This window comes from Neofelis nebulosa, chromosome 14 (assembly GCF_028018385.1).
Source record: "Neofelis nebulosa isolate mNeoNeb1 chromosome 14, mNeoNeb1.pri, whole genome shotgun sequence".
Lineage (NCBI taxonomy): Eukaryota > Metazoa > Chordata > Mammalia > Carnivora > Felidae > Neofelis > Neofelis nebulosa.
In genome coordinates this window covers 73,044,875-73,189,053 of record NC_080795.1, presented here as the reverse complement: position 1 = coordinate 73,189,053, position 144,179 = coordinate 73,044,875, and the positions used below count along the sequence as shown (strand labels likewise).

Genomic DNA, 144,179 nt, shown 5'->3' with positions numbered 1-144,179 from the left:
AGGGAGGGAAGCAGAGAGAGGCGGGTGGGGGGGATACTGAGAGAGGGAGAGAGGGAGGCAGAGACAGGGAATGAGAAGTCTGCAACTCTGTCAGGGATCCTAGAATTAAATTTGCCTTGTCTGGCCGCTTCTCATCATCGTTTTTTTTTCCCCCCCTTTCTGAAAACAGAAGGATATATTCCGAGCTGAGATGTTTGGAGACGGATGCCCTGTCACCTGTCACACATGCAGTAAGTCTGACAAACCCGCTCTTCCTTCGCCACCACCGTTGCCTTTCCTCCGAGAAAAACTCAAGAAGGACACAGACACCCTCGTTACAATAAGCCATGGAAACTTCCACGGTTTCAGATGACCCAGATTTCTCCTAGACGCGCCTGTAAGCTCCTGGAGACTGGGGGGGGGGGGGGGTTGCTGGCTCCAGCTTTGATCTTCAGAGCCTCACATTGATTAGAGCATATTACGTAAAGATGTTTTTAACGAATGGAGAAAAAGGAAGAGTTAGCTAAGCAGGCCCGGCTTCCTGGGTTTCCCTCTTTGTCCTCCCTTCTCTCGCTTCCTTGCTGGTTCTTCGGCTTTGTTTCACCCCTTAAGCTACACGTCTGAGCTTCCTTCCATGTTCTCCGTGAAGCCGGGGAGGCCAGCCTTCACTAACAGCACCTCCCTGAACAGCGAATGGAATCGCGCGGAGATGACGAACAGATGCCTAGGGTTACGGTCCAGATGCTCCCTCGACACATGCCAGCTCTGCGTAGACGGAGCCACTGCTCGCCAGCCTGCTTCCGCGTGGACAGTATCGCCTCGTGTCTTTTTTCCTACCCCCTCCCTCCCTGGCGTGACTTCCGGTGACTTGGGCTCCCACAGAAGTAAATCCCGAGAAAACGGACTGCCCCTCTCCCTCGCCTCCCTCGTCTCCATCTGTGTCCTCCTACCTGCCTCAACGTTGGAATCCACCAGGAAGGAAAGTCACATCCAAGTCCACTGGTAAAGGGGCCAGTGGGCAAACCACCACCATGCACCGTCTTCTCCCGTGCACCTGTACAAAAGAAGTCCGGGAGGCCATTGGGCATGCCTCTCAGATCCCCCTTCAAGACACCTCGCCACCAGCAACGTCATTGGTTGACCAGCACCATGGGTTTGCTCGTCCAACCAGAGCCGTGAGATGGGTGGGCTTCTCCCAGTTTTCAGACAACGACCGAGTGTGATGCGTGTACCACAGCTGGGCCATTTCTGCCCGACACTGTAACAGTTGGGCATGACTCCCGTAAGGGCTAGTCTTTGCCAGCGATCTGGCCATCCGGCTGGCCCACGACTCTCGGAATCGCCTACGGTCTGAGGCCACTCTTACCCAGTGATCCTTATTTCCCTGTCTCTTTCGACAGGTGCCACGCTTACGTCACATTCGGAAGGGCCCCCTGCCGTCCTCCTAGCTTTACATTTTGTCCTCCGCTGGCATTCCCCTCCTAGACCTTGGCACATCTAATTCCATTGTGCTGTATTTTTCTCAGAGACCCGAACCTGACACCAAGTATGTCCTTCCAAAGCCGCCATCAGTACGGCAAAGCTGAGGTAAAACAGTCTTCTGGTTCTTATGTAACTGGTCACCCCACCCCACCTCACCCCCACCAAAACAACTGCACAGCAGTAACAGCGATCTTAGCTGCGTGCCTGGATGCCAACATGCCCCCCGGCCCCCGCCAAATCCGAACAAAACCACACACACACACACACACACACACACACATATTTTTTTTTTTTAACATGTTGGCCCTGTGTGTTGTGAATGATCGTTCTAATTATCAAGGCCAGCAAGAAATGAAAAGGTATTTTGGGTGCAAGTGAATTAATATTGACCCAGGGTCTTTTTCGTAGACTTTAAAAAAATAAATAAATAAATGCTCGATGTCAACTCATTTTCTTGTGCTTTTCTTTTTTTCTCTGCAAATTAGAAACGTGCTCTCCTGCTAATTAAGGAAACTGGTTAGCTTGGTTTCAGGCTATTGAAGATCTTATTAAACACTGCTCTCACATTTGATTCTAGATAAAATAGGCTGGCTTCTGAGCATTTACAGACGAGATTAAAATGGAAGCACTCCTTTTAACTCTCATTGAAAGTCTCATGTGAAACTCACTACATCCTCGGGCTGCCTGGGTGGCTCAGTCGGTTAAGCATCTGACTCTTGGTTTTGTTCTGATCTCACAGTTCGTAGGTTTGAGCCCCGCATCAGGCTCTGCACTGACAGCTCAGAGCCTGTTCGGGATTCTCTCTCTCTCTCCCTGTCTCTCTGCCCTCCCCTGCTCCCCTTCTCCCCACCTCTCTCTCAAAATGAAGACACATTTAAAAAAATAAAAAAATAAAGAAAACTCACAATCCCCTTAGGAGGTGGGGATTTTTATTTCCTTTCCAGAGGTAGTGATACAGATGCAGTGATGGACCTTGCGCACGTAGAAGAGGCAGAACGGGAGTCGAATCTAAGTGATCAAAGGCTTAGCCTTTCGATTCCTCCCCGAGTTCAAATTCCGCTTTTGGTGCTTCCCGGCTGTGTGACGCTGAGCAACTTCCTTAACATCTCTGAACCTTTCAAGTAACACCTCTCTTGGCAACTGTTGAAATTTCAGGGAGGCCATTCATGTCAAGGGGGGGGGGGCCTACGTGTGTAAACTAGGCGCAGTCTAGCCACCGTCCTTCTCTATCTCCTTTGCATTAACCACCTCCAGGGGACAGTCTAGACTTGTGTGCTTTCGCTCATCAATGTCGCTGATCAGGGTCAATCAGCGACTTCCCAGGAAGTCACCCTGTGGAAACGAGGGAGAATGATTGCCCCTGTGATCCAGAATGTCTGTCGATCTAAAGTACTTAAAGCTTCCTCTTAGACAGTATGCTTTATTTTTGCCTGGAAATTGAAAGGGGGGGAAATCACATTGGAAGGGCCTGTCCAGGAGCACTAATGCAGGGAGTGTGTGGGCACTGGGCACAGCTGGGCTCCAACATAGCACCATGGTGCTTCAAAGTGGGCAATGGCTGCAGAGAGAGCCAGTCTCTTTAGGTGGGAAGAAACAAGGATGCAACAGGGATCGTGATTCAGAGCCGTGCTTCCCTGAACAGTAACGTGCATCTTGCTAAAATGCAGATGCCTATTCCGTGGGTCTGGAGTCCAACTGGGCAGGGCTGGAGAGCCCGTTGCTAACACGCTCCCAGAGGATGCTGATGTGGGTTAAAGCAACAGTTCTAACCCCGGCTTTTTATTCAGTGGCGCTGTGACTTCGGGCAACTCACCTGATCACCATTCTTCAGGTTTCTGAAGCATGTCACAGGGTAATGGTCGCACTGACCTCATACTATTAATAGAAGTTACAGACTTACAATTGTGCCTGGACATAGGAGGACTTCAGACGTTAGCTATGATCATTAATATTATTCTTGCTACGGTCAGAAGCATGGTCGGTGCGAACCAGCACCAGAAATAAAGGTGTTGTTTGGGGCGCCTGGGTGGCTCAGTCGGTTAAGCGTCCGACTTCGGCTCAGGTCATGATCTAGCGGTTTGTGAGTTCGAGCCCCGCGTCAGGCTCTGTGCTGACAGCTCAGAGCCTGGAGCCTGCAGCCTGCTTCCGATTCTGTGTCTCCTTCTCTCTCTGCCCCTCCCCTGCTCACGCTCTGTCTCTCTCTGTCTTTTAATAATAAATAAACGTTAAAAAAAATGTAAAAAAATAAATAAAGTGTTGGTCGATGGGGGAAATTTTAAATAATTTGGGTTTTATCTCAACTTATAAAAAAAAAAAAACCTGGAACTTTGTGCTTTAATTACGATACTCTTAGTTTAAGTTACTTTATTCAAAAGGAAAATGGTGTTGTTGTTGTTTTTTAATTTTTTAATGTATACTTACCTTGAGAGAGAGAGAGAGAGAGAGAAAGAGAGCGTGAACCGGGTAGGGGCAGGGAGAGAGGGAGACACAGAATCCAAAACAGGCTCCAGGCTCTGAGCTGTCAGCCCAGAGCCTGACGCGGGGCTCAAGTTCACAAACCACAAGATCATGACCTGAGCCTAAGTCGGACGCCCAACCAACTGAGCCACCCAGGCACCCGAGGAGAATGGTGTTTTATTTTTCCAGAGCTTCCATAAACAGTACAGGCTGGGTGGCTTTAATAACAGAAATTTATTTTCTTACAGTTCTGGAGGGTAGAAGTCCACGATCAAGGTGCTGGCAAATTCAGCTTCTGATAAGAGCCCTTTTCCCAGTTTGCAGATAGCAGCCTTCCCACTATGTGCCCTCATGGTCGTCCCTTTGTGTTCACTTGAAGAGAAAGAAACATCTCTGCTGTCTTTCTTCTTGTAAAGACCCTACCCTTAGTTAGGACCTCTCCGAACCTGAATTACCTCCTTAAGGGCTCCATCTCCAAACACAGTCATTTTGGGAGTTAGGGCCTCAACAAATGAAATGTAGCATGACACACTTCAGTCCATAACAAATGGAATAAAAGTCATTTTAGGGGCGCCTGGGTGGCGCAGTCGGTGAAGCGTCCGACTTCAGCCAGGTCACGATCTCGCGGTCCGTGAGTTCGAGCCCCGCGTCGGGCTCTGGGCCGATGGCTCGGAGCCTGGAGCCTGTTTCCGATTCTGTGTCTCCCTCTCTCTCTCTGCCCCTCCCGCGTTCATGCTCTGTCTCTCTCTGTCCCAAAAATAAATAAAAAACGTTGAAAAAAAAAAATAAATAAAAAAATAAAAGTCATTTTATTTTCAGTGTTTTTGCGACCAAACATACAATGTGGATATAGGCTGACACAGTCAGGTTTTTCCCCTTGCGCTACTCCTGATAATGCATGAGGCTAAAATCCATAGTCTAGCTACATTATACGCATTAGCAGAGGTACACAGAATATACAACTCTTCCCTGAAATCTTAACCGTCTGCGTCAAAGGCAGAGGAGGGCCGAGCTTTTGAAAAGGCTCATTCTAGTTCCTCTTTGAAAAGGTCTTTGTGGGTAAATAAGTTGATGTGTTTTCTTTGGAAGGTCAGATGTTAAAGTCTATCAAGATTAGAAATACGGGAACCCATTTGGGCCACAAATTCTTCTGCCAGGAATTTACTCTACCGACAGTTTCACAAGTGTCTAAACCCTGAGGCTCAAGGTGATTCTGTGCTGCCTTGTTTATTACTTTATTTTATTTTGTAAGTTGACATGCGATAAAATTGACTTTTTGTTGAGTTCTGTAAGTTTCGATGTGTCTACAGATTCATGTAAGCACCATCACAGTAAGGAGACTAACACAGAAAGCTCCTGGGTGGCTCAGCTGGTTAAGAGTCTGACTCTTGATCTCGGCTCAGGTCATGACCTCACGGGTCCGTGAGTTCGAGCCCTGCATGGGGCTGTGCACTCTCAGTGTGGAGCCTGCTTGGGATTCTCTCTGTCCCTCTCTCTGTCCCTTCCCTGCTTGTGCCCTCTCCTTCTCTCTCTCACTGTCTCTCTCTCCCTGTCTCTCAGAATAAATAAATAAATAAAAACCCTGAAATTTTTAAAGAAAGAATGTCAATCAAAACATGAACGGTTAATATAAATAATTTGATTGACTTTCTGGTAGCTTCCCCTTCTATACACTTGTAGAACTGTCTGCAAATTCCTAGAAGAAACTATGGAAGCAGCCCATGTGTCCACTGACTGATGAATGGATAAAGGTGTGGTATATATATATACACACACACACCAACCACACCTTCTTTATCTTTATCTCTCTCTCTCTCTCTATATATATATATACATATATATAATATATAATATATATAATATATGATATCTCTCTGTACATATATGTATATATGTATATGCATATATGTATATATATGTATATATATAGAGATAATATTATATTATATATATAGAGAGATAATATTATATATTATACATATAGAGACAGATAATAATATTATATATTATATATAATAGAATGGTATTTTTATATATAATACATTATATATAATGGAATGGTTATATATATACATACATATGTATAATAATATATAATGTTATATATACATATATAATGTTATATATATATATACATTGTATATATAATTATATACATTGTATATAATTATAATATTATAATTATATAATATATATTACATATGTATATTATATATATAATATATATATAATGGAATATTATTTGGCCATAAAACAGGATGAAATCATGTCATTTACAACAACATGGAATATCTACAGAGAATAATGCTATGTGAAATAAGCCCGTCAGAGAAAAATACTATATCATTTCACTCATGTGTGGAATTTAAGAAACAAAAAGGATCAACAGGGAAAAAGAGAGAGAGAGACACACAGAAGGGGGGGGAGTGCAAACCAAGAAACAAACACCTGACTATAGAGAACAGACTGATGGTTACCAGAGAGGCAGTGGGTAGGGGATGGGGTCAAGAGTATACCTATCATGGGGCGCCTGGGTGGCGCAGTCGGTTAAGCGGCCGACTTCAGCCAGGTCACGATCTCGCGGTCTGTGAGTTCGAGCCCCGCGTCAGGCTCTGGGCCGATGGCTCGGAGCCTGGAGCCTGTTTCCGATTCTGTGTCTCCCTCTCTCTCTGCCCCTCCCCCGTTCATGCTCTGTCTCTCTCTGTCCCAAAAATAAATAAAAAAAAAAAAAAAAAAAAACGTTGAAAAAAAAAAAAAAAAAAAAAAAAGAGTATACTTATCATGATGAGTACTGAGTTGTGTATAGAACTGTCAAATCAACATATTGTATACCTGAAACTAATATAACACTTTGTATTAACTACACTGGAATGAGAAAAAAATTTTTAAAAATAAAAGTTAACAAAACCATGATATAATCATGATATAATACTAGTCAGCCATTAAGATGCACATATGAATGATCCCACGCAGCTACATGATGTATGTGCATGTGTATTATTGCAAAACTATACCCGGGAAGTGAAAGGGTGACTGCTTAAATCTGAGACTGAAAGTCTTCGCTTTAAATCCTTTTTTTTTGCTCTATTTTATTGTTTGCATTTATTATTAGAAAAGTTTAATTAAAGAAGAAAATAAATGGATAAAAAATTTAGAGTGTACAATTTTAGAAGCAAGTATGTGGGGGAAAGTATAATATGCTACACAATATTTTTAAATTAAACTTTTAATTTTGAGTTCATTATAGATTCAGTGCAGGTGTAGGAAGTAATACAGTTTGTGACCTTTGGGATTGGCTTTTGTTCACTCAGTACAAGCTTCTAGACTTCACTGTCATTGTTGTATCTGGCATTTGTTCCTTTTATTGCTGAACAGTATTCCAGGATATGGGGTGTCACCATTTGTTAAACCATTCACCCACCAAAGGACATCTGGGTTGTTTCCTTATTTTTGGCTATTAAGAATAAGTGGTTTATAAATATCCATGTTCAGGATTTTCCGTGATCATGAATGTTCATTTCTCTGGGCTAAATGCCCATGAGTTCAATTGTTGAGTTATATGGTAGCTGTATAAACATCCATGTTGAGGATTTTCCATGATCATGAATGTTCATTTCTCTGGGCTAAATGCCCATGAGTTCAATTGTTGAGTTATATGGTAGCTGTATAAACATCCATGTTGAGGATTTTCCATGATCATGAATGTTCATTTCTCTGGGCTAAATGCCCATAGGTTCAACTGTTGAGTTATATCGTAGCCGCATATTTAGTTTTATAAGAAACCACACACATGTTTTCTAGCACATGTTTTCATGTGCTATTTGACATTCCCACCAGCCATGTGTGAGGGATCCAGTTTCTCCACATCCTCAACATCCTATGGTGGTGTCATTACGCCCAACATCGAGTAGTTGTGTAGTGATATCTCATCGGGTTTTAAAATGCACTTTCCTGATGACTAATGATGTTGACCATCTCATCATCCCTCCATATACCCTTTTCGGTGAACTGTATTTTCATATCATGTGCCCGTGTTTTAATTGGGTAGTTTGCTTTCCTTTACTGCAGAGTTTTGAGAATTCATTGTATATTCTAGCCTCTTGTACTTTGTTGGTTGTGTGATTTGCACACACTTTCTCCCAGACTGTAGCCTGTGCGTCCTTCCTCATCATGTGGGCTCTCATTGAGTAAGACTTTTTAATTTTTTTTTATATTTATTTATTTTTGAGAGAGAGAGAGACAGAGTGTGAACTGGCGAGAGACAGACACAGAATCGAAGCAGGCTCCAGGCTCCGAGCCGTCAGCACAGAGCCCGACGCGGGGCTCGAACCCACAAACTGTGAGATCATGACCTGAGCCGAAGCCGGCCGCTCAACCGACTGAGCCACCCAGGCGCCCCAAATCTTTTTAATTTCAATCAGGAATATTTTATCCATCCATATTTTGGTGGGTCACACGCTTGACGTTAAGTTTGAAAATTCTTTGTTTAGTCGTAAATATCAAAGTTCCCCCTGTGTTTTTTTTTTCCCCAGAAGTTTTATAATTTTGTGTTTTACATTGAATTATGTGGCGCATTTGAGTTCATTTTCCTGTAAGGTGGGAGAGGTGCAGGTGACACGAAGTTTTTTCTCTTCTTTTGTCTATAGATGCACAACTGCCCCAGTACCCTTTGTCAAAAAGGCTATGTTCCCTTCATTGAGTTGATTTTGTATCTTTGCCAAAAAATCTTAGTTTATTTCTGGGTCCTCTCTTCTCTTCCGTGGATCCGTGTTTCTAACCCTCTGCCCAAACCGCACTGTCTTAATTACGGTAGTGATATAGTTGGCCTTGCTATTGGGTAGAGTGGTTCTTCCCCCTTAATTATTTGTCAAAAGTACTTAAATCGGTCCTAACGCCTGTGCCTTTCCACGTGATTTTTACAGTGAGTGTGTCTTTGACCACAATTACACTCGATATGTACCTAAGTTTGGGGAGAATTGATGGGTTTACTATGGATCGTTTCCCAGTTCACGAGCACAGTACGTCTCCTTATGGGAGACTTCTTTGATACTTTCATCAGCATTTTGTAATTTTCAGCCTGGAGATCCTGAACATGTTTCGTTAAGTTTATGCTAAGTTTTTAATTTTCTTTGGGGGCACTTGCAAATGGCATTGTGTTTGTAATTTCAGTTTCTACGCGTTCATTGTTAGTACATAGACATGTGATGGATTTTTGCGTCTATCCGGTGTTTCCAATTAAGTTAATCAATAAAATACCTGGCCTACAAGTATGCTCTCACTTTACAGATACAGACCTCCTCTTTTCTCCGAAACAGGGAAACTTAAAGCCTCCCCACATGGGCTTGACCTTGAGCTTCCTTCACTGGTCAGACAATTGGCCCAGGGAAAGCAGTGTGGGATGGTGAGAGGGAATGCACGCTGGAGATCAAGGGAATGGGTGTGAATTCTAGCCGGCCACCTGGAAGCCCTGGACCCGGAACACGTTCCGTTCTCTATCGCCCATTGCTACAATGATGATAAGACAACAACCGCCGTGAGAGCTATTTCAGTGAAGGACTTAATATAAGATAGACTGATAGACTTTGTGTCAAGACCTTTACACTTGTCTCACTAAAATCTCATATCCCCTTGTGAAGTAGGAATTACAGGCCCGCAGTACTTGGTCTGCAGTTTGAGTATTCCACAAGCTTAGAAAGAGAATTATTTGTATATAAGCTTGCTTCTAATTCTTTGGGCATGAACCTCTGGCCTGAAGTGATGTGAGGCCATTTATCATTTACCTTTATCTTGCCTATTGTGAATAGCTATATGTTTTTCCCGTGGAAATGTTTATGCTTTTGGTTACAGGTGCTTTTTATACAGGCACGCCAACCTACCCGTTCTGTTATACGGGCTATTCCACACATCCCATATTAGCTTCCAAACATCCCCAAATGCTCTGAAATCTGTACCATTTCTGGTCTGAAGATCATCAGATAAGGGATTGGTAATGTAATCATCCTCATGTTATGATTGGGAAAGCAGGACGCGGAAGTGTGACGTCCCACGTCCGATCGCACACATCTTTTTGGTGGCAAAGGAGGCAGGCGGACTGACGCATGGGCTCTGAGTCTTCATCACCTCGCTCTACGTATCCGTGGGTTACGTGAGGGTTACGTGAACCTCGGGAAAAGGCCTGAGATGGAGTCCTTGGGGGTGACCTTGAAGAGACATTTAACTCTACCTGGAACTCTTCGGGGGTCCGCTTTTGCGGATTGAGAAGTGTATAACGCAGGCGAAGGCAGCCACTTGTCCCTGTCAGCAGGGAGCTGGGCAGGTACCAGGCTGGGCCCTTTCACACATTTCCAGGGACCATTTGTGGCAGGTGATTCGTTGCCCCTTCATCGTCCGCAGTCCAAGATTTTCCCCCAAGGTATAGCTGAATAATCCCTCTGACACTGCATTCTTCAGTGTGATTGTGTTTATTCCACCCGTAGCCAACTAATATATTACCAGTTATCATTTCCTTCCCAATTATTCATTCTTCATGGCAACCGAACATGGTATGTCATCCACAGCCCCCAACCATGACAGAAGTAATACAAAGCCTTATCATGTTACCTGGATTTAATTGCTTTCGAATGGGTCTGATTATGAAAACACTCTCGGCTCATTATTGCCTGTGGCCAAGATGAATGATATGTCACAGTGCCACCAACAAAGCTGGAAGCAGTCAGAGCTCAGCTGATACCAATGTCACATTGACCACAGCACGGCAGGGGCTTAGACTCTGTGCCAGCGAAACGGGCAGGTCAAATGACAGAAGCCACTGGAGGCTGAAGGAAAATTTTAAAACATATAAGGAAAAGATTTGGAAACAAAGAATTAAGGAGTTGGAAGAAGACTATAACCATCCAACGTCCTGATTTTATAAAGGTGGAAACTGAGACCCAAAGAGGGAAAGAGATATAGATAGACAAGGCCAAATAGCCAGTTTCTAAAAGAATTACTTGGGCAGTTATCCAAGCCATGAACCCTGAAGTCATCCAAGATTCATCCTTTTAAAGGCATATTGCATATCTTTGCCAAGTCCATTTCCTTACGGATTAAGTGGATCGCTCACCATTTTATCAACATTCATCTCGATTTTCTTTAACTGTAGGTACTTAAAACAAATCAGGGTCAATGAGGTATGCTCACATAAATACCTTACAAAGTCCCTCTTATTTCACATTGCTGCTTCCTTGCCTTTTTTTTTTAATGTTTGTTTACTTTTGAGAGAGAGAGAAACAGAGCATGAGCAGGGAAGGGGCAGAGAGAGAGAGAGAGACAGAGGCAGAATCCAAAGCAGGGTCCGGGCAGGCTCTGAGCTGTCAGCACAGAGCCGGATGTGGGGCTCGAACTCACAAACTGCAAGATCATGACCTGAGCCGAAGTCAGAGGCTTACTTGGCTGAGCCACCCAGATGCCCCTTCTTCCTTGTCTTTTATACAGGCTACCTTACTTTTCCTCCAACTCCTTAGCCTTCAGGAGAAAAATGCACTTCGGGGGCACTAGGGAGCCCACTGGGACTATGTATGAAATCATATATGTATGTGTGACTGCTGTCATATTCTATTGAGTGGCTTTAAATGAGCAGAAAATGGAAAAAAAAATCATTTACTAAGCACCATGATGCCCAGCACATGTTTGCTTTCAATAGATACATGTTTAATTTAAAAAGTTATTAATTTACAGGGACACCTGGGTGGCTTAGTCGGTTAAAGGCCTGACTTTTGGTTTCGACTTAGGTCATGATCTCACAGTTGGTGGGTTCAAACCCCATGTCAGGCTCCGTGCTGATGGTGCAGAGCCTGCTTGGGATTCTCTCTCTCTCCCTCTCTCTCTTTCTGCCCCTCCCCTGCTCTCTCTCTCATAATCAATCAATCAATCAATCAATCATTAACTTATAAATGTCTGTAGGGTCCAAGTTGTAAAAAGGAAAACAACCACAAACAAACAAAAACCAGCTTGGTAAAGACACTTCTTTTCTGGATAAATTATTCTTTGACCAAAAAGACAAGGGGCACGGTCAAGGGGAAGAGGGTTGAGCAAGGGAGAGCCCTATTTACCAGCCTAGAAATTGACCTCTTAAGAATTCTATCAGCCGGACGGTAAATATTTCCCCACTTATCCCCCCTCACCCCACTTTCTTGGAGAAGGATTATATGTCGGCTCACGTTGATATGACTTGTAGTGCCCACTCTCACCATGGAAGGGGTGTTTGTCCCTGGCCCCTTGTCACTGGGCTTGACCTTCTCACCTGCTTTGGACAATGAATGTGAGCGGATGGGACCTTTGTGAATCCGACCTGAAGGGAGCGTGATTCCCATTAGACATTAATGGTTTGCCTCCTCCAGGAAAATGGCATTCTTCAAAGAGGGACTGTTCATGCAGCCTGGGACCCAAAATGAGAAAATAGTAAAGAAGGCCAATAGCAGCCACCTGCAGCTGCCGACATATAATCTGAGTGAGAAATGCAGGCTCCTTGTTCTACACCATTGAGATTATGGCCTGTTTATTACCGTGGCAAAGATGACCGATACGCATATGAAATTTAAACCGTTTAATTCATCAATGGCCACAGATCATCTGTTTCCAAAGTGAAATGTGTTATCTAAGGAAGACTTTTTTGTGTGAAATACAGTTATTAAAATTCAGTCCTTATTTATCCCTGATATTTCTTTTTTCTTTGCTTTCTTCCTTTTTTTTTTTTTGAGAGAGTGAGAAAGCATAAGCAGGGTAGAGTAGCAGAGAGAGAGAGAGAGAGAGAGAAAGAGAAAGTGAGAGAGAAAGTTAACAGGCTACATGCTCAAGGAGCCCAACACAGGGCTGGATTCCATGACCTTGGGATCATGACGTGAGCCCAAATCAAGAGACAGACATTCAACCAACTCAGCCACCTAGGCACCCCTATCCCTGATATTTCTGTATCACAATTATTTCCTATATCATTCTTCTGTAAGCTGTCCATCCTATCAATTCATAAGATATACAATTAAGTGATGACTAACCTTTCGGGTACCTTTAATCATATTTGAATGTTTTTTTCTTATAGAAGTGTATAAGTGTATGATAGGGAATTCATAGACTCCTTACAGAAAGAGTATCAAATGGTATGTTAATTTAGAAAGATCTGATGCTAGGGGCACCTGGATGGCTCAGTCGGTGAAGCAACTGACTTCAGCTCGGGTCATCATCTCACGGTCTGTGGGTTCGAGCCCCTCATTGGGCTCTGTGCTGACAGCTCAGAGCCTGGAGCCTGCTTCAGGTTCTGTTGTCTCCCTCTCTCTGCCCCTCTTCTGTTTGTGCTCTGTCTCTCTCTCTCAAAAATCAATTAAATGTAAAAAAAAAATTTTAAGAAAGTTCTGATGCTGTACAAACATTCAGTCTCTTCCCCCCCAGCAAATAGTTTTATGGAATTTGGTCAAGTTATATTTCCTCTTTGAAAATTGCCACATTTAAGTCCAGAACAGTTTTTGTTAAATAGATGTCTATGTACTTCTTCAAAACAATGTAAGTGTTACAAGAATTTGGTTTTACTCATACAATTTTTTATCTAGTTATAGCTTTAGTATAGGAAAACAGCTAGGTCTTTCTTTCTTCTTTCTTAAGTAGGCTTCATGTCCAGGGCAGAGCCCAGTGAGAGGCTTGAACTCATGACCCTGAGATCAAGACCTGAGCTGAGATCAAGGGTCAGATGCTTAACCGACTGAGCCACCCAGGTGCCCCTTTTTTACAAACCACTGCCTTGAATATCTTTTATTCGTTTTAATAGTTTTCATATGGCTCTTGAGTTTTCTCATCTCATTGTCTATAAATGAGAATAATAACTCTATCATGTTTTCAAATAGATCTAACCCTGCATCAATTACGTGTGTGGCATGAAACCCCCAGGAATATATTAACCAAAAGCGGTAATCCAGTTCTCTTTGTCTTTTTTTCTTATTTTTGATAAGAATGTTAAGATGACAATATTTTATCAAATGACAAAACTATCCTTTTCCTCTTAAATAATGGTTTGTCTCACTAGGAGTACTTGTTGGATTTTCCCAAATGCTTTCTCAACATCAGTTAAGATCATCATATTTGTGTTCTGTGTAAGGAATACAGAAAAATTTGTATCAAATAATCCAACAACCTGACCTGCTGAAGTATTTGAAACACTAATTTAAAGCCCCTTAGAATTAGCTGATTGGAGCCAAACCACATCTTGGGTATGGATTGTGGTTTCCTTCTAGTGTACAAAAACTTCCTCCTCTCGCTACCCAACCAAAGCAGATGTCCTCTCAACCTTGCCCTCTGTTTCCATTTTTCCATTCCCAGATCTGCTCCGAGAAAGCATGACTGCCTCCATTGTGAGCTGTTTTGCTGGCTTATTTAATCTGCTGCCTCATGGGAAAATTATATTCCCCTGAATATTGAATACTAACCTCTTACCCTAGAATCTAGAATCGAGATTTCCTCCATTCAAGGCCAACATTTTCCCCCGATGAATCTGGTGTCTTTCCTGTTTACCTTCTGCCATCACCTTGCCCCATAACCCTTTATCTTTTTTATTTATTCAGGAAGTATTACAGTTTTGAAATGCACCTTTTTTTTCTAATTTTTTTTTAATGCTGATTTATTTTTGAGAGAGAGAGAGAGAGAACAGGAAGGGCCAGACAGAGAGGGAGACACAGAATCTTGAAGCAGACTCCAGGCTCTGAGCTATCAGCCCAGAACCCGACACGGGGCTTGAACCCACGAGCTGTGAGATCATGACCTGGGCTGAAGTTGGACGCTTAACCACCTGAGCCACCCAGGGGCCCCAGGAAACAGAAATAAATAAAGCAAAGTCCCTGCTTTCATGGTGCTTATGTTCTAGAAGGAGAGGACGACAAAGAAAGCATGTGTCAGATGGCGATAAGTACCAAAATGAAAAATAAAGCAGAGGAAGGGGCCAGAGGGATGAGGTGTTGGTGTTTGCAAAGATCTCTGCAAAGTGGAAATGAACCAGGTAGAAGTCTAGCAGAAATGCATCAAGGACCGTGGGAGCAGCAAACGCAAACACCCTGAGACAGGCACGCTTGGTACATGGGAGAAAAAGCCAGGGGCATGATGGCTGCCTCAGAAAGAACAACGGTGGGGGGGCTTGGGGGTGGAGGCAGTTAAGGTTTTGGTTATCAGTCTGAGCGAGGTGGGTAGCCGTTGGGGCATTTCAAGCAGAGTGAGTTAGGCTGCTGTGTTGGACTGGACTGAGATGTAAGGAAATGCAAGATGCAAGACGATGGCAAGAGTCCAGGCAAAACACAAGGTGCCTCGGGTCAGAGTGGCCGCAGTGACGTGGAGGAAAATCGTTTTCAGTGTGCATTTTGAAGTTAGTGCCAAGACAATCTGCCGATGGATTGCGTGCGGAGAACGCGGGGATGAGAGGAATCTATGACTCAGAGTGTTTCACATGAGCAAGGGGAAGTCAAGGGCTTGTGTTTCCGGAGACGGGGAGTCATAGGAAGAGCAGATTTGGGGGTGGGCAAGAGTTTATCTGAAACATGAGGTTAAGATGCTTGTGTGAAATGAAAGGAAGAGGGAAGAGCAAAGTGTTTGTGGCAGTTCACTTTCTGTGTCAGCCAGACCAGCTCGGGGGGGGTGTCCACTCCCGAGTGTGACTGAAAGGATGTATCTGATGAGGTTAACCCCTGAATCCGTGGTCTGAGTCACGAGTATCACTATCCCTAACACGAGTGAGAATCCGTCAATACGTTATAGCCTGAACAGCACCAAAAGGTAGAGAAGGGGCAATTCTCTCTGTACCCGGCGATCGGAGCAGGGACATCAATCTTGGTCTTCTCCTGCCCCCCAGACTAGGACTTACACCATATGTCACTAGCTTTCCTGACTCTCCAGCTTATGGACATCAGATCGTACAACCTCCCAATCTATAATTCTGTGGGCCACTTCTTCACAATAAACCTCTTTATCATCTACCTGTCTATCTATCTCTCTCTCTCTTTCTATCATCTCCTATTCTGTTTCTCTCAAGAACCCTAATACAATAAGCAAATGTGGGAATCATGGGAATATTGTCAGCACAGAGTCTGACACGGGGCTTGAACCCACGAGCTGTGAGATCATGACCTGAGCTGAAGTCAGATGTTCAACCGACCGAGCCACCCGGGCGCCCCACAACTTTTTTGGTTTTCTGTTTTTTCATAGAAGGTGCCGGGAGAAAATGGTCTCTTTAAAATTAGAGCTTTAGACGGATTAGCCGAGGCTTTGGGTGGGTTAACTTAGGGTACGTAGAGAGATGACAGAAGTCAGAGAGTTGAGTCCCTCACAATTCAAAATTTACAGGCCAGAAAAGTGGAGAAGATCAGGCGAAGGTAACAGAAAAGAAGCAGTCGTCAGCCAAGAGGTGAGTCTAAAAAAGACAGTGAGGCATGGAGACCAAAGAAAGTAAGTGTTTCAACGGATGCTGAGGTGTCCTCAGAAGTTGGAGATGACCCTTCTCACAATTATTTAGTATCGAAATGTGTTTCTTTCCTTTACGATTATTATTATTTTTTTTTTTTTTTGGTGTTTCCTGTGGTCAAGGAAGTACAAGCACTCATCAAGTAATTGAAAAAGCACATTTTTATCTTATTTGTTTCATGTTATTTTTTTTAAAGATTTTTTTAAAGTTTTTATTTATTTTTGAGACAGGGAGAGACAGAGCATGAACAGGGGAGGGTCAGAAAGAGGGAGACACAAAATCCGAAACAGCTCCAGGCTCTGAGCTGTCAGCACAGAGCCCGACGCGGGGCTCAAACTCACGGACCGAGAGATCATGACCTGAGCCGAAGTTGGCCACTTAACCGACTGAGCCACCCAGGCGCCCCTGTTTCATGTTATTTTTAATTTATTTTGAGAGAGATGAGACAGCAGGGAAGGGGGGAGAGAGAGAGGAAGAGAGAGAATCCCAAGCAGGCTCCTTGCTGTCAACACAGAGCCTGACACGGGGCTCAATCCCACAAACCCTGAGATCATGACCGGAGCGGAAATCAAGAGTCAGACGCTTAACCGACACCGAGGTGCCCCCCCAGAAAAAGCACATTTTTTTTTTTTTTTTTTTTTTTTGGGACAGAGAGAGACAGAGCATGAACGGGGGAGGGGCAGAGAGAGAGGGAGACACAGAATCGGAAACAGGCTCCAGGCTCCGAGCCATCAGCCCAGAGCCTGACGCGGGGCTCGAACTCACGGACCGCGAGATCGTGACCTGGCTGAAGTCGGACGCTTAACCGACTGCGCCACCCAGGCGCCCCGAAAAAGCACATTTTTGAAAGTTAGAGCGGAGTGTCCTGAAAAGCATATTCACGGGCAAGTCGGGAAACGGTTGTGGTTCCTGGTTTGGATGAAACAGGTGTCATTTTGTGCACAGCCCTCCCCTTGAAGGTTCATGGTTTGGATGGTTCTTCATTGAAAGAATAAAGAAGTAGGAGTAGCTAATATCCAAGTTCCTAGCCAGGAGCTAGGTCTCTGATGATAAATGCAAACTAGCCACTGAATAAATGAATAAATCAGTGAACAAAATCACCGATAAATCAGTGATAAATCACAAAATAAATCAATGAACAAATCAGTGTTCTTTCTAATGCCACCATTCTATAATTGCCCCCACCGGTCCCTTTCCCCTTAAGGAATATGGACAGAGGGAAGTTGAAATGGTGTCTGTGCTTTGCAGCTCTCTTCCCTTTCTTCCTACTGGCTTGCCTGTAGTGATGCTTCATTATTTATACTGCCTTTAGGAAGTGCCACCGGGCGCTGCAGCCCTGGATGGCATTTCCACTATTATTAGTCTCAGAACTGTTCCTTATTTCCTCCAGCACAACGAAGGTGGCCGAAAAAAAGGGACCGCATTTCCCTTTCCCAAGACTTTGACATGCTCAGCTCAGCAGCACTCAGACTTCCAGAGCCTTCCAGAGCCTTCCAGAGCCTTCTAGAGCCTTTAATGAGAGCGATGGAAGACCTAATTCCCTTCGTTGTCCTTGTCCCTGGCACCCTTGCCCTCAGCTAATCAGCTAAGGAGCAGTGTGAGAGGACCAGTGGGTTATTTCAGTGGCTTCTCTCCATCACTTTCTCTGTTCCTGTGCAATCCCAGCATGCCAATGCGGGGTTTCTTGTTGTTGTCGTAAGCCGTTTCTCAAAGCTGACCACACTGTGGCCTTCTCTGTCTTTGCTGCCAAAAGAAAAAAAAAATCTACAAATGCTAGATATTTGCTAGATGGAGAAAGTCTTCATTTTTTGTAATTGCTTTCTTCTAGTTTTCCTTTTCCTCAATTTTTCATTTTTTTCTTTTCATTTTTTTTAATATTGATGTCTATTTATTTTTGAGAGAGATAGATAGAATGCAAGTGGGGGAGGGGCAGAGAGAGAGAGTTGGGGGGGGGGACGGAGACACAAAACCCAAAGCAGTCTCCAGGCTCTGAGCTGTCAACATGGAGCCAGAGACCAGGCTCGACCCCACAGACCACGAGATCATGACTTGAGCAGAAGTTGGCTGCTGAAGCGACTGAGCCAGCCAGGTGCCCTTTTCTTTTCTTCTTTTAATCGGAATACGAATTTAAATTATGGATCATTCTAAGCTCCCCCCAAATGGATTAATAAATATTTATTTCATGGCCCAGGGCTATGCAGTGTTTAGAAAGTTTAGAAGCACATAGTAGCCTCTGTCAGGCAGACAAATGAACTACAGTTTAAAAGGAAATGTCAACCTATCTGGTATCCAGGTGCTGTGCTGGTGATTTGGTAACAATTTAATTTACCTAATATGTTGAGAGCCTGCTGTGTGCAAAATTCTACTGGTAGTGAATGGTTGGCACTCTCTGGGTTCATTATGCAGTGGGAAGAGTTTACACATAAAGAACTCGCGCAGGGGCTCCCGGGTAGCTCAGTCAGTTAAGTGTCCAACTTCGGCTCAGGTCATGATCCTGCGGCTTGTGGGTTTGAGCCCCACATCGGGCAAGCCGTGCTGACAGCCTGGAGCCTGGAGCCTGCTTGGGATTCTGTGTCTCCTTCTCTCTCTGTCTGTTACCCGTTCGTACTCTGTTTCTCGCTCTCTCAAAGATAGATAAACATAAAAAAAGAAAATTAAGAACTCCTACAAGTCGATAACAAAAAGATATGCAACCAAATTAAAAAGTGGGCAATGGACTTAAACGGACACTTCCCCCAAAGAAAATATACAAATGGCCAATACATCCATAAAAAGATGCTCCACCTCGTTGGTCATTAGGAAAATGCAAATCAAAAGTGTAATGAGATACCTGTTCACCCGTGTAGGATGGCTATTATAAAAAACAAAACTGAAGGGGCACCTGGGTTGTTCAGTTAGTCAAGCATCCGACTCTTGATCTCAGCTCAGGTTGTCATCTCAGGGTTATGAGATCAAGGCCCGTGTCAGGCTTTGCGCTGAGCATGGAACCTGCCTTAGATTCTTAAGAGGAACCATCTCTCTGCCTGTCCTGTCCCCTGCTCGCTCTCTCTCTCGCTCTCTCTCAAATTAAAAAAAAAAATCTGAAAATAAAAGTATCAAGGATGGAGGGAAACTAGAACCTTTGTGAATGGCTGGAAGAATGTCAAATGACGTAGCCCCCATTGAACACGGTTTGGTAGACCCTCAAAATAGTAAATACGGAATTGCCACTTGACTCAGCAATTCCACCGTTCAGAAGCTGCCCAAAAGAACTGAACGCAGGCACTCACCCAGGTACTAGTGTGCCAGTGTTCCCAGCAGTGTTATTCACAACATCCAAGAGGTGGAAACAACCCAAGAGTCCATCAACACGCGAATGGGTAGACCAAATGTGGCGTATACGTGCCATCCAATACTGTTCAGCCAAAAAAGGGAATGAAGTGCCAATACCACACAGACGAATCTTGAAAAGATTATACGAAGTGAAATAAGCCAGACACAAAAAGCCAAGTATTGTATGATTATACTTGCATGAGGTGTCTTGCATGGGGAAATTCATGGAAACAGAAAGTATAAAAGAGACTACCAACGCTACGGGGAGGAGAGAATCAGGAGTTACTGCTTAGTGGGTATAGAGTTTCCGTTTGGGAAGGTGAAAATTCTGGAAATAATTGTGAAGGTCGCGCAACATTGCGAATACACCTAAGGGAATTTTGTAGCTAAGGTGGTAAAAATGTTACATTATGTCTACTTTTCCGCAATAAGAAAAAACAGAATGAAACAAATGGAAGTCCCGTAGATAGATGATGATGGCCAGACACTGTTCGTGGTTCAGCTTCTCGGTTCTCCTCTGTTTGGCTGGGCTGGCCCCATCATCTGTGGTCACCTGCCATTCTCTGGGCAGTTCTGCTGTTGGATATTAGTTGACTGTCAGCTGAGCAACTGGGGGACTGGGCCCCTGTTTCTCACGTGTTTCCCTCGTAACCGTCACCAGAAGGTAAGCTCGGACTTGTCCAGTTTCCGAGGAGGGGAGCAGAAGTTGACAAGGCCTCCCGATGTGCAGGCTCAGAGCCTGGGTAGTCAGTTCTACCACATTCCATTAGTCAGAGCATGTCATAGAGACCTGTGTGGAAACAGACTTCACCTTTTTGTAGCAGAAGTTTCTTTTCTTTTTTTTTTAAGGTTATTTATTTATTTTGAGGGAGACAGTGCACACACATCTGAGAGTCAGAGAGGGGCAGAGAGACGAGGGAGAATTCCAAGCAGGCTTCGCACCGTCAGCCCAGAGCCCACAATGACAGACTCGAACTCATGAACTGTGAGATCACGACCTGAGTCAAAATCAAGACTCAGACAGTCAACTGAGTGACCCGCGTGCCCCTAATGCAGAAGTTTCTAAGTTGCATTGCAGGAATACAGAGAAGCCTGGAGATTCACGGTGAGTCTCTGAATCTACCAATGCCCCACCACGAAGGATTGAGTAAATGAAAGATCCAAATATTGAAAAAATAGCTATCGCAATTTTATTTTAATTTCATTTATTTTAATGTTTATTTTTTCAGAGAGAGAGAGACAGAGAGAACATGAATGGTGAAGGGGCAGAGAGAGAGGGAGACACTTAGCAGGCTCCAGGCTCTGAGCTGTCAGCACAGAGACCGACCTGGGGCTTGAACTCATGAACAGCGAGACCACGACCTGAGCCGAAGTCGGACGCTTAACCGACTGAGCCACCCAGGTGCCCCTGGAGTTCTTTTTAATTCATGTAGTCTTCAACTCACTTAAACCTTGGGAGCTAGTTTATAAAGATCAAAAATTGTAATATGGCCTTTCTTTGATCTCTCATATGATTGATCATAAAAAATTAGTAATCCAGGATTAATTTAGATCCTACCATACTAGCACTGTTCCAAAGACAATCACAGATATTTTTAGCATTCTACAATCCACCTTTGTCTCAACCTTTATCTTTTAATCTAGATATTCTCAGCTCGAAGCAAGAAGCTTAAATAACTAGGACAACAAAGCAGAACCAATAAACTTTCTTGAATTTGACCGATAGGGAGAAGAGAAAAAGATTACACTCTACCTTAAAAGCTCATTTGTTCGGTTTCGCTCTTGGTGAAAGTTCACGTCCCAAATCACGCCTTAGTTTATTCCTTTCATAAACGTTCCCTGAGCGGCTCGCACCATGCCTATATTTGAAGAGTTAAGAATCTAGCGGAGAGAGAAGCAAATGAACAGTTGCGTTTTTGTGGTGGCATCTGCTTATTTGCTGTGAGAGAAGTCGGTAGACAGGAGCAGGGGAAGCCCTGTGACTCAGATATAATTCCAGTTTTGTGGGAGAAGGAGATGCTGAAGGAAGTGTTTAAAAGTTGACCTTTAAGGATTAGAATGTGCATTTGCTCTTTCAGCAAATACTTACAGTCTTCCCGCTTTGTGCTAGTGAAATGAGCCCACGCTGTACTAGGTGCTCTGAGCCAAGCAGTGAAGAAACCAAAGATCCTTCCTTCATTCTAGACACATCCTAAGTGAAGAAAGAGCAAGCAGACTAATAAATGAATAATGCCTCGGCAGTAACAAGTGCTATGAAGAAAAACGAGTGAGACAAAGAGCGAAGAGACGATCTAGAAGTGTCAAGAGAGGCGATATCTGGCATGGCTCCCTGGTGGACCTCTGCCTGCCTCACTCCTGCCTTCAGTGCTTTGAAAGTGTCACCTCCCCTCCCCGTATCATCAGCCCCAACAGGTATCTGGAGCTAGAGTGGTCACCTGAATCTTCTCTTGGAATGAAAGTTGATTAAACCAACCTGTCTCTCACATGCTTTCCAACTCACCCTGAGCCCAGGATTCCATGTAAATGTCTACAAGGACCGGGTAGTGACACAGACAAGCGAGGTGGGTAAGTGGAAGATCATAGAGGTGTTGTGGGGCCTGAAGTATACTGGATACTCTCCATTTCAAATAAAGAAATTTAAGTACAGTTATTCACAAATCACTCTTTGGGAGGGACAGAAGCGTTTGATCCCTTCAGTAAGAAGTCTTTGATTCTAAGTTACTTAATTGAGGTGTGCATTGAATGGCCGACAACGAATGGGATCTTTAGAGGAGCGGATGCAAATGACGTTTTCCAGAACCGGGCTGAATCATCCTGCTGTTATGCAGATGAGAATTTGACAGATTAATAGTTTGTGGATACAGAGGATTAGTCTCCCTTCTGTTACCTCTGCCATGAACATCATTTGCCTCAGCTCTCTCTGTCCCCTCCTGATTTTCCTTTGGGGAACAATCGGTCCCCGTGTGGCAGTCTGGCTGGGGTCAACTGCCAAATTGTACGTTGCTTCCCAAACCCTAACCCCCACCTTGCAACCCCTGCTTCCAGCCAAGGAGTGGGTATAGGACCCAAGGCTAGGCTAATAATGGCATTCTTTCTCTGGAGGTAATTTTCCTCTATTTTTTTTATATTGTGATGAAATGTACATAGCATAGTATTTATCATTGTAACCATTTGTGAGTGGACGCTTTAGTGTTATTCATGTGTGTGTGTGTGTGTGTGTGTGTGTGTGTGTATGCGTGTGTGTGTGTGTGTATACATATCCCTAAGATATATACATCTTTCATATATTATGTATATAATGTATACATAGTGTATATAATTTATATATTTAATATATATCACATTTCTTTTTTTTTTTTAAATATACATCTCAATTCTTTTGGGATATATATATATATATACACATACACATGTATACACATATATAACTGGGTCTTATGGTAGGTCTTTTTTGGTTTAAGGAACCAAATCATTTTCCACAGTGACTGTATCATTTTACATTCTTGCCCGCAACACAGCAGGAGTTAAATTTTTCACACCCTTGCCTTATTTTGTTTTGTTTTTGTTTTTGTTTTTTTCACATTAGCCATCCAAGTCGGTGTGAAGTAAAGTGTTATCTCATTGGTATTTTGATTTTCATTTCCCTAATCACTAAAGAGAGTAAGCATCTTTTCATGTTCATACTGGCCATTTGGATATCTTCTCTGGAAAAATGTCTGTTCAAGTTGTTTGCCCATTTTCGAATGGAATTTTTGGAGTTTTATTGTTGTTCAGTTGTAGAACTTCTTTATATATCATGGATACTAATCTCATGTCAGATATATAACTTACAAATATCTTTTCCCATTCTGTAGATTGTCTTTTCACTGTGCCGATAGTGTTCTTTGATGCATAAAGGTCCTAAACTTTGATGAATTCCAATTCATCTGTTTTTTTCTTTTGTTGCCTGTGCTTTTGATGTCATATTTGTGAAATCATTGCCAAATCCAATGTCTTGAAATTTTTTTCCAATGTTTTCTTCTAAGAGTTTTGTAGTTGTAACTCCTAAGTTTAGGTCCTTGATCCCTTTTGAGTTTAGTTTTGTATTTGGTGTTAGGTAAGGGTCCAACTTCCTTCTTTTGCATGTGGATATCCAGTTTTTCAAGCAATATTGTGGTCTTGGCACACGTTTTGAAAACAAATTGGCCTTAGATGTTAGAGTTTATTTCTGGGCCCTCTTTTCGATTCCATTGGTCTGTATGTCTGTCCTTAAGCCACGTCCATACTGTTGTAATTACTATTGTTTTATAGTAAGTTTCTTTTTTTTTTTTTAACGTTTATTTATTATTGAGAAACAGAGAGAGACAGAGCATGAACGTGGGAGTGGCAGAGAGAGGGAGAGACACAGAATCTGAAGCAGGCTCCAGGCTCTGAGCTGTCAGCACAGAGCCCGACACCCAGCTCGAACCCACTAACCGAGAGATCATGACCTGAGCCGAAGTTGGACATTAACCGACTGAGCCACCCAGGTGCCCCCCTATAGTAAGTTTCAAAGTTGGCAAGTGTGACCCCTCCAACTTCATTCTTCTTCTTCAAGATTGTTTTGGATATTTAGAGCCCCTTTCAATTCCATGTGAATTTGAGAATTAGCTTTTCCATATCAGCAAAAAAACCAAAAAACCAAAAACAAAAAAACTGCTAGAACTTTGGTAGGAATTGTGTTGAATCTGTAGATTGCTTTGAATAGTATTGACGTCTTAACAGTGTTCAGTCATCCTGTCCATGAACACAGGGTATCTTTCCTTTTATTTAGGTCCTCCCTAATTCCTTTCAGCAACATCTTGTAGTTTTCCACATACTGGAAAACTCCAATATATCCTATATAAAGATAAAGAAAGCGAAGGCTTTCGCTTCTTTGATTGTACATATTCCTGATTGATTCTTTTAGATGTTATTGCAAATAAAATTGTTTGGCGGTTGGTTGTTCCTTAATGGTGTATAGAAACACAGCTAACTTTTGTGCGTTGATCTTGTACCCTGCAACACTGCCAGAACTATTTATTAGTTCTGGTAACTTTCTTATGGATTTGGGGGGATTTTCTACACATAAGATCATGTCATCTGTTAACAGACCATTTTAAGCCTTCGTTTCTAATTAGGGTGGTTTTTTCCTAAAGTTTTGAATCTTAATCTGGGAATCTGAAACTAACTGGAACTGAGTTATTTTAGAAACAAGGCTTTCAAGAGATAACTCCTGCCATGCAGGTTCACAAGAATGACTGCCGGTCCTGTGCTTCTGAGGGCTGGATTTTGCACTATTTTCTCTTTGGTTCTGTGATAATTTTTTAACAGAATTTGTTTCTGTTTGCTCCTAACTCAGGAACCTCAGTTGATGTAATACCCCACTCTTACTTCTTTCAAACAGACAGAATGCTTTTAAGAAGAAAAATGTAAAGGAAGAAGGGATATGGTCTGAAATGGGACTCAATTATCATCAAGTCCAAATCTTTTTACAAAGACTTCTCAGATTTTAGGCTTTATCAGAATTTCCTGAACTGTATCACCAGACATTTTAATGATTACTTTTTAACCAATACCCAAGGTGATCCTCAAGTATATGAACTGTGGACTGAATGTTTTTCAGGATTGATTTCTATAATATATTTGCCAAATAACGATCTGCTTTATGACTGGACACCTCAAGGGATGCTAAACTCTCTAGTTTACATGGTGAATCCATTTTATTTGGGAACAACTCTTCCAAAAGAATTTTTTTTCATATTTTGACTACCAATATATCCTATATAAAACTGAATCATTGAGTCGTTGAATTTTATGGTTATAGAATTCTAGAGGATTTTTCATTCCCCTTCACTTAAAAGGAACAATGTCAAAGCATCAAATGAGCCTAATGAGATGCATATCTTCATATAAATGTTTTCCCCCGAAAAACACATTTCCTTTGCTCTCCGTGCCTAAATCTCACATAAGCATTTGTATATGTATCTCCAACGATCTCACATCCATGGTCAAAGAAAAAAGGGGAGTTGGTGGTCGCTGGGCAGAACCCCAAATCCCGAAATAGCAATCCTCCTTTCCCATCAGAGATTTGTTTTCTCTCGGTCTTAACAAGTTCTCTGTCATGAAGAGTGAAATAATGGACACTCTTCACGAGGTGCTAAGCTTTACCAGCTAATCACTTGGATGCCCGTGACACCGGGAGAAGGGTGCTGAGGGGAAAAACGCAAGTGCCATCACTGTGACAACAGAGTCAGACTGTTTGACATTTCTTAATTTCCCCCTATTCCTGATGTTCATTCCCCCATCTGTTTCTCCATACTGACTGGTATTTAAACTCTTAAAAGCAAAGAAACATGTGCTGGTGGAATAAGGCATTTCATTTAAATAAAAGGATAAACGTCTGGTAATTTACTTGTGAGATCCCCCAAGGTTGTTAGCACCAAGGCAATCAAAGTCTTAAACTCACAGGATGAAATTATTACACTGCCGCAGAACTGTCGGTATCCATTAGCACTTGAAATGGGTTTCCCGGTGGGGATGGTGGGGGTCAGTTAGGGCTTTTCTGTGTGCAGCCCAAAGTCTCTTGGGTTCACTACCTTGGCTGTGCTGAATAATAACCTCACAAGGGAGAATGGTTCAGCGGAATGCAAATTGACTGGGAATCAGGCACATTTAGCTTCAAATGCTGACTGTAGCTTTTTCCCTTCTAGGTAAGAGACCTGATTCCATTGATCCTCACTTTCTTGATTTGCAAACGGCAAACTCCAGGAATCGCTGAAGAATTTGATTTAATTCAATTTCATTTGACTACACAGGTACTTGTTGAGCAGTGTGAACTGGCAGGGCAGGGGCGATGGAACAGGGTTGAGAGATTCTCTCTGCCTTCGTTCAGCTCCAAGTTCGGCAGGAGCTACAAACAGCGCAAGCAGCTCCCAGGGGTCGTCACGATGGACCGCGTGCGTTATACATCAGGATAAGAGTTTTGATGCATGTGCCACAGTTTAATAAGAAATCATGTTAGTAAAAAAAAAATTATGTCAGTTTTCCTTCTTTCTTTTTATTCTGTTAAGCATGGCAATGGCATAGCAATTTAATAGAATTTCTCCTTGAGTCTTGACATATTTGTTCTCAGAAGGTACTATCACCAAAACCATCAAGGGAGCCGTGTGTGTGTGTGTGTGTGTGTGTGTGTGTTTTAGTTACTATTTCCCTCATCTGTTAAACTCCGCAGTCGAATTAACAGATTCGACCTCTGGAATTTTTTTAAGTTTGTTTGTTTATTTATTTATTTATTCATTCATCCTTTTATTTATTTATTGAGAGAGGTGGGGGGTGGGGGAGAGCATGCATATGCATGTGAGTGGGGGTAAAGGGCAGAGAGAGGAAGAACTCGAACCTCACAAACCGCGAGATCTTGACCCGAGCAGAAATCAAGAGTCAGACGCTTGACTCACTGAGGCACCCAGGCGCCCCTCTTCCTCTGGAATTCTTTTTTAAATTATGTTTAACGTTTTATTTATTTTGGGGAGACAGAGAGAGACAGGGCATGAGCAGGGAGGGGCAGGGAGACAGGGAGACGCAACATCTGAAACAGGTTCCAGGCTCTGAGCTGTCGGCACAGAGACCGACGTGGGGCTCGAACCCATGAACTGCGAGATCATGACCTGAGTCGGTGTCGGATGCTTAACCGACTGAGCCACCCAGGTACCCCGTGGAATTCTTATTTAAGATATGGGGCGCCTGGGTGGCTTCATCGGTTAAGCATCCGACTTCAGCTCAGGTCATGATCTCGCAGTTCGTGAGTTCAAGCTCCGCGTGGGGCTCTGTGCCGACAGCTCAGAGCCTGGAGCCTGCTTCCGATTCTGTGTCTCCCTCTCTCTCTCTGCCCCTCCCCAGCACGTGCGCTCTCTCTCTCTCTCTCTGTCTCTCAAAAATAAATAAACACTAAAAAAAAAGTTTTTTTAAAGATATGTAAATTAGTTTCTTGACTAGAAAAAAAAATAAACCCCCCAAAATAGACATAAAAGTATGAACTGAAATTCATCAGAGCTTCCCACCTGCTCTTCTTGAAATGATCTCAGCTCAGCTCAGGAAGGAGAATGACTTACCAAGATCAATGAATGGTAAGATGGTTGGACTTGAGTGGAGCTCTGGCCTCTCGATTCCCAGTCCAGTGCCAAGACTATCGGTCAAAACCGTGTGGTCGGAAACACCATCTATCCCCGGAGTGAACCCCTTGAAACAGAAGCATGACTCTATCTGCAAATGCTAAAGAGATGAATAGCTTATCTTTAGCCTAATTGCCAGATGAGGCCAACGGACTCTTTCCAACGGACCGTTTGTCTGATAAGACTGTCCCCCATCCAGAGAGAGCACAGGTGGAGGCATTGTGCAAGCAGGGGTCCATGGAGATCTTGGAAAACAGCAGCTTTACTAAACAAAAAACTCCCGTCTCTCGTTCTAGTGCCTACTTAGATAAAATACAAGCTAAGAGCTGATTGATGCTGAAGGGACAGCATTTTAGCATTTCCTGTCCATTTACCTGAGACCTCCGGGTGCTCTCTTTTCCAAACCAATGAACTCCCTTCCTAGTTCCATGCCTATTTGTGGTTCATGTCAGGAGGGAGGAAGTCCCAGAGTCCCCTGGCTGTCAAAGTAGATAAGTCTTGCTAAAGGAGGCAGCACTGAGGTGAGGTCTTTAGGAATGAAATAATCTCCCGCAACTGGTTCACAAATAGTCAAAACCTTTTCTTCGGAAATCAATACAGGCAGACCTGAGTACGTCTAGATATTTTTGAATCGTATTAAATATATATAAGAAGCATTTGGAGGTAAAGAGGAAACAATAATAACCTACGTGGAAGTGAGGAAAATCAGAAAGGGTCAAGTGTGAAAACGCATTGTGATTTGGAGCTCAAGCTCTGAGAAGAAGCAGTGAGTTGAAAGGCGAGTAAGCAATGTTTTCACTGACTGTCCATTTCCCACGCACAAAACTCAAGGTCCTAAGCAGGGACCACAGGGCACCCTCCCTCCAAGCTTTGTTCATCACTGTTTCATCGTGCGTATCCCATGCTTTGACCTTGTACCTCAGGATTCCCCCCCCCCTTTTTTTCTCTCTTAACTTTATTTGATGAGAATCTACAATTACGTGAAAGTTAGAAGAGTAGTACAGGGATTGGCCAACCAGGCCTGACAGCCATGCCTGTCCCTGGATGCATCTTCTACGGTGGCTTTGACACCATAAGAGCAGTGCTGAGGAACTGAGGCAGAGACCTTATGGCCCACAGAGCAGAAAATATCTATTACTTACTATAGTCACCCTTTTATGTAAACAGCACCACCTGGAAAGGTAGCATGTACCTTTTAGAGAAAGAATGCGCTGGCCCCTGAGCTAGTGCAATGAACACTTGTATACCTTCTATCGATTTTCAACAAGTGTTAATATTTCATCATCGTTTCTATCTATATATTCATGTGCACAAACACATATATTTATATATTTTTTTCTGATCCATATGGAAATAAGATGTAGATATCATGACCTTTCTTCTTCAAACACTTCAGCATGCCTGTGCTAAGAATAAAAAAACATTGTTGTATAAAGTCACAATGCCTTTGCCACGCAAGTACACTATTATTTCATAATGTCATCTAATAGCCTCTATTCCCAGTTCCTCAATTGTCCTCGGAATCTTTCTCAAGATTTTTTATTTTAATCAGCATCCCATCAAAGTTGTATGCCTTGTCTTTGGTTATTATATTTCTTCAATCCCTGTGATCTAAAACAAACCTACTCGCCTTATTTTTTTTTTTTCCTTTTTTCTCCCCCAACTAACAACATTGACTTCTGGGAGAGTCCAAACCAGTGATCTTATAGAATATCCCTCCTCCGTATTTATCTCATTGTTTCCTCCCGGCATCCCTAAAGATTTTGGGATTTTTTTCCCCCTGCCTCCTACATTTTCTATAAATTGAGCAGTGGCTATAAAAGTCTTGATTAGATTCAAGCTGAACATTTTTGACCAGACCACATTATATCACAAATGGAGAAAAACAATGTTGGGTTTCCCTGATGTTAGTGAGACAAAGTTGGATTATTTGGTTAAGATGGTGGGCCAACATTTAAGATGATGCATGTTTCCCTTTACTGTTAGGAAGTTAATCTGGGGGGGTTGTCAGGGGTGGGAGTCTTTGGGCATCATGGGGTATCTGGTTTCCCCCAAACTTTTTACTTAGTAGCTTTTGCTTCTATTGGGGATCAGTGCCAAAATCAATAAAAATGTCTGGGTTTCTTTCCTAATTTTGCAATTCTTTCTACATGTTATTATTCTTCTGCATAGAAGAGTGTCTTTCCTTTTGTTTCCCTCTCTCTTTCTTTCTCATCATTGATTTGTGGATTTTTAAAAATGCAATGGCTACAATCAGTTATTATCATCGCTCTCTTTTTTCAGCTTTTTAAAGTTTCTTTTAATTTTTTTAAGTCATCTCTATACCCAACATGAGGCTCAAACTCACGACCTTGAGATCAAGAGTCATATGCTCTTCTGACTGAGTCAGCCAGGTGCCCCTGTCAATATTCTTTTTGATGCTTAAACTTCCAAAAATAGGCCTATGGGAGCCCCTTCCTTCTGCTTCTCTGTTCTTTGGACATGGTCCAATGGTCTTTGAGTTCTTCTTGCTTCCTGGCACAACACGTCACAGGCTTACCTTGTTCTTTCCTTGTCCCAGACCAGGAATAAGCCATTTTTCCAAAAGCCTCTGGCTCCTTATGGGCGAACAGCAATGGGAAATTGAGATCCAGGCCATGCAATGCTCAATACTGTGAGGTGCTTTCTATTCCTAGGCTTTTTCAATTTATACACGTATGGGTCCGTATTTATGTGAAAATCATGAGTTTCTATTAGGCACCAGGATTCTTCCGATTGCGAATGAAACACAACTCCCCCATAGGGTTTAAGGCATAAAAGAAGTTAAGGGTATTGACGAGCTCTTGTAAGAAAAAGTATGGCTTCAGGAAGAGCTACGTCTAGGCCCTCCAGTGATGCCTTAGATCTTACTTGATTTCTCAGTGCTACCTTTCCTGTGCCTTGTATTCAGTTTCCAGAATGACCACCCCACCTCCAACAAGTGATGGCAAACTGTGAAGCGGTAAGTTCCAGTCTATTATAAACTGAAATATACAACACCTCCGAGCCCTGAAGTTTTATTCCTGCCCCTCGGGTGGGGATACAGCAAAGATCATGAGGTTTTCCCCCAGTCCTATTTGTTCCTCCTATTCAATAACTCCTAGCAGAAGTTCACCTGATTTTCGTGTTCTCCAGCATAGCTTCATTGTATTGATCTGGCTCTAATTCACTATTTTTCTTTCACACAGATTGCTCTCTAACAGTTCTCCATCCCGTAGGCTCTGGCCCTGTTTCCCTTACCTATAAACCTTTGAGCGGGTTGCTCAGAGGCTGCAGGCACGTCCGCTGCTTTTTGCTGACATCTCTTTTAGAGATCGTTAATTTCTAAATCTGCTCTGCCTTAATTGTTGTGTCCCTGAGGTTCCGCCAGTAGTCTTCCATTCACGGCCTGCTCAGCGATGCTCAGCTGGTTCCTTAATTCCCCCAAATCTCCTGTCATAAAGCTCGTTTCCTATCCAGAGCTATGGAGTGTGAGTCTTTCTCAGCAAACTGTTTACCCAGCTAAACTTAGAATATAATATTAGCTCTGAAGGGCACCGAGGGATCAGTCTATTCCCCAGTGCACGCCACGTTTACCCGGAGGGAGGAAGGCAGAAGCAAGTGAAGTTCAAACGGTGAACGCCTAGAAATCATAGCCTCAGATTCAGGGCTCCTAAGTCTTCCCCAGTTGACGGCCAGGAAATGATATTGAGCAGAACAGTAATCCCAGTGGTTGCGCCCCGTATCCTCCTGAGAGAACAGCCTATGGAAAAGTAGTGGAAGAGGGTCCAAGGTTGTACGGAGAGACCCCCAGTTCTACTATGGTCTCTGATTCAACTGGTTTTATGGCGCTTGACTGTATAACCTGACTTTCTGTCCGCGGGAAGAAATTAATAATCTCCAGTTCGTTCTCTCTGAATGAACGTGTCCGCCTCAGGGCCTTATTACCAGTGATGTGGTTTTCCGCATCACCGCCATCACCAACTCCATGATCGATAGTATTAAGAAAACCCCTCCTCTGAAGTCAGGTAGTCCTGGGTCAAACCCCATCTCTGTCACTTACAGCTCTGGGAGTTCAAGCGCTCGCTTTGTCTATTTCTATGTCAATTCCTTTATTTACCAAACAGGAATTTCTGTTTTATTTGGCAGTGTGGTATGGCAGTAGAAGATGCAGCCTCAGCCTTTCTTTCTTTAGCCTTTGTCTTCCTTGTACCTCAGTTTCCTTGTCTCTAAAATGGGGATGATAACGATAGCTCACCCGCAGGGGAGGATTAAATGAGATAATCACGTCACATCCTTAGAACAGGGTCTGGCAGAGAATAAGCAATGAGTTACCGCTTATCATTATCTTCGTGGCCGCTGTTGTTGCCCCTGAGGTATAGGCTGTATGGACCGTAATGTGCTGTGATTATTTGCTGAAGATGGAAACGTGCCTCTCTGCGCTCCAGACGGTGACATCCACTTAAGCAGGTGACGGCGTTGACCTTTATCTGAGAAATATCCAAGGCCTCCTGATATGGCTGCGTTGAAGATAAGGCATTGGCACAATTGAAAGGCAGGGTTCAAATCCTCTCTCTGCCTTCAGTCGCTGAGTAAAAGCGGAGCAAGTCACTTACCCCCCCCCCCACCTCCCACTGCAATGCCCCCTGTGTGTGTCTCCCATCCTGTGTCAAGACATAAGGAGCTCAGTCTGCTACGTGGGCTGAGCGGGGGGGGGTGGGGGGGGGTGGGGGGGGGTGGAGAGAGGTGTGGCCAGCAGCAGCAGACAAGCAGAATACACAAGTCCTCAGGTCAGGAAATTTTTAAAATCCTGACTGGTGATTTCGAGCCCACTGTCAGGCTCCACGCTGACTGCGTGAAGCCTGCTTGGAATTGACTTTGTCCCTCTCTTTGCCCCTTCCCTACTCATTCATTCTCTATGCCTCTCTCTGTCTCTCTCTCTCTCTCTCTCTCAAAATAAACAAACTTTAAAACATTTAGGGACACCTGGCTGGCTCGGTCAGTCAAGCGCCCGACTCTTGGTTTCAGCTCAGGTCGTGATCTCAGGGTTTTGTGGGTTCGAGCCCCACATCAGGCTCTGCGCTGACAGTGAGAAGCCTGCTTGGGATTCTCTGTCTCCCTCGCCCCCTGCCCCTCCCCCACTCGTGCTGTCTTTGTCTCTCCCAAAAATAAATAAACTTAAAAAAAAAAAAAATCCTGATGCGTATCTTTTGCCAATTTCCATGCTATAACACCGCGGCCAATTGCAAGCTGCTAACACGAGCTTAATTGGCTCACAAACTTCTCCATAATTTTGGCGATCGGTTCTCGTGAGCTGACATGAGCCGGTTGGAGCACACAAGGCAGAGGCTGGAGTGGCTGTTTTTAGAAATTATGTAGGGGGTCAGAGCCCCACCTTCACGCCCCACCTCCTGGAGCTCCACAATGTCAGTGGAAGGGCCCTGTTCTCTCTTTAGATCTCTTCCAAACTGCACCTCAGGCCTCCAGGATACAAGACACATAGTCACTCAACAAGCATTTGTTGAGCACTTGCGACATGTCGGGGACTGAGATAAGTACCACGGAATTAAAATGCCGTCTTCCCTCCAGAAGACGCAAGTAAACAAGCACTTTATTAGGGTGAGAGGCATGTGCAATTTTTCTTAGAGGAGAAACTATCTAATTCTCCTAAGGGAAGCGGGAGGAAAGAAAACAAATCGCAAAGACAGCAGTTAGGAAGATACGCAACGTTTACTGATCCTGTCTCAACGCTTCCCACCACCCGGTCGCTCAACCCAACGTGTGACTTGGCAAGTCACTTAATGTCTCTGAATCTCACTTCCTTTACAGGAATATGGAAAAAACAATGCCTGGACTTGTTCTTAAAACCTTTTTTTTTTTAATGTTTATTTATTTTTGAGAGAGAGAGAGACACGGAGTGAGTGGAGGAGGGGCAGAGAGAGAGGGAGACGCAGAATCCCAAGCCGGCTCCAGGCTCTGAGGTATTAGCACAGAGCCCGATGCGGGGCTCGAATTCACGAACCGTGAGATCATGACCTGAGCCGAAGTCGGACGCCTAACCCACTGAGTTACCCAGGTGCGCCTGCCTGGACTTGTTCTTTATTCAGACGGTGCTTGGGTTGAAAGAAAAGATCGGAGAAAAGGACCTTGTAGGCTGTAAGAGGCTATCCACGTGCAACTGACCGTGGTAGCAGAGACCAGGGTCAATCATAAATCACGCCTGGCCATAGGTGGACGCGACAGATTTATCAGAGAGGGGGTTTGTGGGAACCTCACTCAGCCTTTGTTTCATTTCAAGCGGCTTTGCTAGTTTTCACCTAATCCCAGGCTTCTCCTATAATCTGAAATCCCGACTCACAAAGGACCAAAGGTGTTCAAGAGATTGCTCTCTCCAAAATGGAAATTAGTTTATCGTCTTATCTGTCTGGAAAAGGGAAACATAGGCATTGTTCCAGAAAGAAAGGACCGTTCAAAACAGAAAAAATAAAAACAGAGATAAACATCGCCTGCCTGCCAAGGTAAACATTGTCAACATTCATGTATACAGCTTTGGGAATTCAGGCAAACAGACACACAGACAGGCGCGCACACGTTCAATGGGTTTTACCAAAATGCAACACGCTTCACATGCCTGCAGATGTGTCCACGATTTTGTAAACTTAGTGGGTAATGGAGTTATTCCATGTCATAGTGAGAGAGCCCACATCATCCCTGAGTACGTAAGTTAGTCTTTTGTACCAGACAGCTAAGAAGTAGACCAGCAGCTCTACTGATTAAAAAAGAAAATATTCGAAGGCTGAACATTTATTTGGCTTAAATTCAAGGAAGTTATTGAGATAAAGTGACATCCTGGAACCTACATGGGCTTTAGAACGTGGGACCCCAGGATTCGAACCCAAACACCAACACTTAACACTGTAGGGGAGGGGCCTGACCTCTCCGAACCTTTATTCATCCGTTATATAATGAGAAGAGAGGTGAAGAAAATACTCCCTTCACAGATCAGCAGTGTCTCTATTCCCTCCCCTGTAGGCAGTGTCCTCATGAAATTCTGGCAGCTCAAGGTGCTAAAACTTTCGCTCTTCTTCAAGAAGCATATGATCAGCCACAGAAATGTGAGCCCCAGATGGTAAAAAAGAGTCTGGTTTCACTTTACACAGAGTTTAAAAGTGCGGTAGAGTTATTTTGAAGAGTTTCCCCAGAAAGTATCCCGGAGAGCAAATCCATTCACACGCATACTTAGCCACAGCACACCAACTGCCCCTCAGCCCATAGTGGAAAATCACACTTTCGTCGGATGTTTTCCAGAGTCTGACTTAGTAATACAGGCTGTGCTGTATAACCTCATGCACCTGCCCAGCTGGCTTCTCTCTGTCATTGGATTGCAGAATCCCTTTGGATGAGAGACGTGTCCTAATTTCCTTGGCTGGAACAAGCATAGAATGAACTAAACCTTCCTTTATGTCTAAGGTTTCTCTGAGAGCAAGTTAACTCCACAAACCTCCCTCTGACCTCCCCCAGATGAGCCATATAAGTGATGTCTCCCTTTCCATATCCTCAATGACATTTATTTTTGTTTTAATTTTTTTAATGTTTATTTTTGAGAGAGAGAGAGTCAGAGTGCAAGCTGGGGGAGGGGCAGAGAGAGAGGGAGAGGGAGACACAGGGTCCGAATCCAAAGCAGGCTCCAGGCTCTGAGCCATCAGCACAGAGCCCGAAGCGGGGCTCGAACCCACGAGCTGTGAGATCATGACCTGAGCTGAAGTTGGACCCTTTACCGACTTGAGCCACCCAGGCACCCCCTAAATGACATTTAGATTGTTCACTGGTTTGACTAAACACCATGATAGGCACTTCTGAACAACACCCACACTCACCCCACCCACACACGATCTCCATTGTGCACCCATGCTCTCTGCTCCTATGGTCTCCTGTGCTTCCTGCCGTCATTATAGATACTGCAATTGTCTGTTTGTCGTTAGCTTTTCTCAAAGAACATCACCCCACTTGGTGGCCTGATGGACAAGATCCATATTTTCTTTGTATACCCACCCCCACAACTGTGACTTGCCCATAAAAGCAACTTAATGGTGTTTCTTGAGCTGAATTGGATGCAGTGCAAATATAACTCCAATGAAATAGAGGTGCTTTGTGGTCCTTGCATTTCTGAATGGTATTCCATGATGACAAAGTGCAAGTTTGGCATCCAAAGACTTGGAAAGCAATTGAAATATGTACAATAGTCTCTCTTAAAAAATCGACAACATTACATGAACCGTTACGTGAACCACTGTAAAACGGCCTAAAATCCTCTCATTATTCCACTCACCCTGATGGCACCAAGATCTATCTCGATATGTGCACAGTATGGAAGAAAATGGGAAGTATTGAGTGTATCAGTCAGCTCTATACAAGATAACGTTGTTTAGCAAATCACCGCAGCACTTGAAGGGACCCAATAATTATTTTCTTGCTTATTACTTTTTGCTTTTGTACCTGTAGATCACCTGGGGTTTGGCTACTCTAAGCGAGTCTTACCTAGGCTTTGTTCCAAGTTCCCGGTTGGGTCTCTGCCTATTACATGTATCTCGAATGCTTCTTGGATTTGCAAGCCATAGAAAAGAAGGAGAGCACAAATATATAAGCACATTTTAATCCTTTGCTTTTGTGATGCTCATGAACATGTTGTTGTCCAAAGCAAGACACATGGCCACGTCCAGTAGACAAAGGTGTCTGTCTACTCCTTCCAAGTAACGGGGGAAGGTGTGCGTTTTTGCTGAAAAGCATAATCTACAACTGTTGCCCTCCTTTCTATTAACAAAATGTCTGATACATGGATATGCATGTGAATAGTTGGTTGGGAGTGCTCTCAGTGTTGTGGGGACAGTTCCTCTGAAAGAGGTGAGAGGCAGGATTGGACAGCAAGAGAAGAGCAGTGATGAAGTTCCAGAAATTCCTCAACCCATAGATGAAGAGCTCTACAGGCTGGAATGCTTCCAGTCGAAACATGGAAGCTTGGCCTTTGAACCCCGGAATTGACCAACCATTTAGATTACAGCGGTCCCATGGGCAGGTGATGGATACGTGGGTGAGGTCATTTCTTTCGGCTGAAGGAAATTTCCAGAGAGGTACATGGCTGTCAGTCATAAGCAGAGGAAATTGCAAGAACTGGCAGGAATGTGTGCCTCAGTCCTGCCTGGGAACTCCGGGCAGTGCAGAACAGCAACCGCTCCCCACCCCTCTCACCGTTCACAACCATTTGCTCCCAGTAAGTTCACTCAACTGGGAAGAGGTCCTTGAAATTTTTGGCCTATCTTTATTCCTTCCTGGGGAAACTTCCAGAAGAAATTTAACAGGATGACCTACAGCTCTCACTGCCACAGCTGGTCTAGAAGATGCGACGGCCATATTTTATTCTTTTCCTTCACTACCCCTTCTGGATTCTGTACTAATTCTCTACTTGTGCTTCTGGTACCTCAGCTAGTACTTCTGCTGGTCTAAGTGACTTACCTGCTGTGACCCAGAGCTTTATCCACGAAGGGTCTGAGCTCATGATCATAATATCCTTCTCAAGCTACGGCTGCTGGCCTTCTTCATTTACAGTCAAAGTTGGGCAGAAAAAAGATCGATGAATCAATTTGGAGACAAATGTGTTTCTCCATACCCCCTTTTCTAGAATACCACTGCTTCATCCTGGTTTTCAGCATTAGTTTCTTCTGCCAGGATGGGGACTCTTTACCTGGTGGTATCTTGGCAGAGGAGCCTGTCGTTTTTGAGCAGCAGCCATTGCTGAAGGTCTAATGGGACTCCTACTGTGCCCCTGGCTCATGCAATGAGAATGAGGGTCGCGGGTCTTATGGAGCCCAGAGTTGCCGGAACTAGAAGGAGAAATTCCCAAAGTGCTTTGACCAAAGCACTGGGCACTCGTATTTCACTGTTTGGTCTATGAATATACATAAAATCTACCTTCAGAGGACATAGTACTACGTAATGGTTATTGGTTTAGGGTTTGCTTCCTAAAGAACGGCCCCTTTCATCACAGTGTGGGGTTATCTCCAGAATAGCTTGTCAGTGACGCAGCTCTTGGGTGGAGTGCAATGTGTGAGAAGACCAAGGAGGCATGTGCCTACGTTGCACCTTCTTTCTTTTAAAGGTGGCTCTTTGGGCCGGTGTGATATATTATGAGGTCTCCCACAGCAGCGGATCAAATGTTGTGTAAGTCTTCAGAGAGCGGTGCTGACTGAGACACTTGAGGGAGAAAAAGAAAAGTCAAACTCAGATTATGTGTAAGCTGAAGTCAAAATTACACACTTCCCTTTTCAGGGAAAAAGGTGCCAATGTAACAGATTGGCGACCAAGTAGTTGACTGGTCGCCTGGAGCCATGGTGTTGTGTGTGGGGTCTCAGTATTGGTATCTTCCTGGCAGGTCGGACAATGGGCAGCACTAGTAGCTAAATGAGCCATGGCAAAAGGAAAAGGTAGCTTTGCTGTTGGGCCATAGCATGGCCTCCATTCCTGCCCCCATGCCCATTGTGTTGATTGATGTCAACTCACCAAGTTATCTCTCTACTTGTTTGTTTAGAATTTCTCATGTGATGGATACTCTCTGATATGCATCCGTAGGTAAGACAAAGATTTTTCTCGATTTGTGCCCGCTCACATAGGTCCATCTACATGTTGCTTCCTCAGGCCTTCTTATCCCTAATCATTCAATCTTTCTCCATCCAAAAACTTGGTGAACAGACAAGCAATTCACCACTGCCCATGAGTGTGTGTGTGTGTATGTGTGTGCGTATACTTTATTTAGCCCACTCCTCTTTCCACTTAAGTGGTATTACTCTCATTGAACTTTCCAGGTGCCTGAGATAGTGTGCATTCCTTCCCACTGCTATCCTATCCCACACAACATTTGTAAAAGCTTTTAAAGTTGCACTGCCACAACACGCTAGGTGACCCACACTTCATCGATCACCACCGACTGGGTCCTCATTGTCAGGCAGCTGATAGCGATCTAGATCCCAGATCTCATTTTAGATTCTACTTTCTTAGACCACTTCTGGCTCCAACTCTCTGGGTTACGTTTCCTGGAAACTGGCTATAAGAAAGATATGTCATTACAAGATATTTATTGGCGTTTCCTTCCAGAACAACACCTGTGGGAACGAAGGAAGCAGGATACATTGTGATGCAGTTCAACAGAGACCTCACCTAGATAGTCCTTCAGGGTTGTCCCCAACTGAATCAACAAAGGGTATCTCAATGGAGGGTGAATGTGTACGTGGTGAGGCAGCTTCCTGAGGCCAATGGTAATTCCTTAGAAAAGCCTCAGCTTTAGCCATCGGCAGGCAACAGTCCCAACAGCAGGGGAGTGAGTACTTTGGTCCTGCATAAGGACAAGGCATACCCTGCCTAAAGGTAGAAGGGTAGAAGGACAGCTACTAAAATCATAAATATTCACACCTCTCTCACCTACAAAATGCACTGACCTCACCCTAAGATCTCAAAAGTCTCCAATCAAGACATCAGTAGTCAAGTTCAGAAATGTATATCTACATTCAGTCCAATTTTAGCTTCTCTTTATACAGTGACCAATGCAAAAAAAAAAAAAAAGACAAGTTATTTGCCTTCTCACACCCAACATATAATATTGAAACACGTACAGGATAATCACAGTAAACACTTTTGAAGGGGGAAATATAAGAGGTATGTGGTATTATATGGCTTTTGGCAATTCTGAAATCTTGCTGAGAAAACATTAGCTTGTAAAAAAAATATTCTTTGGGGGGCGCCTGGGTGGCGCAGTCGGTTAAGCGTCCGACTTCAGCCAGGTCACGATCTCGCGGTCCGCGAGTTCGAGCCCCGCGTCGGGCTCTGGGCTGATGGCTCGGAGCCTGGAGCCTGCTTCCGATTCTGTGTCTCCCTCTTTCTCTGCCCCTCCCCCATTCATGCTCTGTCTCTCTCTGTCCCAAAAATAAATTAAAAAAAACGTTGAAAAAAAAAATTAAAAAAAAAAATATTCTTTGGTTAGGTCTTTGTTCTGCTTTCTCAAAGTGGCTCCTCAGTCCCTTGTCCTACACTGCTCACAGTTCTGCTTTGTGGGAGATTTTCCTTCTCGGCCACTTCTGAAGAATCTATTGAAGGATGCATGCTTTGGTTTCTGAGCAGATTTCTCAGCTTGCTTCCTCCCTGTAGAAACTGAAAGAGAAGAGGTATTTTTACATCTTTAACAATATCTGTCTCTCTCTCTCTTTTTTTTTTTTTTGTAGTTTTTAATGTTTGTTTATTTTTGAGGGACAGAGTGGGAGTGGGAGAGGGGCAGAGAGAGAAGGAGACACAGAATCTGAAGCAGGCTCCAGGCTCTGAGCTGTCAGCTCAGAGCCCAACGTGGGGCTTGAACCCATGAACTGCGAGATCATGACCTGAGCTGAAGTCAGACGCTCAACCGACTGAGCCACCCAGGTGCCACGACAGTCTCTGTCTCTTTTAGTCCAGTGTGTGTGTGTGTGTGTGTGTGTGTGTGTGTGTGTGTGTGTGTTTTCTGGTATAACTTTCTCAAAACCTTTGTGGATTTTCTATATGTGTGACCTCACAGAAGTCCATGTGCTAAAACCTTCTTGTACAATTCTGAGACTTTTTTCCTCTCCTCCTACCCCTTCTCCTTCCTTTCTCTTTTTTCTCTCTGTCTCTCTCTCTCTTTCTCCCTCTCTCTCTCTCTCTCTCTCTCCCTCTCTCTTTACCCAGCTAAAAAGATCTACTGATCTCCACACTAATTCCTCAAGAGGATTTAACAAAAAACAGGCAGCCACACCTTGAGTTGGTCTTTGTAGACTGTGAAACAATGTCCAGTCCTTTGTTCTATGGCTGTATTTGGCAAAAAAATAAAAAATAAAAAATAATTAATTTCTAACCATTCACCTCCCATCTACTTTCTCTTTAAATTTTGTTAGCAATCTAGCTTATGCTTTGCAGAAATTATCTTTCTTGTAACACCTATTAAAATGTAGCTAGCAAGTCAGTTCACAGAATCAACATTTTTGTCTGGAATTTATTTGCCTAGTACTAACATAAATCAGATATGTTTTCCTTTCTTCCAGTTACCACAAGTGATAGTTTTGCCTGCTGGTTTCCGTACATAACGTAGGTCGACATTTTCCCAGGCTTCTTCCCTGTTACTCAGTTCCAAAGCCAACGTCACATAGTTTGGGTTTTCATTGTGGCAGTGCTACACGTTTAGCTACTGACTTTCTTCTTGGTTCATAATATCCACAATAATGCTGCTTAACCAACTAACCCAAAATTCAGTGACGTTCAACAATAGGAATTTATTTCACATCGATGTGTCCATAGGTCACGTGGGGCTTGATTGGTCTAGGCAGGGTATGATGGGGGTTGGCTTTAAGTTACTGGTTGGGTATAGATCTGCTCTATGTTTTTCCTTCTCTTTGGAACTAATGATTACCAAACTTTCTTTTTTCAGGCAGAAGGCAGGAATGCAAGGTAAGAGCCAGATCACACAAGTTCCTTCCCCATATTGTGCCATCATCACTAATACCCTAGGTAAGTTCTATCGCCAAACCTACAATAACTGAGGAAAGAAATACATTTCTCCCTTTAAGGTGAGGGAATGGAAGTGAATATTTCCTGAATAAAATCTGTCAGATAACACTAATGACTACTACATCCATTTCTGTACTTGTTTGTTATTGAGTTCATATTAAATGCGAGCTAGGATGCTAAATGTTGACGCTGCAGAGATAAAGAAGTAATTCTGATTTGCTTGCATGGGAGGTTAAGTAACTTATATCAATTAAAGCCCGAGGGAAAAAAAAACCGCGTAATGACAGATATACCCAGGGAGCTATAGGAATAGAATGGGACTGACTTTTTACCAAGTCTTGGAGGAGGGTAGGTCCAAGAAACTTTGCCAAAGGAAGAGAATCGCAACCCTTGAGCTAAATCTTGAGAAACATTAGTCGATAAATGGTGAAGAAGATAAAGAAAAGGAATCCAGGAAAAGAACATTGTAAGCATAGAAATATAGAGGGGAGAGAAATCTGCACAATCTGGGAAAACGACAGAAAGGACATTCTTGAGATATTAGCAGGAGTCAGGTCATGCCTATGTTCTAAGCTAGGAAATAATTTTGGTAGATTGGGGCATCACTATAGGACTTTAAGCATCCACTGTAGTCACCTTTTTCCCTAGAGGCCAGCAAATGCAAACGATTAAAAAATATTCAATGGATTTCAGGAGATGCGTTCATTCTGTCAGGGCATTGATGTACTGCTCACTGCTCTTTCAAGTCTTGTGGACCTTTACTGTATTGACCACTTATACACTCTAAATTTTGTTTGGATATTCAAGTACATCTCACCAAGTGTAGTTATGTCATCTCCTTCATTGTCTTCACCATCATCATCGTCGTCGTCGTCGTCGTCATCAGATAGCATTTCACTTTATCTTTACAACTCTATAAAGCAGGAAGTTTTATTAACCCCATTTTATAGGTGAGAAAATGGAGGCTTAGGAAGGTTATATCTCTTTCTCCGGGACACGTAGGGACTAATCAGAAGAGAGAATAGGATTCACAGTAGGTCTGTCTGACTTCAATGTTATTCGTTAAAGGTGAAAGGAAAGACTCAGACTATGAGATCAAATGTTTGGGAAGCATCTCTAACATTGTCTAACGTTGGGAACAATGGATCAACCTAAGAAGGCCATCAAAGATGTAGAAATGAAGTTTTGGATAATGCAACAAGAGGGTCAGTGGTTCCTCATCAGGTCTTCGAAGAAGAACAGAGAATGGAACGTTTCAACTGGCCTTTGAAGAAGGAGTAGACTCAATAAGCAAAGTCAGAATGGAAGAATCTTCCAGAAAGAGGGTACAGCTTAATCAAAGGCTTAGAGGAGGAAAAGAAAAGAACATTCTTAAAGATATTTGAATAACTCTTTTTGGATATAAGGGAGAGAATGGTGAGATGCCAGACCCCAGAGTTTGAATGTTAGGCCCAGAGAGTATTTCAATGGCAGATATTCATATGCTCAGAGAGCACTCACTGTTACTCGTTTCTCAGGCCTTTTCTGGTTTTCAAGGTGCAGGGCAGATATCCATAACTGATGTATATATATTCAGCTACACAGAGGTGAAGGAATACAAATAGATACTAAACAATATAGCTACAGCTTTGGGAGAAGTTCTTCACAAAGTGAAATGACTTAAAAGATGTTCTCACTGCTCTGGAGTGTGTATCAGAAACATTAATTCATGCACCACGTTACTGATGTGTTATATATTACATACACAATATATTAAAAATAAACCTGGGCCACCCAATGAAACACTATTTTAATATTCCACTTGATCCTTGAGAGCAATATGTTGCCATGGAAACTCAAGTCTGTCTAGTCATTAGCACCTTTTTTCTCTCACACAGGAATTTGAGTGTAATGTCATTCTCTAGACAAGAATTAAATTAGCAATTATTCACCTGAAAACAGCACCAAGGAGATCTAAGCAAACACATGGCGATAATTGTTTGTTAAATTCACATAAATTATCTTTGGATTATGCAATGGTCATGGCAATCCAGTATAGCGTCTATTCACATTGGATTCTTGACGAAGAGAGACCAGGAAGACAGGCTGCTTTCTTGGGTCAAGACAATGCATTTGGTGAAAAGAAACCACCTTCTTGCATAAACTTTTCTACGATTTTCCCTTAATTGATAAAATCTTCCACCCTGTTGGCTTCTCTAAGCGCATTTCCCTGAACCTCTTTTATCTATTGATTACCTTCTCTGAGGCGTGTATGTAATAATCTTGTCTGCCCACAATCCACTCCCCTTCATCCAGCAACAGCATCTTGATTTTCTTGTGAAGAACTAATCCTGGTTAATTCCTTTAGTCTCAATGGGATTCTTAAAAGGAGGTGGGCTGCCCTCTTGTAGAAGATTCTATTGACGGCCCCCTGCCCCACATCCCTATGGCTCTTTCTAGTTTCCAACCATGGGAGCTCACTTGTTTGCAAACCAGAGCAAACCAGAAGCATGGGATATAAATGCACTGGGAAAGTTCTGAAATAATGGAGACTGGGAGTCTGGGAATAAATGTTTCCGCTTCCAAACCTCCAAAGGGATAATTCAGAAGTTGTTCTATGTGGTTCTTCATGGGGTCTTTCTCCTTTCCCTGTCTCACTATGGCTACTTTCCCCCCTGTGTTTAGTTACTGGCACCAGCTCCCAAATACACTAAAAGCACCCAAGTCTTTGACTCTGCATCTGCTATTGGAGAAACCCATACCGAGACAACTCATATGGCTTGGATGTTATATATGAACCAAATTCAGCCAGTTTAGACCCTCTCTCACAAATTTAAATCTGAAGCAATGACAAGATAATGGGGAATGGTTTGAACTGGTTGGCTAACAACATTTCCCTTCAGATACTGCCTTGTGGTTGCTGCCTCTAAAACCTACAGATTGGTCTAGATAGCCATCTTTTCCAAGACTTGATGATCCAACATTTCCATCAAACATGTGATATCAAATAGATTTTTTTTCCCCAAAAAATATCCCTTCTTACCTTAAGTTAGGTAAAGTTGAATTCTTTTCCGGGAACTCTAACTTGCACCTTTCCTATTACTTGATTCAACAAACATATTTTGAGTTTCAGCCATGAGCCAAGAAGCTCTGTGTGTGCACGTACACGTGTTTGTGTGTGTGTGTGTGTGAGGGGGTATACATTGAAGTGCAGCTAAGAAAGATATTTTTTCCATGAGATGATACTTTTTGTCTTTTTTTTAAAAAAGGGTTTTTTTTAATGGTTTTACTTATTTTTGAGAGAAAAAGAGAGACAGCGTGCAAGCTGGGGAGGGGCAGGGAGAGGGAGACACAGAATCCGAAGCAGGCTCTAGGCTCCGAGTTGTCAGCACAGAGCCCAACGTGGGGCTTGAACTTATGAACCCTGAGATCATGACCTGAGCTGAAGTCGGGCACTTAACCAACTGAGCCACCCAGGTGCCCGGATACTTTTTTGTCTTTAAACCAGGAAACTACTTGTCCTTGTGCACGGCCGGGATATACATATAAGTGGATAAGTGGTAAGCAATGAGGAGGGAGACACTTGAGTATATCACGGAACGTCTAGTCAGCAGGGCCTAGGGAAGTACATTCTATCTGGTGCTGAAATTGAGAACTACTGGAATGGACAAGAAAGACCCAGAAGGTGTTCGTTTGGACAGCCTCTATCTTCTCAGTTCGGTAAATGATCAGGCCTTCTTCTAAGAAGGAAGGAGTATGACAAGTAGCTCAGTATTTGAAGAAGGTGGCAATGTTCAGGGCATTCTCTGCAGAGTGCCGATGGGAACCAACAATGGGGATGAGAAGTCTTCAATAAGATGAGCAATTGTTTCTGCTTTCTGTTTCTCAATGTTGGAATGAGAACTGGGTGTGGTATGGAAAGCAATTTGACAATAAATTTCATATTAAAAAAAAAACACAGACGGACCCTCACATTCAGTTTGTGATGCAGGTGGCCCAGGTGGGGCCTGTGTATTTGCATTTCTACCAAGTTCCAGGTGGTGCTGATGCTACCGGTCTGAGAAGGACACTCAAAGCACACTTTGAGGATCACTTATACATGGACCCTGCCTAAGTGGCTTTTTTTTTTTTAAATGTTTCTTTATTTCTGAGAGAGAGACAGACAGACAGGCAAACAGAGTGCAAGTGGGGCAGGGGCAGAGAGAGAGGAAGACAGAATATGAAGCAGTTCCAGGCTCTGAGCTGTCAGCCCAGGGCCCAAGGCAGGGCTCGAACCCACGAACCATGAGATCGTGACCTGAGCCGAAGTCGGACCCTTAACCGACTGAGCCACCCAGGCGCCCTGAGTTCTGAGGAGGGGATAGAAATAACTGAATGTAACTCAGAAAGATGGCATGAATTTCTTCAGTGACTCAAGGGCAGATGAGAAGGCTGGAGGACATTACCCAGAACCCATCTAGGTTACCATGCACGAAGTCGTAATTGTTCAATCATTCTTACCCTTCATTTAACAAAGGCCTGGTGGCCCTGCTACACGGCAGACATTGTGATTGGAACAGGAGCACAATACAAACAAGACACACTTCCAGCCTGCAAAAATTTCAGTCTAGATGAAGAGGCAGATGCGTGTGATAAAAGGCTCTAGGTACCGTGTAGACTATAGTGGGCGTATTTGGTGGGTAGAAACCAATTTTCCGCAGGAAGGAAAATAATTGTCAGGAAGACTACTGGAAGGAAGCGGTGACCCTTATGAAAAGTGAGTGTTGTTATCAGATGACGAAAGGGGTGCGATTAGTTTTCCCCAGAGAGAAGAGCAGGAGAAAAGGCACGGAAGCCTGAACTTTCTAGCTGTATTTGTAAGATACAAATAATCAGTCGTCCAGATGTGTAAGGGTACAGGGACGGACAAGGCTGGAGCTGCGAGCTCTGCTTCCGGAGATCAGCCGAATGCCACACAAGTACATTCATGGTGATTACTCCCACTTTTCTATTTGCCACCGCCCCACATCACTACCTTAATTATACTTCCATCAACACCACCACCAGCACTGCCATTATCATCACCATCATCATCAAGAATAAGGCCAGCAGTTTATTCAGCTTGCCTCAGTTTTTACCACGCGCCATTTTTCTCTCTAGAATCTCCATCCTAGTTCTATGTCCCGCTTAGATGTGACATCTCCCGGGGCTCCCCTCGGCTGTGACATTTTCTCACACTTTCCTTATTCTTGGTGACCTTGACAGTTTTGAGGAATTCTGGGCGGGTATTTTGCGAAGGCCTCTCTATTGGAATTTTCCTGGTGTTTTTCTTATGACTAGACTAGCGTTAAAGGTTTGAGAAGGCAGATCACACAAGTAAAGTGCCATTTTCATTGCGTAATGTCAAAGGCCCATATTAACAATATGATGTATGACTGTTGGTGTTCACCTTGATCACCCGGTTGAAATAGTGTCTGTCAAGCTTCTCTACAGTCAAGTCATCTTTTTCCACTTTCCATAATGTACTCTTTGGAAGGAATTCACTACGCTACACTCGAGGAATGGGAAGTTAGGCTTCCCTGTCTTTAGAGTAGAGTTTTGACGTAATTTATCGATATTGTTGTCCGCCATGGGATTCAGATATTTGGGTTACTCTACTAAAACACTGCCTCTTGATTTTTAATTCTCTCCAATCTAAGCTACATGATAGTACAATTTAAGGTACTCAGGGTTAAGTAGACTATCAGCAGTTAGGGTGGAAGCTGGAATTTCTCATTTGTGCTGACCTCTAGAGAAATTTCATCAACTTAGAATTCTGCTAGACTAACCCTCTCTTGGGAGAGGAAGCAAATCAGACTGGGATCCATCTGAGTATCTATTTTGAATCTTTTGTCTGGGTATCCGGGATGCCTTGGGAAATACATGTGATCCGTGTAGCTATGGAAATTGTGCTTTGCTCAGCTCTAGAGATTGCCTGGATCTGGGAGGAGGTTGGGTATGAAGTTATTTGCAGATAAGCAAATTCATTTCACGTAGGCCACCCTTAATGACCAAAATAATTGTATACAAATGGCCAGCCCAATTACTTTTTTCATTCAATGCCCCTATCAACAACCATTTAAAAATCTAATTGTAAGCTCACTATTAAGGCAATTGAAAACACAGATTCAGTGCTTATGAGTTTACCTCAATGTGCCTGTAGAAAATGCCTTAGTTGTTCTGATGCTAATCAACTTTTACAATCCACTGCTAATTTTTTCAAGCTAAAGATCTCCAAACTTAGAGAACTTATGATATAACTTAAAAGGCACAGGACTTGGGGTCAGAAAACCTGAAGCCAAGCCCCTCCTCTTCCCCTTCCCAGCTGTATGACTGAATAAGTCACAGGACCTTTCTGAGCCTTGGTCTTCCTTGTAAAGGAGGAAATTTTCATAAAAATTCTTGTTTATGAAATGTTTCATTGATTTATAAATGGGAACCTAGTATTAGAGTGGTATTAATAAAAACAAAGATCCGCCATTTTAAAAAACTGTGCTCTGTGAAAAACATTATTATTGGTGACGATGATGATGGTGGTGGTGATGATCACACTGTGATGTTTAAGGTGATGATAGGGACTGGCTAGCATAAAAGTGGGTATAATTAACATGTACTTGTATGATATTCAGGCAGTATCCAGAATCAGACAAACCGGGCAGGATGGGGGTGGGGGGGACTGGGAATCAAAGAGTTATGACTCCCAATCCCAGCTTCCCATTGGGTTCAACCAAAGTTTGAGAATCACAGATCTTGGACAATGACTGCAGTGTCCTTTTGGAATAAGGCGATGAATCAGAGATCAAATAGCCACACTGGAATTCTCACCAAGTCTAGTTTGGAAATATGACTCAAACACAAAATAAATGACTATACAGGCTTCTCAAATCTATACTGTATATTTAACCGTGTGCAACGGGAATGTCTCAACTGACTTCCCTATCAAGGATAGAGCACTGGGAATTATGTGTACTGAACACCTACCTAGTGCCGGACTCTGGGTTAAGTGTTTTTCAAATGTAACCTCACCCAGTCCTTGTAAAGGTAGATGCTATTGTCCTTGTTTCTTAGAAACAAAGGAACTAAGGTTGTTGAAGGGAGTGGTGATTACGGAACACAGGAACGTCATTGCGATATGATGACTTATAATAAGAAATATATATTTGATCTTTAATCCATTTCTGGCACAGAGCCCTTAAAACCCTTGGGACTTCCCCTGATGAGAACAATGAGGGGGTCTTTTGCCATGTCAATGAGGTGAATTTTGAAAAGCACCTGAGGGGGCGCCTGGGTGGCGCAGTCGGTTAAGCGTCCGACTTCAGCCAGGTCACGATCTCGCGGCCCGTGAGTTCGAGCCCCGCGTCAGGCTCTGGGCTGATGGCTCGGAGCCTGGAGCCTGTTTCCGATTCTGTGTCTCCCTCTCTCTCTGCCCCTCCCCCGTTCATGCTCTGTCTCTCTCTGTCCCAAAAATAAATAAAAAACGTTGAAAAAAAAAATTAAAAAAAAAAAAAAAAGAAAAGCACCTGAGGATGGGGGGCTGATTGCCAGTGGAACCAGCCTGTGATTAGAGGGCTGGAAGTTTAATTTCTCCCCTCCTGACTTCTGGGGGGAGGGGAGAGGGGCTAGGGATGGAGCTGAATCACCAGTGGCCAAAGATGTAATGAATTATGCCTCTGTAACAAAGCCTCCATAAGGACACAAAAAGGCAGGTTTGGAGAGCTTCCAGGTTGGTGAACACATGGAGGTGCTGAGAGACTGATTCACTCAGAGAGGGGATGAAAGTTCCATGCCCTGCCCATAGACCTTGCTTTATGCCTTTGGACAGGCTGTTCCGAAATCATCCTTTTATAATCCTTTTATAATAAGTTGGTGATCTACTAAGTAAAATGTCTGAGTTCTGGGAGCCACTCTAGCAAATTGATACAACCCAAAGAGGGGGTTATTGGAACCTCGGATCTTTAGCCTCTTGGTCAGAAGCACAAGTAACAAGTGACAAAGGTGGATTCGTGACTGCCCTATGAAGTCCTAGGACCAAACCCTTAACCTAGGGCATCTGACACCACTCAGAATAGATAGGGTCAGAATTGAGTCAAATGATTGAACACCTGCTAGTGTCTGAAAGTTGCTGGTTGGTGTGGGGGGATGTTGGAGGAGGCCATTGAGAGTAGGTGACCTCCAATTGACCCAAGAACTGGGCCCAGGCAATGAGAGGCTCGTCACCCCTTCCCCTGTGCTTGGAATGTATGTTCTGCCCTCCATTCCCACGGTGGGAATCATTTTCAAAGACCCAGCCTTGAGACAGCAATGTACTGTTGAGGCTCTCTGAATGGTATACTGACTGAGCACCATTAGGGCCTCTATATAAACTCACAATTCTGGCAGGGAGACACGGAGATCTCTTTGTTTTCTGGCTGCCTGAGGCAAGCTTTCTAGGGAAGTTCCCTTGCTTTTTAAACCTGCTGCCTTCTGATCTGGAGTGGCCCTCCTCGTTCTTCGATTTCTCCTCGCCCTCCGTGTACAGGGGCCGTTTTGCAAACCAACAGAGAAAAGAAGCGCGCACGCTTTGCAATTGGGTGAGGAATCTCAATCATTTTCCACGACGATGGAACATATCCGTGTGGGAACATGCATGCATATAAAGAAAGGGTGAGCTGGTGGAACAGAAGCCATAATCACCAACTAGTAATAGAGGAGATGCACTGCCCTCCAATTCCCAGACCCCTGCCCGAAGTTGGAGCCATGTGACTAGTTCTGGTCAATGGGCTAGAACTGTCCCGTTCTGTCCAAAACTTTGGTGAAGAGTCTCCATCCCCCACCACATGCCACGTTGTCCTTGATGCCTAATGTAATCAATGGTGGAGTTAGAAGATAACAGAGGGCCCCAGCTCACAATAGAGGGGGGAAAAAGTTTACTCTTTTATGCCCCCGTCTTAGTCCATTCGAATTCCTAAAACAGAATATTATAGAGTGGCAGGGTGCCGGGGTGGCTCAGTCGGTTGAGCGTCTAACTCTTCATTCTGGCTCAGGTCACGATCTCACGGTTCGTTGAATCGATCCCCTCTGCGCTAACACTGAGGAGCCTACTTGTGTTTCTCTCTCTGCCTCTCTCTCTCTTCTTTCTCTATCTCTGTCTCTCTCCCTCTGTCAAAATAAATAAATAAAAATAAACATTAAAAAGACAAATGCTATAGACTGAGCAGCTTATAAACAACAAGCACGTATTGGTCAGAGTTCCGGAGACTGGGAAGTCCGAATCAAGGTGCTGGCAGATTTGACGTCCGGTGAAGGCTTCTTTCTGGTTCATAGATGGCCGTCCTCTCCCTGTCTCGTCACATGGCAAAGTGTGGAATGCATCCCTCTGGGGTCTCTTATAACCATCCATGAGAGCTTCCCACGTAAGACCTATCAGCCCCCAAAGGCCTCACCTCCAAATACCATCACATTGGGAATCAGGTTACAATCCATGTATTTGGGGGAGCCAGGGACACAAACTTTCGGTCCACAGCAGCTCCCGACACTTGGGGCTTCTCTCTCCTGCATTAACCCATCCTAGTAATACAGGGCAAAGAATGATTTCGTATGCTAACAGGCCTTCTTCTCTGCTCTCCAGTAGAGCCACAGCTCCTCAACTGCCCAAATATCAGCAGGTATTGAAACGATTTCCTTTGGCCTCACTTCTTGCCAAATTCTTTATATTATCAAAGAGTAAAAGAGGTTGTTGGCCAACGGCATCCTTTTCAGGCAGTGAGCCCCCATTTAAGTCAGTGACAATACCTCAGCCATGACAGTAATGGGGACACCTGTTAAGGCATTCAGAGGCAATTATCCTGAAGTAAAGGATACACGGTGGAACACAGCCCAACACAGTGGAAGACTAGATGTTCTTCTGTAATTCAGTCTTAAACCTGAGGTGTTATTTCTTAATCCCAAAGGGCCAAATTCTATTTATGTCCACTCCCACCCTCTGTCATCACCACCATACAACCTGCTGAACGCCCACTCCTAGGAGAGCTCACCATCCTGGCCCCGATGGCCAACAGGAAGGTGCCACGTGGCATTTTTTTCAAGACCTTTTCTTTTACTTAAATAAACTGAGGAGACAGTGCCTGGGCAACTTTGTGGGAATTTGATATCCCCAAAGGAGTCTAACTAGACAAAAGAGTGTCCTCAACAGTATTAACACTGTAGAGTGAGTCAGTTCTATGTTTCAAAAGCAAAACCTTCAAAAATAATAATGGCTTCAGTGCGATCGATTTTCTTGGCCAGGCATTGACCTGCTGCTAATTTATAGTTTGCAATTACTTGCTTTGGCATCACCCTGCATGTTCAAAAATACAATGGAGATAGAGACAGTGCTTCCTCTGAAGTTTCCCAATTATATTGCCTAAATCAGGGGGTGAATAATCTTAGCAGAGGAAAGGGGGCTCCTTTTCTTGCACCCGAGCTACAACAGTTGGTAGCAGAGAACCCCATCTGTTAGATCTTCACTGACCTCGGAGGAAAGGACTACTGGAATGCAGGTCGACTGACAGAAAATGGAATCGGGAGGATGATTTTGTTCATCTTTGTCTGCATCGTCATTTTTCATTCACCCACTCCCGACTCTTCACATCTCCAACTAAGACCATAAGGTGCCCATGCTATGGCTGTCTACAGTTTCCATTTTAGGCAAAAATAGCCAAAAGACCACTGGGGGTCCCTGGCCCCCTTTAACAGTATTGCTATGAACAATCTTAAATGGCAATAGTAAAGCCTTAGAACATTCACCTGTAGATTCTCGGCTGAGACCCGCCCCCCACCCTCACCCCCCGCCCCGTAATAACAGATGAACAGGGGAAAAATAAAAAGAAACTTAGTAACAGGTATACCACCTGCATACATGAGACATACCCAGGAAAACTGAGTACCTTCTTGAAAAAGTCCAAGCTTTCACTTTAAATACCGTCTTCGGCTAAAGACAAAAGAAAGAGGTTGGATGGGCAGAGAGGACAGTTATGGGAATTATATGGAAAGTCACCTGGAAAAGCACACCAAACAAGAGTAAGGTTGCCATGCCGACTTAAGTCATTTGCCTTCTCCACTGACAAGACTCCCCAGAGATGTAGAGTCATCCTCCTCTTCCTGGTTTGGAGAGGGAGACACCCTTACAAATGAAGATTTCTCTTATAAAAGTAAAAGTCCCTTGCGAAAGATTTACTTCCAATCCTTTTTCAGAGCTCGTTCTGCTGTTTCTTAAAACCAATCAGCTCAAGATAATCCTGGTGCCAAAGAGATATATTTTGGGGTGGCAAGTTTCGCTCCCCTTCCATTGGAAAGTATAGGCATCACCCTCCCAATCCTTGGAAACGCCTTTGGAACTCACGGTGGGAGCAGTGGTGTCCCTGCATACCAGACCCCATCTCACACAGTGGTACTGAAAGGGCCTTAACCGAAGGAGCTAGTGAAGGACTAACTAACTCCTGCACGTTAGCATATGAAAACACAGAGTGAGCAGTGAGGGCATTAATAGCGATTGGTCCCTGGTTTGCCCCAGCTATTTGCACAGTCATGGTTTCCTTTAATCCTGACAACAATTGTATGGGCTATGCCCATTGTGCAGATGGGGAACCTGAGCGACGTCTTTTTTGCCATAGCCAAGTTCGCTGCGTTGCCTTTGTCTTCAGCTAGGTTCTCCCCCAAACAGAGTCTGAAACAAGGACTTGCGTTCGGGAACTCTATTTGGGAGGTGATCACCGGGAGTGAGGAGGAGGGTCAAGGAGAATGAGACAGAGGAGGAGGAATAGCAAATAAAAAGATGCTTTACGGGATGGGTCCCTGCCAAAGTCAGCTCAGGATCTGTCCCTGAAGGTCATCCTGAAGGTTTATAAAAAGCGTCTCAAAACCTCCCTGAGCAACAAGAATAATTTCTTCCCAGGAACCCAGCCCCCAGTGGCTGAGGTTTCCACAAGGAGGTGTCAGATCTCCCACTCTTCAGACCCACACAAGCTTGCCTCCAATAAGACTCCCACTGGGTGACACCTGGGTGGCTCTGTTGGTTAAGCTTCACTTCCGCTCAGGTTCCTGAGTGAGACCTGCATCAGGCTCTTTGCTGACAGTGTAGAACCTAGCTTGGGATTCTCTCTTCCTCTCTCCCTGCTCCTCCCCCACTTGGTCTCTCTCTCTCTCTCTCTCTCTCTCTCTCAAAACAAATAAGTAGACTTAAAAACAATAAATAAAAGACTCCCACTGGCGTTCCATACCACACAACGTCTATAAAATCCTGGATTGAAACAAAACAAAACACACACACACAGGCTCGAAATGGGGTCACTTCGGCTAAGTCACAAAAGCAGGCCTTAATGCCTAACCTAATTGCAGTTCCACCCTCCCCTAGAAATGTAGTCGTAACCAGTCAGTCAGGAATTTGCCGAACAGCACCAAGGAGGCAACCTGTCACATGGGCCCTCTCTGTCCCCCAAAGGAAGATGTGGTAATCCAGCTATTAAGACCCCCTGTGCTTCCCTCTAAGGGGAGGTGACCTTGCCTGGGACAATCCTTTCTTTTCTTTTGCTAATAACTTCCTTGTTCCACCCTCCTTCCTATAAAAGCCTTCTCTTTTCTAGAACTCCTTGGAGCTCCCCGCCCCTTGCTAGATGGGATGCTGTTGGGTTCGTGAATCACTTAATAAAGTCCATTAGATCTTCAGACTTACTCAGTCGAATTATTCTTAAACAAGTGAAAGGCCTGGGGCTCTTGCTTGAAGTGAGATTCTATGAAGTGAGTCAAGGTTGGGTACGGGCTATTTCAAGGTGCTCAGTGCCTTGTATGCAGGAAGTATACATGTTATCGAACTTCTGTTTGTTTTTCACCTATTAATCTGTTATATTACTGGAGGGTCTCAGCCAAGAACCTAGAAGGGAAGAGGGAAAATTATTTTTCCTCCCCTCCATGCTCTATAGAAAAAAGACTCTATATAAACTCCTCAACATCTGGGAAGGCTGTGGATGGGTTCTGATGAACAGAGTGAACTCAAAGAAAAGTACAGCGAAGGAAAAGGTGACAGGCACAATAATAATTTCCTGTGGAGAAATGCACTGCCCCGTGTACAGATTATAAAGCTGGAAGGACGCAGGCAGAATTCTAGAGACTGAGAAGGAAATCCTCAACCTGCTTTGAGAACTGTAGATTTCTGGGAGAATTGTAGACTCATAAGTTGGGGGAGGGGGAAATGCTTCCTTGAAGGGTCTCACGAAGAGTGAATGAGGGGCAAGGTGGAGCGGAGAGATGTCAGAGAATACGAAGTAAGAAAGAGCGTCAGTCCCGTCCTTCCCAGCTGGCAATGGGATGGATCAGACCACACTCTATCGATCAGTCCCCACTGGTTTGGGGTTCTCGTTAGACGCCTGTCTAATGGTAGACGCCTGTCACCTGGGATGATACAGGTAATACGTGATATCGCAGAAGGTGGACTTTACCTGTGACTGGCTGTCTTCTGGTGAATTTCCTAGTAAGAGTGGACAGTAAACTTTGATTTAGTTCAATCTATGCCCTCTCCAAACCCTTCTCATCTTCTGGAAAACAGAGAAACTTCAATATGTATGTACCTTTGGGAAGAGCTTGAGAATAATACCCCTTTGTCCCAAATCCATATCACCCCCCCCACACACACATGCGCCTCAGGGAGATAGCTCTGAAGTCTCCAAATGCTCTATGAAGCTAGCCAGAGTGGATCTATTTTGGGGTTTTTTTTTTAATTTATTTTTATTTATTTTGAGAGAGAGCTAGAGAGCTAGCGGGGAAGGGGCAGAGAGCGAGAGAGAGAAATCTCAAGCAGACTCCACACTATCTGTGCAGAGCCCGAGGGGGTGGGGTGGGGGCTCGAACTCAGGAACCATGAGATCATGACCTGAGCCAAAACCAAGAGTTGGTTGTTTAACAAACTGAGTCACCCAGGCGCCCCACCAGAGTGGATTTAAATTGAAGCTTTCACTTCCTTTTTCTTAGTGGCAAATCCCTTAACCCTTTCAGCTTTATGTTTTCCTTTAGTAAAGTATAGGTGAAATTATTTAACTAATAATTGCTATAGTGGCTGTAGATAAAACATGCACAATAATACATAGTAGGAGTTTCTTAAATGTCAACGTCCCTTTTCCCCTATTTATCATCCCTGTATGAGACCTTTGAGAAAATCCTAGTGGAATTTATGAATTTTTTTTTAAATAAACATAAAACTTTACCAATAGAGGAAAAAGGAACTCCCCTTTTCTTTCCCTAGCAGACATTACAGTCGAGTTTCAGTATATGCCCTTGGGCCCACACAAATTTACAAGGCTTTCTAAAACTAAGAAAATCTGATTCGCTGACTCGTATTCTTTTCATGATTTATAAGGCAAAGCATCTCTATGTGTTTCAATATTTCTGCTGGTTTCAAACCTAGTGTATCTAGTCTGGGAGATGCTCCACAGTTAATAAAAAATCAACATTGATGAACCTCTCTTCTCATTAAAAAAAAAAAAAAAAAAAAACCAAAATGTCATTTCTGAGAAAATTTGGTGCTCCATAGCCCCACCTACTGGACAAAGACGCGCCGAGCGGGTTTTCCTGCCTCTGTGACTTGAGAAAAAGAGAAGAATTGGAGGGAAACTTAGGGATGAATGCGTCCCATTCTTCCTATTTTATAGATGAAGTTACCGAGTTTGGCTCCGACGGATGTGAATTTCCCAAACTTCCAAGTTCAGCCCGGGACTGCTGAGGAAGATTTGTGCCGCCACCCTGAATGTATTTCCTTTCACTGCCAACATGCCAACGAATTCAGTGAAACCACAGAGCGATTGATTGTTCCTCATCGTATGTTACATTTACCGAGCAGACTAGAGTTTAGAAAGCATTTTCGTAGGATTTGCTCCAATTACACTTTGTGATCACTCTGTGATCGTCCTCTCATTCCCCAAGGTCACACAGCTGGTAGGAGACAACTCAAACACCAGTCAGGACCCCAAGCTCTGCCCTTCACAGTAGACTGCACTCTTGGTTTCTTTGCCTTTTTTTTTTTTTTTTTTTTTTTTTAATTCTCAAGTTAGTTAACATACAATTGTAGTCTTGGCTTCAGAGTGGAGCCCAGTGATTCATCATTTACATATAACACCCAGTGCTCATCCTAACAAGCGCCCTCTTTAATGCCCATCCCCCATATACCCCACCCCCATCAACCCTCAGTTTGTTCTCTGTATTTAGTAGTCTCTTGGGGCGCCTGGGTGGCTCAGTCAGTTCGGTGTCTGACTTCCGCTCACGGCACAATCTCACAGTTCGTGAGTTCGAGCCCCGCGTCGGGCTCTGTGCTGACAGCTCGGACCCTGGAGGCTGCTCGGATTCTGTCTCCTTCTCTCTCTGCCCCTCCTCTACTCATGCTTGCTCTTTCTCTCTCTCTCACAAATAAATAAACATTTAAAAAAATTTTTAAGAGTCTCTTGTGGTTTGCCTCCCTCTCTGTTTGTATCTGATTTTTCTTTCCCTTCCCCTATGATCGTCTTTTCTTTGGGGGCCTGCACAGAACCACCTGTAAGGAACTATGGGAACTATGCAGCAGTGGTTTTTTCTATAGCCATTTTGATTCATTGTTCTCGTCAAATGTCTACGCTGGTGGTGTCTTGTTGGAGGCAAATTGTCCTCAGAGACTGAGATTGTCTTTGCTAATAATTAACTCAACACAGGTTCACTGAGGGAACTATAATTTGTAATAATAATATTTCATGAGCCAGTCGCATTCAGGATAATGTCTCTTAAGAAGCCAATAAAGAAATAGCATCCTACAAACCAACAACGGATTAATTACACGACTGTTCCAGGCAAAGGGGAGATGAAAGGAACAAAATCCAAATTTAGTGGAGGTGTACCTTTCCATGAGATGGTTTTCTGGAGAGTCAGTCCTTCCAAGAAAAAGCTGGGTATCAGTTGCCGGCTTAGGTCTCTTGCTTCTGAGGCACGTAGCTCGCGGTGAGGACACAGGTGTTGACAGGCGAGGTGAGCTCCTCCGAAGGTCCAGGGACAGCTGGTCCAGGGGCTGCTCTGTAGTGGCCCAGGGACAGCTCCGTGGCTCACACCCCTGCCCACGAGGAGAAGCCTCACCAAGGCAGAAACAGATGTCCCTTCTCCTCCTGAGACGGCTGCCGGGTTAATGTCACGGCCAACTGGGAATGGCCCGGCCAAGGCAGGAGCAAGTGTCTCAAGATCTCCGGAGAGCTCCTTAGGTCAGCAAAGAGGAGCCTTGGCCCAGCCAAATACCCTCAAGTTGCTGATCAAATCTCTTGGTTTTAAGGGTTCAAAAGTCCATCACGTGACGAACACCGATCACCACCGCTCTTACTTCTGAATTTGTTAATGACACGAGGGTCCTCTCCACTCCACGTGTGAGAGTTTGATAACAAAGTCCTAGTATTCAGCTTCAAAACAATGTTATCAAAACAAATCATTCAAAACAAGTTCAAACCACAAACAGCTTGGTCCAAAACCCGCCCTCAAATCCCGGATTTGAAAAGCATAAGGAGTCAGTGCCCACAAGTGCCAGAGGCAATTGACATGTCAATGGGGGGTTATCAACACTGCCGGTAGAAGTTGCTATTTTTTGAATACATACGTAGTGAAATAAATCCAGGAACAAAGGAATAGAAGACAATGTAGATAATCCATCTAGGGCTCAAATCAGATACTTTTTTTTTATATGAGTGGGATTTTCACCCAAATCAAAGAGAAGACACTTGCAGATGAAGGAATTAGCCATTTGAAGGTGGAATCACATTTGATTTTGTTATTGTAACCAAGCTCTCCACCTTCCCCCCCCCCCCCACCTGCCTCAACTCAGTCTGAGGACCCTGGAGAATTTCCCTAATTTATGCCCCATCTGGAGGCATGCAAACAGGAGAATAAAAGAAAACGGCACTAGATGTTTCTGAAGCATTTAACCACGCAATAAGCACCTTCCTGCTCATTGTGTCATTTACTCCTAATAACAAATCAACAAGGAAGGCAAGTCCAGTATAATTATTAACTCTATTTTACAGATTGGTCAACTGAGTTTCCCCAAAATTAAATAATTTAGACACAGAGAAGTGGGGAGCAGCTGTGCTGCAATGGCAATACCTTCCTTACTAAAATTTTAAAATATACTGGCAGGCTCTTATACACGTTTTTTTTTTTTCCTATTATTAATAGAAGTTTATGTTTAACTCTAAAATTGACCAAAAAATACTGAAAATCTTGAGGGGAAATCCCATAATTATGCAGCATATATTCATTGAGCACCTGCTCTACTATGTGTTAGGCCCTGGTCCAGATGTTGAGAACAGTGTTGACCAAAACAGAAAGCTTCTGGTCCATGCAGCTCACAGTCTTGAGAGACATAGAAACACAATAAGCAACTCAACAAATAAACCTAGGACTGCACAGAATGAGATGTCATTGGAATGATAATGAGCAGGCTACTGTGATGGGAAAAACAATGGATGGGGCAGGTCAGGAAAGGTGTATTGGAGAAGTGATATTTAAGCTGAAAGCTAGATGACAGACACTTTGGTATCATTTATATTTAGGAGTAAAGTGTCCTAAGTAGAAGAACAACGCAGAGACTCTAAGGTTTGTATGAGCTCCGTCTGAAAGAAGTTAGGGAGTCGGAAGCCATGTGATTTCAAGGGGAAGATGGCCGAGAGAGGAGTTCAGACAGAGACAAAGACATCCTTGTCTTGGACTTTGGATTCTGTCCCAAGGCCAATGGAAGGACATTGGAGAATCTTAAATGGGAGAGACATGATCGGTTTTACACCTTAAGGGGTCATGCAGGCAGCTTGGGAAGAATAAACAGGGGGGAGGTATGGGGACAAGTAGAAGTACATTCAGACGCTACAGCAGTGGTTCTGGAGAGAAATTCCAATGGTAAGGATTAAGGTGATGCACATAGACATGCAAAGAATTATACTGGTTCAGAAGGTAAAGCTTCTAACCCAATTCTGACAGATCAGACTTGAAGAATGGAAGGATACTCTTAGGTCTTTAACTTGAGCAACTCGATTTGATGGTGACCCTATTCTCTGATGGCACGATCGGGATGGATACCTCTTGGGGCAGGGGCAAGTGAGAATCACGACTTTGGTTGAGTCCTGTTGTGTTTGAGATGCATGCCAACTATGCAAATTGAAATGGCAAATAGTTAGATGTCTGAACCGAGGGCTCAGTGAGAGGTCAGGACCGGACAGGAAAGGCAAATTTGGGAATCATCACCATATGGGTGATACCTCAAGCTATGATACTAGATGAACTGCTTTTAGGAGAAAGGGCAGAAAGAGAAGACAATAGTGTCCAGAAACCAATGTCTGGAGCACTCCAATATTTAGAGGTCAAGGAAGAAAGAAAGATGTAGCAAGGAATTTGAGGAAGGATAGTTAGGAGGGCAGGAGGAATATCAAGGGATGTGGCATGAGGGGAGCCCAAGGAATAGAGTTCAAAAAGGAGTTGATGGTCAACTCCGTCAAAGCCTGATGAGAAGTCAAGTAACAGGAGAAAAGTTGCCAAAGAAAAGTTGCCAAAGAATGAACTGCCGTGGAGGCCTTGAGAACACTGTGAGGAAGGCAACCATGGGATGTGGAAGTTGTTCAGGAAGAAGATCCCAAGAAATGGGCCAAGAATTGCTCAGGGAAGAAGGCAACAGGGAAACTGCCTTCAGCTAGAAGATTCCACCACACCGATAATGATCAGATTTGGGTACGTTCATTTCCAGATGTGCCCAAGTTTTACGAACTGCTCTGTATCTTTTCCCTTGACATTACATTGGCACCTGCTCACCAAGTTACTGTAGATTCTATATGCAGAGAATTTGTAATGACCCATAATGTCCCACCGAAGGAATCTGCCATCATTTGTATATTCTTTGAGCATTTCTGTTGCCTTTAACGTTTTGCTATTAGAAATGGGTATCTTTGTGCACAGGTCTTTTCCATATTTTGGACTATTTCTTTAGGTCCATGTCCCAGATTGGCAAATTGCCAAAAGGCTTTCCCAAACGCCCTTACTGACTTAAAATGTCATTTGCAATGCATGAGGTTATTTTATTCACCGTCCTGTCATCACCACTGAGCCTAATTATCTGGTGGAGGTGATGATTAAAAGGTGAATCAAGCACTGCGGTGTTTTAGTTCATGTATCCAGGGATTATTTGCAACAGTATTTTTTTTCTGTTTGTTTCCTAGCTGGGACGCATCTGCGTATGTTCTGGGCTTCTGTATCTATTAAGCCCTTGGCGTTTTGTTTTGTTTATTTAAATTGTTGGTGGGAAGGACCCCAACTTTTTATTGAATATAGTTTCCTGAGCCTGTCATTTATCTTACCATCTGAGTTAAGTGTTCGCTTTTTTGCATGTCACTTATGGAAACTTTTAATTCTGATGTAATTACAAACGCTGATCTCATGACTGCTTACTTATCTTCATGTGCCTTTTTTCCTTCACAGATTGCCTGTGATAAAATCTTAACCCCAGACTTTAAGACTGTCTTCCCCTTCCACTCGTTGGCATAGGTTTGAGGAAAACAGGCTCATTGAATAATATTGTTAATTTAGAGTGCATATATATATATATATATATATATATATATATATACATATAGTCAGTCAAGAACCAGATGTGCCTGCCAAAATAACCATCTAATAAAATTCCTTATAAAAGGCAAGTGGAGTAAAGTTTTTTTTTTAATCTATACTCAAAATAATGTTGGCGTTCTCTTGGTTGATTGGGATCCAGAACTCCCACGGAAGGAAGGACTGTGTTTCAGGATGAACACACATCGAATGGAAGAGGAGGGGGTGCTCAGTCAGTACAGTCCCCCCAAACTCCTGCCGCGGATTCTGTTGATAATAGAAGCCACAGTTTCCCCACACTTACCATAGGTGAAATACTTGGCACGCGTCATCTCAATGCTGTCAGCAGGCCTTCTAGCTGAGTGTTCTTACCTTCATTTTACAATGAGTGGCACAGACAGGATTCCAGGCCAGGTGTGTTTGGCTGCCAAACTCATTCCTGTAACCCCTAAGCTTTCTCTTTAATGTTGGCCCTGCCAGCACTTCTGGATCTTGGCTGTAAGACCTTCCCTCATTAGTGATGGTCACTGTGGGGATCAGACTGACCTCTCGTCTCTAGAACTGATCATAACCACCATGGACTTCTGAACTTCCCCCCTCTTCTTGGACTTCCGGCTCACTCTCTGGTTCTGCCCCTCCATAGGGAACAAGAAGCAATCAAACTCTTAAAAGCCCAGGATTGCTTCAGTGGAACACAATTAAAGATCCAGAAACTAGTACTCTGGGTGCTAAACCTATTCTATTCGGTTCAGTATTGTTTTTACGGCAAATAGGTGTGGTGAATGACTCCTGCCTCTTTGAAAATTGTCAAACTATATTAAAAAGCTAGTAGTCTTAAGATTTTGTACTTTAAGAGTTTTCTACAATTGTAGCCGTCAACGTCGTCTCTATTCCCAGCCCCATATTGCAGCGATGAACGTCAGATAGGAAAGAGACTTGACGAAGGTCCCATACTTATTTGCAGAACTTGGATCAGAGCCTGCACTTTCTTCCTGCTCGTTAATCTGGCTGCGGTTGCCTGCCGGCCTCTCCATTCAGGCAAGGAGAAAAGGAAAGGAAGTAAAAGTTATAGGGCAACTCTTATGTATTTGGCACTCACCGAACACCTTACAGGACTCATCCCATTTAATCCTCGAAAAATTAGTCTCCTCATCTCTGCAGTACAGATGGAGAAGATGAGCCAGAGAGTCGAATCAGTTGTTCTAGCAATAACTGGTAGAGCCAGGATTTGAATGATCAGAATTTTCATATACCTCTGTGTAGTACACAGTGGCATCCCACTAATAACAACCGGGACACTCACACAGGAACGTGGCCACACAGCCCACTCACATCAGAAGGGACCCCTGGTGCCGCAACTGACTCTCCTCCTTACAGTATACCAGGGATGAACCCTTCTTGACAAACACAGAAAGGCCAATGGTCAGTGGCATCAGTAGACCCCCACGTTCTGAAGAGGAGAAGCTAGAACAGTCAGGCGGATAGTGGCCACAAAGTTGAGGCTCGGCGGCAAGGCGGAAGCAACTGGACTTATTTAGGCTGAAGAAGACAAAGGGGTTGACCTGATAGTGGTTTTCAGATATTCCAGGTGTTATGCTGAAGATGGTGACCAGTTATTGCTTGTCATCTCTAAGAACACCACCCGAGAAATCTGCATTAAATTTCAGAAAAAGAGAAAAGGCTTTGCAAAGAAGATGGACAGACCATGGGGAGGTGACAAAGTCTTACTTGGAGAAGCACATTCGTCAGCCTCCTGGAAAGAACTAATTCTGTGTCAGGTTGTATAGAGTGAGCGATGTGATAATGTCCCCTCTAGTCTCTGAGGTCCAAGAACCTAGAAATTTATAGATATTAAAAAATTTGTCAGAAATGTAATAATTAGGGGTGCCCAGGTGGCTCAGTCGGTTAAGCGTCCGACTTCGGCTCAGGTCATGATCTCACAGTCCGTGAGTTCTAGCCCTGCGTCAGGTTCTGTGCTGGAAGCCCAGAGCCTGGAGCCTGCTTCGGATTCTGCCCCTCCCCTGCTCATGCTCTGGCTCTCTCTGTCTCCAAAATAAATAAAAACATTTAAAAAATTAAAAAAAGAAATGTAATAATGAAGGTGAATAAACATAAATGAAGATTGAAGTGGACAACTATTATTTTCTACCCAGCCACCTGCCTTCTTGTGAGGACATCTCTACCCCTGCTAGTTCTCTTGAGATCAGCTCCCCTCCCATTTCCTTCACTTGCCTGCGACGGGAGCTGCATGAGCTCAGCCTCTGGACACCTATGGTTGGGCCAAGAGTTGGGCCAATGAGTCCCTTCCCTGAGACTGTTGGATTTGGAGAGGAGGGACTTGGGCCAGATACACTGACCTTGGAAAATAAATGAAAAGTTTAGGGCTTGCCACTTGGTATCTATTACACATGGTAAACCCGGGCAATGTAGCAGGGATGGGAATGGAGGGCACCCCGCTTAGAAAGAGAGAAAAAATAGACTAATCAGAGGGGGAAAGAGGAACAAAGATTATTGGTCAAAGATCTTGGTACTGTTCAAGTCTCTGGTTGTGATTTCTCCTGAGGTGCAGGCACATTCCTATCTCATGGAATCCCAAAACCATTTACAAATAAATCGTTCTTTTATTTAAGCCTGTTTGAGTTGGTCTTCTGTCATGGAAATCCTAAGGGTGTTTATACTATGATAAACATGATGGTGGGAATCACTACAATGATAACCAGCGCCAATGGTGCGATCAATGTTTACATTAAAATTTCTTCCTTTCTATCTCTGTATTTTTATAAACAGCCTTTTGTTCTTTGGATACTGAAGGTGTTATGTTGGGATAGAGAAGACGGAGGTCAATTAAAGATCTCACTATGAGACATGTTAACAGAACTAGAAACAGAAAAACAAAACAAAACGAAAAACAAAACTCTGTTTCTATCTGACAGAAAATGTGTCACTTGTGTGGAATAGATCCCAACGTGATTCTTTGCTCTTACTGTTGTTTGAACCCTAGTACAGTCCAGCCCCAGATCTTGCTATTTTGCATGTTGTTCAGGTTGTTGACTCCTCAAATAGTCCTAGGTCTACCTGACCCCAGGGACTTGGCACTGACGAGTCCATCTGTGTGGTACTTTCTTTTCTTCATACTCACATGGCTCATCTTCTGCATTTTCATCAAGTCTTCGCTCAAATGTCTATTTCTAACCCCCCAATGGTAAATGAGTTATTGGAACTGATGTATTGGGAGAATGTCTGACACCTCATAAACACTTAGTATTTCTGAGACTATGGTGGCTTGTTGGCCTTGGGGATGGAGGGAAGGGGGCGTATAATGAGGTTGCGACAAAATAATGATAGCAACAGAAGGATAAATTAATTTCCCATTGAATTGGTCGCCCCAGCCTCTCTCTAAATCTTTTTTTTTAATTTTTTCAATGTTTATTTTTGAGAAAGAGAGAGAGAGAGAGTACAGCGGGAGAGGGGCAGAAAGAGAAGGAGACAGAATCCCAAGCAGGTTCCAGGCCCTGGGCTGTCAGCATAGAGCCCAACACAGGGCTCGAACTCACAAACCGTGAGGTCATGACCTGAGACAAAGTGGGACCCTTAACTGACTGAGCCACCCAGGCGACCCCACTCTCCAAATCTTAAACGAACAAATTCAGAGGTGAAATCCACTGGGAGTATCTCACACATGTTCACAAAGGCATATGCATTCGTCATCTTTTCCCTCTGGTGCCCCCAACTTGAGATAAGTGACTAACAGGTTCTTGCAGAGGCATCTCCTGCGTTCCTGACATGGGCCTTCTGGCTGGGTCCCCAGAAAGCAATGCATTAGATCGAGATGGGGGAAATTCCTCACCTGCTTGGGTGATTCCTTGGAAATTCTTCACCTGTTACAGGGTTGCATGGCTGATTGGTGCCCTCTTAACCCTGGGTTCATTTATTTTCATTTTCTTATACTTTAAAGTCATGTCAAATCTAGATCATTTAGGAAGCTTTTCCAAAATCCCCGGTACCAAGACTTTGGCACTGGAGCTTTTTTTTTTTTTTTTCTTTTTTTCTTATCTCTATTAGAGTTGTCTTTCCATAGGTCCTGTGAGGAGAGTGTGGGGATGAGAATTGCTCTGGATGGAGGAAAACTTAAGGATGTTCACTGAGCTGCGTTCAAAATGGCTTCTCCCTTTCATCCACTGCCTTAAGCAGCCTGGGTGCCTGGAGAACCCCCCTGTTTTCAGAGTGATTTTTTGACCCAAGAGTTCCGCTGCTGGGAATGTTCCGGGGTCCTCATGTTTCCTGGTGTTTCAAGGAGGAGGAAAAGGGGGCCTATTAATACATGTCCTGTGGTTGGCCAAACACTGGGCTGGAGGCTGTATTTACCCTTTCCTTCTCACCATAGCACGAGGACGTAGACAACACTATTCCTGCTTACTATCATGGACCAGATTCTCCGAGAGAACTTGCCCAAGGCAACACAGCTAGGACGTGACAGAGCTGGAAGCCACATCTTTGTCTCCCGCGTCCTGAGCTCACCGCCCCATGCTGCCTTCGACATAGTTTTGTCCCTTCCCGCATGAGACAAAGTGGAGTCTGCGACCATTGCCTCAGCCCTTCAGACACCAGGACTCAGCAAGGATCAGCAAGCGCCCAGTTTCAGAACCTATCTGGTGAATCACAAACGAGGAAACGGAGGCCTAGATAGGGGAAAAGACTTGGCTGCGGTCTCTTGGCCAGTTGGAGTCTCCTGACCTTTCTTCCAGTATTTTATTCCTCCCTAAACCACTACCATCAGTGGACTAGGGACCCTGCATGGGAAGGACATTTCTGTCCTTATCTCTGAACAATCCCAACCTCACTTCACAAGCTGCATTGATCCCGGGTGACAGATCATGGCCCCCAGCGCAACTGGCTTTCTCCTCCAATCTGCTGACCGCTGGGTGCAGCTTCTGGGTCTGGAGGAGGGATCTCGATTGGCAAATGTCTAACGAAACTACAGAGGAGCCAGTGACTGAGATAAACAAGTGTGTTTGCCCTTGAAATGACCTCAGTTACACCTGTCAAGAGATTTCTGCTTGAAGAGATTGAACAAAACACTGGAGGGGAGATGGGCATATAGGGATGCGACTCTCAGAAGGTCAGCCATTATACCTCACCGGGGGCTCCTTCCACTGGGTTCTTACCAGGCTCGAGAGCTGTGGCAGCCGGGAGCAGGCAGAGTAGCCGTGGGGTTGGAGACAGGCCTCGCTGGCGAAGTCTTTTTCATCACAGACTTTTCTTGTTCCTCCCTCCCTCAGAGGGTGGGTATCCCTGAGGCTCAGGCCCACAGAGCCCTGAATATTGAAGCCACTTGAGGATTATCTAATGCAAATTCCAATCCAATGCTGCCTCAGCTCAGATGACCCCTAACAGATCCTTCGGCTTCTGAGTTTCTCCGGTGTCAAATCCCATCCCCATTAGGTGGTGGAGGGCACGGAAACGAGGGCTAGACTCCAAGATGTTAAGGCCTGAGTTTAAATATGGGGTTCTTATCTGGTAAACTGTGATTTGGGCCCGATATCTTATCTCTCAGATCCTTAGTTTATCTGCCTGTGAAATGGAAATACTAAATCAGAGCTGGTGGGATGATTCGGTGATAGAATGTCTGGACCATGCCAGACAACATTGCCTGATGCTTAGTTCTTGTTCACCCAGGGCGAGTTCTTTTCTTTCTCTTCCTTCCAATACAGTCAGTCTTTAATATCACGTAGTCTCGAGGAATATCATGCAATTTGAGTGTTTACAATAGCACCTCTTCAGAGGTTACTTCTTTTTTCTAAGTTTTGTATTTATTCTGAGAGAGAGAGAGAGAGTACATGTGTACAAGGTGGAGGGAAGGAGCAGAGAGAGGGAGAGAGAGAATCCCAAGCAGGCTCTGCACTGTCAGCACAGAGCCCGACGTGGGGCTCGAACTCACAAACTGTGTGATCGTGACCTGAGCCCAAACCAAGAGCCAGATGCTTAACGAACTGAGCCACCCAGGCGCCCCTTTAGAAGTTACTTCTAAGTTTATAAACTTGGCCCTGATTTTTTTCCAAATGTCTTCCCTAATAGGCTCACCTGTATAAAGTGGACCTCCACCTGAATGTCCCTCTGGCACTTTCAATGAGCTTAACTTGTTGGTTATCAGACTAAGCCCATGGGGAAGTCCATTTCGCTACATTATAAACTTTCTCTCCTCGCTCTTTCCTCAGCGCTTAGCTCCCTTACCAGGCTCACCATTGTCAGTCTGTATCTGTTTGTTGATGGAACTGATCAACCACACATGTTTTTTTCAGCACTAGAAACCTACAGCTCTGTCCTGATCACCATGATACCTCAGTGATCGACACCGTATTAAGCACCAATGAATCAGTGGGTCTCATGAGACACAAAACCTAGAGCCTAGGAAGGAGAAGATGTAATCATCATTTCAATGATTCACACACACACACTCAGTTGTTAACTGGCGCAGGGAGAATGCTGTGCGTTCCCCAAGTCCCCTTTCATATTCCTCCTTCCTTGACCAATGGAACAGGAGACCCCCAGGTCCTCATAGTCAGAAGAGGCCATGTGGCTACTTCTTACCCACGGAATGTGGACAGAAGTGACACATATTTCCTCCAGACTGAACCAGTGTAAACACTCAGACACGCTCCAGTCTTTCTCTTTTGCCATAAGGAGTTATCAAGTTGAACGTTGAGATGGTAGAATTTTCAACAGCCGCGGTTTTTGAGTGGCTCTGTGCGTAGAGTCCCCCACACCAGTCTGCCCTGAATATGAATGTATCCGGGAAACAAACATGTGCCTGCTTATACCGCTGCAATTTTAAGGTTTATTTGTAGCCACAGCATAACCTAGCTTATCCTAAGTACTACCGCACTTATTAAGGGACTATAAAAAGGACAAAATTGAAGCGGAGTGAAAGAAAACATACGTTATCGGAGGAAAAAAACATACGTTTTAGAAAACTTTGCTTCTCCAAGGTCACTGTTCATCTCACTTTTCGTAACCATATTATGTTGTTTTATAACTCAGATTGCTGGTTAAAAGGCCAGGCCCCGCAGCGAGGGTCCAGCAATCAGAGCGCTCAATGAATAGACCATAAAAACAATGCGACGCTTATCTCCTAGGAAACCCAGCATGAATTATTTTCTTATGAGTGTAGGTTTATACTTCCTTTTAACTTCTTAAGCTAAAAATCTGTCCCCTTTGACTTCTGCCACATGTCCCAAGCAATTGTCATCGCCTTTTCCCGGTCCTTCATTTCTAAGAACTTCTTTGGAGCTAAAAATCTAAGAGCACGTTAGAATACTTTCGTGGAGCAACAGGGCACAGAAACACGAAAACCCACGCACCGAGCTACCACGCCAGGCACTTTGGGTCTATTGTTGGTTTTATTTAACCCTTCCTGCTACCAGGGGGAGAAATGTCATACCCTGCAGTATATGTACAAGGCAGTTGAGACTCAGTGCATTTAAGTGACTGACTGAAGGGACACAGGTAGCAAATGACTTAGCTGATATTCCAGTCGATAAGGGTGTGATTCTAGAGCCTTTGAGCCAGGGATCAAGATTACCCCTGACTTCACCTCTACCCAGCTATCTTCGATGATAGGAATCCACTCATTCAGCCACAGAACACATGTTGGTAAAATTATAGGGGTGCCTGGGGGGCTCAGTCGGTTAAGTGACCGACTTCAGTTCAGGTCACGATCTCAGGGTTCATGAGTTCGAGCCCCGCATCCGTCTCTCTGCTTTCAGCGCAGAACCCGTTTCAGATCCTCTGTCCCCCCTTCTCTCTGCCCCTCCCCAGAGAGTCCGCATGCATGCACACGCACTCTCTCTCTCTCAAAAATAAGTAAACATTAAGAAATGAAACTATATAAAATAAGGTGGTCTCGATTTTCAAAATGTTGTCATTTAATCATAAATTCCTTTATTATAGGGGAAAGCAACGGAACAGGTAGCTATCTGGTGGGGTCAAGGAGACAAGAGGTTGAGTCTCAGCTCCGACATTTATAGCCTATGTGATTTGGAACAAATTGCTTAAGTCCTGAGATAATTGGGTGCTTTATCTGGAAAATGAAGATGCCCAGTGGGTGTTATTTATATTTATCTTAGAATTTTTGCAAGAATTCAATGAGAGAACATAGGCCAGTACTGCTCACACAGAGAAAAGATCTAATAAGACTTGTAATGCTTATTCTTGTTCTAATGATTTGTACAAAGTGCTTAGCAACCTGCACCTTTCAACACTAACTAAATGCCGGCCCTAACTTTTGGTAAAGGGTAGGTAATTATCGAAGGGGTTGGAGACCCAGGCCCCAAGGGAACTGTGTTTAGTGACAGGCAGCTCACTTACTCGGGTTAGTTGTAACTTAGTAAATGGAGTAGTTACAGGATTAGGAAATCCTCATTGTCATAAGCTTATTAAAACCAAGCCTCTGTCACTTTGTGCAAGTAGGTCCTACAAATATTTCCCAATTAGCCTCTGTACCTCTGGCTCTTCATGCATTTTGTTCATCTCTTTCCCCTTCCTGCGATGCCCCCAAGATTTCCCTCTCTCTTCCCTCTCCCCTGCCCATATATTCACCTGTTTTGTTTCTTACATTCCACATAGGAGTGAAATCACATGGGATTTGTCTTCCTTTGATTGACTTATTTCACTTAGCATAATACATTCTAGCTCCATCCATATCATTGCAAATGGCAAGATTTCATTTTTTTGGATGGCTGAGTTATATTCCATTGCATATACATACCACATCTTCTTTATCCATTCATCCGTCAACGGACATTTGAGCTCTTTCCACAGTTTAGCTCCTGTTGATAATGCTATAAATATTGGGGTGCAGGTACCCCCTTTGAATTTGTATTCTGTATTCTTTGGGTAAATATCTGTTAGTAACATTGCTAGATTGTAGGGTGATTCTATTTTTAATTTTTTGAGGAATCTCCGTATTGTTTTCCAGAGTGGCTCCACCAGTTTGCATTCCCACCAGCACGGCATCCTTACCAACACCTGTTGTTTCCCAGAGTATTAATTTTAGCCATTCTGACAAGTGTGAGGTGATATCTAATCGTGGTTTTGATTTGCATATCCCTGATGACGAGCGATGTTGGACATCTTTTCATGTGTCTGTTAGCCAGCTGGGTGTCTTCTTTGGAAAAGTGTCTGTTCATGTCTTCTGCCCATTTCTTAACTGGATTATTTGGGGGCTTTTTGTGAGGGTGTTAAGTTTCATACGTTCTTTATAGATTTTGGATACCAATCTTTTATGAGATATATCATTTGCAACTATCCTCTCCCATTCCATAGGCTGCCTTTTAGTTTGTTGTTTCCTTTGCTAACACAGCTTGGTTTCGCCAGGTATTTTGGGCATCCACTTCCTCTCATCAGAGACTTGGCACTCAGCACTGAGCCAAGTGGAAGGAATTAGGAACATGCAAATTTCATTCCAAATATCTGATGTTTTAGAAATGAAGTGGAAAACACCGTGAGCAATTGTTTCTACCGTGTTAATGCATTCCGCTTACGTGGACCAAGGTTGAATTCCAAAGTTAGGAGTGGGGCTACTCTTCCCCTCTATGCCACTTAGAGGCTTTGGCTTTTGAAAATCAATGTTGAAATCGAATTTCGGCTCCTTTTTGAAAATTCACCGAATCCAAAAAGTGGATCAAAATAGCAAACAACTTTTTAACGTACCTTTTTATTGCCATTTAGATGGATTGTCTGAGGATTACCCCAGGTAATTAAAGTAAAAGTTTGTACCTATGTAGTAAACACCAGATAACTGTTAACGGGTCGTAATTATACCGCTGTTATTATGGCCTTTAATCCAAATGCTTCATTCTGAATAGGTGGCCTCTCTGGGGCTCTTTCTCGTTAAATCTGCGGTTGTAGAGACTCGTGTTTGGATTTCTTCTTTTGGTAGGAAGGGCTGTTCCTGTTTGTGGCTTCCCTCATGTTTTGATGAAATATTATCTCCTGTGTCCCAACATTAAATATCTTACTGCTGTAGTACATTAGGGATATTACTATTGGATTATTATATACACTATTCCTTGGGCTACGGTTTCACACAATATATCCTCATTTCATCATCTCAACATTATTTTTGCCATACACGAAAATCTTGACACTTTGATTACGCATTTCTCCATAAATCTGCTATTTAGGGAAAATACTAGAAAACAAAGCCAGGTTTTCCTCTTGCAAGTTGAGCGCTTTTTGCGATCTTCTGGACAGGCCAGCGATGGTTGTTAAAGTTCATGTGAATTTAGTGCTGATGCTCTATCTACATCCTCAGTGGCCGTCAGTGTAACTTCACATGAAGCCAGTGGTGTGCTGGAACCCACTCAGAAATTTCGCAGGTTGGTTGTCACAAACGGTTTGCTTGAAATTGGGCATGGTGGGAGTATTTTCACTACGGAAGTTGCTAAACACTACAAATTTGGGTTCACCCTACCAAAATAAAAGATCTGGCTGTTAAACATTTATCAGCAAACCAGTGGAAATCACTCAATAATTCAATGGTGATGAATATCCATCCTGTTCAGTAAACATTTCCTCTCCTTAGAACATACCATCCAAGATTAAATCTAAACCGTATTGTCAATTATAGAAAATTCCACAGAATTGATAGAGTCTGAGAAAGCTTGTATTATTTTTGGACTAAATGAGAATGGTCAACTTTACATCAGTGGTGAAAAATGCAATCTATAGACATAATTAGTATTAAAATTATTAATTTGTAAAGAGCAGTCATTTCAAGGTTGTGCTACAACTCTTAAGGCTTGTTTGCCTAATTTTTGTTAGCTAACTTAGTACTCTGCACTTACTCAGATATGGATAATGGTTCCCTCATCATAAAAGTCCACCATAATATTTCTGTACCGGACTTTGGAGAGCTCGGTCTCTCTGCTGGGAGTTCCCTGCTCTCAGTATGCATCTAATAAACATACAGGCATTCCACTAACACAACTATTTCAGATGCTGTCATGAAATATTCAAGTGATAAGTTAGGTAGCATTCGGGCCTGGGAGGAAGGTACTTGACCTCAGATTTGGACGACAATTGCACAGAAAGATTTGGAGACTGACTGAAACAGTCTCCATATTCTTTTCTCTTTTTTTAACAAAAAATGTTTATTTATTATTTATTTACTTAGAGAGAAGAGCAGAGAGAGAATGATCGAGAATCCCCAGCAGGAGCCAGAAGGGGGGGCTCGAACTCACAAACCAGGAGATCGTGATCTGAGCCGAAATCAAGAGTCAGATGCTCAACTGACTGAGCCACCCAAGCACCCCCTGCTTGTTCTTTTATACTGTTGGATGATCCCTGATGATTTGTTTTTATAAATGCTGCAGCATGCTTTTTTTATCTGCTGAAAGAATGAGAAAAACCTAATACCTGCCAGTATTAGGCAGGTGTTTTACACGTATTAGTTACTTAATCCTTATTACAGCCCTACAGAGTATTACTATCATCGTAACTGAAGTCCAGAAAAGTTGAGTAATTCACGCAAAGTTATGCAGTTAGTAAGTGGAATAAGGAAAGATAAGGGCAAAGAAGCATGGGAGAATAGGAATGGGGAATACAGAGTGAATGAATTCATGCTATAATGGGGCAAAAATTCGTGTGTGTGTGTGTGTGTGTGTTCAAAATTTGTCTTCTTGGGGTGCTGGTGTGGCTCAGTTGGTTGAGTGTCCAACTTCAGCTCTGGTCATTATCTCTCTGTTCATGGATTCTATGCTGACAGCACAGAGTCTGCTTGGGATTCTCTCTCCCTCTCTCTCTGCCCCACCCCTGCTCACACTCTCTTAAAAATAAATGAACATTAAAAAATTTTTTTAATTTGTTTTCTTCATTCCGTACCTATTACCCAACTGTATCAGACACGTATTAGGCATTTGCATGCTATATTTTGTTTAAACCTTACAGCAACTCTTGTTGGTAGGTTATACTTATTAGCACTATTTTATTTTATTTATTTATTGTCTTTACCATTTTAGAGACAAGGTCTTTGAGGTTCAGAAAGGTTAAGTAACTTGCCCTGAATCACACAGCAAATATTTAGAGGATTTAATGTTTAGAACCATATCTGTCTAATCCCATGCTATTTAAAAAGACATAAATCCAAATAGGGACAATGCATTTCACGATGATTTTGCTTTATGTATTTACTTGTGAATTGTCTGTCCCTCTTCCCACCCCAGTGTAAGTCAGGAACCACACTCACGTTACTTACTGGTGTAATCCCAATGTACAAAACAATGCCTGGGTCATTGTGCACACACAACACATAATGTTTGAATAAATGTGTGGATCATGGGGTCCTGGGTGGCTTAGTGGCTTAAGTGACTAATTCTTGATTTCGGCTCTGGTTATGATCTCACGATTCAGGAGATGGAGCCCTGCATAGGGCTCTGTGCTGACAGCCTGGATCCTGCTTGGAATTCTCTCTCTCTCCCTCTCTCTCTGCCCCTTTCCTGCTTGCACTCTCTCCTCTCTCAAAATAAATGAATACACTTTTTTTTTTAATATTTTTTTAAAGTTTTGATTTATTTTTGAGACAGAGAGAGACAGAGCATGAGCAGGGGAGGAGCAGAGAGAGAGGGAGACACAGGATCTGAAGCAGGCTCCAGGCTCTGAGATGTCAGCACAGAGCCCGATGCGGGGCTTGAACTCTCTGACTGTGAGATCATGACCTGAGCTGAAGTCGGATGCTTAACCGACTGAGCCACCCAGGCGCCCCTTAAATGAATACACTTTAAAAACAAACAACAACAACAACAACAAAACAGAATTTATTATTTAAAAAATTATGGACCACATCTTGTGGTCTGTATGGACCACAAGAATATAATCAGGTTAGATCATCATATCCAGCAGCATCTTACTGATGTTACTGGCTACAGTATTGGACTGGATCAGGGGTTGGTGAATCCCTTGAGAGACAAGAGACCTGACACATTTGGCTATTGTGCATGGGTGGGCAAAAGAAGGGTATCCATCAGGGTGCAGCCAGCCCCCAAACCCCCATGAGAGGTCGCTGGGTATAAACCATGAGGTTTCCCCCCAGAGAGAAAAGCATGACATGGAGAGGTTCGGTGGCGTGTCATCAGTATCCTTTATTGACCGTGTGACCTCTGCTCATGGAAATGAAAAAGACAAGACCGTCTCCCCGTGGTCTTGATTCTGCAAACTAAGCATCCTGTGCAAGAGGATGATGTCTGGGCATGTTAATAGTTATCACCGGGCAAGGAGAAATGGGACCAGAAGGAGAGAGAGGGAAGCCAAGAGAGAGGAAGACAGTCACTGAATCATAATGGCATGCCAGATACTATTAAGTTAGTTCATTTGATAGTCATGGTACACCCATAATGCAGATATTATCTCCATTTTACTTACAGATACTCAGGTTCAAAGCGTAACTTGATCACCTCGCTACCAAGTGATAGAGTTGGGTTCAAAGGCAGGGCACTCTAGCTCCACACGACCAAAGAAACAGTTATTATTTGTGAGCACTCTCAGTGTGAGAGACTGGATATTTAGCTCACCTTTAAGGCCCAGTACGATATAGCAAAGGAAGAACTGAAATCCCTCTTTAATGGCAAGCAATATGTGAGACACAGTGGGCTTGCCATGCTTTGTCACTGTCGCAATTATACGTGACGCTCCCAGGATTTGAGAAGTGGTATCCCTCACTCCAAAGCTTATGGGCTTCCTCCCTCGCTCGCACAGAATCTATTTCAACAGGCGAATTGTCTTTTAAGACCATACCTGTCCTTTCTGAAACTGCAGGTACCTCTAAGTAACCTCGACGTCTTAACGTCAACGTCCCTGCCGTGTGCGTGACCTCAAAGCATTTCCTTTATTAACGATATCGTCATTTTCTCCGTAACCGCACTTGTTTAAGTTCTAGATCTTATGGGTGGAAGAAAAAAAGATTCAAGCCACTTAGAAAGAAGCCGTGGCATATAAGAACAGAGCAACCTCTTTTTTCACAGTGTAATTTTGAAAAAAAAAAAAGTGGCATTTAGAAATAGCAAGAAAATAAGAATTATAAGGCCTAACGCACCCCAGAATGTTAGATAGGAATTTGGAAAACTTCTAATGGATGTATGCATCCTTACATGGTGGGCAAGAACTGTCCTCCACAGTATTTACTCTCAGTGACATGCTTAACACACTTCTCTACTTGGCAAGGTGAACTATGCGATGCCCGCACTAGGTGACACCCCTAGGAGGAAACTGATTCTCAACACAGTTAACTCCTTCCTCCCACAGCTAATAAGTGAGAGCGCTGGGCTTTGAACGTGAACCGGCCTGACATCAAAACTCTGCATTCCAAAGGCGTCTGCCCGATTCAACCTGTCCCCTAAGGATTATTCACAGATATTTGTTTTCCGTAGCCCTCCGATCTATTTGCTTAGCTTAGTATAAACAGTATATTCTTTTTGTTATTGTTGTTTATTTATTTTGAGAGAGAGAGAGGGCACGAGCAGAGGAGGAGCAGAGAGAGAGCCAGAGAGAGGATCCCAAGCAGACTCTATGCTGACGGCATGGAGCCCAATGTGGGGCTCAATCCCAGGAACCGTGAGTTCATGACCTGAGCCAAAAGCAAGAGTCGGATGCTCAACCATCTAAGCCACTCAGGTGCCCCCCGCCCCCATCAAGAGTATACTCTTGAGTGAGACAGGAAAAGAACTAAGAAAAGGCTACCAACTGTCTGCATTAAACAAGTCACTTCCCTCCACTGGACCTCAACTCCCTCATGTATAAAATGGCGGGGGGGGAGGTGTTTCACAAGAAATTATGAGAGCCTTCCTCAAGGAAATGCTGTTGAGAGGCACCCAGGCGGAAGAAAGTGGGCACCAATTTTCGGTCACCTATAAACGAGCCCTGCCTCGGCTCTGTCGCTTTCTAGCTGTGTGGCCCTGGCCCAGAGAGACAGTTCATCTTTGCCTTCATTTCCTCAACTTTAAAACAGGGAAAGAAAATGCCTCATCCGTGAATTGCTGTGAACTCCATGAAAAAATACATAGACACTGAGCAGCGAATCTCCCGGGAACCACGGCCAGCGCAGGTCGTGCTTGCAGAAGCTTGTAAGAGCAAAGAGGGCGGGAGAGAGGAGGCAAACCCTTGGGGGCGAATTATATAACGTGATGCACCCCCTTGGCACATCAAACCCAACCAGACCTCCTTCCCCTGGGTTTGCTTCTGCTTTCTCCGTGGAGCAGAAGGAAGGGAAGTAAATGCAGGAATGACAGCGCGACTTGAGCCGGGAGGAAGAAGCCCGGGAACCAGATTATGAGACTTCGCCCCCAGCTGAGAGGCCCGCTCGACTCACGCTAAGTGTGCGTGGTCACTGAAGAAATAGTGGCCTGGGAACCTACCAGGCGCCAGGCCCTGTGCTTGGTGGGAACTCAGACGCCGCCCCCGCCCGGCCCTTAAGGTCCTAAAGGTGGAGACGACGATACGAGCAAAAACAAGGTTTCACGTTAGTGCAGGTGCGAACGAGGGCTCTCGTAGAGAGAAGACACCTGCACAAGCCCATGTGTGAGGGGCCCCCAGACACCATGATACACCAGCTGATAGAAGGTGTATTTTCTCACGTTGAAAATGGAAGACGGTTAAGCCTTTGGCCTGGGAACCAGGTGAATGTCTGCATGGCTGGGCATAGCTCTGGATCCTTGTTTCAGGGTCACGGGGAGCTACAGAAGGAACTCGATGTCAGCAACGGCTGCAGCAGCGTGTGCAAACAGGCCACGTGTGTGCAGAGGGGGCGGTGTGTGTGTGTGCTGCACGTTCACACATATGCACGTGTGAATGTGAGAGCAAAGCCCGGCGCGCGTGGCCTATCGGGTAATCATTTTCTATTGGGAGACCCCTGCTGCTCCGGGCTCTCACTTCCTTCCCCACTCCAGTCATTTGTTTTCTCGGACAGTCTATTCCTCTGGCCACTCTTTGCTCCTTGAAAGTGGTTTCCACGACCCTTCTCCCGGAGAACCCTTACTTAGGAATCCGTGCCCTTGACCTTATTTGCTTCCACGTGTATTCCCCAGATCCACGTTCTCTCAGCCAGGGCCAATTTTACTAGAGCTTTCTTATCCCTCCCTTTGAAAGCCCTTGAAGGCACGTTCATTTCCTCCCCAAACTGCACACAAACGCTGAAACGGGTGAAGATTCATCGAGAGAAAGGTCAGTGGTTAATAGGCACAGCTGGACAGGTGACATTAAACACAGTCTTTTATACAAAGCCCCAGGCAGATTCAGGAAAATGAAAAATGGCCCCAGAAAAAAAATGGCCAGGTATCTCCTACAGAGCCTGCCTCATGTGGAAGACACCCCCAAACCACATTCAAAACGATAGCCTCTTCTCGACGGGTTGGACCTAAAACACAGTATTTTATTACACACACAGATGCACACATACCTATTTTATTTTTTAGTTTTTAGGGTTTTTTTTTAATGTTTTTATTTATTTTTGAGACAAAGAGAGACAGAGCGTGAGCAGAGGAGGGGCAGAGAGAGAGGGAGACACAGAATCCAAAGCAGGCTCCAGGCTCTGAGCTGTCAGCACAGAGCCCGACGCGGGGCTCGAACTCATGGACTGTGAGATCATGACCTAAGCCGAAGTTGGACGCTTAACTGACTGAACCACCCAGGATTCCCATTATTTTTTTAGTTTTTCAGTGTATTTATTTATTTTGAGAGAGAGAGAGAGAGAGAGAGAGAGCATGAACAGAGAAGGGGCAGAGAGACAGAGAATCCCAAGCAGGCCCCGCACTGTCAGCACAGAGACCGACGCGGGGCTCAATCTCCCGCACGAACCGTGAGATCATGACCTGAGCCGAAACCAAGAGTCAGACGCTTAATCGACTGAGCCACTCAGGCGCCCCCACATTTTATTTTCTTTAAAGTAAGGCACGAGGTTTAAATATACACACACGCATATAGACACACGCATGTCATTTTTTATCAAAGTAACGCAGGTATGAGGTTTAAAGAGACACACGCACAATTGGGAACTGTCAGTAACACGTTCTCATCCCCATCCAGCTCCACATAGACAAGCACTTCTAATTACTTCAGCCTTCTCTGTATTTTTTTACTCATAGTTCATTGTCTTTAAATATGCCTGCACTGTTATCATTTTGAGGTAGGCTCCCTTGACTTTGGCGATCTAGGATGCTTCTACGACCTTCTCTCCCTCTTTCCTTCTCTGGGGGTCGAGCTCCCCTGCTTTCCCTGGCCGCCCTCCCATTTGCCTTCACAGGCATTTCTCCTAATTACATTCTTGCCTGAGGAACTGCGTTTTGGCGTCTACTTCTCGGAAGACCTGGATTCTCTTCTTCTCTTTCGTAAATCCTTCGGCGGCTGCTACAGGATGAAGTCCAAATTCCAGTAGAGCATACCCAGACCTGTAAGACCTATTAGGAGTCAGAGTGGTCTCGATTGCATCCTCTTTGCACACGGAGCCAGGTACCCCACTGTTTGTGGCCCTCTCCATCCTCCTCTGTCTTTCACACATGCCGCTTGCCCTCGTCATTTCTGAAACTCCCTCTCTTCTCCTGCTCACCAAGAAAACTGCTCATTATTCACGAGTGTCCTCAACCACAACTCTCCTATCCCCCACCTGCAGGACAGGAACGAGGCCCCCCTCGTTCTCACTGTGGTCTGCTGACGTCTTCTGTAGCCTGACCAGAGCGGGGAGTGGCTTTCCTTTTTGTGCTCTACTCCCCACCGGGACGAATGGTCTTAGATGGCAGGCTACATCCTTCCTCCTACTCTGTCAACTGGGAATGAAGTACCAAGGCTGTGGTGAGGAGAGAGACCTAGATTTCTCTTCTGACTCTACCACGTGATGGGTTGCTTGACCATCACTTTTTGAAGGCTGTTTCCCTCTCTATCAAGTGAGGCAACAACATCAAGGGGGCCATTAGATCCACTACAAAGAACATCATGCTTAATCTTTCAGGTGCAGATCCCCACATAGCCCCAAACTCTGAAGCTTGATGTGATGTGCAAATACGTGGGACTTTGGCGTCCCTCTTGGAAGGGAGGAGAGTGACGGTGTTTTGTATGCTAGAAGGAAAGTGGACCAAATATTTGGTGATCAAAAGAAGAACTGTGTCACTTAGTATGAGTTCAGCCCTTCCAAATATTTCTGGGTCTCCTTTTTCTCTGGGCCAATGGTACGATTGTGCTTCCTTGGCCCCTTGGAGCTAGTCTGGCCCTGTCATTTGCTTTGGTCAGTGGAATGTGGCCAGAAGTGCTGTGCGTGCCTTCTGGGTACAAGTGTTAAGAACTCGTGTGCAATCCACGAAACCATTCTCCTTCCCGCTGCTGAGCGACTGGTGATGCCACAGGTGGTGGCAGATGCCCCATCAGCCATCAGTGTGTTTTCTAGACTGAGGGCATTGCAGAACAAGGCCAAAGCCAACGCCCGATGGACTTGTTCATCAGTGAGAAATATGCCTTTATCGTTTCCAGCCACTGGAATTCTAGATGGCCCCCGTGAACTTTGTGCTCCGATATTACTCCCATGATCATGGTACCTTACAGAGCAAAAGGGATTTTGCAGGTGCAATTAACATTAGCAAGTGATTCATAGGGAGGTTATCTGGGCAGGTCTAATCCAACTGCCCTGAGTCCTTGAAAAGCAGAGTTTTCTCTGTCCTAGTGGCAGAAGAGGTCAGAGAGATGTGAAGCATGAGTGAGATGTGGTGAGGAAGAGGTTCTCTGCTGCTGAGATGGAGGGGCCACGGGAGAGGAAGTAAGAAAAGCCTCTTGTTGTTCTCAAGGGATTGGATTTTGCCTTCGATTTGAATGAACCTGGAAGTGAAGTCTTCCTCAGAGTCCCCAGACAGGAGCCCCACCTGGTGGGTGTGTTGGTTTCAGCCCATAAGACCCGACACAGAGAACTGAGATTTGCCCAGATTTCTGCCCTACAGAACTGTGACCTAATAAATGCGTGAGTTTCAAGCTGCTCAGTTTGTGGTCACTCGTCATGCAACAGTGGAAAACAAATACATGACAGCACAATCACCTGGCTCGGCCAGACTGACACAATTCAGGTTTGTGGTGAGGACCATCCCACTCTAGCATTTTTGAAAGCAGAAATGAATTGTTCTTCCTCAAAGCCCTTGTTTCTCCAGAGCCTAGAAAAGTGTCTGACACATGATTTTTATCAGACCGAGAAAACAAGATTGATGCAATGTCTGTAGCAAAGTACCTGACGTGTGCTTAATAAAAAGGGGTTTTTTTTGATCAGGTTATAATTATCACTCGTGCAAACTGAAAAGTCTATCACAGCTCTGTGAAACTGTTAGAGACGACTACTTTTTTTTTCCTTTATTCCTTCCAAATCACCTAGAAGCACTTGAATAAATAAAGTGGGAATAATAAAAAGGCTGTGTCCTGGGGAGTTGTAGACCACTCGCTCCTTCACCCCTTCAAGAAGCCTCCCCCGAATTCTCAGAAGTAGGTGGGAGTCTTCCAGTTAGGTTTGTTCAAAGAATTCTCTATCGCTGTGTCAAGAAATTTGCTCAGCCACAATTAGTAATTATTTGTGTAACTGATTGCTTAAAATCTGTTACTGTCTCTGAGGGCAGAAACTCTGCTGGGTTGGTTGGAGTTGTTTCTCTATGACCTCGCGTAGCTCCTGACGTCAAGTAAATGCTCAACGCAAAAATTCCAACAGGAACCAGAAGCGAGCCAGGAGGAAACAGAGCCAATCTTCAGTAATATATGTGCTATACAGGGCAGGACTTACTGTCCCAAGGAGACGGATACAGATAGAGGAATACTTGCCAGCATGCTAGGGACATGGCATCAGGGTGTCATCCTCTGACAGCGATCGAGCAAAAGCTAATTGTGTTTCTAGAGCTCTAATCCAAAGAGTTGGGGTTCAGGGGGCACAGGAGGACAAGCAAGTAAGGTCCAGATGGCAAATTCCAGCCTTTAGATTGGGCTGACACAGTGAGACTCGTAGGGAAACCTGCTTGGGAACCAGGCAGGCTTCCAGGCCAACTCGTTCCAGAGAGCATCATGTCAAGTCTAGTTGACAGAAATGCCCTAGCACCAAAGGAACTAATTTCTATGGGGTCGAGGCATCTAGTATGGGTCTGGAGAAGGGAATTAACTCCAAGACCCATAAGAGGTTTGACAACCATAGGCTACTGCTGCTTATGCTGCTTCTGCGCTTGGAACCGTTGAAGCACTTGGCAGGTATCGTCACGGTTCATTTGCAGAGCAACTCCTAGAGACAAATGCTACTATGAGAACCTGAAGCACAGATTCTCATAGTCCTAAAGCCAGTCCCAAGGTCACAAGGCCAACCAGTATTCAAACGTGGCAGTCTGAGCTGTGAGCCCCTACTCTTAGCAAGATGGCGGTGTGAAGAGGTCGAAGGGAGTGTGTGTGTGTGTGTGTGTGTGTGTGTGTGTGTGTGTATGTTGGAGGCCATAGACTGAGTTCAAATATGACCCCACCATTTTGCAGCTGGGCCGACTTGAACACGCTTATCAACCTCTCAGAGCATCAGTGTCCTTTGTCACAAGGTTGACACAACTACACTTACCTCCGCAAGTGGTGATGGGCACCACGAGGGTAATCACAACGGGAGTCAGGCAGAGCGGATTTCCAATATGTGTCCCATCCCCCCTTTACCTTCTGCCTCTTTTGTGACACACGCGGCACCGGAAGATCAGCTGTGACGATCCCCAGAACCTGCCCCAGCTGGGAAGGTCAGAGAAAAAGAGAGGCGAGAGAATCGAACTTGCCTACCTTACTATTTCTGTGCCTGTTTGCTCGCTGCTGAATGGAGATCATAGTGCTTAGTTCACAGGGCTTTGATGAAGATCAAGTGAATTTTGTGAGAGTGTTCTACAAATGCAGCGTAAGGGCACGTCAGATATTATTATTCATTCCATTCTGTCTCATTCAGCAGAATAAAGGCAGGAAGAGTCTGAAAGCCTGAGCATTGTCAGGAGACAGATGTGTGTTTTCAATTGTTCCTCTTGGAAATTCTAAAAGTAGTTTTAGCCTGAGTGAGTTTTGAAGCGATTCAATTTCCCTTTAAATTCAGAGATGCCGAAACCCTGTGATTTAGGCTCCCAGAACACACCATTGGAGGCGTCTGCCTGCTCTCAGTTTTAATCAAGTACTGGTACTTAGCTGAGAGTGAGGAAATAATGTCCCGCATCGTGGTTAAGCCTTTTAGCAAGAGAGGCAAGCTTGCCTATTTAGCGAGCCAAGCGAGCTATGGTTGGAAGGTCCACGTTCATTAGCATGGTTTCCAAGGTCCTTCAAGGTATGAGCCTTGTTCTATCTCTATCTCTCTGCTCTCCTCATCCAGCTTCTGGTCCCAACTCTGTCTCCTACGATCTGCTTACTATTCAATCAACACATCATTAAATTCCAAAGCTCTATGTTTTTATGGTACACCTTCCCTCTGCCTAGAATGCTTTACCCCCACCAGCTTCCCACCACGACATATAGACTCTGTGTGTGTGCTGAAATATTACTCAGCCTTTAGATAGAATTCTAACACCCCCTGTACTATGAAGTCCCCCTTCCTGTCTTACTCTCAACCAAAATTTGTGTCTTCCTTCTGTTTGTTTCTCTTGAAGTCATTTATGCATCCATCTATCCACCTCCCCTTCCCCCTCCTTCCCTCCCTTTTTCTATCCCTCACTCCATCCCACCTTCCCTCCCCTCTCTCCATCCATCCATCATTCCACATCTGAGTGTCTTCTGTATTCTAGGCGCCATACGAAACCTTAAGGTCCTTAAATAAAGGGTAAAAAACAAGCAAATGCTAGGTCGCAGTCTTCAAATGTCCCTTTATGTAAGATAGAACATTTCAAAATATTATAGTTCTAGTGAGTACGTGAGGTAATGGTAACAGTGGAAGATGGGGGGAAAATGTGGTTTTTTTTTATGGGCAAATCAAAGAAGGCTTTAGATGGGAGGTGATAGTCACACTTACCTGTTTTGCAAGATGAGTAGGAAATTGCCATATGGGGCACCTGATTGTAACAATTTTTATAGTGTCATATGCTTACTTGTATATGTGACTTCCTACCTCTGTCATTCTGAAAGTCATCGGAGGGGATAAATCATATGCATTATTCATTTTTAGACCCTTGAGGAATGCCTGGCATGTTGAAATGAATGAATGGAGAGATACATGGTGATATTTGAGGAAGAGGAGAATATGTTCTTTTTTTTTTTTTTTTTTTTTTGGCATAAAGGAGTTCATGATAGCAAGACAAAGAAGTCTAATCCATAGATCAGTGCTATAAAGCCTAATCCCACGCTACATTGTGAAGCAATCCTAACTAACACTTACTGGGCACTTCACATGTTCCAGAAATTAGTGAGTATTTTTCCTGCATGAGAAGAATCAATCTACGAAACAATCTTGGCACATAAGGATTATTATTGTCTCTATTTGAAGACTGACAAAACTGGTAAAGACATAAAAGGACTTGCCCCAAGTCATAGAGTTGAGACTCCACTGACATTCAGCTCTGGTTCTGGTTCCAGAGCCCAGCTTCTTAGCTGCCAAACGATACCACCATCCACGTGGTCCTTCTTGCCTAAGTGCTTCAGGGACCAGCCTTGGGCACCGTGGGGGACCCTCCACCTTCACACCAAAGCAAACCCATACCATGCAGCTCTACCTAAAAATTCGGCTCAACCTTAGGGGGCACCGTGATCACTCTACTTTGTACATAAAACCTCTTCTCTGGGATTTTGATTCCTAGCAGACTAATGGGTGACATAGTCTCTATATTGCATGGTGATTAATCATTGTCATTGTTACTAGACACTCCAGGGTTCAAATACATTTCCTGCCATGACCCCAAAATCTTGGACAGAAACAAATTTTTAAAAATCTATCAGGGACACCTGGGTGGCTCAGTCAATTGAGTCTCCGACTCTTGACTTCGGCTCGGGTCATGACTTCACGCCTCCTGAGACTGAGCCTTGCATCGGGCTTTGCACTGACAGCACAGAGAAGGCTTGGGATTCTCTCTCTCTCTCTCTCTCTCTCTCTCTCTCTCCCCCTCTGGCCTCCCCAGCTCATGCTCTCTCTCTCTCTCTCAAAATAAATAAACATTTTCAAAAAAGTAAAAAATTGGGGTGCCTGGGTGGCTCAGTCAGTTGAGCATCCGACTTTGGCTCGCGTCATGATCTCGCAGTCCGTGAGTTCGAGCCCCGCGGCGGGCTCTGTGCTGACAGCTCAGAGCCTGGAGCCCGCTTCGGATTCTGTGCCTCCCTCTCTCTGACCCTCCCCCATTCATGCTCTGGCTCTCTGTGTCTCAAAAATAAATAAACATTAAAAAAAATTTTTTTAAGGTGAAAAATCTATTCAGTTTACTCAGCTTTCATTTCATCATGTATAATAATACTACAATGACACCTAACGTGTTAAAATTAAATGAGATAACATGTTAAATGCTTAGTATAGTACCTATTTCATGGTAAATGCTTAATAAACATATTATCATCTGATATAGATCTATATTATATACAAATGTATAATTCCAAGACTCTAAAATGTTACATCATATGCATTATACATTATGCACCATAGTGTATATAACATATAATATGTAATATATATAACTATATGTTTTTCCTCTCGTTCCCATCTCATCTTTTAGAGGCTGCAGCACAATATACTTATTATGAGTGCAGTTTTTGGAGCACAAATACATTTGTTTGAATCCTTCTCTTTCTACTGATGAGCCATGTGACCTTAGACAAGTCACGGGACGTGAATAAGAATACTAGTCCGTCTCATTGGCTGTCATGAGGAGTAAACAAGGCACAAATCACTAAGCAAAGCGACAAATAGCAAGCCGGTGATGACACACTTGAGATACAAACATCAGATCAGTATTCCTGCGGCACGGAGGACAGAGGGCAATTGGTGCTCCTTCTTCAACGACGTATTGATTTCTTGTGGTAGGAAAGAGTTACGCCTTTTTGAAAGCCTGTTTATCTGGCAGAGAAGTGCACACTAGATAGGCAAGAGAAGAGAAGGGTTGATGGAGACTGCAAGGTTTCTGAGAGGAGGGAAGGCACTGGGAGGAGGGATGGGAATTCAGTTGTCACAAAGAGAAGCTTTAGAGGATAGAGACATCCCAGGGAAGGAAAGAAAAGACTTCCTTTGTCTTGCTTACTAATTAGGATTTTATCCCGGAGGTTACACCCAGACAATAATATCCTGGTTTTTCTCTACTGGTCATGCTTGTTCCAGCACAGACGCTGCACTGGGAGCTCATGAGAGCACTGCCGTGGTGCTCCAGGCCAAGGAGAGGTGCTAAGGTAGTGGCAGTGGAGAATGCAGGACAGGGCTCTTTGAGAGACACTAGGAGTCACTGCAGCGTGATGATGGATTGATTCAGGTGGTGGAGCAGGGGTAGGGGAACAGTTGAGTTTGCCTTCTAGGCATTGCTTTGCGTGTCAGGATGAGCGACACCAAGAGGAGCATGATAGCGGAGATGCCTGTGGGGTACCCAATTACAGATGTCCCCCAGGCGATTATTTATATGGGCCAGGAGTTGAGAAGGGTCTGGCTTGGAAATAAAGGCCTCGGTGTAATTATGAAATAGTTGATGATGAAAGCCATGTGTTGGATGGAGTAGCCCAGGGAGAGGGCAGAGGATGTGGAGAGGAGAGGAGACCGGCCTGTGCAAATGGCTGCGGAAAGGGGGCGGGAAGGGGCCAGCAGAGGCGGGGGATGTGAGGACAGGGAAGGAGAGTGGAGTCAACTCATTGAAGCAGGGCCCCTGAGAGGGGGATGAAATTCACAATGCGCAGAGCTGATGAGTTTTCCATGGTGAAGAGCCAACCGTCTGCTGTGGTAAACGAGCAGGAGGAAAAATACAGATGCAGACAGAGATAAGATATACGGTTTGTGACTTGTATCTTCTCAGGAAGAGGGGAGGCCCGGTGATGTACCAAGATTGAAATGAAAGTGTCCAAAGGCAGGGAGCACTACTTGGGACGAGTGAGGGAAGAAAGGCCGTTTCCATTTCGGGGGGAATGGGTGCGTGCAGTAGAGGCCGTCACGAGAGAATTCAGCGTGTTCCATCACCCGCACCTTCTCTATTCCATGATGTAAAGTCTGGCTTGTATTAGAGTTCTCCAAGAAACAGAATCCACAGGAGGAGAGAGATGAATGCAGAGAGAGATACGTAGATGGAGACAGAGATTTATTTATTATAAGCTATTGACGCACACAATTATGGACACGGAGATGGCTCGCGATCTGCTTTCTGCAGGCTGCAGCCCCAGGAGAGCCAGTGGTGATAGCCTGAGAGCTCTAGTCAGGTTTTTTAATGGATTGGATGGTGCCCACCCACACTGGGGAGGGCCCGCTGCCCTACTGGGTCCACCAATTCCAAAGCTAACCTCTTCCAGAAGCATACTCACAGACACACGGAGGAGTAGCGTTTAGTCAGACATATGGCATCTTGTGGCCCAGTTGATACAGAATTTAACCATCACGTGACTCATGCAGCCCGCAGGAGTATCCAGCCACCACCGTAGGGACTTTGGGTAGTAATCACACCGACTTCCAGAGCATCTAACGTTCATCCTGACTCACTTCCAGACTCCAGCTCCCTCTTGGAGGAGCCCTTGTGGGAAATTCCACAGGAAGTGGGAAACAACCGAGCAGTCAGGTTGGGTTAGTGCGGGTCTTCTCGGTTACCCTCTTAAGTAATGGGACAAGGCCTAAAGAAAGCTCTTTAGATTAATATACCACTCGGTCAAGGCTAACTTACGTCTAGGTAGTTAGAGGAGTTTAAATCACCTTAAATCCTTATCTCTGCATAATCAGGAAACTGTCCTACTACGGCTTTTAATTCCATGGCCCATTAACACAGGAAATTGCGAGAGTTCTCTGAGCTTTGTAATGAGCTCTGAGTTGGAATCCTCGCTTGGCCACTAACCAGTGGTGAGACTTTGGGCAAATTAGTTCAGTGCAACTTCACCAGAGCTCAATTTCCTCATCTGTAAAATGGGAGCGTTGAGGTGCACCTTGGAGTATTGTATAAAAGATTAGGAAAAAGTATTTATTAGATGTTGACATTAGTACTGAGTAACAGGTAACAATACTCTCAGGAGTAACAATACTCTCCTCTTTATAAAAAGAATAAGTCCTTAAATAAGGAGAGAGGAGACTAATGGCAGCTGAGTCACCGTAAAGTAGAGGGAATAGATTTCTTCCTCTGTTCTTCTGGAAATCAGATCAAGGACAGGAGTGCAGAAATTGTGAGGAGACAGATTTAGGCTGACTGTGGTAGTTAGCCAAGAGAGAAGACTGTCCAGCTGAGACTCTTTGGCCAGAAACAGAATCTAGCTGGAATTTCCTAACATTGTCTCCCATTTGTCATTTCGTGGTTTTTTTTTTTTTCATTCGTCACGTTATTTTTAAGTTGCCATTTTATGTATGGCAAGCGATTCTTATTTTCCATTTAAGACGGCAATTGGTGTTTATAGTAAAAAGGGAGCCTAGTAAAAATAAAAACACTGAATAATAGTATTACATGTATATAGCCAACACCCCGAAGGGGACCCAGGGATGCCTGATGCTTGGGAAATACGGGCTCGATTGAGAAGCATTCTGCCTGTTCTTCTAGCTCTCAGCTGCTATGGGTCTGCATTCATAGGACAGTCCTATGCCATGCTTGACAACTGGATGGCCATGGTTCTCGAGGGCATCAATACAACTCCTCAAAGTGCATCCTGAAAATGTATAGGACGCATTTTCGTTTGTCCCAGGAATTGGGCATGGTGATCAGTCCTGGGAGCTGAGGATGCTGGATGTTCTGTGTCATCGGGGACGGTCCCTGACTCAAAGAACCGTTTTAGTGTTTTATATCCCGTATGATTTATGGGATAAATGTATGTATGTAATGACTGCTGTGCAGGCATGAAGAAATTGCTTACAATGATTACACACAGTCAGAGTGTGCTTTTCGTGGTTTTCAAATAAGATAATTGCCTGAGAATGCAACTACCGTGTAGAGTGAGAAAAGATCATAATTTGTTATTTTTAAGCTCTTGTTACCAAGGGCCCTTTAAGAAAATCGCCAAGAGTAATAATTTTGTGAGGTTTGAGTTGCCGATAGCACACGCTGAGATCGCCGATAGTTGCCGATGTCACATTCTTGGTGAGTCTATAATACTTGCAACATTTGACAAGTGCTGTCTTCCAAAGCATTCATGTGTCAGTAAGTCTATGTAATAAAATATATATAATAAATAATAATGAATAGTTATGTACATAATAAAACATTTATAATGCAGTAATGGGTTTGTTTGTTTGTTTGTTTGTTTTTAGTTCAAGTTAGTAACACACAGTGTACTCTTGGCTTCAGGAGTAGAACCCAGTGATTCATCTCCTACATAGGAAACCCAGTGCTCATCCCAACAGGCACCCTCCCTAATGCCCGTCACCTATTCAACCCACCCCATCACCCACCACCCTCTCCAGCAATCCTCAGTTTGTTCTCTGTATTTAAGAGTCTCTTATGGTTTGCCTCCCTCTCTCTTTTTATCTTAATTTTCCTTCCCTTCCCCAATGTTCATCTGGTGAGTTTCTCAAATTCCACATATTAGTGAAATCATATGATATTATTTATTGAATTATAGATTTTATTTTATCTTAAATTAATTTTATTTCTTTTATATATTACATTCAGATGTTTCTGTTGACTTTTTTTTTTTAATTTTTATTTTTGAGAGAGAGAGAGCAAGCAGGGGAGGGGCAGAGAGAGAGGGGGATCCAAGGATCCAAAGCGGGTTCCATGCTGACAGCAGAGAGGTTCGAACTCACAAACTGGGAGATCATGACTTCAGCTAACCTCAGATGCTTAATCGACTAAGCCACCCAGGTGCACCTCTACTGGCTTTTCTTAAAATCATTTGAGTAGCTAGATTACATTATCTATGAATTCATGATTATTCATGTTCTATTCATCTCATGATTGTGTAAGGGGGACTTGCAAAATATTTGATAGAAAGTGGAAACTTGGGGATAAACCACGTTTTTCCCTGTGCGGTTGGGGCAGCCCTTAACTTCAGAGCCTACCTTCCCATCTGCAAGGAGGGGATTCTGTGAGCGTAAGGAGGGTTATGTCAAGCCCTAGAAGTGCTTAGCAGAGCACCCGGCACATGTTAAGCCCTCAGACTATGCTAGCGTTTCTTTATAAATTGTAATTTTACATGGATTGCTTATCCCTCTGAGTCTTGCCTGTAAGATGGGCTAAAAGCATTATCTCAGAGGATTGTTCAGAGAGTCTACTGATGGAATGTTTGCAAACTCAGCTCAGTGCTTGACAGATGATGGATTTTAATGCTAGCTCACTTTTCTTCATGTGTGTTAACCCTAACTGTACAGTCTTATGATTCTTGTTCCTAAAACCATAGCCCTCAGTAAGGTGTAAAGGACATAGAAGGCCCTTTATACATTGATCGTATCGAGGAAATAGATGACAACCGAGGGAGGTGCAACTCTAAAGTTGGCTTTTATATGACCACTGCCTTTCTAAAACCCGTATGATTCTTTTTTGTACATTTGCAATGGGAAAAGTAAGCTTCAGATATCAAAATCAGATCAGAGGTCTTCAGGTATAAACTGTCTGTATTTTAGGTCCTGCATGAGTTGAAATGGCAATCCGGAAGGTAATCTCAAGATAAAATGGAAGGGCTGTGCATCTTTCCACTCAAGAAAGCATCTGCATTGCTCGCACACTTTGCTGGGGCTGGAAGTACTCTGCAAATTACCAACGTGCTTATACTGTGAAGAGTCTCAGGACTTCAGTGAGTAAGACAGTCATTCAGAGCCCACTGTCACCTCCTGTAATTCACCTACCTTAACCCCAGAGCTGGGTATTGGTGGTGCAGAGGCTGCCCAGATTGCACGGGTGCTGATGAAGGACCCCTCGAGTGTAAGGAAACTTCAAGATCATTTTCTCTAGACTGCCTTTTCCCCTCTGAATTCCCACCTCCTCCTTAACGTTCAAGAAAAAATTATAAAGAGCATCTCTTCTTGGCTTAGACGTAGGTGTGAATCCTGATTCCGACATGGATTACCCGTGTAATATCATTCAAACACTCATGGCTTCTGTTGCCTCATCTATAAAATTGGGATCTCAGACCCTCTTTATAATTAAATGAGATGTAAATAACTGAGACAAGAATTTTTTTTTAATTTTTTAGTGTTTATTTATTTTGACAGAGAGAAGGAGAGAGTGAGCAAGCAGAGGAGGGGAGGGGCAGGGAGAGAGGGAGAGAGGGAGAGAGGGAGAGAGGGAGAGAGGGAGAGAAGGACAGAGAGAATCCCAAGCAGACTCCATGCTGTCAACAGACAGCCCATGTTGTCAAGCCCAGACGGGGCTTGAACTCACAAATGCTGAGATCAGAACCTGAGCCAAAATCAAGAGTCAGATGCTTAACCAACGGAGCCACCCAGGCATTCCAACTGAGACAAGGAATTATGAGTACATGACATACAAACCTTTTCCCAAGAAGGTAAGTGTTCTCCCCTAATGATTTTTTTTTTTTTTTTACTTTTAAAGCCATCCCCTGACTAAGCCAGAAACAATTGTTTCTTCCTATTTATTTCTCCAAAAGTTATCTGCATGTATCATGGGATACTCAACACCGTCTACCTGACGTAATGGTAATTTCTTCTCCTTGTCCCCATATTGTCCACAGGAGGGAGGAGGCTGTTGAAGGTGACCATGTCTCATATTTCCACATTCCTAGCCCTGGGAGTTGATGACATATAATGAAGGCAAACACATGATAGGTTCTTAAGATGTATATTGCAGACATACAAGAACACCAAACAAACCATCAGCAAAATTACATATTCAAAAGAATGCCTGTTGGCCGGAAATGATAGACATCACCTTTATTTTTTTTTTAATTTTTTTTAACGTTTATTTATTTTTGAGACAGAGAGAGACAGAGCATGAACGGGGGAGGGGCAGAGAGAGAGGGAGACACAGAATCGGAAACGGGCTCCAGGCTCCGAGCCGTCAGCCCAGAGCCCGACGCAGGGCTCGAACTCACGGACCGCGAGAAGTAAGAAGGGGAGTAGATGCTTATGGAAGCTAAGATGTCTAGGAATAGATGTAGCTTCAGCTGAGTCGGGATCCTGGGTCAGGATGATATCACGAGGCTCTGCTTCTTTGCTCTGGGTCCTCCAGGTGGAACTCATTCCTGGGTCCCACCTGGTGACTCCAGTGAGTTGAGGTTTATCATCATTGCGGCGTCCATCCAGCACAAGCAACCATCCACTTCCCTGAGCACGCCCACAAAAGGCAGAGAACTGGGTCCCGATGACAGTGAACGGTCTAACCTAGATCATTTCTCTACGCCTGGAAACTAAGTCTGTGGTTGGAGGAGTTGAATGTATTTACAGCATAGCTCAGTCAAGGCCACGCACTTGGAATGTGGGCGGGAGGACACGGTGGGGGGCGGGGGGCGGGGGGGTTGGGGAGGAAGAGTCAGCTTTGTGTACCTTATGCTTGTGGACCGAAAAAAGGAGTGCTTGTTCTCTTATAGTAAAGTTAGAATACTGTTCTCAAAATAACAATACTCTGATGGGAAAAAATAATAAAATTCTACTCCAGTGGTCGAATTGAGAGAACTCCCTTATCATGAATGGAGATATATATCCCGGCCAACAGAATGGATTGTATATAGATATACACACATTTATGCATGTTTATCAGGACATATGTATACACGTATATAAAGCATGATAAGGTGGCTCCCACAGGACTTCCACTGGGCTGCAACATTGCCCAGAATTCTTATATCACCAATTCCTTTGGATTAAAACCTCAAAGGTCAGTAGCAAAAGTGCAAATAAACTGGGTATATGGGGCCAGAAGACTAACCGTCCACCAGAAAACAATCATCCATTGCCTATAGTTTAAAAATATGTAATCTAAAAATGATAATCGAAGATTGTCAAATGAGGAAAGGACACCAGTGAACTAATTAGGTCAATATTTATCCTTCCAGATAATGAAAGCTAAAGGTTTAAGGTCTTGCCCATTATTACATAGCTCTAGATTCAATTTGTTTCCTTATTTTTTTCTGTAGAATTCAAAGTTAATATGTATTAAAAGTTAATATTCTATAGAATTAAAAATTAATACAATTTATACTAACAATGGCCATTCTAGTGGCTTTTAATGTTGAATCAATGTAAGTAATAATTGCCTGAAGGCCACGTTTGAAATTTTGAGCATCAGTTCCTGAAGACAGTGGCTGTTAATTTCACCAATGGTCCCAAGGTCTGACTTTGTTGAGATTAAGTGGGGTAAATTTCTCGACTGGATTAATGACAAGTGGAAGAAGTCTTTTCTTTCTTTCTTTTCTTTTTTTTTTTTTTTGAAAAATTCATTAGAGTTCCTTTTATCAGAAAGAAAAAAAGTCTGCATCCTGAAAATGATGTTCATAGTCAAGCTTAGTGTTCACTTAAAGTGGCCATTCACTCGTTGAACAAATATTTATCGAACATCTAAATATGAGTTTAGGAAATGTGGACCTGGAAATGTCAAAGACTAAAGTCTCTGCTTTCGTGCCGAGTTCATCCTGATGGGGGATAAAAAATGACAAACAAATGCATATATACTATCAAGTAATAACAAGCTTAGAGAAGAAAAGAAGTGCTTAGCCTGGGATTTTGCAGTATCCGTTTCTCCCCTAGTACCTCCCTGGCCTCTCAATAAAGTTTCTCAAGGTTTATCATGACTCTGAATCCTTTGAAACACAGATTTTTGGTTGTGAACTGCCGTATGTTTCTGAAATTAGTCCTAGCATAAATGTAAATATCTCCTTAACGCAAATCAGCTGGTTAGATTGCGCCTGTCGTATCCAATAGAACGGATTCATTCAAGAGTGCCTCCTGTGGACTGACCGTTGGCGCTAGTGGGGAGAGATAGGAGAATATAAATACTTGTGCCGAAATGTCACGTGTTGTGCTAACCAGAAGAAAATAGGAATACCAGAGGCACATAGCGGTCTTCCTCTGCGTTCTGAATCACAACAGACCCGGTGACTTCTCTGCCCAGGGGCCCCCCATCGCACACCTTGCGAAAACCAAAGGCCTTGCAACAGCGTGCAAAGCCCCACGTGATCTAGCCCTTCTGTCATTCCCTCCTTCTTCCCCTTTCTCACTCTACCCCCGCCTCGCTCACTGTACCAGTGCTGAACATGGCAAAGAATCTCCCTTCTGTGCACCGATCTTTCCTTTTGCGTGCAGATCTTTCCTTCCCGGGCACGCTTCTTCAAGCCTTCGCTCAGACATTATCCCTCGGTGGGGACTGCCACAGTCACCCCATTTAAATTTGTAACATTCTTCTCCATTGTCCCTCTTCCGTATCCTGTTTAATGTGTGGCCATAGAGCTGATACCCTCTCACATTTTGCCATTTACCTACTGATCACAGCTATGTTCCACCTCACGGCACTAGGATCCCAAATCTGCCAAGGCGGGGAGTTCCGCCCTGCTTTCTTCTGCTGTATCCCCGCTTCCGTCTTTACATTTCCACCATTTGTGACAAAATTGCTAAAGAGGAACGAGCATGAGAAAAACGGACAAAAGTAATATGCATACTTTTTAGCTGGGCAATTTTCATTTGAACCATGGGTCCCTTTTTAATCAGGAATTGGTGATGCACAAAAGCAATCAACAGATCTGAGAGAACTCAGGGGGATCACAAAGATCAATGTGCCGGCATCCAACGATGCGTTTCCTGTATGTTAATTACTTTCATTTCTCAGACCCGAAAGTCAGTCATTAAGCGTTTGGTTTGCTGGGCCTTTTCCTTTCTTCAGGTTGGGTAATGACATTTTTCTCAGGCGCTCATTTTCCCTGTGTTCCTGTTTAAAAATTATCTCACGCTGTTTCTCTTTCCAGAACAATTCATCACAGTTCCATGCTAATGCTATCTTTAGTCCCTTCTCTTCTTTTTTGGTGGCAAGTCAGGATATCTTTATTTTAATTCCTCCCCCAAAGTCATTTCGTTTTGTTTTGTTTTGTTTTTACTGTTAAATGTTGATATTACTTCTGGAATCACTGAGTAAAGTGCTTAGCAAATCCTATCTGCAAAAATCAACATTAAAACCAGATCACACTGACCAAAACAACTATATCAGGACTCTGGAAATTGATCAAAGGCATCCGTCAAATTGAGAAGTATTTATGCAAGAAAAAACTACTATAAAAAAAAAAAAACCACTCACCCTAGATAAAAATAGTGACTTACCTTTCTTGTTTTCTTCTTGTAACCCACCTCACCTCTCCTCTCCCTGGCTCCCCCAGGCAGAGAGAAACTCTGGACACCATCAGATAAGTCTTCCGAAAGTCTTACCTGCCACTTCCATAAATCTCACAAGAGGCCGTTCCTCTTGAGGCAAAACCAGACATAAACAAAATACACTGGAAAGCGTTTCCCAAAGTGGGTCACTTCTGTACGTTTTGACTTTCTACCATAATTTGCCCACTTCTGTTTTCTTTTAAGAATCATGAAGTAACCACTCTTGAATTTTGTCCAGCATTTTTATTTTTCACTAGTGGCGGGATGGACTATAGCAAGTCACATTTCTAGAGTGGAACACGGCTAGAAACACATTTCCAGTGGAACACATTTCTAGAGTTGACACGGCTAGATCAAGGGCTGGCAAGCTTTTCTGCAAAGCTCAGTTAGTAAACCTTTCAGGTTTTGAGAGACGTATATGGTCTCTGTAACATATTCTTATTTTTCTAAACAACCCTTGAGAAATGTGGTGATGGATGTTAAGGAAACTTATTGTGGGGATCATTTTGCAATATACACAGACATTGACTCATGTTGCACACTGGAAACTAATGTAATATGTCAATTATATCTCAAAAAATCTATTGAGTCGATATTGTACCACCACATACTACATAGCAGACCCTTCACAAATCCTACTTCACACACGCCATCCATGGTTCTTGTTCTATAAATGCAATAACCTAAAACACTCTAATTATTTTTCCTGCTTCTCCCACCCTCGTGTTATTGTTGTTCTATCTTTTATATATGTTATAAACCTCACCTGGTAAGGCAACTATTTTTGCTTTCAAGGTTAGTTATCCCTCAGGGAAAACATAAGAGTGAAAAATAGTGCTTTGTATTTCCCCAGTCGTGTGTTATTTCTGGTGACCTTAATGTTCTTTCCCGTGTTCTGACTCTGCACCCAACATCAATTGACCTCTGTGTGAACAACACTTTCCCATCACTTATAGGGCAGGTCAAATGCCAATGGGTTCTTTCAACTTTAATTTTACAAGAATGTATTTATTTCACTTTCAGTTTTTTCAAAAGATATTTTTACTGGATATAGAATTCTGGGTTTCTAACTCTTTTTTTCCATCATTTTAAAGATGGGGGCTCATCTTCTACAGGCTTCGATTTTTTTTTCCCCCTGAGGAGAAGGCAGGAGATTATCCTGTGACTATTCCCGTATGTAGTGTGCTCATTTCGTTTTTTCCTCATTGCTTTATATTCCTGTACTTGACCTTGGGAGTTCAACAGTTTGACTGTGAAGTATGTAGGTATAGTTATCTTTGTAAGGTTTCTTGCCTGGGGTTCACAGAGCTTTTGCATTTCTAAGCGAACATTTTTCTCCAGGTATGGAAAATTGTCCATCATAATGCCTTCATACAGTTCTACTCTCTTCTTCTGCAACTCCTGTTTTTTGTAGGGCAAACGATTTGGTATTCCCCTCAGTTCCTTGCTGATTCATTCATTCCCCCGCCCCTCAATAATTTGTCCCTTTCTTTTGAGATTGAGCAAGTTCTACTGATTTTTCTTCCATTTCACTGGCACTTGATTGGATCATACCTGATGTACTCTAAAGTGAATGTATTTTTGAATGCGTAATTGAATGAGTTTGGTCACATCTATACACCCAGAAGACCATAGTTAAGGAAATGATTATATTCACCACACTCAAAGCCCCCCCCCCTTCCCCTTTGTAACCCATCCTTTCTTCCAAATCCAGTACATTCTGGCTGTCCTAGCAGTGCCTTTAAAGAATGATTTTCAATTTTGATGAGATGTTCAATGTACAGATTGTTATTAGCTCATTATTTTGTGTCCTTTATAAGGTAGTTTTCCTACTCTCAAGTTACTAAAATATTACCCTATTGTCTTCCAGATTTTTTATAATCTTAGCCCTCTCATTGAGGTATATGACCTATGTGGGGTTATTCTTTTGTGTATGGGGAGAAGTAAGATTCGATCATTTGTTTTCGCATATGCTATGTATTTTGTTAAAGGCTTTTATGCATCTGTTGAGATGACCTATGATCTTTTTTTTTTTTTTTTTTTTTGTCTCTTAGTATGGTGAATTACATAGATTTGCAGATGTTAAACCAGCCTTGCATTCCTAAGATCAACTCCTACTCAGCCATGGCACATTACCCATTTCAAATATTCTTAAATTGGATTTGCTAAAAAAAAAAAATTGCTAAAAGCATGTACATTTATGTTCGTAAGGGATATCAATCTATAATTTTTTGTTGAAATGTATCTTTTCAATTTTAGTATAAATACTTTTTTCTGCCCTACCTCTCTCTTCTTCTGTACATCAATTGCATGTGCATAGACTGCCTGAATTTATCCCATGGTTTACTTTTGCACCTTTAATATTGTTAGGCCCTTTTCCCCTGCGTTTTTCACTGTAGATAGTTTTTATTGCTACGTATTGAAGTTCAGAAGTCTTTTATTTCTCAATGTCACATATGTTGTTAATCCCATCCAGTGTATTTTTCATGCCTAGATGTCTGCTTTACATGTGTCTTATATCTTTGTATTCTTTTTTTTTTTTTTTTTTTTTGGTCTTAAAAATACCTCTGTATTACACCTCCCCTCTGAGTCATAAAAACAAACTCCTTCTCTAATACATTTTACGTTTGACATATTTATACTTTTCTGACTCAATCCAATTTTATTCATTTATATACGCATACATATTGCATATGTGTTTATATGTGTGTATGTATATCTCTTTTTTATACACACACGTACATTTATTTACACACAGAAGCTTCTGATCTTCATCTATCCTTTCCAAACTCAAGTCCAGTCTGCAGAATTTCCAAGGGGATTTCCACTTCACCGCACAAAAAAATACACTCACAACTTAACTGCACATAATAAAATTGCCAATGCAGTTAAGTGAGCCATGTTTCAGAGTACAGGTATGTACATATTTTTTATGTTTATTTTTTTAATTTTATTATTTTTTTTAAATACGAGATTTATTGTCAAATTGGTTTCCATACAACACCCAGTGCTCATCCCAACTGGTGCTCTCCTCAATACCCATCACCCCCCCAACCCCCACCCCATCAACCCTCAGTTTGTTCTAGGTTTTTAAGTCTCTTATGTTTTGGCTCCCTTCCTCTCTAACCTCTTTTTTTTTTTTTTTTACTCTCTAATCCCCATCCCCTATTTCCCCCACCCTCCACCCACCTCTTCTCTGGTAACCATCAGTTGTTCTCTAGAGTTAAGAGTCTCTTTCTTGGTTTGTCTCTCTCCTTATCTTTTTTTTTTCCCTTTTCTCATCTGTTTCTTAAATATCACATATGAGTGAGGTCATATGTTATTTCTCTTTCTCTGACTTATTTCACTTAGCATAACACTCGCCAGCTCCATCCATGTTGTTGTAAATGGCAAGATAGCATTGGTTTTTTTATGGCTGAATAATTTAGTAGTACAATTCCTGGATTGTAGGGTAGGTCTATTTTTAACTTTTTGAGGAACTTCCAGACTGTTTTCCACAATAACTCCAGCAGTTTGCATTCCCATCAATAGTGCAAAAGGGTTTCTTTTTCTACACATCTTCACCAACACTTGTTGTTTCTTACGTTTTTCATTTTAGCCATTCTGACAGGTGTGAGGTGATATCTCACTGTAGTTTTGAGTCCGTTTCCCTGACGATGAGTGGCGTTAAGCATCTTTTCATGTGTCTGTTGGCCATCTGGATGTCTTCTTTGGAGAAATGTCAGTTCGTGACTTCTGTCCATTTTTTTTTTTAACGTTTATTTATTTTTGAGACAGAGAGAGACAGAGCATGAAGAGGGGAGGGGCAGAGAGAGAGGGAGACACAGAATCGGAAACAGGCTCCAGGCTCCGAGCCGTCAGCACAGAGCCCGACGCGGGGCTCAAACCCACGGACCGTGAGATCATGACCTGAGCCAAAGTCAGACGCTTAACCGACCAAGCCACCCAGGCGCCCCAACTTCTGTCCATTTTTTAGTTAGGTTATTTGTCTTGTGGGTGTTGAGTCGTATCAGTTCTTTATATATTTTGGATACGAATGCTTCATTGGATATGTAATTTCCAAATATCTTCTCCCATTCAGTAGGTTGTCTTGTTGATTATTTCCTTCATTGTATAGAAACCTTGTACACTGATGTAGTTCCAATAATTTATTTTTGCTATTACTTCTCTTGCCTCAGGCTTTCCTCTATTTTTTTAAACATGTCAAATTTTTATGAAAATGTCTCAATGTCCTTGTCAGTGAGTTATATCATCTGTGTTACTTCTGTGCTTGTTTCCACTGCTGGACTTTATAACTCTCATTATAGGTTATGTTTCCTGCTTTAAATGCCTGGAAATATTTGACTGGATGACAGACATCATTAATTTTACCTTGACTGAGATGGGGTATTTTCTTATTAAACGACTTAGAAACAATTTGACTATTTCAATCTTGATGTAAGGTTGTTAGTTGCATTAATCCTTTAATCTCTGGGTAATTTTGTTTGACTTCTGAGGTCTCACTGAATCGATATCCTTCTGAGCAGTCCACTGATATCCCATATGTTATGTTTTTTTAGTCTGGCTGATAGGGACATAAGCTATTATTTCTGTGTGAGTTTTGGGTTTGAGCTTTCAGCTTGTTCTTTTCCAGTGATTCTCAGGCTTCCTGGTGTTTTGTTTTGTTTTGTTTTGTTTTGTTTTGTTTTTTGTTTTGTTTTGTGGTTTTTGTTTTGTTTTGTTTTGTTTTGTTTTTGCAAGGATGAACTTACTGGTTCTCTGCTAAAGTCAGGAGGATCCTTTGAGATCTCCAGAGCCTCTCTCTGTGCAATTCTCTCCTTTCATTTCAGGTTTTTTCCCTCCTATATTCTTAGAGGAAAATCCTGGCTCACTTGGCCTTCCCAAACGTCTTGTGCTTATTCTTCTGATACTCTGATTCCTGTCCAACTGAAAGACATTATATGTATGCTCCAACACAGAGGCTCCTTAAAAAAAGATCTGATTGTAACAGTTCCAAGAACCACAACAGGCCGAGTCAAAGGTAGAGTCCTGGCTTGCTCCAACCCTGTTCTCCACACCTCACAAGTGCATTGTACAAATGCCTTTCAAAAAAGAAGAGGAACCAGGGATATTTCCTCCTCTCCTTCCAAGGTAATAAAAAAATAAAAGAACCTTTTATAACTGTCACAATGCTGCTTTTTATCAAGGCCATCAGCTTCACAATACATTGCCTTATTTATTGTTTCCTTTTTTCTGGCGTGAGGTAGAGGGTCCTGTTGGCATATCCAACAACAGGGTAAGAGCCTGCGTATGTGTTTCTTTACATATAATCAGACCGGTTGTTGCCATTGCATTGTTTCCAAGGTGTTTCTTGCAGTCAGTTCTTAAAATGGGGAAATTTATTTTTACTCTGTATATGTTTGAAACATGTCTCTGTCCAAGGCTTTGGTTTCTCAGATGGTAGGGGCACTGTTTGCACAAGGTCCCAAATTTTGCAAAAGAGAAGGTAAGCAACACGTAGCCATAGAAACATGATGCAGTAAAACCCGTGGGTGATGGAGACCAGAGGATTGGGGTTTCTCAGATGGATAAAATCAGGATCCTTATGTAGAATTGTCATGACAGCTCTAGGCTAAGTCACATGGAATGGAAAAAGCTAAAAGCCTTAGACTTTTTTGACCGGCACACGGTGATAGACTTACTACACGGCACATCCTTACCTTTCGTGGTACAGACAAGGAAAATAAAGGTGAGATTAAAAAAAAGGACTTGTCAGGGGCGCCTGGGTGGCGCAGTCGGTGAAGCGTCCGACTTCAGCTCAGGTCACGATCTCGCGGTCCGTGAGTTCGAGCCCCGCGTCGGGCTCTGGGCCAACGGCTCGGAGCCTGGAGCCTGCTTCCGATTCTGTGTCTCCCTCTCTCTCTGCCCCTCCCCCGTTCATGCTCTGTCTCTCTCTGTCCCAAAAATAAATAAAAAACGTTGGAAAAAAAAAAAAAAAAAAAAAAAGGACTTGTCCAAGTTCACCTACTTAGTACTTTCAGTAGTGTCTGGCCACCACTTTTTATTAGCATGGCAAACTTGGACACGTAAGCAAAGCCCTCTCAAACTCCACTTTCTCATCTATAAAATGGGACCATAGCACGTACCTTAAAGAGTTGCTGTGTGTGGTGAAATGAGCTTCCATAGGTAATATGTATCAGGCAATGCCTGCCACGGACTAGATGCCTAAAACATTCCCTCTGAACCAATGCTTTACTCTTAGCAGTCAGATTTGCTCATGCTTTTATTAGAAAAAAAAAATATCTATTGAGCAAAAACTCTGCGCCAGGTTCTGCGCAAAGCTATTTAGGCAGGAATGGCACTCCAAGTTCAAAAGTAAAGATGATCAGTATTCAAGCTGCATGACAAAAGAAGCAAATGCTGTCATGGTGGTTATTAACATAAGGGGTTTTTTTTTTGTTTTGTTTTTTAAACTTTAAGCTAGATATACAATGAATTTTTCTTTTTTTTTTTTTTAACGTTTATTTATTTTTGAGAGAGAGAGAGAGACAGAGCATGAACGGGGGAGGAGCAGAGAGAGAGGGAGACACAGAATCGGAAGCAGGCTCTAGGCTCTGAGCCATCAGCCCAGAGCCCGACGCGGGGCTCGAAGTCACGGACTTGTGAGATCGCGAGATCGTGAGATCGTGACCTGAGCTGAAGTCGGACGCTCAACCGACTGAGCCACCCAGGCGCCCCATAGATATACAATGAATTTTTAAATAACAGAAAGAATGTTAATATTTCAACCAGAGCGTTTGAGAATTCAAACAGAAAAAACGTCATATCTTTATCTTCCTTACTCTTGATTCGTATTTAGTATTTCTGACCAAGTCTGACAGTTTTGCCTCTATCCATTCATTTCTTCTTAGATCGTGATAGCATTTTTATCCGGCACATTACATCCCAGAATTGAAACTCTATTTCCTAACATCTCCTGCAATTTTGTGTAGCCATGTGACCGAGCTCTGGCTAATGAGTGGTAAAAATAGAAGTTTTTAATTTTATAAAGACCAATTTTAAAAACTTATCTGCCACAGTTTTCCAAAATAACAGATTTTCTCTTGTGTTTTCCTCTAGCAAGTTCATAGTGTTCGGTTTCACATTGGGGTCTGTGATGTATACTGAGTTATCTTTCATAAATGGTACAAAATATAGGTCAAAGTGCATATTCTTGCATGTGGGTATCTACTTGTTTGGTACCATTCATGAGGAAGACTATCCTTTCTCCATTGAATTGTGTTTGCATCTTTGTTGGAAATCAGTTGCGTGGGGTGGGGGGGTTCTTTCTAGACATTCTACTTCCTTCTATGGATGTATTCATCTGTCTTGATGTTAGAACCACATTCTCTTGATGATTGTAGTTCCCCCTGAAACCAGGTAGAGCGTGTCCTCCAACTTGGTTTTTCTTTTCAGAGATATTTTGGCTTCCCTACGTCCTTTGCATTTCCATGTGGATTTTAGAATCAGATTGCCAATTTAAAAACAAAGTTGGTTGAGTGTGACAATCATGGAATTTTCTTCCCATAGAAATATAATTAAGAATGAGTGTCACCAATGTCAATAATAATGGATACCTTTTGTGTTTGTTATGATAACCAAATAATAATTCATTATTTCATTCTATTTCCATATGTTGCAAAGATCTACGTAATTATTATGGATTAAAATGTATACCTTTCACCTATTACTATGTAGTTCTGCCTGAGCACGTTTCTGTGTTTTGAACTGGTCCTAGTCTTCCGCAAAGAAATTATACATAGAAGGATGTGTAGTGTGGAGCTGGTACAAACAAAAATTGGAATGAACAAAATTCATTTTGTTCAGGAATGCACAAAAATTCATTTCCTCCTGGATTTTCTCTTTTTCTATAGATGATATTCCTGTAGAAATTGAGCCAGCAGATCCTAAGATTGCCTAAGATCAATCCTAAGATCGAGCCAGCAGATCCTAACGTCCCTGTGGTTTTATTCTTTTGAGTGCCAAGTGTATAATTGGATTAAGGGTATAATAATAAGAACACAAATGCACTAATTTCTTATCAATGATGGGCACCAGCTAGACTATATGAAGTTCCATTTCTTACCCAACACTATCATAAACACAATATTCCTAGCCAGTTTTCCTCATAGCTACAATACAATGATAATTAACGTTCATCAGGCAACATTGAGGAAAAATACTGCAGCGTTTTCTGAATCATCAAAGGAATCAAATTCCCTTCAGTTAAGTTAAATAGTAATCAGTCCCCTGCTTTCTTTAAGATTGGTGAACACTTTAGCCTTAACTAGCAGTTTGATTTTTAAAAAAAAAAAAATTGCAACGTCCTTGATTCGGGGTAAACTTCTGCTTATAGCTATAATGGAATAACAGGCATCAGATGGACTCATCACCTCCAATGGCAGAAAAACTGAGCAAACTATCTGAAGCAGTAATAGCTATATACTGGACAATAGCAGCTCAGGATAGTAAACTCTTGGAGAAAGAAACAAACAAACAAGTTAAGTCCTGTGGTTATTCTGGCTCACTGCCTAGGAACAGCATCAGGGACACAGCTCAAGGAGTGGGAACCCCCCAAAAGCCCGACAGACCCTCTTGGCTGGTCCTGCCCCTCTGAGTCCTCAAACCCAGCCAGTCTGCATCAAAGCGCAAGCCAGAGTCAGGCATTCCCTTGAGTTATTGGAAGAAGTGACACTCCAGTCACAGAGCCAATTAAAGCTGAGCATCGTCCAAGAGGACAAGTGGAGACAAGGCCGTGCATCTCCTGAAGAAATGATTTTCCAGAATAGACCAGCAAGGGCAGAGTGATATTGAAACACAAAGAACTGACACCGTGTGCCTGGAAGATGTCAAAGTGACTATCTTGAGAGATCAATCCTCTGCTAATTCCTTAAGGACAAGTAACTCTTATATTTACATCACATCATCCAATGAAACCTTAGCATAGGGGGCATATATAGTTGCCGATATGAACCAAATAGGAAGATATATTAAGCCTTCATCCCAGGACGTGGATGGCAAAGTCTTAGTCACTCTTAATAAAACCTGAGGTTGGAGAAACCCTTGAGGCCTTGTAGGTAGATATATAAACTGGATAAAAATGTGACCTTATTGCAGACTTGATTACAGTGTTCAGAATGACAAATCAGTTAAGAAGTTCCCTGATTATTAAAGAATAAAACAATTCCTCCCTGGATTTGCCACACACAGCCCCAGTAGACACAAAGGGTAGAAAGCACAAAAATATAAGAACATTTTCAGTGGGGGGAAGAAATGGAAAAGGAGACATTTTATTTGACTTTGACATATGCCAGTTGAGAGAAACTAACTCAGAGAGTGTTGCTTACAAAATCAAGCTTGGGGTCCAGCCTGGTGCATTTCTGACTCGACCACAGATTAACTGCTCTTGACTAGTTATTTAGCTTCTCAAAACCTCAATTTACTCATTTGAAAAGTGAGGGCAAAAGGAACATCCAATCTCACAGAGCTGTGGGGAAGTTTATATTAGATCGCATGCTCTTAGTAGAGAGCCAACAAATAGTAATAATCATTCATCCACCACCCATCAAATAGCAAGGTTCTTCTATTTCTGCATCAGAACTCTGGTTCACATTCTGGATCAAGATTCCCAAAAAGCCACAATGATTGTTATAACCAGTGAGTCCTACTTTATAAGTAACAGTGGGTCTTCAGGTACCTTTCGGAACGTGTGTGAAAATCAGTGATATTAAACATTTGAGTCAATGCATTAGCAATTCCTGTGAGCTCACCTAAGAATTCGGAGTTTCATTTTACAGACAGGGGCATTTGAAGCTCAAAGAGGATAGGCACTGTGTCTCAGCCTCTGGTGTGTGAGTCACTGTCCTTGGGTTCAATTCCCAGCTCCTACACCTATCAGTGTATGACCTTGGGCACATAAATTTAAATTCATCTGCAAACTGGAGATAAAGCTAGGCTCTCTATTCCTGGACTGCTGGGAGGTTAAAATGAAGTATTTCATATAAAGCTGTAGAACAGCACTGGGCACGTGGCAAGGACTTCATAAATATCAGCCATTGCCATTGTTATCTTATTCCCAGTGCCATGGCTGACCTTCCTTCTAGAGCAGCAGTTCCCAGCGTGCAGTTATCTGCATCAGCGGCACCAACATCACCTGGGCACTGGTTAGAAAGTTTAAAAAATAAAAAATAAGCCAAATTTTTAGCTCCATGCCGGATCTCTCGAATGAGACATTCTGGGGTAGGACCAGCAATCTGAGTACCAAGAACCCTACAGGTGCTAAGTTTGAGGACCATTTTGATAAAAGGAATTCTGAGCATCTTCCTAGATACCTTCATTTTTCTACCTGTGAATGGGACGAGGCAGTAGCTGTAGAGCCCTCATCCATGTACCTACTTTGACATATGGATTGAGAAGGTTCTGTAGGTCCTGTGTCCGCACCCCTCTCCAGACATGCCAATGTGTACAAGATCTTGATTTACAGTTGGAGAAATTCTCTGATATAATGTCATAGTTATCATATACTTGCCCAGATTCATGACAATTGATACTTTGCTTCTATTTACCTACCGTATTGGGCTTTATGTTACATCAATCAATAAGACTGAGGAGAAGGGTGAATATATAACACAAATTCATTAATTAATATTTCCCATTCTTCCATTCCTCCTGACAATGTTTCCCAAAAGCACAGGCTTTAAATACTCTTTCTGGTCTTCCAGGAGGATGGAGAAACACACATATTATTCCACTGAAAATGCCCCCGGACCTATGAGAAAGATCTCACCTGCAGTCAAATATAAAGAAGAGATATATATCATCAAACTAGAAAGTACAACACAATGGTGGGGGGTTTTTGCCCCCCCCCAATTTTTCTAATTAAAAAATTGATTTAAAAGTCAATTGGGAGTAGGGGCGCCTGGGTGGCTCAGTCGGTTGGGTGTCTGACTTCGGCTCAGGTTATGATCTCAAGGTTTGTGAGTTCGAGCCCTGGGTCGGGCTCTGTGCTAATAGCTTGGAGCCTGGAGCCTGCTTTGGATTCTGTGTCTCCCTCTTTCTCTGCATCGCCACCCCCACCCCCATCCTGCTCATGCTCTGTCTCTCTCTTTCAATAATGAATAAATGTTAAAATTTTTTTTTAAAAATCAACTGGGTCTAAAAAGTTTAAATGAACAGATAGAAAGAAGGCAGAAGTCTTACTATCAGACAACCTTGAAAGATATCCGAAGGAAAAACCATCTCAAAATTCAAGACAGACCTGATTTTCAGTCCCATCTGCAGCACCAAAATCTTTGTCACTTTGAGCAAGTCAATTGTCCATTCTGCTCTCCAGGATCGCTAACTAGAGGAAGAGGGATTCTTACACTGGCTATTAACTATTGTCAAACTTTTAAGGAACTAATGAAGTTATAAGTATAGCAGGATATCAAAATACCATCAGGAGGCACGATTTTATTAGCTATTTCAGGAATTTAGACAATAAGAAAGGTTTGTATGCAGTAGATTTGGAGTCAAACTTAGGCCCAAATTCTGGGTTCAGCCCTAAGAAACTATGTTAGCTTGTAAGTTCTTCGATGTCTCTCAGCCTTATTTTTCACAATATTCCAACACCCATTTCATGGAGCTGTTACAATGTTTGATGTTACTTAGATGGCCTAGAGTTAATTGTGTGAGGCTCAGAGTGGATACTCACTGAAGATTAGGTATTATTGAAATGCATTAAATAGAATACTTAAGGCAAGGAAGGCAGAAAAGAAAACTAATACTATGGTCCCATTTGTAACAACCTCAGTCTCCTACCCTCAGGAGTAGATTACTTATCATGGACACGGACATGAACTTGAGAATGTAAAGAAAGACTTGATTTCTTAATACTTAAAAATGTCCTCACTTCCTGTGAGGCAGGAAGTGTCCCTGCTTAACAGTAACATCTTCCCAGAAAAAAAAAAAAAAAAAAAACCAAGAAATGTGAAAAAGTCCAAGACGTCAATCTTGGGGAACAATGAACAGGTGACTCTGGGCCAGTTCTTTAAGCTTTTGAAGCCCACTTTCCTTCCTGTTAAATAGATGCCCTGCCTGCCTCCAAAGTTAGTTGCACAGGTCACATATAATAATGCGTTTATTTTTTTTAGGTTTATTTATTCATTTTGAGAGAGAGAGACAGAGAGGGAGCAGGAGAGGGACAGAGAGAGGGTGACAGAGAATCCCAGGCAAGCTCTTCACTGTCAGCACAGAGCCCAATGCGGGGCTCAATCCAATGAACGGTGAGACCATGACCTGAACCGAAATCGAGAGTCAGACATTCAACTGACTGAACCACCCGGGCACCCCAATGTAATCGTGTGTTTATAAGCTCTCAGGATACTGTCGAAAATCCTGATGTTATTGGGTTGTTGTTGTTATGGTGATGACGGCCGTGGTGGTGGATACTGTTATTTTGGCCACTGCATTAAGAATTCTAGAAACATAAGACAACATTCTAGCATTGTTTATAAATTATTCAAGAAGCCACAGCTGATCTCTATGGGCTATCACAATTAGGAGCCATAAGTCCTTTCGATACAAAACAGATTATGTATATATTAATAGAAGAAAAGATAAATGAAAGTCACAATATGTGTTTGTAAGTGAATAAGGTAGGCCTGCAAGCCTCCTGGAATCACAGGCTCTGTGGGATGGAAGGAGGAGTGTGGTTGATTACAAACAGTGTAATTTTTCAGCATTTTTCACTCTTCAGTTATCCACATCCCTTGCAGTAAGAGTTTGCAATTCCTCCTATTGAAGATGCAGAGTCATTTCCCTACCCCTTCACTCTTGACTGGCTTTGTGTCTTATTTTGTTCGATGAGATGCAGTGAAGATTCCAATTTTAAGAATAGGGCCCAAGAGGGGGCGCCTGGGTGGCGCAGTCGGTTAAGCGTCCGACTTCAGCCAGGTCACGATCTCGCGGTCCGTGAGTTCGAGCCCCGCGTCAGGCTCTGGGCTGATGGCTCGGAGCCTGGAGCCTGTTTCCGATTCTGTGTCTCCCTCTCTCTCTGCCCCTCCCCCGTTCATGCTCTGTCTCTCTCTGTCCCAAAAATAAATTTAAAACGTTGAAAAAAAAAATTAAAAAAAAAAAAAAAAAAAGAATAGGGCCCAAGAGGCCATGAGTTTCTTGGTCTACTGGATCCCTCCTACTACTATATAAACAAATCCTAGCTAGCCTGCTAGAGTATTAAAGACCTCATCGAAGGCACACATTTGTCTTAGCCAGGACCATCATCAACCAGACTACAGCCAATCACTCCCAAACATATGATAGTTTTCAGCCCAGGTTGGCAAAGCCACTTGCACCCAGATAAGCTGACTGCAGACACATGAGGGAGCCCAACCAAGACTGAAGGAACGATTCGGCTGTCCTCTAGACAATGTGAAAAATAATACAGACTTACTGTTTTAAGCCATTGAGTTTTGAGATGGTTTGTTACATAGCAACTACCAACTGATACAGGAACTTAGAAACTGTAATCCAATCTCCCACATGATGCTGGAACCCCGTCTCCAACATACCTGCCAAATGTTTATCTGGACTTTGTTAGATCGTGACTAGAAACCTGTCTTTTTTGATGTATGGACCCTCTCCTGCCATAGATCATTCTGTCTCTGGGCAGTTCTGGCTGCTGCAAGGCTTTCCTTTATGTTGAACAAGGTTGGTACCATAAGATTTCTATCCCTGGATTTAGCCTTCCCCTTACGCTTGCCCCAGAGAGGTGGACTCGTTCATCTCCATTTCACCTAACTGAAAGACTTCTCAATTCACTACAACTAGAAATGTTTTGAGTCAGCCCCGTTCTCCCAAAGGATGAGAAAAGTTTGCTTTGCTGGGCCTGTTTTCACTTTATTCCGCTTGGTCTGGTTTCCGCCGTGAAAGGAAAATTAAAACATTCCAGAAAGTGTTTCCTTCACTGTTGAAGCCAAGAGATGTGAGAATCTTCAGAACTAAATCTGTCCTGGTGAAATGAAGGAAGGCAGCTTCCTCTGGATCAGAAATGAAGAGCCAGTAAAGACAATTAGTGAGTATAAACTGACTCTACGGACCTTTGAGAGGTGAGCAGGCCATCTAGACTGCTAAGTTCTTCATTGGGCTGTTTTATGGGCCAAGGAGAGAGGAGATGCATCCAAGGGTAGGAACTTCTGCTGGCCCATCTGGTGACCATTTCCTGAGCTATGCTAACCAAGGCAGCACCTTTGATTGTAGACTTGGCCTTATCGACCAATCTCTCCAGTGTTCCTGTTCTCTGAGTCGAGTTCTGGACATCTCCTCATTCTGGTATCTGGAATGGAGAATTTCTCATCCCCTGAATTAATTTCCCCATTCATTCGTTTTTATGTTACCTGTGGCAAGCCACTTGACCTCTCCAATTATTCAGATCCCTCTTTTGTTACGTAAGGGTCATTAGTACTAATTCACGAAAATGCAGTAAATATTAAATGTGATACTGTAGGTAAATCTCCTAACAAAGGGCAATAGATATTCAATATCTGAAAACTGATGTTGGGATCAGCATTAGAATTATTGCTAATAATGATAGTATAGAGACTAACCTTTCACAGATAAATCAAAGCTGTATATAATCCCAAAGCTTTCAGTGTTGATTTTTCCTTTTTATAAAAGGCTCATTATCTAAGACTGCCTCAACACTGAGCTTATTTGAGTCTCAATGAATTTAGTGGATGAAGGGCATACATGGAAAATGGCAGGCTCCTCTAAAGACTTGCATATTCAGACATGCTCGAAGACAGCTCGAGGACTAAAGGAGCCCTGGGAGGGAGCTATTTGCCTAAGGACCAAGAGGCATCATGGAATATAATCTGTCTGGAGGGAAAAGAGAGACAGAACATGTGCGTCTGCTCCAAGGCAACAGGACAGGGACAAGGGATCGTGGTGACTCTGAAGCCAGCTCAGGAAATATTTTTAAATGTCTGACATCCTTGCTGTCATGAACGGACTCCTGGTTTTATAAAAAACGAATTGTGATTAAATAAAGCCACCAACATGGACCACCAGAAGAACAAATAACAGGGGCACAGTCACCAGTTTCTAGAGAAAGGGTGCGTTCAGCAGAAGTGGGTTTTCTCTGTACCCCTCGCCATGTCCCTGGTAACGCAAGTATATGATTTCTACTAGTCTTTCGGCTTTACTGAGATATAATTGTGGTGATCATTTTGCAGCACATAAATGTATCAAAATGATATATTATACATCTTAGACTCACGCAGTGTTACCTGTGTACTGATCATCTCTTTACGCGTCTCAGGAGATTACATGAAAACAGAGACCTTATCAATAATGTAAATGAATACTGTAACTTTTAAATTAAATTTTTCCTGATTATATGAACGACATACGTGCTTTATGAAATTGTAAGAATAAAGAAAAGTATAAATAAGTTGGCTGGCATTTTTAAATTCACTTTTAAAATTAACACGAAATTCTTCTATGTAAACAGGATACAGGAGACTTCCAGAATTATGGTACAATGACCAGTAAAACTTAAAGTAAAAAAACCTTTATTTTCAGTAGAATTTCACAAATAGTAACGTCCACATGCCAAAAATATTGAGCACTTGCTGCAAGATAAAGAAAAAACTAGATTGGATTAAAGACAGTGTCAACATGGCCAATAATTTGCCACATCTCAAAGAACAAGATGCTTAGGAATTACGAACAGAGACCCACACAATCCTGAGAGAAGCTCTGTATCATTCCCTTCATGGAAAATATGACAGCCCCAAGTGGCAGAGTGGGAGATGAAGAAAAATCAGGGACTTGAGGAAAAATACCACAGTCCAAAAGATTCTGAAAATGGATAACTAGGAGAAAAAGGAGGAACCTTTCACATGCTTAAATTAATTTTTTTCAAGAGTCAAGAGGACTTTGAATCTTTAAGAAGAGATCTTAGGGGCACCTGGTTGTCTCAGTTGGTTAAGCGTCCATCTTTGGCTCAGGACATGATCTCGTGGTCTGTGAGTTTGAGCCCAATGTCAGGCTCTGTGCTGACAGCTCAGAGCCTGCTTCAGATTCTGCGTCTCCCCCTCTCTCTGCCCCTCCCCCATTTGCTCTCTCTCTTCCTCTCTCAAAAATAAAACATTTTTTAAAATGAAAAATAAATTAAAAATAGAAAGAGAGCTTGCAGTCATGAAAAGAAAATAATTTCATTTCAGGAAAGACTACAGGAGGTGAAAGGCACATTTATCATAGTAAAAGGACAGTGGGATCAGTACACATTCGTTGGGACTAAAAGAGAGAACAAGTCACAAATTGTGGCCAAATTCAATTGTGGCCAATTGAAGCCAACATAGGACACAAATTACACAAAAGACAGAAGAAAGTTTATAACTTTAATGAGAAAATAACAACAATGATAAAGAACTTCCCCAGCTCAAAGAAAAATATGAAGCTTGCAAATGAAAACTACATACCAGGCAATGTTAGTGAAATAATACCAATCCCATAACACAATTTGTCTTGGTATGTCTTTTTAATGTCCAGCTATACATAAGAAAAATGTCCTTCAACCCCCTAGGGGGGGAAAGAACAACACAAAACAGTGTCTCTACAGAGGAGCACAGGTTAATTTGGACTCAGAAGGCACCTCTACCAGAAGCGAACTTTTCTAAGTTTGACGCAGTCTTCAGCCCTCCTTTAATCACGCATCGTTTCCAGTCACTCGGCTCCCCTCTCAGTGAATTGTTAGAGCTTGGAGAACCCACGATGTGTCAAAGAGTGTGAAAAGAGTGTACAAAAGTAGTCGATACGCACAGCCAAACAGGACGCATCTTCCTCTTCAGTGGGTTCTCTGAAGACTGGGAGAGGTAGAAACGTAGACAAAGATAAAACCAAGGGTGGAAAGCAGGAAGATATGCCCAGGTTGCAAATGGCACCCAGAGTACTGGTGTCTAATCAGATGGAGGCTGGGAATGAGAAGGTTGAAGGAAAACCCTGGCACAGGCAATGCCTGAGATGCATTCAAAAATAGATGTAGGATGGATGGATGGATGGATGGATGGAGAAAGAAAGAAAGAAAGAAAGAAAGAAAGAAAGAAAGAAAGATAGGTGTGAAGGTTAATCAGACAACAAGGGGATGGGGAAGGGAGGGCAGCCCACACAGAGAACCTGAGTACCACTGGAGGTTGTGCTCAAAGGAACAAGCACAGTTTGACGATTCTTACTCATGCCCAGAATTTGCCAAAACTCCCTAAACTTCTACATCCTCATCTACGAAACAAAGACAATGCTAGGACTATTGTGAAAATAAACTAATGTAACCTTCTAAGACTAGTGCCTGGCACTCAGCGAATATTTGTTGCTCTTACGGTGATGATGGGGGTCCTCTTTTCATCTCCATCATCAACATCTTCCTCCTCATCCTCACCATCCGGTCTGGTAGATGTGGGGAGTTATATTTTATTCCCCCTGTTGCCACTTCCAGCTTGAATGTAAGCAGCTTGATCTACTTCTCTGTGCCACTATTTCCGTCTTACGAAAATAAAGCTAATCGTGTCTACCTCGTGAAATTCGTAGAGAAATTCAGTGACATCATTAAGTGTAAAGTACCTGACACATAGAAGGGGGTTACAAGAACACCTGTCCTTTGAAGTACAAAACACACAAAAGCACAAAGATCCAAGTACAAATACACTCAAGATTTCGTCGGAACACTATGTCTAAAGAACCAAGATATTCCTAGGATTCTACCCAACGTCTTCAAATGGTCTGTCTCTACAAGCTTCCTCCTCTCTGTGATTCTTCTCAGTTTCATTCCTTAATTCTAAAAGTTGAGCACAAGAAACTCCCGGTTTTTCCAACTCACCAGGACCTTTCTCCCCTTGGCCTTCATGTTGGTGATGACCTGTTGTAGCATAGCCCCATAATTCCCTGGGATCCCAGGACTGGACGAGGCTCCTCTCCTCAGGCCCAACAGGCCCTTATACACAACCATCACAACCATCACAACCTTTACAGCTGTTTGTGATTGTCCGATTGATTACTGGCATGCCACATTGGACTAAAGACGGCGGTGACAGGGTAAAGGCTGTTTTGTTCACCAGCACAGTCCCCAGAACGCAGAATATTGTCACCAAATAGTAGGTTCTCCACAAACTTTTGTACAGTAAATAATTAAACAAAAGCACTCCCGTTGAGTATTTTTTCTGGATCAGAGTAAAATCGAATTCAAAAAGAGTAAATTATTTTTTTTTTTACCAATGTGTACATCTGTAAATTCATCATAAACACCTATTCAATTCATTCAACTCAAGGTTGTAGAATTGTTTTAATGGCCACGTTCAAACTCCACTGAATTTGTGATTTCTTGGGTTTTCTGCGAGTGTTTCTGTAAAGGCAGGTTTTGATGTTAGGTTTTCTTTAATTTTTATTAACAGTTACTAAGTTTTATTAACTATGTACACTTCCGCAACGTTCTATATGTTATTGATACTCATGTTGAAATGTTCCTTTAAATGATATAAGTTCTTTTAAGATATGTCCCTACACTAAATTAATTTTCATCATATTAACAAAACCATATTAACAAAATCAACTTTTATAGAACTATGAGGTTAAAATCTGAAAGGCTTACTATTAAAAGTAATGTTAGAGAGCCACATAGTATTGTCCGTACATTTTCCCCTCCGTAGCTTTTATTTACTTTTTTCTTTAATAATAATCATCTTTCCCTTGCATTTTGGTAGAACCGCTCAAGTTTGCCGGGCACATTTTGTGTACCATTGTCACTTTAGCCCCTTTCCTACCTCTAATAGGGGTTTTAGCTCCGCTGGTGAATTGTTGCTATCTTTCAGCCCTTCCAGGTCTCTTAGCTCTCTTGTCTTCCCAGCCTGCTGTCTTTGCATGTCAACTAGCTGTCTGCTTAAGCCTTCCTGCTCCAGTTTTACAGACGTCATCACTTCCTGCATTCTTTCAAAGCATTTAGTTCCCCAACACTTTCCTCTAATTGTTGTAAAATATAGATATATATATTGGTAGGTGCAAAGATCTCCTGGGTGTTCAGGATTTTTTTTTCACCAGTTCTACAGTAGATTTCATGTTTACTTTCCACTTTATTCACTTTCAAGTGCGATGAGCTTTGTCTATACTGTGTTGCCGTACTATGTATCTATACACTAAGCGTTTGCCAGCCCTGGCTTCCAGGCACTGTTCACTTGGGTGACGGTTAAATGCCATTCTCAAAGAAGGAATGGAGATATTGCAACTCAAAAACTACCAGTAGGTCTGCTCAACAGAGATTGCAGTTTTTCCTATGTTCACTATGCGGTTCATTGTCCTTTGAACCGATGGACTACCGTGGGGGCAAAAATCACAAAATAACCTGCTGACAGATCTCTTTTTCTGTTCCCATTCATGAGTCTTTCCATGAAGCGTTTCGCCTTCCAAATACTGCATATCCAAATACTGTGTATTATGGACAATTGTCTTTTTGTTTTTCAGCCATAGTTGTTTTTTAGTATTTGTTTGTTTGTTTGCATGGGGATGGGTGTAGTGTAAAAACAAAGCAATGTGGAGCACATTACTGTCTCCTAGGCTCTCTTGAGGTATTGCAAACACCATGAAGAACACAACAGACATAACCTCTGCCCTCCTGGAGTCCATAATTTACCCAAGATCCAGTTATTATGTACAAGTATGACATGTTCCACATGTACTAGAGAGAGTCTTCTTTGTAGACAAAGAAGAACAAAATAGAAACACTGGGAATAGAAGCTTCATGGTGACTGCTTTTGACAGAATATTCCACATAAGACAGAGCTCCTTTTTTGTTGGTTTAAACTTTTTATTTCAGGGACACAGAGACCAGAAACTAAAGAATTTTCTATGATTTTTTTTCCAGAATGAATGGTAAATTTGATTTGGTTCTATGGACGACAGAGGCACTTGTTAAAAAATGTTTTTCTATTATATTAATCTCTGGTAATCTGTTAAAAGTGATTTGGATTCCCGTAATTTTTAGTGGCTTTAAAATTTGATGCTGTTGACACATTTTATCTTTTTAAAATGCATTTTCATAGATATTTTTAGTGAAAAATTGGAAATAACTTCAGCAAGGAGTGTGAGCTAGAACCCATTTTAAAATTAAAGTGAGAAGTCATTTCAAGAGATGTTTAAGAGGCACATTCTACAGGGACTGGTGATAGATTAAATTGAGAGAGGGAGCCGTTTCACAAGACTCGGTTTTCAAGCAAACAAATCGGTGAATGTGAGCCCTAGGAGGAAGCCTGGGCTAGAAACAAGAACTTGAAAGTCATGTCGCAGCCAGTTGCCATCTGAAGGCCGAAAGTCAAGTGTGGAAGACCCCAAACCATGTATTCCCTTCACATGTTGAGTCTTGAAATAGGTCAAAAGATAACCCAAGTGAATAAAATTTTGCTCTGGGTGGCATGACTTAACACTCTTGAAAATAACAACAACGACTGTATTTCTCCTATACCTTCCAAGGGTCTCTCGCATCACCCATTTTTCCTTAACCACAACTCTTGCTCCCATAGAATCCCATTCGCCTCGAATTCTGATGTGCTTTATTAATTTGGAAGAAGCTGGTTAGTTTCCCAACATGATAAAATGGGGGCTTTAATAAGGAAGGGAGGTGACAGCCAAGCAAGGTGCACCACGAAGGGCCCTGGGACTTCCATCTACTTCTCACCCCACCCTTCCCCTCCTTCCCTTTCACTTCCCAGAATCTCATCTCTTGCCACCCCTAACCATGAGTGCCTCCTTACTGGTCTCTCATAATCTTGGTTTACTCCTTTCTAATCCATTCCTCCTCACCTATGAGATTTGTGCATTTGTTTCTCCTAAAGCAGAATAAAGAGGTCAAGGCTTGGTTCTCGCCTTAACCATCGGGGGAAATCACAACCTTCCCCACAGAGTTCCTGTATAAAATGGGAAAAATTAGATTGCCTTGCCTTGCATCCTCCATGATAGAAAAGAGTAAAGGAGACAAAATATGTGAAGGCAAACACAAGTTCTACACACGTGATGGTACATCGCACTAGTTAGGGTAACACCAGCAGAGTGTAAGAGAAGCTCTGGTGTCTTCATAGCTTATCAAAGTAAGATTTCTTTTTTCCCTCCAGCAGGTAGGATTTACAGTGGTTCAGGGTCCCTGGCTTCTTTCTACCCAGCCTTCCCCAGTGCCTCATAATTCTTCACTCTGCCAGCAAACAAGAAAAAGGATTGGAAGAATCACCCCCGGGAAGCTTTTAAGGGCGAGGATTGCCAATCGTGTATATCACTTCCAAGTACATCCAGTTGGCTAGAACTCAGTCACGTGGTCATACTTAACTGGAGGGTTGGGAAATCTTGTTTAGCTGTTTATACAGGATGAGAAAGAAACGGACTTTGGTGAACACACCGCAGTTTGTGATTTCTTGACGTTCCTATGACTCTACTGGATGAAGGGGGTACCAATGTAAGAAATATCTTTCTTAAAGAAAGTCAGTCATTGGGATGAACCAGACATACAAATAACCAGCTAGAACTTAAGATAAAATAAATGCTAAGTTTTAGGTTCAAAGTGCTAATGGCTTGTAGTGCACCAGAAATTACCAAGAGCCTACTAAGTGCCACAGCCTTTTCTGTGTACTTATTTTCTTTTAGGTACCATCCTTCTATTTACAGAAGAGAAATACTCAGGTTCAATTAAGCTGGACTCGTCACCAAGCTCCAAATGACTATATGTGATGGTGATCTGCACTCAAGCCCAAGATGAAGGAGGAACTGATGTTGCCCGGTTATTTGAGGGAAGAATGTTTGACAGAAGAGACATTTCAAAGTGGTCCTCAAGGAGAAGCCCATAACTGACAGGGTGAAAATTTTAAAGAGTAAATCAGAACTTGTTACTCCCAGCTTAAAAAACCACTAATGCCTCCATCACACTTGGACTACAATAAACTCCTCCTTGCATTGACTTGCAAAGTCTGTATCTGGTTGGTGACCATCCCTATGACCTCATAGTGGCCCACGTGCCCCAAGTCATCACCATCCTGACCCACAGTCTATTCCTCCGTTGTGCCAAGAGTACCTTAGGGCCTTTGAAATAGTTATTTCCTTTGCCTGGAGTGCTCCTGCTCTAGACTTTCATGGGTCTCCGAGACTCTTGTCCTGACACTTCACTGTTCTCTATTCTCCGTTATAATTCCCTTCCCAACATTTATCATTATCTGATATCTTTCTCTCTCTTTCTCTCCCTCTCTCTCTCTCTCCCTACTTCTTCCCTCCCTCCCTCCCTCCCTTCCTTCTTCTTTCCACTCTCTCCCATCAGTATGCCAGCCCCTTGAAAACATGAAGCTTCCCTACTCTCTCCACTGCCAAATCAAAACAATATGGCTCAGAAATTACTTGTCGAATAAATGCATCCTATTTTGACAGGTTGAGAAATGGGGAGAATAAAGATACTAGAGACTGAGGGTAGCTTCAAGAGCCAAGGCAAGTTATATGTCAGCTTAAGGCATTATGCACTTTCATACCTCACCTTTTTCTCTTAAATCTGAATATGACATAGTCTCCTGTTTTATAAGATTCATGGAGTCTGTTCGTGGAATATAACATGCTGTTGGTGGAAGATTGTGTATAATGGCTGGTACTTGTTCTTTCAAAAAGACTTAATGATGGTTGGGATGCTCCCCCAAAGGGCAAAGGCCAGCAGAGACTGTTGTACCATTCCAGACTCAAAGTACGGGGAGTGCTCTGCCTTGAAATATTAAGTTGAGAAGAGGTGGAAACAAAATCTGAAGCAGTGTGGAGAAAGGAAACATAGTTTTATTCAGCTAAACCCAACATCCTATCCTCAGGCTCCTTTAAAGCTAGAAAGAGGGCACATTTAGGACAAATAAAATATCCTAACCCTTCATTGGCATAACACTATGTTTCTAAGATGTTTTTTTCTTTCATATATTTCAAAATCTGCACACAACATCTGTATGGTGGGTATAATTATTCCTATTCTATAAATTGAGTATATCAGGGTTCTGACGGGCGGTTTGCCTAAATTCCTTGAGGAAAATAATCCTGTCTAACTCATTCTTTTAGTGTTGTTTGTAAAGTTAAAAAGAGGGGGGGGGGGAGAAGAAAAAGAAAGAACAATAAAGGTCTATGGAATTGAATTGGATAAAACTCAGATGAATCAGAAATAGGTTTGCTAAGAATGCCTTGCCACTGGGTACCCATTTCTTCATCATTAAAGGTGAAGAGAAATAATTCACTTTTTTTTTTTTTTTTTTTTGCCACGGAGTCCAAAACGCCCTCAGCCCTGAAAAATAATGAACACAGTGAACTCAGAAATTTAAATTGCAACCAAAAAGATGTCAACGTCTCTAAACTGAGCCTGGAGGAAATCGGTCTTAGAAGGAAAAAAGATTGAGAGCTCCTTGTTTCAACATCTTGGCAAGATGACGGAATAACATAAGATCCTTTTCCTCAAGTCAACCCTGTAAAATCAAAACAAGGAGAGGGAAGCAGCAAACCCAAAACTGTTAGTTTCGGTTCTGGCCAAGGCTGAGTAAGCACACTCCGTCCTGTCCCTCCCGCTCCACGCAGTGAACAACCCCGGACAGAATGCATGGAGTAGAGATCTGAAGAATATTTATAAAAATAAAATAAAAGCGGTAGCAGGCAGATTGGGGAAGGAAAGCAGAACTCGAAATAACACCAAACCAGTGATGACTTTCCCCTTTTTCCTCCTCCAGTATTTCTGAGCCTGGATTCAAAGACAGTCTGAAACCCGTAAGTGTGCACCAGATGTGAGCTCTGTATTAGTTTGCTAGAACTATCAGAGCACAGTACCACACCCTGGGTGCCTTAAAAAAAAAGACAGAAATGTATTATCTCACAGTTCCGGAGGATAGAAGTTCAAAATCAAGGTGTAAGCACTGCCAGTTCCTCCTGAGGGTCGTGAGGGAAGGATTTACTTCAAGCTTCTCTTTAGCTGGCAGATGGCTATCTCCTTCCATCAGCTTCCCTTTATATGTACTGACATCCAAGCTTCCTTGTTTATAAGAGCATCAGCCATACTGGATTAGGGGATCGTCCTAGTCCAGTGTGGCTGAGCTACTTACATCTGCAATGATCCCATTTCTAAATAAAGTCGTGTTCTGACGTGCAAGTGTTAGGATGTCAACATATGAATTGAGGGTGGGGGTACAATTCAACGTGTAAAAAGATTAAAAATAATAATAATGATAACCTTCTCTTTCTGGTCCAAGGAATAGATAGGAAAGAGGGTTCCTATGGGTCAGAGAGAATAGTAGAGTCCCCTGGTTTTGTTTTGGTTTTGTTTTTCCTTCTCTCCCAACCCAGTCTCCAGGCAATCCCATGACATTAGTAGTGGGGGGACTGGCAGAGGAAGCCTTACTGACCAGGAAACCATTGCACTAAGGGAGTGGGAGGTGTTCCTTCTTACCATTCCATATACCCTGGTTCTTTGGCCCCTGATGTCTCAGTATAAGGAAGTACATGGCAAAGCTGGGAACCTACAGTGTCCTTTCCTAGACAGAAAACAAAGGTGGGACTGTGGTGGACTGGATCAATGAATGGGATGGATTTGGGGAGCCAGAATGTGTCTGGAAAATAACCAAAGGGAAATAAAGGGGTGCCATAAAAGGTATGAACCCTTGAACTCTTGGGCTCGCCTTCAAGCTGTGCATTCATAGAGCTTGGTCTTAAACTGCATACAAAAGACTTTGAGAATTGAACAACGGGGTAAATCCTCACCCAGCTCCCAGACTGGCCGCTCCATGATACACACGTGGGACAAATCTAAGTGGTCCTTCAAAGGCTTTGAAAATTAAGCCTACATTTGGAACCACAGCCCAGAGAAAAGGACAGTAGGAATTTGTGACCTTGAACTAGGGCAATTCCTTGCTGAAACAAATAAAAAATATTCCCTATAGGATTTAAATGAGATTTAGGCCCTTGCAATATTCAAAATGTCCAAGATATAATCCAAAATTATAAACATGAAGAATGAAGAAACTATAATATCTTGCAAGGAAAAAAAAGTCAACTGTAGATATTAACCCTGAGGTGATAGAGATGTTGGAATTCTTATAGACAGAAGACTTCCGAGCTGTTAATTTAACCATGCTCCACAAAGTAAGGGTAACCACTTTTGAAATAAAAGAAACAACATGTAATTAGATAAATAGAAGTTATAACAAAGGATTAGCTGAAAAATAATACTTTTCACTGAATGGGCTCAGTAGCAAATTAGAGATGATAGAGAAAAAGTCAGTAAACTTCATGCTACCATCAGTAAAATCAATAAAAATTATCGAGTTTGAACAACAGAGAAGGAAAGTGATTGAAAAAGACAAGGAGCCTTAGGACTGTTAAGATCAAAAAGGCTAAGCTCCAGATGGAAAAGAGAAAAAATACGAGGAAGAAAAATATTTTAAAGAGATAACGGCTAATATCTTCCCAAATGTGGCCAAAGACTTAAAGTTAAGTAATAATTGTAACATTGCATTATTTTTTATCGTTGTTGCTCTTGTTATGGACATCTATTGAGCACTTTGTTCCAGGGATCTGTTTTAAGTTCTTTACATACTTATTTAGTCATCAAGGAGTAACACATAGAAGTTCTCACCCAAGATCACAGAGGTATTAAGTGGTAAAGACAAGAAACATATCCAAGAAGTATGTGTCCAAAGAACAAGGTCTTAGCCACAATGTAACACACCCTATGGTTCATCTAGTGGGTCGATCTCTCTTCCTCTGCATTTAGGTTCTTAATGGCAGTTACTCTGTTGTGCTGTACTGTTATTTTGTTTTTCAATTACGTGCTCTTGGTGTGGTGTCAAATATACGGATGCTTAAAAAATTTGAGGGAAGGGAAGCACCTGGGTGGCTCAGTCGGTTAAGCATCCAACTATTGGTTTGGGCTCAGGTCATGACCTCACGGTTTCATGGGTGTGAGCCCCGCATCAGGCTCTGGGCTGGCACCGTGGAATCTGCTTGGGAGTCTCCCTCTCTCCCTACCCCTCCCCAGCTTGTGCTGTTTTTGTCTCTCTCAAAATAAATAAGTAACCTTTTCTTTTTTAATTTGAGGGGGAAAAGGATAAATACCTATACTACAGGGTTGTCTTAGTCTGTTTGGGCCACTATAACAAAATACCATACACCATATGGCTTATAAACAATATCATGAAGGTTGAAGTCCAAGATCAGTGCCAGCGTGGTTGGGTGAAGGCTCTTTTCTGATTGGAGACTTCTCATTGTGCCCTTGTGTGGCAGAAGGGGAAAAGGGAGCTCTCTGGGGACTCTTTTATAAGGGAACTAATCTTGTTCATGAGGCCCCTGCCCTCATGATTTCATCATTTCCTGAAGTTTCCACCTCATAATACCACCACATTGGGCATTAGCATTTCAACTTACGAATTTAAGGTGGGAAGGGGGCTCATAAACATTCAGACCATAGCCAGGGTGAAAGTTGTGGGGTTTTTTTTATGATTTACGATCTAATAAGACTGTAAATTTCTTAATGGAAGATACTCTGCTGATATTCTTATATTCCAAACTATCTAATATGCTTCTGGTACCTACAGCTGCTTAATTTAAACAATTTTGTGGTTTAACGAAATAGGCAGAAGACTCCATAATTTACACACACACACACACACACACACACACACACACAACAATGTTATAAGAAGATGTTCTGTTTCTACCTCTAACTAGTTTCCTAATCTTGGGAAAGTCACTTAATCTTTGAAGCCATGGCATCTTTTCGTAAACCAAGGAGCAAGCATCCCAATGCCCAACTAGAGTATATCGTGAAGAGTGCTGAGGTCACGTATGTGCAAATGCTTCGGAGAGCACGACGCAAATGACTTTTCCTTTGATTTAACTCATTGCAAGGGAGACGGGAATAAGTGAAGCAAAGTAGATAAGGAGCTTCACTGGCTAGGAGAGGGCGTAGTGACTAATTCCAGCTGGGAACATTGAAGGGTTGTGGGTAAAGAGTCAAACAAGCTAGGAAGGAGTTGCTTAAAGGAAAGGAGGCCACGGCCAGAGTTACAGAGAGCTGCGTCCTTGCAAGGCGAGCTCCCACCTCAGGAACTTATTTCTGACCTCCTCTTCTCCCCGGAGCTTGGAAGAGATATGATCTCAGGGAACATGCTCAAAATGACTGCAACCATTTGGAACGCTCTGTAATCACGAGAGAGAACACCACACAGATGAAAAGCGGGAGACGAGGGAGGTTTTGAGATGAGCAGGCTTTTTACAAAACATCTTTCTTTTTTAATTTTGGTGATTGGTGGGGTGGGGAGGGGGGTTCTTTTCCTAACGGAACCAAACTAGCTTCTATCCAGTTTTTGGGAAATTGGCAGATGTGTGCACACACATCTAACCGGTCTGTGCACTTCAGGATGAATAAGAATACCTTGAGGAACTTATTTAAGGAGAAAAAAAAAATGGATTCCTAGGCTACATCCCCAGGGCCACTGATGCAGAGCTTACCTGGAGTTGGACCACGGTTCTTCACTTTAACACACAAGCAGGTGCTCCAGATGTAGGTAGTTCATTCTCACCAAGGAAAGATCGAAGATCGGGTCCATGCCAAAGCTGAGAGCACAGTATTTTGCACTCAAAGCAGCTCCAACATTGCTCAGACTCCCCTCCAAGAACAGCAGCTTGGGGATATGGACAGAGTGGGAGATTTGGAATCCACATTGGACTTTTCCAGATTGCTTTATTTTAGTCTTTGCATTTTCTTCTGCTCAGAAGCAAGAGTTTAAAAAACCAGACCTTGGCCTTGCACACCCTGCTGCCCCAGAGCCATCCACAGGCTGCCCAGCCGTGATCAACCCCACCCTGTTCTTCGACATCGCCGAGGACGGCAAGCCCTTGAGCCACGTCTCCTTTGAGCTGTTTGCAGAGTTCCAAAGACAGCAGAAAAAAATTCATGCTCTGAGCACTGGGGAGAAAGAATCTGGTTATAAAGTTTCTTGCTTTCACAGGATTATTCCAGGATTCACATACCCAAGTGGTAACTTCACACGCCATAATGGCACTGGTGGTAAACCCACCTCTGGGGAGAAATCTGAGATGAGAATTTCATCCTGAAGCATAGGGGTCCTGGCACCTTGTCCATGGTAAACGCTGGGTCTCACACAAATGGTTCCCAGTTTGTCATCTGCACTGCCAAGACGGACCGGTTGGATGGCAAGCAGGTGGTCTTTGGCCAGGTGACAGAGGGCATTAATATTGTGACAGCCATGGAGTGCCCTGGATCCAGGAATGGCAAGACCAGTAAGAAGATCACCATTGCTGGGACGCCTGGGTGGCTCAGTCGGTTGGGCGACCGACTTCGGCTCAGGTCATGATCTCTCGGTCCGTGAGTTCAAGCCCCGCGTCGGGCTCTGTGCTGACGGCTCAGAGCCTGGAGCCCGTTTCGGATTCTGTGTCTCCCTCTCTCTGGCCCTCCCCCATTCATGCTCTGTCTCTCTCTGTCTCAAAAATAAATAAACATTAAAAAAAATTTAAAAAAAAAAAGATCCATTGCTGACTGTGGACAAATCTAATAAGTTTGACTTGTGTTTTATCTTAACTACCAGATCATTCCTTCTGTAGCGCGGGGGAGCACCCCTTCACCCCCCATCTGCTAGGAATATCCTGTCATCTTTGTGCCTCACTGCAGTCCTATGGGTTCCGTGTTTTCCTTGCTCCTCTCCAAGTCTAGCTGGATTGCAGAGTTGGGTTTATGGCTATAAAACAAAAACTAAACAACAAAACCAGATCTCATTAGCCAATGTTTACTCTAACCTTAGTTAAGACCCGGCCACTGTACCACCCAGTCCAGGAAACAATTCCATGGTGGACTTTCGAAAACAAGCTGAGGACAGAGCTTTGTTTTAATACCAAGCCAAATTCGATATGCAACACTCTCTTTTGTGATTCCCCCCACCCCCCAAAAGAGAGGAAGAAACAATCAAGAACTAAACAAATAAAATGAAAATTACCTCCCTTTTATACTTTGGTGATGAAAAATGTTTCAAAGCCCTCGGAACGCTCACAGAAATGATAATTACCTTCTGTTTTCCTGGGGTAAGCACGGGGACATTTGGATTGTAATAGTCTCATCAGAGTGGTATAAACTGCAGCGTAAGCAATAAAAGTTGCTGAACATCTGGGCTCTGTCTACCCTTTAAAGGGTTTGTGAGCATCAGATAAAGAAGACGTTAGATGTTTTTATTTCAGGCCTTAGGGCAGTAGCATGGGCCCATAATGAAGTTATTCCGAGTTTGAATTTCTGGAAGTCACCTGTGAAAACTACTCTCAAAGCAGCCCATGGCCTAAAGTGAAGGATGTATCCAACCAAATCACATCTTTCCAGGGAAAACTAATTTCTTGGTGCGAGCTCTCTTTACTCTATTTGTCCTTGTGGAGACAACACCAATACCTGGGAACATGTGCCTTGGGCCAAGGAGTGTGCTGGGAATTGTACAAGTGTCATGTAATTCCATGCGCCCTACAAACGTGTGGGGCTGAAATTACTATATTTTATAGATGAGAGAGCCAAGAGTCAAAGGGGCAACATAACTTGCTTAATAGCAAAGAGATAGCAAATTGTAAGGGAATGCTGAATTGCCTGATTCGGGCCCCAACTGCAAAATTCCACTTGCTTGTCGCTCTGCTGGGAAGTCTTTATAACCCTGCCCGCCTCAATGTGAGAGGACAGGGCTTTTGTCCCCCATTGCGGCATGTGTGACAGGGGCCACAGTCTGGAAGATGTTGTAATTTGGGATTCGTTTAACTGTTCCTACCGGTGGGCTGTACGTTGGAGAGAAGGAAGCACATCCGACGACATAACTTCTGGCAAGAGACATAACAGAGTACAGGTTCTGTTTCCAACATTTACTACCGATGCTTACCAGGGACAAGTTTTTGTCTGCTGGTGGCTTGTATTTTTGACCCACAGTTGTCTCATCTGTAAATGGGGATAATAATCCTGCCTCTAAAGTCACTGTATGATTTAAGTGAAAACATGTGAATGTATCTAGAATACACCTGCTACTTCGCACATGTTCCTCAAGTACTTTCCCACCTACTTTCCTTTTTTAATTTTTTTTTTTTTGAGACAGAGAGAGACAGAGCATGAACGGGGGAGGGGCAGAGAGAGAGGGAGACACAGAATCCGAAGCGGGCTCCGGGCTCCGAGCCGTCGGCCCAGAGCCCGACGCGGGGCTCGAACTCACGGACCGCGAGACCGTGACCTGAGCCGAAGTCGGACGCTTCACCGACTGAGCCACCCGGGCGCCCCTCCCACCTACTTTCCTTATGGCCATAGTGTCGGGCGTGCTAGGGCCACTGAGGACACTGAAATACAGTAGAGTCTGATAAGAAACATGTCACTCGTTCATCCATTCATTCATTCATTCATTCACACTTTGAATAAATATTTACTGAGTTCTGTATGTGCCAGGCACTTTTGCAGGAACTACACAGGTAACAAAGATAAAGACAGACAAAAACCCCTGCCCTCACGAGATCCACATCCTTTCAGGAGAAGACAGACAATATACCAAAACAAGTATAATATGCTGCAATATCATAATAAGCAGAGAATTACAAATGAGGAGTTCTGGGGACACAGTGGCCGTTTTGTTTTGTTTTGTTTTGTGGTCATCATTTAATTTTAGTCCAAGTATAGTTAACAGACGGTGCTGTATGAGTTTCAGGTGTACAATATAGAGATTCAATTCAAAGTCCATACACCATCCAGGGCTCATCATGACAAGCGCTCTCCTTAATCCTCACCCCTTATTTCAGAGGGTGGCTATTTTGAATAAGCTAATCGGGGAAGGACTCAGTGACAGGCTGACATCTGGACAGAGACCTCAAGGTGTTGAGGGAGCAAACCCTGAATATTCCAGAGAGAGGGGGGAGTCTAGGGAGAAGCAAGAGCAGCAGTAAAGGCTTGGAGAAAAGTTTTCCTGGTGTGCTAGTGCACCGGTGAGAGTGGCTGAAGACTGGGTCACCGTGGCTTCAGATTATATACCTAATCTTGGCACGGGGTGGGGGATGGATCAAGATATGAGGCTCGTGGGGCGCCTGGGTGGCTCCGTCGGTTAAGAGTCCGGCTGCGGCTCAGGTCACGATCTCCCGGTTCGTGGGTGCGAGCCCCGCGCCGGGCTCTGTGCTGACAGCTCAGAGCCTGGAGGCTGCTTCAGATTCTGTGTCTCCCTCTCTCTCTGGCCCTCCCCCACTCACTCTGTGTGTGTGTCTCTCTCTCTCAAAAATAAAGAAACGTTAAAATGTTTTTTTAAAAATCCCTGTCTCCAGCAGGATGTGGAAGAACAAATAATGATATGCTCTGACGGCTGGTATGAGACAGGTAGATTGACAGATGGGTACATGTCTCTACAGACGGTTTCTGACTTACGATGTTTCTATTTAGGATTTTTAACTTTATGATAGTGCAAAAGAGATAGCCAGTCAGCAGAAGCCATGCGTCAAAATGTGAATTTGGATCCTTTCCGGGCTAGCAACGGGCAGTAAAGTCCTCTCTCGTGATGCTGGCCAGCCGCAGGGAGCCACAGCCCCCAATCAGCCAGCTATTATGACTATAAACAACTGATACACTTAGAACCGTTTTGTTTGTCACTTTTAGCACAGTGCTCGATAAATTACATGAGACAGTCAACACCTTATTATCAAATAAGCTTTGTGTTGAATGATTTTGCCCACCTGTAGGCTAATCTAAGTGTTCTGAGCGTGTTTAAGTTAGTCTAAGTTAGGCTCTGATATTTGGTAGGTTGGACGTATCACATGCATTTGGGACCTAGGATATTTTCAACTTATGATGGGCTTGTTGGAACACAGCCACATAGTAAGTCAAGGAAAGTCTGTATATAGAATGTGTGTGTTTGCATGTGAATTGTGCTACCCCAAGTTTTCCCATATTTGTGCTGATTTCCTTAGTGTCCAGCTTAGCTGTTAAAAAGACTAATTGTTCCTGCAGACACTTCTATTATTACACATACTGTGACCTATCGAATCAACATGATCGCTTTGATGCCAATTAGACTCCGCCCATGTGTGCTTACCTCTTAATAGCAGAGCTTACATATCTCGCTAGGTAATATGAGGTGCAAGCCACGTGCCTGAGCATTAGAAAAACACAGACGTACGTGCCTACGTGACTTTCTAGAAGAAAGTCAAGTTCATCTGCCTGGAAGCTGCTATCGTATAAGGGCTGTGGGTAGCTCTAAAGTCAAAAACCCCTGATGGCTGAAATAGAAGGGAGTGAACTGATATTTCTTGAGCACATCTCAAGTGTTAGGTACTTGGTTCTACGTTGTTGCGTTAAAACTTTAAAAAAGATCTGGATGCTCTTCCTGGACTGAAGAAGGACATTCCAATCCATAAGCACGTGTAAAAACCTCGCATCTGCCAAGACTAAGTGAAATAAGGTAGTAAAGTGCCTGGTCCATAAAAGGAGCTCCATACATACAACATCCACAGAAGCAGCCACTCTCTTTTACAGCCATTGAGCCCAAATCTTGTTTTAACACTATGATTTTCACCAAATGTTCTCCAGAAGCCATTTGACACATTCCAAACCGTCCTTCAATAACACAGATAACTGGTATTCTCAACCCGGAGGGCTGCTCTCCCAGTTCGGACCATTTGGCTGTGGTCAGAAAGTTTGTGTCCATGAAGGGGGGCGGTACCATTATTTGGCACCAAAAGGAAAAATCCCGGGTGGGATTAATGAGTTTCAATTACCATCTGGATGGCCGACTCCCAAATCCTTGCTTCAGTCCAGACCTCCATTCCACATTCTAGTAAATACCAGCTACCTCCTTGACATTTACATGTGAGAACCCCCAGGTCCTTCACCTGGGTCATGCCCAAAATGCGGCCATCCCCCCCTTGCCCACCACACTGAGCTGAACTCTGTCTCCCCACCGTCCCACCTGATGATACATTCACTCCCCTGCTTGCCTCAGTTACAAGCTTACAGTCTGAGTAAGACACTAGAAGTCAGAAAGGTCTAGATGCTTCCAATGTCACCTTCAACAAATATCTGTTAACCACACGTTGTGTTTCGGGAACCTTGCTAGATGCCATGAGAAGTGGTGAGGAAAGTATTCATGGGTATTCCAAAATGAGGTTAAAGATAAGGAATACACTGCTCACGGATTGGGGACCTCAGGGGACGCAACGGAATGCTTCGAAGAATTGAGTTGGGAAGTGGTAGGGGAGGGTAAAATATCACACCAATCAGCAAGGGGATAGGAGTTCAGAGTCTGGCGGAGAAGATAGGCTTGGACTTCTACAAGGGCAGAAGTAGGCAGGAGAATGAGTTCTGAGCATCTCATGGAGGACAGTGTCCAGCCCTCCCCCAGCTCCCAGGCCTAGAGATCTCATCTAGAAGCTTCTCAAGAGGAGCAAGGAAGCATCCTACCTGGCTACGCTCTCAGGCAACTCTCTGGGGCAATTGTCATTAAATCTGCCTCCCACAACTTCCAAATATCTCCACTTCTCTCCAGGACAACTACTCTACTCATATCAGCACTTGTCTGTGAATGGGGGTCCAGGGCAGGATGCCCCCAAATATGCCACTTTAGCATATTGATTATCTTGAATTACAGTAACTTAAGAAACAGCCAGTGCAAGAAGGACAACTGTCCCTCCTTTGTCCCCCTGAAAGCAGGAAATGAGTCTCCCATGTGAAAGATGCCCTCTGGGTATCAGGAGAGAGACAGACGCCCTTATCACCAGAGACAGGGGATTTAGGGCCAAGAAGACTGTGAAAACAAACCTTGTTACTTCTTCTTCACTAATTTGCTACTCCAAGCCCAAACTTCTCTGTCCTTTCAATTCTTCACAAATGTATCGTTTCTCTAAAAGGTACAAAAACTGCCTGCTTCGGTCACTTCTTTGAGTCTCGGGTGTCTGTTAGCTCCTGTGTGTATATTTGCGTTCCAGTAACCCTCATGCGTCTGTGCTCATTTGAGATCTTCTTTACTCGGCCTTTGTTTTATTCCCTTTTACTCATCCTTCAAGTGTCCACTGTGACACCATTTCTTCCAAAAAGCATCACTTGTATGTGACATGCTGTTTACCTCATCACAGTAATTGTCATTCTGTATTCTAATTGCCTGTATATCTCTTCTTACCTACAATTACCTAGTGAGAACATTAACATTCTTGATGCCTAAAAAATGTCTTCTTCACCACCGAATGCCTGACCCCTTACACATGACATGGTGACATCAGAGGTGTTCAATAGCTATTTGTTATATTAGTTTAATGAATGATGGGCTGGGGCTGTCCCTGGTGGCCACGAAGGTGGCACTGGAGGTTATACTGATATGGAAATTACCTAAATCTTGCTTTAATCCCGGCTTCTTTATTCATAACCTGAATGGATTTGGTTAAGGGCTGAGTGTCAGTGTCCTTGTCTTTGACAAGGACACAACATGTACTCAGTAGGGTCATCGTGAAGATTTAATGAGATAATATATGTGAGGCATCTTGCAAATAAGCATTGCCCAAAATCAGGCAGAGATTTTTAGATTTTATGATATCTTTTCACGAGATCTTTCCTCATTTATTTTCCTGTTAAAGATCGCTCTTGCTTTTTCTTACGGCCAGATTTCCCCCCCCAAATAACCATTTGAATCGGAGTCCTGGGGAGGTGGAAAATGGGTTGTAGGTGTGATTTGCTTCTGGCACAGAGAGTCCTGATACTCAATAAAGTTAACTTTCTCTTGCCTCTTGAAATAGTTGTCACTGGAATTCCTGTTGCCCTCCCCAAACTCAAGCTACTTTGTTCCTCCAGGTTGTAGGAAACTGCTCTGGATCCAGGGAAATGCCTGCGGCATCACTGTCATATTAGGAGGCTTAAGACAATGATATATGACATATGGAGTCAAGCAGACTCTGCCAGATTGATGAAGGGGAAGCCTCTTCTTAACACTGAGGGCATTTGGTCTGGCCGTCCCTCAGGGCTGGTTTCAAGGGCACCATAAAGACAGGACAGAGGCAACCAGACAAATGGCTTTGGACAGAGAGGGCAGTCTTCCCTAGTATGGATATAACAAGCACAGAACGTGGAATCAGAAGCACTGGGTCAGTGGAGAAAGGCAGAGCAGCGGATTCTGAATCATCCTGAATATGTGGCATTTATGGGAGCCATCGGCCATTTTTAATAAGGAAGATACAAACCCAGCAGAGGCCATGGGAAGTACGGATTAGGGGATAGTATCTAGAAGCAGTTGGGCAACACGTCTTGATATAAGGCAACAAATGATTGAGTTTGGTAGAGAGAGTGAGGAGGGAAAGCAGGGTTGGATAGGAGAGAGAGGACACAGAAGGAATCAGTAGAACCTGAAAACTGATTCAAGGTTGAGTTTAAAGAAATGAATCCTCTCCAACTAGAAGAAGAAATGAACCAGAGCACAAGGAAGATGAAGGTCAGAAGACACATCTGTTCCTGTCACTACACCAGGAAGGTGCTGTGAGGCTGACAACTGATGGACGGGAGGTGCTTCCGTCTGCCTGGGGGGCCGAGGAGTCACATGGGACTGTGTCCATGCGATGTCACAACATCTGGTCAGTCTGCTCTAAAATTCAGTCCGATGCTCGGTTTCACCCCCTGTGGAAGGAAGAGGCTGACAGAATGAGCTGCACTTCCTCACGGTGTCTCCTGGCCCAGACTTACTTGGCCTGGCTACTGGAAAATGATAAACTGAGTCACGACCGTGACGGCACATGGCCCCAGGGCAGCCCAGAGCATGTCTGTTTCTTAGCATCTGGACTGGACTTTATTTATGTGTATTGAAGGCTCTCAGGCTGGGGTGGGGAAGGAAGTTAGGAAAAGAAAAGCGGAAAATCCAAGAACCTGAAAGGTAATATCCATTGCACTCCCGGCAGCAATGGGTCTATTTTTACATCTGCCACATGGGGCAGAGGGCTTATGTTGTCATTTCAAACACCGCTTCGTCTTGACCGAGGCGGGATTATATGTGACAGCACTGAAATCAGAACATTTCTCCAGGCAGCGTAGCTGGAAGCCTTCTAATTGCTCTGGGTATCCAAAGTTACAAGGACCATCCCAGCTCGTCCCCTGCCTGGGAAAGAGAGATCAATTAGTTCCCTAGACAGAAAACACTGAGGTTGCAAAAAGTGAATGAAACGCCCTACCAAACAATGCTCTCATTGTGAGACGGTTTGCTCATGTTATAAAGGGGCTCAGGTCAGCCATCAGAGATACTAGAATGGTCTATATGTTTTTTAAGTGTCAACAGAAACTGGGATCCAAGAAAGACAAAGAGAAATGTGTAAGACTAATGTCTCGGGCATAGAGAACGGATTCTAAAAATAACGGTCACTGCTCCGTATGCGTTTCATCTATCTCTCGATCCCCAGTACCTGGTACCATGTCTGGGACGTTAATAAGTTTTGGTTATGACTGAATGGGTTAATAAAGTAATATCATCCGATGTTATTCCCCCACCCGGATGTGCTTCTCCCATGTTTCTAGAATATTCTTCCTCATATTTTTGGTCATATCACAAATCACATAGGAAATATCACTTCCTGGGAGAAAAATCCTTTCTGTCAACCAAAATGGGAAGCATCCGTCCATCATTACCTTTAACACAGCATTGGTTTCCTGGAGGCACCAGCAAGAGGGTTGTGTTTTCTCGGTTCTCTTGCCTGGCTCTGAGTAAGCTGAAGTTAGAAACCATTTCTTATTCTCTCTCTCTCTCTCTAGATTGTCTGGTATAGTTTGGCACACAGTAGGTTCATAATACATTTGGGTTGACAAACTGCTCCAAGGGACATTAGAGAAAAAAAAACCCTGTCAGGGCTTAATAACAGACAGAATCCAGGGACACGAGAGAGGGAAAGGTCAATGATAAATAATCCCCGACAGTCGTTTCTTCTGCCTGCAACACAACATTTCTTTTCTTGACATCAGTAAGTGGTCCACGCATTCCTTCCAAGCCCGATACAATCTGTCAGCCGCCATTCCTGCAGGAAGGCTCTCTGCCACGAAGTTGCAAATAAAAGATAAAAATGTGAATGATGCTCTCTATGTGGCAGTGGCCTTTTTTCTAATTTTCCCCAATTGTTTCCAAAGCCCAAGTTTGTGTGTGGTCTTCTGGAGGAGACCGGCTTTGCTGTCGTGATGAACTGGAACAAAGCTCTGAATACCTTCCCCAAAGGGGATCCTTCCACGCAGCCAATTAGAGCCCGTTGTAGGCTTCGCTGTTTCCTCCTAAGTCACTGTATATTTTTTGAAGTTTATGTGCCGTCGATTAGATGGATTACCACCCCTCTTCCATAAAGCAAGTGAATCAAGGGGCAGATTTTTCTTGGCACTTTTCCCTAAGAACAATCAGTCACACTCATGGCCTCGCTTTTTGTTTTCCAGGGGATGACCCCTAACTCTGCCTGGATCCTCAAGTCTTTGGGTTCCTCACTGGCACATTCAATTCCACACCTAAAATCTAACAAAATCTCCTCCCTTTACCCTGCAAAACCAGCTTCCCGTGTGGACCCCCTTATCCTCAGGTATGATGCCAGCTGTCTCCAGTCACCCAGGCTCAAAGCCACAGTCATCCCCTATCAGAGTGAGCTTTCTTTCTTTCTTTTTTTTTTTTTTTAACATTTATTTATTATTGAGAGACAGAGAGACAGAGAGCGTGAGCAGGGGAGGGGTAGAGAGACAGGGAGGCACAGAATCCGAAGCAGGCTCCAGGCTCTGAGCCATCAGCACAGACCCCGACACAGGGCTCGAACCCACAAACTGCGAGATCATGACCTGAGCCGAAGTCGGTCGCCTAACCAACTGAGCCCCCCAGGCGTCCCTCAGAGGGAGCTTTCTAATGGATTTCCTTGTCGCTCGTCCCTTGCACATCGCCTCCAGAATTATAGTCATGAAGACCCATTTCTTTTACTATAAATCCTCACTACTCAGTCTGGCTTTCAAATCTCTGCGAAACTGACTCTTAATTACCACTCCAGGAAACTGGTTGAGGAGTCCCCCAGGAATATTCTACTGAGTCACCATTTTCTGCTCCCAAAACAGACCCCAACCCTCAGACACTAGCCTCAGCCTTGCCATCCTGGATTAAATTGTCTTTATGTGTCTAGTTCTTGTCCCGGCGCCTGGGTTACTGAAGGACTCGAACCTGATGCCTCTGCAAGTTTGTCCGTCTGGTCTGATTCCACTTGGACCCCGGATACTGGCCGTTTGTGTTTGCCTTGACTCTACACGCAGAAGCTCGCAGGCCAACCTAAGTCCACTTCCAGCCCTCAGCGGATTCCCAGGACCCGGAGCAAGGCGCACGGCCCGGGCTCACGGTTTGCCTGGATAGGAAGTCCGGAAACCAGCCGGGGCAGCCTGGCATCTAAAGATGAAAGTAGGATCATAAAATGAAAAGAGAGAAGCACATCGTAAGATGAAAAGACATGAAAGAGACTTCTCAGATGTGTTGTTCCATTAGGGTGAATGAATGGGCACTCTTTCAGTCACAGTTGATAGAGCTCTAACTCAAAGCAGCTTGAGCCATAAAAAGGAAAGAGTTAGGTCATGTCACTTAAAATTCCAGGAATGTATTTGGCTCCGTGTTTGCTTGAATACGAGCGTGCATATACTGTCCTTCGACCTCTTTCTCTCTCCGTAGTTACGCTCTGCTTTCCGTTGTGCTCTCCCAGCCGGGCTTCCTCCTTGCGTGAGCAGGCTCTAAGTTCCTATCCTACCAGCTCAGCGACCCTAGAGAAGAGTACTTTCATAGCAGTTGCATCAAGTTTCGGGATGGTTTCCCAATGAGATGGATGAGGCCCCAGCCCCGTCCCTGAATGAACCGCTGCCCTGGAGAGAAGAAACATCACTGGGAAAGTCAGGACACTGTTCGAAGGGGAAAACGCTAGATGCTGGCTAGTAAAACCAATGCCCAGCATGGTAGATAAGAGCAGTTGGACGGCTCAGGACAACAGGTGCATCGGAGGCCTGAATCTTGGGGGTTGGGGGTAGTTCTGATCTCTTAGAGATCCCATGCTTGGTCTCTCTCTTATACTTTGGTACCTGTGACAAGGGTCACGGGTGATGGTGAACCAGAGAAATACACCTTCCCCATCCGGACAGATGGAGCAGGTGCACATGCACACACACATACACACACACCTGCTTCTAAGCGGAGCTACATCCTATTTAGATGGATTATTCGGAGGAAAATCCATGCACCTGTGCAAAGGCCACCTGTCTGGGGCTCCCCATAGGACACTCTATTTTAGTCCAGGTGGAAGGATAGGAGAGTGAGATATGGTTATGAGGGAACATCTCAGAGAACTTTACAAGGCAAAAAACTCTCCAACCCAGATTGTTACAACGTGCCCACCAATTTACCCCATGCAATTTGCTTACCTTTCAACAGACAGAGGATCTTTAGGGAGTATTTTTCACTGTGGCACCTTCCATCTAGGTACGACCCCTCACTAACCACAGTTCAAAGCCTTTCCCTGCTCCGTGCCACGGAATCCAGGGATCCCCCGTCCCTGATCTAGGCCCCAGGTTAAACATGTTCCAACACATTCCAACATGTTTCTTCAAGGCTTAGCTCAAATTCCATTCTCTGTCACAAACGTTCCCACTACCCTTATTTTGATTTTATTATTTTTTTAATGTTCATTCATTTTTGAGAGAGAGAGAGGGAGACACAGAGTGAGCAGTGGAGGAAGGGAGAGACAGGGAGACACAGAATCCGAAGCAGGCTCCAGGCTCCGAGCTGTCAGCACAGAGCCCGACGCTGGCTCGAGCTCACAAACCGCAAGATCATGACCCGAGCCGGCCATATAGTCGGACGCTTCATGGACTGAGCCAGCCAGGCTTATTTTAAGTTAGTCTCTCTCTCTCTCTCTCTCTCTCTCTCTCTCTCTCTCTCTCAAACTCCGCGGGTGTTGTTTATTCCCCCATGACAGCACTTATCACAGTTTGCTTTTGAATTAACGTTATTTATGTATGTGTCTGTCTTCACTGATAGACTGTGAGCTTTCAGCAGGCCTGGAATAGCTCTCATCCGTCTCCATATCCCCCCCTCCCCCCGTCAAGTGCCACCCTTTGCACTGAGCAGATCCCCAACAACTGTTCGCCAGGTTGCTGCAACCAATCACGTTAGCTCCTGGCACAATATTTTTCAAAGGCCTCGCCTTAACTACAGCACTGCTTCTAACTTTCTAAAAATCCACGTTCCCTTTGCAAGCTAAAAATCTCATGCCTTCTGTTGTGATTGGAGGGATCCGGTAAATAATCCCTTCTCTGCTCCACTCATGATCCGAGCCAGTTAAAACATTAGACAAACAAGAAGACAGGTAGGGATTTCCGGCAGCCTTGTTACCGATGAAAACTGAATTTAGGCTGGCAAGAAAGGGCTTCCTAATTCGAAAGGCAGGCCAACCACATACCCTTTTGAAATGCAGAGCGGGGGAGGAACAGAGCAGTAATTCTGTGTGCTGTGGACACAGGGCTCCTAGGAGGGAGGCTGAGCTGTGTATACATGCTCTTCCTTGTCCCACATTCAAGAAGTCACTCTTCTTCCCATAAAGAGGAGTGACAGAAGGGTCACGACTTGCCTTGTCACCATCACGAAAAATCTCTTCACATGGAAGGAAACGTCGGGAGAGGTGAGTGTGCCTTCAACATACACCTCCCTTCATTAGTTTGTTCAATAAATTGCAGAGTAAATAACTATGCGCCATCTACTTTGTCCCGAGTACCTTGTTAGAACGTGCGATACAGTGGTGAGCCGGGCAGGCATAATCCCAGCCTCCAGGGGCCTCAGTGTCGAGAGCAGTGAGAGGTGACAGCAAACGTGACCATCACGAAGGAGTTGTAGAAGCAGACAGACCGAGGTCCAGGAAAGCCTCCTGCAGAAGTGACATCTTGGCTGGGACTTGATGAACGATGGGTTTTAGATAGGTGATGAAAACAGGAAGAGTATTTACTGGAGACACAAGAGGGGGGAGAAAAGGGAAAGTGGAGGTGGGAGTTCCAAAGCCAGGGAACAGAATATGCAAAGCACCTGAGGTTCTATGTCTATGTGGACTTGGCCAACTGCATTCCATAGAAAAATCACATGCAAAAAAAAAAAAAAAAGCTTCAAAATCCTGGCTTTTCTACCTCCAGCTTCCAACTTCCCAAATCCGCTCACTCTGCATCATGCTGGAATAAAAAGCAGATTGCCAAGGTACCAAGTGCTATGGTGATTGGAAATATAAAGGGGATTATAAGTGACAGACAGTGACTCTAGAGAGAGGATGGCTAGAAGAGAGAGCCAAAGAGAAAAACACAAAATCATGAGGACTGGAGGCAGGAATATCAGCCCTAAAATAATTCGTAAGGGAAAAGAGATAATTTAAACTTGTAGACATCCTTCTTAAATCCAGCCAAATTCGAAAACCCACTTGGAGGTTTTGGCAGCGTTTTTATTCTTTCTCTGGGGGAAAAAAAAAAGTCTCCTTTATCAAACTCTTAATTATCAGAAATATCTAAACATGAGATGGTTAGGGAGACCAAAAAAGGCTCTGTTCTATTTTGCATTTCACTAACTCCAGCTAGGCTGACCCTAATAGCAGTGATCATTTGGCTACATATTTGGTGATTAAATGGCACCACGGTTTGGGAGGCCAGTTCCCCAAAGCAAGCTATCAAAAATGCACGGACAACAACTACGAGGTTCAAAGTCGACTGATAAGGCAACTCAGACAGCAAATAGGAACTGCCCCCCACCCCACCTTGCGGGGGCAGTGCTGGCATTCTCCGGCATGCCCCGTGCTGGCGTTCTCCCATTAACGCCGTAGTATATGAAAGCTAGAAGATCCCTGGGGACCATCTTGTCCCACGTCTTCATTGTACATCTAAGACAAATCAGGCCCCGGAAAAGACGTGATCTCCCCAGCAACCTGCAGCATGCCAGAGGCAAGGCTAGATTTAGCACCCAGACCTCTTCTCCTTGGTTAGCGCTTTTGTACTCGTTGGGTTTCAGTCAATGCATTGAAAGCAACTTCAAAGCAGGCAATACCTAAGGATAACCATGTTGGCCTCATCGTGGATTACAGCTACATTTGAAGACGAGTAGTCAAATGTGCTTAGTTACATCCCTCTGAAATGAACTTAGTTCCTAAACCTGCAGACTCTCCTTGCAGCGGGAGGGTGGGATCTGTTCCACTAAGGTAACTATTCGTAGAGAGAGAAGGTCAGAAGGCTTCCCTAAGGGAAAGGCATACAGATCCCAGAAGAGATAAGCCATGCATTCCAAATTCTTTCTCCCAAATTCATCCATCAGATAGCTTAGCCCTCTTCTGATTTGGGTGGAGATAGGGAGCGATGACAGGTGGAGTGAGAGGCCAGGAACATGACTGTAATGGGGATCCTTTCAGAGAAAGCAAAAGGCCAGGGTAAAGGAGATCTCCCTCCAACATTTCAAAATGCTTTTTTTAAAAAATCTTAACTCGTAGTGCTTAACCATTAACCCAGGATCCCCAAGGTACAGTCAACCCCTTGCGAGAGAAGATCGGAAATCTATCAAGTAATTCTTGCTTCCTTCTTCATCAAGCCACTCCTTCAATGTCAACCATCACACCTCGGGGTGTCCTATGGGTTAGCTGTAACCATTCTGCCTCCGCGATAGGGCAGGCAGCCCTAACATGTGTCCGACAGATATTACTTAAATGAACTCCAAGGCCGTGTTGTACCTAAAACTGAAAAATTCATCCCCTATCCTACCAAATTAAGTCCAGTCTCCTTCTCCATAAGAGCTCATCAGAGGTTCTGCAATAAAGATCAAATGGCCACCTGAATGATTCTCCAGCTCTACAGGAAGAAACCAATGTTCAAAGGTCAAGTGTCCTCGCATGTCACAATGCAAAGGAATTAATTCCTAAAACAAAATATTGTCATGCTCAGAGAAAATTCAAAGTCCAAAAAATTCTGAGCAAAATCTAAATAAATCGAAATACTTTCTAACTTCTTATTCCTCACAATCTCTCTTAGGATTCTTGATGCCTGGTGAGGGAGGGATTCCCTTAGCGTCTACAACGTGGGCTCTCTTATTGTAACGAGTGTATTTCTGTCAGGGTCTCAAAACTGGTATGAAGTCCAACCCTAAATCTCTGATGAGCACTCCTTCATAAGGAATCCAAAGACTTAACAAAGATGAAAATATTATTTCGGCACCTACAGTACACCCACAAAATTGAGAAAGCATAAATCTCTAGCCTCTGTATCACTTAATTTTATTCGGGTTACTTAATTTCAGAGACTCTGAAAAACATGAGTGTCAGGTTCCCTGTGAGGCTAACCAGTCTATTTAAGCTGCCCAGAGTCTATGATCTTGAACTCAGACTCATTTAGGAGAAATATTCCATCAAGTGTTAATGGCCTATATTCCATAATGAAGAGGGGGGGATTTAAAATCCCACCAATCTATATAACCCACCTTCTTAAAGGGCTGCATTTATAAAATTCCTGCCTTCTAGCAAAGTATAGTAATATCCACTGGTGGAAGTTCTTCCTTTTTTTTAATGTTTATTTGTTTCTGAGAGAGAGAGAGAGAGAGAGAGAGAGAGCGCGCGCGCGCATAAGTGGGGGAGGGGCAGAAAGAGGGGGAGACCCAGAATCCAAAGCAGGCTCCAGGCTCCCAGCTGTCAGCACAGAGCCCGACTAGGGGCTCGAACTCACAGACTGCGAGATCATGACCTGAGCTGAAGTCACTTAACCACCTGAGCCACCCAGGCGCTCCAGAAGTTCCTCTTAATTCAGAACCTCTTCAGACGCCCTTGATTCCCTTGACCACGTTGATATTTTGATGTTTGGACACCCCCCATGGAACTGATAGCATGTATCGCAGCCTCTACATCATCTTGGTGAGCAAGCGTTTTAAATCCTGAGGTGACAGTTCTCACTACGTGCTATGGACTTAGGTCTTCAGAAATCGGCGTCCTACATTTCTCCTCATCCAAATATCTGTTTCCATTTAAAAACCACCTTCTGCCCACTTCAGAACCGAGGCTGCTGTTGATGCTTCAAAAATGTTTTTTCCAGGGACCTCATGAGGACCACCACCTCTGCCATGGCCCCCCTCACGTCACCCTTTGCTCAGCCTGAACGATCCTGGTCTTGAGTAGCATTTCTCTCCGCCGTGTCCTCTTTTACAGCAGCAAATTGTGCCTCTGGCATTTCCTTCCTCTCTCTTTCTGCCCAGGCGCACACGAATGCTCCACTGAGCATTCTAACTACTTCGTTGCTTCATGGCTTGGCCCCCTTTCCTTCTCCAACAGTGGAGTCCTGCTACTTACAAGAACTGAATTCCTTTCTTCTTTCCTTTGAATTTTTTCCCTCTGCTTTCTGGCCAAAATATGCATTCGTCCAACACCACCCTTTAAATGTTATCTCCTAGGGTTTCCCACTCTGAGAGATAGGAAATTAATAATTTCCGGGTCTGCGGGACGCCTCTAACACAACAAATCTTGTCCGTGATCATTTCCTAAATTAAATCAATCCACCTGGGAGGGGGTAACCTATAAGTCTATATCTAGCCCAGGCTAGATTTAATCTATCACTGTTCTGCTTAGATTCCCTTCAGTATGTGCTGTGGTATGTAGGATTCAAAAACAGTCCTCACATATCCCACCTAATCCCGGGGACTATGGACGTGATATCACACTGGTGATAAATGTTGCACTACACGGCAAAGGCTTTCTGAAGATATAATTAATGTTACTCATCAGTTGACAATGAGTTAATCAAAATAAAGATGATCCACACCATCATGTGATTAGCCTAATAGCTTAAAGGCAGGGAGTTAGCTCTGGTTGGTGGCCGTAGAGTCCTAAATCCAGAAATACACCGAGTGTGTTTTCTACCGGTTTAGACGATAGCTACCAGCCCACCTGTAATAGCCATGTCGCCGTGACTTTGATCCAAAAGTTCATTTTGGCGTATTCTGTTGATTTGTCTCATCCGTCCACGTTTTTTTGCCTCGCTTACGTGTCTCTCCCAGTCTTCAGGGACTGTTTCCTGGTGTGAATTCTTTACATGGTCGCCCTCAGTAATTCCCAGCAGGCTGTCACATTCATTCCAGGCTGCCTTCCTAGATCGTGCCTCTTTCCCTGTGTTCTATTTCTTTGTACACCTGTCACATTTTCTGGATCTAATACAACTAAAATGGCTTCTTTTCTAATGCCCTCTTTTACAGCAATTACACCTTGATGAAGCCACTTTTGCCTTTTACATCTGCTTATCACAGCCCTTAATAACTCGTTTCCCTTTCATATCTGCCTGAATGTTCCTCCAAGATGTTAACATTTTTCCTAAGGAGCGGTCTTTCTGCTTTAACACGGTCTTCCTGTGCTTGAGTTCCGTTCTTCCGTTGCTCCTTTTGAGATGGCGAGACGAAAGAATACTAGTTAAAATATTCAACTTCCTTCTCGGTTTCCTCAATAAAATTAGTTCTAGACGCCACATATTCCAGGCACGGGCAGTATTTTCAATTGCCTTCCTAAGCTCTGGATTTTTAACAATTCTCTCTAATGGAGGAACTAATTTTTCTTTATAAAAAGGGTCTCCTTTCGTTCTACCCATTTACTAATAAAGCCTATCACCGGTCTGTGCATAAAGCCAAGGTTTTGATCTTGAGAAACTCAAGCCACGGTCAGAACCTCAAAAGGAACAAACCTGAGACCACACGGTAGAGAGCAACCCTCAAGAACCTGTCCACAAGTTCATATTTACAAGAGATTAGAGGACTCTGGGTTCCTCCTTTTGGCCTCCATAGAGCAAAGAGAATTTAGGGCAGCAAGCTTAGCACGGCTGCTTAGGCCTGGCAATAGCATTTTCAAGTGGAAGTTTTACGCATTCGAGTCTATAATCTACGTAGAATATAACTAACTGCCTTTGCAGTTTAACGTGGCCACTTACAGACCGACACTGGGCTATGGACCTCAGGAAAAGCAGAATATAGAAGGCCTTGTACAGCCCTCTCTTTTTCAAATGAGAAAATGCAGGACTGGAGAAATAAAGCAATTTGATGTCACCCAACACATCCGGGGTGGAACGTAGACTCAAACCCATTCTCCCAAGCACCATGAAAGGAACAGTCCAGGACATGTGGTACCAGGAAGTCGCATCTGCAGGAGTACATCCAGTGGCGGCCACCTCCACAGGGTTATTGACAACCACTGTGACCCAGAAGAGAGAAGTCAGAGGAGTGAGGGAAAGGGTGGAAAATACGTCATGTGAGAAGTGGAAGGAAGCTGTGGTGGAAACATTCTCCCGCTGGTGTCAGATGACCTGTTTTCAAGACACAGATTCAGTCACGTGCGGTGGCTCTCATGCTAGACAGGTCCCCTGGTCCTCCTGACCTCTTCCGTTCTCTTCTCCATAAATTGAAGATGACAAGAACATTGCTGTCCTTGTCGTAGAATTGCAGTGAGACTATATGTGATAATGGACCAGGATGATTTATGTAAAGCTGATGCACGTAGCTATTATTTTCTTTTACTAAAAGATAATCGAGGGGCACCTGGGTGGCTCAGTCCGTTAAGTGTCCAACTCTCGGTCTCAGCTCAGGTCAAGATCTCACAGCTCGGTGCCGACAGCACAGAACTCGCTTAGGATTTTCTCTCTCCCTCTCTCTCTCCCTCTCTGCCCCTCCTCTCTTCATGCCTGCTCTCTCTGTCTCTCTCCCCCTCAAAATAAATAAATGGGCGTTATTTTAAAAAGGTAACGGGGCAAAGAATGTTTCGCAAGGGCAAAATGAGACTGAGTTGAGGGATATTTGAGGTACTGTCCCTTATGACAAAAATAAAATAAAATAAAATAAAATAAAATAAAATAAAATAAAACTTGCTAATCATCTGTTTCTTGGACCATTTTCTAAGTCCTCCTTCTTTTCTCTTTCCACACTACCAATCTATACATTCTAGAACACAGTACAGCTTGGAGGGCAGATAAAGGAGACAGACCATGAGCTGGGATCAAACTTGAGTCTTCCTGGCTGCCTCAAAACACAGTTCACTTTCCACCACCAGGGCAAAGAGCGAAGTGGTCGGGGCTATGGGCTCTGGAATCGAGCTTCTTGAGTTCACACCTGGCTCTGCCCCTGGGAGCTCCGTGATGCAGGCAAGATAATGAATCTCGCTGTGTCTCCTTCTCCTCATTTGTAAAATGGAAATAATAACAGACCCGCTTTTTTAGGTCGTTATGTGAGAAAATGTGAGATACAGCACGGAGGGTGCTTGGAACGCATGGCAAAAACCCCACTCTTGTTGCCGAACTGTTTGTCAGAAGGGAGATTGGAGCAGGTGGCGTTCTGTTTCCCTGCCAGCCTTCAGAGCCGAAGTAAACTTTTCTCTCCCCTTTCTGTATGTATGTTACCAGGCAAAGTCCTCCTGGAAGCATCTTAGAGCTCAGCCCAGCACCTCGGTCAACACTGATTTTGATCATAGCAAAAGGAATTTGGAAAAGAACATCAAGGTTCTAGGTACAAAAACTGACTTTTTAAAAATACGTATGCTAAAGGCAGTTCCGAGAATTTGCTGGTATATTTCATATAATTTAGGGATGATCATACCTCTTATTTAAACCGATCGCACATTTATTGCACTGCCCAAACAGGTCTAAGTGCCAGGAAGCCCGGACAGAGGCATGCCAGACAGCATGTTATCACATTTTGGTGGAGATAAACCTCGCTCGGGGTGTAAGGAGAGGACGAGTCTGGACATGAAATTTTGACGGGGAACAAAAATGAGAGTGGTGATTTCTTTTCCCAGTTCCATGGGGATCAGATAAAGTGATGAGAAAAATTAGTGTTTCCCCTGAGCCACACACTACTCAATATTAACATGGCTTCAACTTAATTAGCAGTAATTTCCTTTTTAAGATGCTAAGTAATTTTATCATTAAAGGCAATAATCACAGCAATGGAGAGATGCAGGGTGGCCGCTCTAACAGAGATTTGTTGAAAAGTTACGTCCGTTTGGAAGGTAATAAGGCAATATATAAAATATATATAGTCATAATATTTATGGCCCTCCCTAAATCCTATTTCTAAATAAATAATTAAGCATGTGAAGACATATCAGCGTGTACGATCAAAATGGCCTTGGATGTGACTGCCAAAAACCGGTGGGAAAAGAAATGGTCAGAAACGCAAGACCAGCGAAATAAACGAAGGCATATCAATGCGATGGAAAGCCAGGTAGCTATTAGATGGATGATCTAGGAAAAACTAATGATGCAAGAAATCATTACGGGCCCTTGTTCAGCAAAATGACTAGGTTATTAAGGAGCGTGAGCTGCATAACCATGATGGCATACATTCATTTACACAGAGAAAATAGAAGCCTGGAAGGACGGACGCACAGCTAAGTGGACACAGAGGTCGTCGGGGGAAGTGGGAGTCAGACTGTTACGCTCTTTCTCATGCTTGCATGCGCTGTCCAAATTATTTCAAATAAATTTCATGAGTACCACTTCACAAGAAGCAAAAAAAAAAAAATCAATAAATTTTTTAACGTTTTTTTTCCTAATTCATTTTTTAGAGACAGAGAGAGACAGAGCACGAGCAAGGGAGGGGCAGAGCGAGAGGGAGATACAGAATCCGCAGCAGGTTCCAGGCTCTGTGCTGACAGCACAGAGCCTGACGCAGGGCTCGAACTCACAAGTGGTGAGATCATGACCTGAGCCGAAGTCGGATGCCCAACCGACTGAGCCACCCAGGCACCCCAAAAAGGAAATGTATTAAAGCGCATACACACACCCTTGTCTCTTGGGATCTGATACTCGACGATTACACAGCACAACCCATAAACCTACACATCAGCTCCCGTGTCTAACACGGCTCAGGCCTCAAGGGAACGTTTCTCTTACCGTATATTCTTGAAATGAACGATGGCCAAGTGCAAATGTTAGGAAGATGTGTGAATGGAGGCAGATGCAACTTTGCAAGAAGGACCTGAGCGGCGAAAGCGTTCAGGAAGGCAAAAGAAAAAATAAGCAACTCAATGTTGCCCTCACGAATGCAATAGTCCTTGGTTATCAGCCGGCATCAGTTTCCCAGGAAAGCCAACCTCCATTTTGAGGGAATCTCTTTGTCCTCCAATTTATGGTTTTAGAGGTACTCAGAATTAGCCGAGGATTCAGAATCATGGCACACATCAGCCGAGAAACACCTTGCGATATTAAACAGTGCACCTCTCTGCTTAAAATTGTACACTCTTAAGCTTAGATGTAACAGAGTGCAGCGTTAGCCTAATACTTTACGTTGGCAACTCGACGGGCACTGAAAGCAAGAAATGTGAATATTCTATTTTCATACCCATATATAAAAGAAGGTAATCACATTAAAAATGTTTTCATTAAAAATCACTTTAAAAATTAAAGTCAATAATTTTACTTGAATAATTTTGCCGAAAAGTTTCGATACTAATCGATTTTCATTATATTTTCCATTTTAACTTAATTTTTTTAATGTTTAAATTTTTCTTTGAGAGAGAGAGAAAGAGCCTGAGTGGGAGAGAGGGGCAGAAGGAGAGACAGCCCCAAGCAGGCTCCACACTCAGTGCAGAGCCCAATGCAAGACTCAGTCCCACGGCCCTGGGGTCATGACCTCAGCCGAGATCAAGGGTCAGACGCCGAACCGACTGAGCCACCCAGGCTCCCCTCCATTTTAATTATTAAAAGCAATAAGGAATATTT

At 43.4% G+C, this 144,179-nt stretch overlaps 1 protein-coding gene across 1 annotated transcript; it reads left to right on the top strand.

The window, feature by feature from the left end:
* The first annotated feature begins 81,146 nt into the window (after positions 1–81,146).
* On the top strand, positions 81,147–122,877 carry LOC131494546 (peptidyl-prolyl cis-trans isomerase-like). Its single transcript, XM_058698965.1, is given in 7 exon segments — positions 81,147–81,255; positions 87,720–87,788; positions 87,832–87,954; positions 88,125–88,223; positions 89,938–90,002; positions 122,186–122,504; positions 122,507–122,877. Coding segments are annotated over 7 exon segments (1,065 nt in total). The 3' UTR covers positions 122,788–122,877.
* The last annotated feature ends 21,302 nt before the right edge of the window (positions 122,878–144,179 follow it).